Below are 138,626 nucleotides of genomic sequence, written 5' to 3' on the forward strand. Positions count from 1 at the left end.
TGTATCTGCTGTGCCCAGCACAGTCCTGGCACACAGTAGATGCTGGATGAAGATGTGCTGAGGGCCGAGCGCAGTGGCTCAGGCCTGTAATCCTAGCACTTTGGGAGGCTGAGTGGGCGGATTGCCTTAGCTCAGGGGTTCGAGACCAGCCTGGGCAACATGGTAAAACCCCCATCTCTGCTAAAATACAAAAAACATTAGTCAGGCATGGTGGTGCACACCTGTAATCTCAGCTACTCAGGAGGCTAAAGTGGGAAAATCGCTTGAACCCGGGAGGTGGAGGTTGCAGTGAGTTGAGATCATGCCACTGCACTTCAGCCTGGGTGACAGAGTGACTCTTTCTCAAAAAAAAAATGTTCTGAGACTCTGAGATGCATGAGGCTGTGGCTGGCAGGAAGAGGGGAGCCCGAAGGAACCTTGAGGGACATAGGACCAAATACTGTTTTTGTAGGAGGCCTGGGGAGGGGCAGGGCGTTGCTCAAGGTCACACCACCTGGTGGAGCCTCAGGATTGGAACTCACATCTCCTGCTCTCCAGCCTGGCGCCTCTTTTCCAAATGCAGCCTAGTGCTGGGAAAGGAGAGGGTGGCAGGCAGGCTCTGGGCAAAGACCCTCCCCTTCTCCTTTTTGCTTTCCTCTCCTTCCTCTGTCCCTCCCCACTCTTCCTCTCCAACCAGGAGGCTGCTGAGCCAATGGCTCAGTGAGGGCTGGGGAGCCCTGACCTCCACCCAGGCTCTGCCATCTGTCAGCACCACTCTGCCAAGACCTCCCAAACCTCCGCACCTCCGCATCCCCGCAGGCTGACAGGGCTGCAGGTGTCAGCGCTGACCTCCTGCTGCTCCTGTTCCTCCCCTTCCACAGGCACCCCTCCCCGCCCCACTGCCACCTCCAGCCGGGTTCTGGGGTCCTCCTGGGCCACCTGCTTACTGTGTGTCCCTGGACACGGCGTCTCCCCTCGCTGAGTTAGTTTCCTCATTTGTAAAACGGGGATATGGCCCATCTCCTAGAGTGACTGGGAAGATCGGTAGTATCAACGCAAACTACAGCCCGGCAGCTTCCAGGCGAACTCACTTTTCAGGACGCCTCTCCTGCTGTCCTCTCAAAGCGGGGGACGAAGCCAGCACCACCCGGTTTACAGATGAGGAAACTGAGGCTCAGGGAGATCTGGAAACCTTCCCGGGCAGCTGGGCTCCGAACCCAGGGCTGCGAGCACAAGGGCTGGCTCCCGCCCCTGGCCCTGGTCCCACCTTCCCCGGGGCAGGGTCCCGCCGTGCCAGGCGCTCGGTGACAGCCCCCGCGGGGGAGGCCGGGCTGGGAAAGGAGAGGGCAGCGGGCGGGGGCGCCTGGCCGCGCGGGGTCGGCCGCGGGTCGATACCGCGGCAGGATGAATGGGAGAGGGGAGCGCGGGCGGGAGGAGGAGGGAGGAGGAGGGGGAGGAGGGAGAGGCCGGAGCAGGGGGAGGGGGAGGGCCCGCCCCCGCAGCCCCCTAGGCCCCCGCCCCACCCAGCGGGCCCGGCCGGGTCTGCAGCCGTCAGCGCCAAGCGCGGCCCCGTGGCCCCACCGAGGGATCGATAACTAATTTCACCGCGGCAGCCGCCCCAGTTTTTTCCCGATAATTGCGCGCCGGCAGCTGCGAGCGAGGCCCCCAGCCCGGCGCGCAGCCCCGCCCGCGCTCGATCAATTGACACCGCCACCGGGCGGCAGGAAAACTCATTTTTCTCTCCCTCCCCGGCTCCGGGTGGGCGCGGGCTGAGCTCTGCCAAGGGCCGGGGGCTGCGCGGGGCCGGGGCCAGGCCAGGGAGGGAGGGCAGGGCCCGAGGAGGGGGCGCGGGCGCGGGTTTGGCAAGGAGGTTTGCAGGGAATCCGAGGAGGCGGGGTGCCTCAGTTTCTCCACTCTACCACAGGGGCGTGGCCGAAGGCGTCAGGGACCTGGGGTGCGGGCGGGGCTGTCCCAGCCCCTCTCAGCTGTTGGCAGACTGGCTGGTGGGAGGAAGGGCTAAGTCAAGGGCCGCGGCCTGAATGCGTGGGTTCGACTCTGGACTCCCACCAGGGACCACTGTGTGACGTTGCATCCGTTCCTTCCCTTCGTCTCTTCCTCTCTGAGTCTCAGTTTCCCCATCTTCTGAAAGGGGCCTGGCATATCCTGGGCAGGCAGATGGTGCATCAGAGGCAGTGAGGTGCCCACAAGGAGGTGCTCCCCACAGGTGGCTTGGAGGAAATCCTCCTTCCTCAGCACTCATGGAGGCCCCCTGTGGGCCAGGCACTGTTTTAGGCCTTCTGGGTGAGGACCAAGCAGTGACCACAGCTGACAAAACCCCTACCCTTGTGGAAGGAACATTCTACTGAGGCCCTGGACGTACAATACCCAAGTAAGCAGTGAGAAGATGCCACGTGCCATGGAGAAAAATGAAGCAAGGTCAGCAGGACAGGGTGTGGGGTGCGAAGGCAATGCAGCCCCCAGGACCCACGTGGGCCTCAGCCTAGGCCCTCCTTGCAAAGCTGGGAGCTGCTCACTCCCAAACTGCCGGTTGTTCAAGGTCATGGAAACTTGCAGACTTGGCATTCTCCAGTGAGGATGGCCGGGAGGAGGGAGACCAAGAGGAAGGAGAAACCAGGAGGTGGGGTGGGACAGTCTCCCTCTGGGAGAGTCCATAAGAGGGCCAGAGAGAGAGAGAGGGGTGGGGACTGGAGGGCACCAGGGGAAAGGGGGTACAGTCAGAGCTCCAATGGACACAGTGTCCTGGGGGGTCAGGTCAAGAGAGACTTGGGTTTGCTGGCCTGGTCCCAGCTGGGCCAGTGAGGCCCAGGGAAGGGCAGGGGCTCGCCCAGCCACAGTACCTGTGTGGGACAGAGATGGGCTCCTAGATCCTGCCACCAGGCACAGAGAAGGGCAAGAGGGGCCAGAGAGGAAAGGAGGAAAGAGACTCATGGAGCAGGGGTGCCATTCTCTGTTTAGAGGGGCCAGGAGCCCCAGTGTGCTTCCCAGAGGCCAGCTAAAGCTTCCTGGGAGCTGCATGGGTGGTGCTGGGACTTCTACAGGACTCAGCATGACTCAAAGGGCCCTGGGGAATGTGTTCTGTTCCCCAGTCCCCCACCTCCCAGCTACCAGAATGACAGAAGCTCCCCAATGGAGGCAGGTAAGCCGGGCAGGGGTGGCGGCCCAAGGCTGCTGGGGAAGTGGGGTGTTCCAGGGCTGAGCAAACCTCCTGACTCTCCCCCGCCTCAGTTTCTTCATCTTAAAAATGGAGCTGGTGTTGAGGTGCTGAGGTTCTGTCAATCTTTCTTCCCTCCAAATTCCCGGCATGCCCAGCCCCACGTCTGGGTTGAGAGTAGTGACTCAGCAGAAAACGAAGGCTACTGCTAGCAACCAAATGAGGTTAGAGCGGGGACTGGCAGGACGCCGTGGGCTGGGATTCGGAACAGCGCATAGCTGGGTCTCACCCACCTGAGGCCCCATCTATCCAACCACCTAACATTTACTCATCATTCAGCAAATATTTAATGAACACCAACTATGTGTGAGGCACTATGTCGGGGAGTGAGTGTAAGGTCCCCCCTCTTCCCCATCTCCTTCCTCTCCCCGCAACCCCCACGTCTCCACCTTCATTTTCTTTTGGGGTATGGTCAAGGGAGGCCTGGATTGGGAGTCAGGACTAGACTCAGGCCTGCTGGTGACCTAGGCAGGCCCCTTGCCCTCTCTGTGCCTTGGTGGACCATGGTCATTAGTGGACTCCGTGTCCTTCCTAAGAGAGGAGGGCCCTGGATTAACAGCAGCTGTGGGCTGGGGGCCTCACCCCTGGATCTCATTCAGTCCCCATGAAGTGAGATGAAGGAACAGAGACCAAGACTCACCCAGGGTCCCAAGCCAGGAGGGGGAAGAGGGCAGAGCTCAGGTCTGTCTGACCCCAGAGCCCTGCCCACTTGTCTGAGTTGGAGGGGAAGGAGTGCCCATCAGGAGAAACTTTTGGATCCTGGATAGAAGCTGGAATGTGGGGTAGGGACTAAGAGGCTCAGAGTCCCCTTGTCCTGCCCCTCAGTTAGTCGCTTTGGCCACCAGCCATCTCAGAAAGGCCTCTGTCGGTCAGAGAAGGAGCTGCCCCAGAAGGCCATGCGGGGTGACCTTGGCCTCCTCGACGTTCCCTGGGCCAGCGCAGGCACAGAGGGAGACTCCTTTTGTAAAGAGACGTGTACTGACTGGGTCAGCAGTGAGGCAGGGAGCACAGCCTTACAGCTACAAGCACAGGATTTTTAAGGCTGATCCCCAACCCAGCTCTGCTGCCCGCTAGCACTGGGCCCCTGGGCAAGCTGCCTCCTCCCCTGAGCCTCAGACTTCCCATCTGTAAAATGGGAAGTGGCAATTCGGTAGACCCACTGTGCCAGATCCTGTGCTGAGCCTTCTCTGTATCTGCACACTGAGCCCTGTGAGCAGCACACCCCTATTCCACAACCCTCGTTCTTCTCGTCTTCACCTCGGAATCCAGCCACAGCAGTAGTTCTGTGCCACCTGACAGATCTGCGTGCCGCCACTGCATCCAGAATGCAGCTCGGAATGCCCCATCTGGAGATGTGGGATCCTGCCCACCTATGCCCCGGACCAAGGGACACAGTTTATGGTGAGGAAGGATCCCAGTGGGCACATGAGCGTGATGCCCACCGGTCTCACCCTGGAGCCCAGGCCTGATGGAATGTAGGGGCGGCCAGCTTGTGCAACACCCCAAGCACAGAGCCAACAACCAGTCACAGGTGCCACGTCCCCAGAAGCTGGAACACATGGTCCAGGGACAAATTGTAGAAATAGGATTGCCTGCCCCCGCCCCATTCCCCCGGGGACCTCCTTGTGGATTTGTGCTTCTTGTCCCTGCAACTTTAGGTGTGTCAGATGAGAGGCCCCAGCTATCTGGGACAAGGGAGAGGGGAGAGAAGGCAGGAGAGACGGGAAGTAGGGGAGGGCTCCACTGGGCACAGCGTGGATCCCACTGAACTCAAACCTGTGACTGCATCTGTCACACTGGGGCCTTTGTGCCAGGGACCAGGACCAACATGCAAAGAAAGGGGTTCCCACTCAGGTGGGTTCTGAGCTCTTCTCGGTAACCCTCTAGCATGAGCTGTTTGCAGGCACTGCAGATACCAGCACCTCGAAGGGGACTCTGACGGCGGACCCAGTGGGGTCGGGGCGGGGCTGAGTGCTACAAGGGGCGGACTGTGTTGAGCAGCTCACCTGAACAGCTTCAGACCTCTTGGCTTCACCTCCTAATCCAGGCCCAGCTGCAGTAAACAGATCTCACAGGCCTTGACAAGCTCCATGCAGCTGTAAGCTGACAATGGCCCGCCCTAGGCCCCTGTGCTTGCCTCTTGCTTCCAGCCCGGGGCTTTGCTGATGCCACAGTGTGGGATCCCCCCGCCTCCGCCCCTCCACAGTAACCCACTCAGCAGTTACACATGCTCAACTGCAAGTGCAAAGGTGTGAACACCCTACAGGCCAATGCTTCCTCAAAGGCAGCAGAGCCCTGGAACCAATGCTCCCTCCTTTCTTCCCCTGGGCAGATGGTTCTGAGATGCATTTTGCAAGGCAGCTCCGATGATCCTGGAGGATCTGGCACCCCAGCTTCCATAATGGTGAACTCAGCAATGCATGTTTTGCATTGGCTTGCTTTCTTTTTTTTTTTTTTTTTTTTTTTTTTTTTTGAGACAGAGTCTCGTTCTGTCACCCAGGCTGGAGTGTAGTGGTGCGATCTTGGCTCACTGAAACTTCCACTTCCAGGTTCAAGCAATTCTCCCACTTCAGCCTCCTGAGTAGCTGGGACTATGGGTGGGTGCGTGCCATCATGCCCAACCTTTCTTTTTTTCTTTTTTGAGACAGAGTCTCGCTCTGTCACCCTGGCTGGAGTGCAGTGGCACAATCTTGGCTCACTGCAACCTCCGCCTCCCTGGTTCAAGTGATTCTCCTGCCTCAGCCTCCCAAGTAGCTGGGATCACAGGCACCCGCCACCACACCTGGCTAATTTTTGTATTTTTAGTAGAGACGGGGTTTCACCATGTTCGCCAGGCTGGTAATTTTTGTATCTTTAGTAGAGACAGGGTTGTGCCATGTTGGCCAGGCTGGTCTCTAACTCCTGATCCCAAGTGATCCACCCACCTCAGCCTCCCAAAGTGCTGGGATGCCAAGCGTGAACCGCCGTGCCTGGCCTTTGCATTGGTTTTCTTGCTGTTCCTGTTTTGCTTTCCCCACTCCTCATGCCTCACTCTTGCCCCTAGGAGTATTCATCCCAAACAAACTACAAGTACAACAGCCTTTGAGGCCTACTTGCAGGGGAGCCCAAACCAAACCAAACCAAACCAAAGCAGATGTTACAGGCTGAATTGTGCTCTTCCAAATTCATATGTTGAAGTCCTAACCCCCAGGTCCTCAGAATGTGTCTGTATTTGGAGACAGGGTACTATGGTCTGAATGTTTGCATCCCACCAAAATTCAGGTTGAAACCTAATTTCCAGTGTGATGACATTATGAGGTGGTGGCTTTTGGGAGGTGAGAGCTCTGCCCATACGAATAAGATTAATGTCTTTGAATTTCTGTCAAGAAACACCTGAGACCAGCTAATTTATAAAGAAGTTTGATTGGCTCACGGGTCTGCAGGCTGTACAGGAAGCATGGTGCTGGCATCTGCTCAGCTTCTGGGGAGGCCTCAGGAAGCTTCCAATCATGACAGAAGGTGAAGGGGCAACAGGTGTCTCACGTGGCCAGAGCGGGAGGGAGAGTTGAGGGGGAGGTACCACACACTTTTAAACAACCAGATCCCACGAGAACCCACCACTATCAGGAAGACAGCACCAAGCCATGAGGTATCCACTGCCAAGCAAACACCTTCCACCAGGCCCCATCTCCAACTTTGGGGATTACATTTTATTTTTTCTTTTGAGATGGAGTTTCACTCTTGTTGCCCAGGCTGGAGTGCAGTGGCGTGATCTTGGCTCACTGCAACCTCCACCTCCTGGGTTCAAGCGATTCTCCTGCCTCAGCCACCCAAGTAGCTGGGATTACAGGCATCTGCCATTATGCCTGGCTAGTTTTTTGTATTTTTAGTAGAGATGTGGTTTTACTGTGTTGGCCAGGCTTATCTTGAACTCCTGACTTCACATGATCTAACCACCTCGGCCTCCCAAACTGCTGGGATTACAGGTGTGAGCCACCGTGCCTGGCCAGGGGTTACATTTCAACATGAGATTTTGGTGGGACAAATATCCCAACCATATCAATGCCCTTATTAAAGAGGCTCCAGGGGCCGGGTGCGGTGGCTCATGCCTGTAATCCCAGCATTTTGGGAGGCTGAGGCGGGCACATCATGAGGTCAGGAGATCGAGACCATCCTGGCCAACTTGGTGGAACTCCGTCTCTCCTAAAAATACAAAAATGAGCTGGGCATGGTGGCGCATGCCTGTAATCCCAGCTACTCGGGAGGCTGAGGCAGGAGAATTGCTTGAGCCAGGGCGTCAGAGGTTGCAGTGAGCCAAGATTGCACCACTGCACTCTAGCCTGGGGACAGAGTAAGACTCCGTCTCAAAAAAATAAATAAAAAGAGGCTCCAGGGAGCTTGCTTATCCAGTCCACCACATGAGGACACAGCAAGAAGGCACCAGCTATGAACCAGGAAGCAAAACAGTCCTCATCAGGCACCAATCTGCTGGCACCTTGATCTTGGACCTCCCAGCCTCCAGAACTGTGAGCAATAAATTTCTGTTGTTTTTAAGCCGCCCAGTCTGTGGTATTTTGTTTTAGCAGCCCAAACAGACTAAGTAAGGGTTTAAAAGAGGTGATTAAGTTAAAATGATGTCATCGGGGTGCACCCTAGTCCGACATAGCTGATGTCCTTATAAGAAGAGGAAATTAGGACACAGACATATGCCATGTGAAGACGCAGGGAGAATGTGACATCTGCAAGCCAAGGAGAGAGGCTTCAGGAGAAACCAGCTCTGCTGACACTTTGATCTCAAGCTCTGGCCACCAGAACTGTGAGCAAATAAGTATCTGTTGTTTAGGGCACCCTGTCCATGGCACCTTGCTCCGATAGCCCCAGGAAACGAATCTGCAGGTATGTTCTCTTATCATCTCCATTTTACAAGCCAAGAAACCCAGGCTCTGAGAGGCAAAGGATTCACCCAGGGTCCCACAGCTAGTAAGAGGCAGAGCCCGTATTCAAACCCGAGTCTTTGGGCAGCAGGGCGCAAGTCGTTGGCGATGGGGCTGCCAGAGGGCCAAGCGGGTCTTCAGATGCTCAGGTCCAGAATTCTCCCAGTCTCCTCCCCTGCGTTTGGTGGCTTCTCCCTCCAGCCACCCCCCTCCTTCCTTCGCCTCGTTGGAGGCAGCTCCACATCCCTGCCTCTGAGTCCCTGCCTCTGAGTCCCTGCCTCTGAGCTGCTGGCTTCAGCATTGCGGGAGGGCTGCCTTTCTCCAGCTCCTTTCCTCCTGGCCCTCCACTGAAGGCTCTTCTGCCAGCTGCACACGTGTACACACACACACACACACACACACACACACACACACACACTTGCAAACTCACACAGTCACTCACACTGACACACACTCCTCACACACTCCTTACACACGCACTGCTCGCACACACACCTCACATGCACTCACACACACACACACACTCCTCACACGCACTCTCCCACACAGTCACACACTCCTCACACACACACACTCCTCACACACACTTCTCACACACATGCCCTCCTCACACACACTCCTCACGCACACACACTCCTCACACACACACACTCCTCACACACGCGCCCTCCTCACACACACTCCTCACGCACACACACTCTTCACACACACACTCCTCACACACACACACCTCACACACACACACACCTCACACACACACTCCTCACACACTTCTCACACACACTCCTCATACACACACTTCTCACACACTCACACTCCGTGCTCACCCCTTTCCAGCAGCCACCCGAGGCTCTCCCTCCCGCCGTCCTGAATGTCTGCTGCCGCACAGCGGCTTTGGGGGCTCCCCTGGGGACCTCCGTGCCCCCACCTGACCCTGCCCAGGTGGGCGACCTCCTCCTGTGCCGCACCAAGGCCTGGAGCGGGGACAGGTGCTGCTCAAGGAGGCGCCACAGCCCTCGGTGGGGCTGGGATTTGGCCGGGGTCTCGGGGCCAGCCCGTCTCCAGGAGTGGCCTAACTCAGAGAATGAGACTGATCCCAAAATGTCGCAGCTAACGCAGGTCCTCCCCTGAGAGCAGACGGCAGTGTGGGGTGGAGGCTGGCATGTGCAGTCGGGGGTCACCCTGCCCTTCCTGCCGCCCTGGGGGCTCCTGTGCGGCTGCCTGGCTCCTCAGGCATCCGGGCCCCCCGCAGAGACCCTCAGAGACTCCCACCGCGTGGGGAGGGGACGGGAGCAACTGCACGTGTCGTGGGCCAGGCTCCTTGCCAGCTGGAGCCTCGGCGCCGAGAGCCAAGCCAGGCCGGAGTGCATGGTCTAGCCGAGGAAATACGTGCAATTCTTCACAAGCGAATGTAACTTCCTGCCCGTGACAGACGCTGGGAGAGGCTTAGGCAGTCAATAAAGGGGTGATTGGAGCCAGTCTAGAGGAAGGCTGGGGAAGGCTTCCTAGAGGGATTGGCGCCAGGGCCTAGATCTGGAGAATGAGTGGGAGTTGCCTGGGTGAAGAAAAAGGGAACAGCATTGCAGCTTGAGGGGAACAGCATGTGCAAAGGGCCTGTGCAGGGAGGGACCCGGGAAGTAAAGGAGCAGAGAAGGCCTGCGAGGTGGAGCCCAGTGACCTGGGGGGAGGTGAGTCTTCCAGATGAGGCTGGAAAGGCTCCCAAGGGCTGGGCCGTTCAAGGCCCTAAGGCCATGATGAAGACGTTTGTCTTTATCCAGCACAGGTTTGTGCTCAGAAGCCCCTACACCAGCTGCTGCGTGATGGAGAATAGGAGTCAAAGCACAGAGGATGGCAGAAAATCAAGAGGCCGGTCCCGTGCACGAGCAAGAGGCCTCAGGGACATATTAGCTGGTAAGAATATTAAAGAAAAAAGACCAAAGACTCCAGCACAGCAGTGACTATAACATTCAGTCCTTATTTCAAAACTGGAGGAACCTTGGAAATTCTTGGTTTATGGACTCGTTTTAAGATGAGGAAACCAGAGACCAGAGAGAGGAAGTGCGTTGCCCCTCAGTGGGCAAAAAATATTCATTCCACAAATATTTATTATTTATTTATTATTATTATCATTTTGAGACAGAATTTTGCTCCTGTTGCCTAGGCTAGAATTCAATGGCGCGATCTCGGCTCACCACAACCTCCGCCTCCCAGGTTCAAGCGATTCTCTTGCCTCAGCCTCCTGAGTAGCTGGGATTACAAGCATGAGCCACCACACCCAGCTAATTTTGTATTTTTAGTAGAGATGGGGTTTCTCCATGTTGGTCAGGCTGTTCTCAAACTCCCAACTTCAGGTGATCCACCCGCCTCGGCCTCCCAAAGTGCTGGGATTACAGGCTAAGCCACCATGCCTGGCCCCAATAAACATTTATTGAGCACCTACTAGGTGCCCAGGCACTGTGCCGGGGCGGGGGATATGAAGATGAGTGAGAGACCTGTCCTGCCCTACTAGGGGTGCTCTAGGAACAAACTGCATGGTCTGAATGCCAGAAGGAGGGGAGGAAGAAAGGCGGGAGGGAGGTGGGAGAGAGGAAAGAGATGATAATGATGATGACAAAATTCTACTTACTGAGCATTTTCCAGCGCCAGATATTGTGTCGAGCCTTCTGTAAGCAGGAGCTTGTTAATTGCTGCAAGCCTGCTCAGAAGGGCTGCTATGCCATTTTACAGATGACAGGATTAGGGTCAGGGAGGGGAAGCGACCCGCTCCAGGCCACACAGTCATGGGCTGCCTCACCCCAGGCATGAGTAAGGGGCAGGGCGGCCGTCTGGGTTCCGAGGCCAGGCCAGGCCCTCATCCCCTCCTCCCCCAGGACCTCTGTTCTGATCTCCTGGCCTGACCAGGGGCCCAAGGAACGAGCTAAGGGGATGGGGGCTAGGGACACCAGAAGGGCCACTGGGCTGGTGACCCCGGGAAGTTCTGTCCCTTCTCCATCCAGTGGAAGGGCCCAGGCTGGGCAGATGAAAGGCACAGAGAGGTAAGGAAGGGAAGATGAAGCAGAATGTATTGGCACTGCTGGCGTCCACCTCCCCTCTCACCCTCTACTCTCTCTATCCTCCCTCTCCCCCAACAACAAGGCAACCTCAGTAAGTCCACAGTCTCCACAGGGAAAAGGGGTCTGGATGGGGAGTAGGCACCCTGTCCATCCCCCTTTCTCCAGCCCCTCTCCAAGGCACAGTCTTGGCCAAATCTTATGTCTCCCCACATCACCTTTGCACACGTGCTGCAGACCCCTTCTGCACTGACAGCCTCCTTGCTCATGCATCCAGATGTGTGCATTCATCCATTCATTCGTTCATTCAACAAGTGTTCTCAGCCTCTACTCCAGGCTAGGCCCCATGTTGGGCACTGGGGACAGGGGGCACATGGCCTCAGAGTGAAGAGAGATGTCATGAGTGATTATTGTAGACATAGCTAGTGCTGAGACTGGGGAGCAAATAGGGGATGGTGATGCCATGGGGTCAAAGGGGAGGGGCAATCACTCAGGTGGGGTAGCAGCCAGGGGAGGCTACCTGGAAGAGGTGATAGACTCAAAGACTGAGTAGGAGCTAGTCAGGAAGGAGGACTGAGGACAAGTGTTCCAGAAGGAATGGCATGGGTGAAGGCCTGGACTGCCATGAAACATGGCCCGCTTAAGGAATGGATAGGAGGATGGCAGGCCTAGGTCACATGGTACAAACTGGGGAGTTGGGGAGATGAGGCCGAGAGGCTGGCAGGTGCCGGGCCAGGCAGGGTCGTATTGGCCATGGTGAAGATTTCAACTTCTCCCTGGAGCAATGGGGGGCTCTGAGCAGGGGAGTAACATGGCAAAGGTGAATTTCAGAATGCTCATCTGGGCTGCAGATATACCTGCACACGCATACCTCATGTGCCTTCTTGTACACACATGCCTGCAACCTGTACCTGTACACACATACCTGTATACAAGCACACCTGCATACATGCATACCTGCACACCCAGACACCCACAGGGGTGCACCTGAGCACCCAGCCCTGAGCTGAGCTCTTCACAAACATGGCATCCCATTGGGTCCTCCAGGTAAGCTCATCCTATTATCTCCATTTTACAGAGGAGGAAGCTGAGGTTGGGAGAGGTGGAGGGACTTGGCCAAGTCACACAAAGGACAACTCAGCAGAACTGAGAATTGGCACCCAGGACAACTGGAGTCCATCCTGAGCTTGTCACCGCTGGGCTCTGAGACCTCCTGGTGAAGAGGGACAGTGGCAGAGACAGCCTGACCCAGAGAAACCCAGCAACGCTACTTTCTAAGGACATTTTTCCCTTTCATTTGGAACCCTGAGCCTCCTGCTTGCCCTGTAGGCCACACCCAGCAAACAGGCGGGTTTCATTTCCTGGAGAAACCACAGATGGAAAGTCCCAGCCATGGGCTCCATGTGACCTGGTGGCCTTAAGAAGCTCCCCCCACCGCCCCTCAGCCCTTTAATCATTTACAAAGCAGGGCCACACAGAGCATCTATTTTCTTTCTGGAACATCAGAGCTGGCTGGGAACTGGGAGAAGAGCTGGAGCAACACCCTGCATCCATTTCCTCTTGCTGTAATAACAACTGATCACAAGGTCAGTGGCTTAAACAACACAGATTTACTCTCTTACAGTCTGGAGTAAGAGTCAAGATGTCAGTGGGGCCGTGTTGCTTCCAGAGGCCCTAGGGAAATCCATTTCCTTGCACTTCCAGCTTCTAGAGGCTACCTGCGTTCCTTGGCTTGTGGCCTCATCCTCCTTCAAAGCCAGGCATGTAGCATCTTCTGGCTCCTCTCTCTCGCTCTGACCTTCCTACCTCTCTGTTATAAGGATCCACTTTTGTGGCTAAAAAGGGGCCATCCTCCCCAGCCTGAATGTGAAGACTCCCTCCTCCATGGCCCTCCATTGCCCAGGACAAGGATGGGGCCTATCACTGCTGCCCAGAGAATAGGGAGACCCTGTCCAGGTTTCCTGGGAAGGCATCAAGATGTTCCTGAGGCTCAAAGAAAAAAAAAATGGCTGGGCATGGTGGCTCATGCCTGTGATCCGAGCCCTTTGGGAGACCAAGACAAGAGAACCGCTTGAGCCCAGGAGTTTGAAACCAGCTTGGACAGTGATGGGCAAACCCCATCTCTACAAAAAATAAAAAAATTAGCTGGATGTGGTGGCACACACCTGTAGTCCCCAACTATTTTGAAGCGAGAAGATCACTTGAGGCCTTGAGGCTGGGAGGTTAAAGCTGCAGTCAGCCATGACTGCTCCACTGCACTCCAGCCTGGGAAACAGTGTGAGACCTGATCTCAAAAATAAATAAATAAATAAATAAATAAATAAATAAATAAATAAATAAAGATGCTCCTAAGGGTGCTGGGCTCTGTTGTTCCAGGCCTGTGGTCCTGCTCCTTTGCCAGAAGTAAGAGCTGGCCTAAGGGAGAGCTGAAGCTTGCTCTGATGGGGACCCCTAAGTCCCTACAGATTCTGCAGATTCTCCTAGGGATCGGTACCTCCTGGTTTGGGGAATGGTCCTAGGAGCTGATTAGTTGGGCGGCACTAGGCTCTGGACCTCCCTTCTGGGGGGAAGGGGAGGGGACTCCAGGGCCTGGGACCAAGGGCATGTCCAGGGAGCTTGGAGCAGGGAAGCCCTGCCCTGCCCTGTACCTGCTCTGCTGGGCAGTGCAGAAGGACTCTTGCTCCCTCTCTGAGCCTCAGGGGTCTGTTAGGAAGATGGGGATACCCTCAAAGCCTCCCTCCTGGGTCCTGTGGGTCAGTGCAACATGTTGAGCATGTCCTGCATATTTAGAAGAGGCAGGGATGCCAGGGACAAACCTTGTGCTAAGCAGACATGGGCCTTCATGGGGCTTCCATGGTACCATAAAGACAGCCATGGCCCTGCCTGGGTCCTGGAGAGAAGGGGATGCGAAGGAGAGCTGCTGCTCACTTGCAGCTCAGCTGACACTCAACACAAGCAAAAAGATCTTTGTGGTTCCAAGGCACTGAGACATGGAGGTTGTTCATTACCATAGCACGATCCAGCAAGAGGTGACCAACACACTCTCCCCAGCTGCATCTAGTTGCAGCTGATGCACTCCCTATCTGCCCTCTTTCTCACCTCCCTCTGCTGTTAGGGACTCTACAGCCCAGGAACCCAGGCTGGGGAAATCAGCAAGCTAGTTAATTTCTCCCTCTCCCTCAATTTCCATAATTCTTCAGTTGCTGGGGTCACACGATTCTGCAGTCCAGAACTCCTCCCCCTTAGCGATCGGCTCTTCCCCAACCCCTCCCCAACCTCCCTTCTCTGCAACCCCAGAACTCCCTGCTTGCTGGGCATAGTGTCTGCACCCCAATTATGGGAGCAGAACAGAGGTCCCTCACCTGGGGTATGCCATGAGTAGAACTCAGGACATTCATGAACTTGGATGGAGAAAAAAAAAATCCCATCTCCATTTTCTCTAACATCCAACTACAGTGTAGTATTTCCTTCCATGATGATCATACCCAGCAAAGCCAGAAGTCAGCAGTACCTGTGGCACCATTACCAACAGAAATCACAGCTGTCTTCCGATCACATCAAAGCTGGTGCAGATTTCTCAAAATCTCGCTCATCACTCCGTTACAGACCCGCCGCCACATCTTGTTAATACTTAGTAAAGAGGCACATTTATTATCACATCATAAATGTGATTTATTTTTTCTTTTCTTTTCTTTTTTAGATGGAGTCTCACTCTGTCACCCAGGCTGGAGTGCAGTGGTGCGATCTCGGCTCACTGCAGTCACCTCCTCTCAGGTTCAAGCGATTCTCCTGCCTCTGCCTCCAGAATAGCTGGGATTACAGGTTCATGCCACCACGCTCCGCTAATTTTTGTATTTTTAGTAGAGACGGGGTTTCACCATGTTGGCCAGGCTGGTCTAGAACTCCTGACCTCAGGTGATCCGGCCGCCTCAGCCTCCCAAAGTGCTGGGATTACAGGCGTGAGCCACCACACCTTGCCACAAATGTGGTTTTTAAATGTGGTTTTTAAAAATATCTTGATAGCCATATTTCCAGTGACTTGGTTTCCTGTGTAATCCTACGTATTTGTTATGCATGTGCAAAGAAGACAGGGCATGAAGGTGTCACCAGATGCCACAGCGGCCCACAGCACAGAAAAGGTCACAACCACCCACTGCAGAGAAAGGCACTGGGGACCTTGGCTATGTGGACAACAACCAGGAGCCTTGGGCTTCCCAGGCACAGCGGGGAAGCCTGCAGGGGCCTGACAGGTGGATAACCTGGTGCCCAAGGCAGGGCTGGGTGGAGGAGAGAGTGGTACCCTCTGATTGTCTGAGGTCTCTATCCCTAGAGGACAGTACCACAGATTGGAAGCCAGGTCTTTCCAGAGTCCCTGTGACCTCCTCTTTCTGCACGAAACCCAGATTGAGTAGGAAAATGTCCCCAGGAGGAAGCAGCCACTGCCCAAGGGAGAGAGCTAGAGACACGCTGGGCAGGCTACATCCCTGGGCTTCTCTGGGACCCCACAATAGCCTGTCCATCCCTTCACCTCCACTAAGATCAGGGCACCCCAGGAGTTCCATCCCTTCACCTCCACTATGATCAGGGAACCCCAGGAGTTCCATCCCTTCACCTCCACTAAGATCAGGGCACCCCAGGAGTTCCATCCCTTCACCTCCACTAAGATCAGGGCACCCCAGGAGTCTTGGCAGGGCCACCCCAGGCTCTGCTCTGCCCTGGAAAGGTCCTCGTTTCACACTGACTCAGTTTCAGTTTTGGAAGGAGGTCAGAGGTTGCCTCCATGTCCCTTCTCCCCACTGGTTCTCTGGAACCCTCCATCATAGATGTCCCTGCCCTTCCTTCCCCTCTCAGGAGCAAAACCCCCGCCCCCAAGGAGCTGGCCTCTCTAAGTCCTCTTGGATCAGGCCAGGCTCAGCCCTGGAGGCCACAGCTCAGGCCCTGAGCCAGCCCAAGGGGCAGGGCGAGGAACCTACATTGTTGTGTGCCCAGCCCCTTTAAGGGGCCCATACAGACAAGAGCAAATTCAGTAGGTTGAGTCATCCACTCTATAGTGATTAAACAGGGACAGTGGAGAAGTTAAGAAGTGTCAGCTCTGGAACCAGGTGGCCCTAGATTGAAATCCTAGCTCTGCTATTTACCAGCTGGGTGGCCTTGGGTAGGTGATTTAACCAATACCGTTCCTCCATTTCCCCACCTTGAGTGTTATTGCAAGGATTAAATGAGTTACTACAAAGTAAAGTACTAAATATATATCAGCTATTATTATTATTACTACTACTATTATTATTATGAGCCAGGAGATGGGGACTGTGACATAGGCTGCTGGGTCTCTTCTCTCCTCTTCCATAAGAATAGCCCACCCCATCCTTAGCTGGGTGTATGGCCACCTGGCCTAAAACTACATTTCCCAGCATCCCTTGCTGCTAGATGTGACCATGTGATCAAGTTCTGGCCAATGAGATGCCAGGAGAAGTGGTTTGGACCACTTCCTGGGAGTTTTCTTTAAAGGACAGGGGCAATGCCTTCTCCTTTTTCTCCTTTCTTTCTCCTTTCTGCTGACCAGAATGTGAGCATGGAGTCTGGAGCAGGAGCAGCTGTTGTGCACTGTGAGGTCGAAGCCGTGTGTTGAGAATAGCAGAGCAACAAAGCAATAGGAGCTGGAGCCCCCAGGGGCCATGAAGCCCCTACCAGCCCTGGACTGCTTAGATTTACTTGAGCAAGAAATAAACCCTTGATTGTTTAAACCGGTGTTATTTGAAGTCTGCCCTATTGGAAGCACAACCAAATCCTCTTTAACACAGGCACAGCAGTGGGTAACATGCACAGCCCCTGCCCTCTGGGAATCACAGTCTAGTTGGGGGGAGAGATGATAATCATGTAAACAAAGAAGGAAGTCGTGGTGGTTATGAAAAGAGCCATGAACGATGGGCTAGATGAAAAGAGCTAGAACGTGGTGGGGAGTGGAGGAGGCATGGACCGACCCTGGGAGGACTCTTGGAGAAGAAGGCAGCTAGCTACCATCTAACTGGGAAGAGCAGGGAAGAGTGTCCCTGCAAAGGGAATGAAAGAGCACAGAAGGAGGCCGCTCAGCTCTGTGATTCAGAGCACAGGCCTCAAGAGTCGGGGGTCCTGGGCCCCTGGCCTGGCCCTGCCTCTCCACCAGTGTGGGACCTGGGCAAGCCACTCCCCTTCCCCTCTCTGAGGCAAAGTGCTCAGCAAGTTCCTGACACATAGTAGATGTTCAACGAGAGATCACGGTTTTGGGTGGGGTGTGGTGGCTCACACCTGTAATCCCAGCACTTTGGGAGGCCTAGGCAGGCAGATAGCTTGGGCCTAGGAGTTCAAGACCAGCCTGGGCAACATGACAAAACCCTGTCTCTACAAAATATACAAAAATTAGCCAGGTGTGGTGGCACAGGCCTGTAATCCAGCTGCTCAGGAGGCGGAGGTGGGAGGATCTCTTGAGCCTGGGAGGCAGAGGTTGCAGTGAGCTATGATTGTGCCACTATACTCCAGCCTGGTGACATAGCAAGGAAGGAGAGAAAGAAAGAGAAGAAAGAGTGAGAAGAGGGAAAGAAGGGAAGGAGGGAGGGGAGGGGAGGGAAGAAGGGGAAAAGAAGGAATAAAGAAAGATTACTGTTTTAGAAGACACAGGTGAAATGTGAATGAAATCAGAGATGGGGTAAAGCCTGGGAGGGTCTGTTAGGTCTTTACAGCAGAGGGAGCATTTAGATTGGGTCCTGAAGGTTGCATAGGAGTTCTACTAAGATAGTGGGAAGAAAGGATATTCTAGGGAAGTGGATCACAGGCCCTTTCTACTCCCCATCCACCTTGGGGCCAGCCCCATCCACCAGGCCTTTTCAGAGCCTAGCTTCCAGTTTTTGTTCCTGTCTCTGGCCAGTCCATTCAAGGTGGGGTCTGAAATCCAGGTTGAGATTTTCTTCTAACCCCAACTAAGCCCTCCTGCTTTTTTTTTTTTTTTTTTTTTTTTTTTTTTTTTTTTTTTGGTGGTGGAGGGGAGGGGACAGAGTCTCACTTTACCTCCCAGGCTGGAGTGCAGTGGCACAATCTCGGCTCACTGCAACCTCCGCCTCCTGGGTTCAAGTGATTCTTCTGTCTCAGCCTCCTGAGTAGCTGGGACTATAGGTGTACACCACCATGCCCAGCTAATTTTTGTATTTTTAGTAGAGACAGGTTTTTGCCATGTTGGCCAGGCTGGTCTAGAACTCCTGACCTCAGGTGATCCGTCCACCTTGGCCTCGCAAAGTACTGGGATTACAGGCGTGAGCCACCGAGTTCGGGCCCTCCTGCTTCTTTGGGTCCCATCCTATGAGTTTCCTCAACTGGGGGATGGGGACACTGTGGTCTGGATTCTACTGGCGCCCAGGTCCTGCAAGACCTTAACCAGGGCCCTAGCAGACCCTCTGCCACCACTTTGCCTCTGCCACATTGACCTGCCCTTCCCTCAACAGCAAGCCCTTCTTCTGTCTCCCCTCATACAAGCCAGCTCACAGTTCCCACTGCCACCTACTCTTCCCCTCCCTCTACTCACTCTCCTTAGCCCTAACCTTTGCTTTCAACTCAACCATGTCACTTTCTCCCAGAAGCCTTCCCTGATGTCTGTGGCTGGTTTAGGGCCTTTACACTGAGCTGCCTGTAGTCTCGCCATCACAGCACACATTTGTGTGTCTCTTTGATTCATGTCTGTTTCACTGTACAGTGAGCCTATCCTGTCCACAGAGGTATCCACAGCATTAGCACAGGGCCAGTACATAGTAGGTGCTCAGGAAGGAAGGAGGAGAGTTAGTCCAGCCCTCCAGGAAAGATGAGAAAACCGGCTGAGAAGCCGGGCCCAGGTGGGTCAGGTCTCCCGTCTGCTGCCCCCAGGGGGAGTCCCCCATCCGGCCTCCCCTCTCCTCTCTGCCTGCTGAACCTGGCAGTGGAGTTGGGTAGGAGTGGGGGAGTGGGAGTTGGTGGTAGGAGCTGCAGATAGAATCCCCCAGGGAGGCAGAGGTGAGAACGCTGAGCTCCCAGATCTCCAGAAGAGCTAGAGCTGGCAGGAGAGGAGGCGGATGAAGCTCACATCTGGTTCCACCCACCCAGGGGCGGCCCTCCCTGCCCCAGGACTAACTCCTGCCCCCCTCTTCCCTCCTCCCCACACTGTCTGCCTTCCTAGGGAGGCACAAGGCCCCTTCCAGGGCTGCAGGTTTAGCCCCAGATTTGTATGTGTGCGTACAGCCCAGTTATATGTGCTGTGTGCGCATCAGAACACCAGCTCCTGAGAGCTGACATTGAACCCCACCTTGAGACCTGAGGCCAATTTGCTGTTATGTTAAACGTACTGAGCCCTCGTTCACGCTGGACAAACGGACGGCACCTGGGCCTCTCACCTCCCAGGTGGAATGGAGTTCCAGGTTTGATCTTGTTGGGATAGAAAGATTAAGGAAAGTGGCCGGGCGCAGTGGCTCACGCCTGTAATCCCAGCACACGGGGAGGCCAAGGCGGGTGGATCACTTGTCAAGAGTTCGAGACCAGCTTGGCCAACATGGTGAAACCCCATCTCTACTAAATACAAAAAATTAGCTGGGTGTGGTGGCAGACACCTATAATCCCAGCTACTAGGGAGGCTGAAGCAGGAGAATCTCTTGAACCTGGGAGGCAGAGGTTGCAGTGAGTCCAGCCTGGGCAACAAGAGTGAAACTCCGTCTTAAAAGAAAAAAAAAAAAGATGAAGGAAAGAAGAGGGGAGAAGACAGCTCTACAGTGGAGATGGATTTATTGAGAGTAAACCTGAGAAGGGCTCTGGTCAGGAGCAAGCTACTCTTACAGCCCGAGGCTTTTTAAAGGGCCCGGTGGGGGAAGCGTGCTTTGAGAGAAGATCCTATTGGGAAGGAGTTGGGGAAGGGCTGGGTAGTTATGACGAATGGGGACTTTGTCAGGCTCTGTTGCAGTTAGGGCCTATGCTCTGTTGAAGCTATGGGCGGGGCTGACATTTGCAGACAGTTCTGAGACATGGAAATTTGATACTTTAAGATGGTGGAGGCTGGGCGCAGTGGCTCACGCCTGTAATCCCAGCACTGTGGGAGACCAAGGCAGGCGGATCACCTGAGGTCGGGAGTTCAAGACCAGCCTGACCAACATGGAGAAATCCCGTCTCTACTAAAAATACAAAATTAGCCGGGCATGGTGGCACTTGCCTGTAATCCCAGCTACTCGGGAGGCTGAGACAGGAGAATCACTTGAACCCAGGAGGCGGAGGTTGAGGTGAGCAGAGATTGCACCATTGCACTCTAGCCTGGGCAACAAGAGTGAAACTCAGTCTCAAAAAAAAAAAAAAAAAAAGATGGTGGAGTCTCTTTAAGATGGCAGCACTCTTGTCCTATCAATCCAGACTCTATGGTTAGATAGGGAGATGGGCTGGCGTGCTTTTTCTGGCTACTTCCTGCTGAAAGGGGGCCGTGAGATTGCTGGTTTTGGATTGACTGGAGGAGTAGCACCGTCTTCAGGTGTTATTGGGGGGCAGCTTGTGAGATGGCAGTGATCCTGTTGGTAAGGAACATTTAACCAGGAACTGATTTGGTTTTCTTGTCGCTCCCTCATTCTTTGAGCTCTTTCCTTAAGTTTTGGACAGCATCCCTTACCAAGCCTGGCTGGTTGAGATAGAAGCAGCATTCTTCCCCTAGAGAGAGGCAGAGACCTCCCTTCTCTGTTGTAAGAAGGTCGAGTCCTCTCCGGTTTTGGAGGACTACTCCGGCTAGGGAGTCTAGGTGGTCTTGAATTCTTACAAGGCCCTTGGCTATATCTTCTGAGGATTCTTGTAGGTCTGTGGAGAGAGCCTTAAAATTTGAGACTGAAGTGGCTAATCCCCCAGCTCTTAAACCGATGCCTGAGCTGATGCCCAGAACAGCCAATAAGGCAATGATTTGGATTGCCCTTGTCTGTTTGACATGCTGAATGGAAGGCACTGGCAGGGATGGGTTAGGGGCAATTATTCCAAAGCCTGGAGAAAGGGGGGCCAGAGTACAGGTGCCTGTCCAATTGGTTGGGAGGCAGAGGTAAGTGTTGGTGCCACACAGGAAAACAAGCCTGCTTCGGAAATGCAGGTAGAGATATGAAGGGAAAAAAGGTGGATTAACGGCCTTTGGTTGTTTGTGGTGGGTTCCTGGCTCCAAACAGACAGTGTAGATGCAAGGAGGCTCTGATGATGGTGAAGATGTGTTGGGAGTCAACCTTTGAACATTTGACGCGATCTGAAGCAGCACCAATTATGGATAGCCACGGATAGAGATGTGTGTTGGGGACAGAGCAATTAAAGGAGGTAGCCGTGACTGTGGGGGGTGGCTGTAAAGCGAACCTGTTGGAGGAGCAACCCACTGGCTTCTGGTGACACTTGATATTCAACCTGGTTAGTTTGATGGTCTGTAGGGTGCTGGATAGAAATGGTTTTGTTACATTCTCCTGGAGTGAGGGATCCTACGGGGGACATGCCCTGTGTGGCTGAAAAACAGAGTGGAGCCCATTGAAGGAGAGGGATATGAAGAGTAAGTGGTCCTTCAATAGAGGGGGCGGGGGGGCATAGTTTGTGTTTTGTTTTGTTTTTGAGACAGGGTCTCGCTCTGTTGCCCAGGCTGGAGTGCAGTGTTGCCATCTCGGCTCACTGCAACCTCTGCCTCCCAGGTTCAAGCAATTCTCCTGCCTCAGCTCCCCGAGTAGCTGGGATTACAGGTGTGTGCCACCACGCCCGGCTAAATTTTGTTTAGCCGGGTTTCACCATGTTGGTCAGGCTGCTCCTGAACTCCCGACCTCAAACCATCTGCCCGCCTCGGCCTCCCAAAGTGTTGGGATTACAGGCATGAGCCACAGAGCCTGGCCGTGGGCATATTTTGTTAGAGAGTTATAATATGTTTGGAACAGTTTACTGGCTTGGTTAGCAAATTGGGTAGGGTAATTGCCAAGTAGAGTGTCTGCCCTTTCAAAGAAGGAAGACTGCTTTTGGAGTTTATAAGTCAGGAACGTTTTTTGAGTTAACGTTGTAGGGAGAAGCGCCGATCGGGCTGTATATCCCGACAACAAGGAGAGTGATAGGCACATCCAACAATTACGGGCATAGGAAGGATTAGCTTGCCACAGCAGGGACTGAGTGAGATTCAAAGAAAGTTCCAGATGCTTAGCGATGAGGAGTGACTTGATGCGGGCTGTGGATCCCATTGTAGTGAGGAAAGGTAAACTTAGGGGAGAGGGAACATCATGCAGAAGGAAAAGAAAGTTATTTGGGTGGGGGAGAAATCCTAGGAGGTACCTTGAAGCCATAAGTCCCACAGAAGGTTAAAGGTTTGATTAGGGGAAACTAGAGGCTCCTCGTGAGGGGACCAGGTAACATCTGAGCTAAGGAGTGTGAGGAAGAGGCGAAAATTATGGGGAGAGAGCAACATAGAAGATTGATAGGCTTTTATTTATTTTTATTTTTATTTTTGAGACACAGTCTCTCTCTGTCACCAGGCTGGAGTGCAGTGGCACGATCTTGGCTCACTGCAACCTCCATCTCCCGGATTCAAGCAATTCTCCTACCGCAGTCTCCTGAGTAGCTGGGATTAGAGCCGCGGACCACCACGACCGGCTAAGTTTTGTATTTTTAGTAGAGATGGGGTTTTACCATGTTGGTCAGGCTGGTCTCAAACTCCTGATCTCGTGATCCACCTGTCTTGGCCTCCCAAAGTGTTGGGATCACAGGCATGAGCCACCGCGCCCAGGTGATGGGCTTTTAATAGAGAGGTTTAGGTGGAAGTTTCTTCTTTGGGAATCCTGGTTAGGCAGACAGATGTAGGCCCCGTGGAAACACAGGAAAAGGTTGAGAGGGTTTTACTCTTGAGTTGGTGGGGGGCTGGATGGTTTTTTTGAGGGATGAGGGGTGGAACCAATTAGGAATTCCTTTGAGTTTAGTGGCTGTGGGGTAGCCAGAATAATCTAATAAGGGCCATCCCGCTTGGGCTTAAGAGGGTTGCCGAGGGTTTCTCTTGGGGTTTGGAGAACCTAGTCTCCCTGATGGAGAGAGGGGTCATCTGTGCTTGGGAGTGGTTGGGGTAAGGTGCAGTTCACACATTTCCAAAGGAAACTGCGGACTGCCTGTAGGAGCGGAGTAACAAGGGAATCGGGGAGTGAAGGGGTTTTTTGAGATGGCGTAAAAGGGGCAAGAGGTCTCCTGTGCATGAACTAAATGCACTAATCATTAGGGGTTTGCGAGGGAGAGCCCTAATTTTGAGAAGGGCGAGGGGCAATAAGGTGGTCCAGTCTTTGTGGGTTTGTAAGGAGAACTTTGTGAGAGTATTTTTTAGAATGCCATTCATCCTTTCTACCTTCCCAGAAGATGGAGGTCAGTAAGGAATATGGAATTTCCAGGTAATATGAAGGGCTTTTATAAGATTTGGGGAGGCCAGGCCTGGTGGCTCATGCCTGTAATCCCAGCACTTTGGGAGGCCAAGGTGGGTGGATCACCTGAGGTCAGGAGTTTGAGACCAGCATGGCCAATGTGGTGAAACCCCGTCTCTACTAAAAATATAAAAAATTATTTGGGTGTGGTGGTGGACACCTGTAATCCCAGCTACTCAGGAGGCTGAGGCAGGAGAATCGCTTGAACCCGGGAGGCAGAGGTTGCAGTGAGCTGAGATTGCGCCATTGCACTCCAACCTGGGCAACAAGAGTGAAACTTGGTCTCAAATATATATGTGTGTGTGTGTGTGTGTGTGTGTGTATATGTGTGTGTGTGTGTGTATATACACACACACACACACATACACACAGAAAGTAGTTTGGCGGCCACAGTAGAGCCTCTTTTATTGGTGGCAGGGAAAGCCTCAACACGTCCTGAAAAGGTATTTACTAAAACAAGGAGAAATTGGAGCCTCCTTACAGGGGGCATATAGGTGAAGTTAACCTGCCAATCTTGTCCTGGCAGATGTCCTTGGGTTTGATGGGTTGGAAAAGAGGGGGTTTTAAATTTGATTGGGAGGAGACCCTCTGACATACGGGGCATTGTTGAGAAATGGTTTAAGCCATGCTTTTATTTCTGGGGTCATGTAGATGTGGGTGTCCAGGAATTGTTGGATAGAGAACTGGCTGGCATGAAATTGTCATGAATGTCCTGGAGGGTGGCGTTCCTGTCTGCTTCTGGGAGGACCAGCTTATTATTGATGAACCACTAGGGAGCTTAAAAACGTGTCCCAGCCGCAGTGGCTCACGCCTATAATCCCAGCACTTTGGGAGGCTGAGGTGGGTGGATCACCTGAGGTCAGGAGTTCGAGACCAACCTGCCCAATATGGCAAAACCCCATCTCTACTAAAAGTACAAAACAGCCGGGCGTGGTGGTGGGCACCTGCAATCCCAGCTACTCAGGAGGCTGAGGCAGGAGAATTGCTTGAACGCGGAGGCGGAGGCTGCAGTGAGCTGAGATCATGCCACTGCACTCCAACCTGGGCGACAAGAGCGAGACTCCATCTCAAAAAAAAAAAAAAAGAAAAGAAATGTGCCCCAGCAGCAGCCAATTATTGCATTTGTTGAAGGGGGTAAAAGAGAGGGTTGTCCCGGGTTAAAGGAAAAAGATATTGGCCAGGTGCAGTGGCTCGCACCTGTAATCCCAGCACTTTGGGAAGCTGAGGCAGGCAAATCACCTGAGGTCAGGAGATTGAGACCATCCTAGCTAACATGGTGAAACCATGTCTCTAGCTAAAAATACAAAAAATTAGCTGGCGTGGTGGTGGGCGCCTGTAGTCCCAGCTACTTGGGAGGCTGAGGCAGGAGAATCGCTTGAACCCGGAAGGCAGAGGTTGCAGTGAGCCAAGATTGCCCCACTGCACTCCAGCCTGGGCGACAGAGGACAGAGCAAGACTCCATCTCAAAAAAAAAAAAAAAAAAAAAAGATATTGGGGAATTTCTTGATTTGCTGAGGTCATTCCGGCTCATTTGTCAGCCTTGCGATTTCCTAAGGAAATATGACCCTCATTTGATTGGTGTTCCCTGCAGTGAATTATTGCCACTTTTTGGGAGCAAGGCAGCCTGTAACAAATGGTGAATGAGCTTTCCATTAACAATGGGGGTTCACTTTGTGGTGAGGAAACCGCGTTCACTCCAAATTTGGGCATTGGAATGAATGATGTTCTATGCATATTTGGAGTCAGCGTAAATATTGACCTGTTTTCCTGCTACTAGGGTTAGGGCCCTGGTTATGGCTATTAGCTCTACCTGCTGGGAGGATGTGCCTGCTGGTAAGGGAGAGGCTTCTATGACTCTTCAGGGAGGGAGGACAGGGTGTCATCACGGTATCCTTCCATGATAGCACACCCTGCTGAGAAAGGAGGAACTCTGGACACACTGCTGTCTAGAAACCAGCCTGGAGCTCCCTTTATAGGTGCGTTGGTTAAATGATGGAACGTGATAAGGGAGTAATCAATGATATCGGTGCAGGAGTGCAGGGGTGACTCTAAGAGGGGTGTTGAGGATAAAAGGGTGGTGGTGTTAGGAGGGGAGCATTTACGGAGGGAGAGAAAGGACTGGAGAATGGCTGAGTGCAGGGTCTGGCTGCGGGAAGGGGATGCTGTTTGAAGTGCCCTGGGGCTGAGCATATATCTTGCAAGTCACGTGATGAATAAACTTGCCGGGGTTTATAGAAGATGAACTTTTGTGCATCTGGGATAATTAAAGAGGCTGTGGCTAAAATGTTTAGGCAAAGAGGCCAACTTTTTTTTCTTTTTTGAGACGGAGTTTCACTCTTGTTGCCCAGGCTGGAGTGCAATGGCGCGATCTCGGGTCACCGCAACCTCCGCCTCCCAGGTTCAAGCAATTCTCCTGCCTCAGCCTCCCTAGTAGCTGGGATTACAGGCATGTACCACCATGCCCGGATAATTTTGTATTTTTAGTAGAGACGGAGTTTCTCCATGTTTGTCAGGCTGGTCTCGAACTCCCAACCTCAGGTGATCCACCCGCCTCGGCCTCCCAAAGTGCTGGGATTACAGACATGAGCCACTGCGCCGGCCGTGAGGCCAACTTTTATAGATAAGATCTAGCTGCTTGAAGAAGTATGCAACAGGTTGAAGAGAGTCCCCTGTGGGCTGGGCCAAAAGGCCTAAAGCTCCGTTTTGGGAGCTGTGTAAGTATAAATGGAAAGGTCGGCTGGGGTTAAGGAGACCCAAAGCAGGGGCCCAGGTTAGAGCTTGTTTTAAGCAGAACAAAGCATGATGAAGTTCAGGGGTATGGGGCAATAAGCTCAGCAAGGTTTCCCTTTGAGGCCTCATATAATGGCTTGGCAATAACTACAAAATTGGCAATGCATAGCTGGAAGTACCCCATGAGTCCCAAGAAAGAGAGACAGTCTCTTTTGGTATGAGGGAATGGGACGCTCTGGACCATCTGCTTGTGTGTTGAGGGAATTTCCCAGGTGGTAGGGGTAATCATGAGGCCCAGGTATGAAACCCTGGAGGAGGCTAATTGGGCCTTTTTTTTTTTTTGGACACCTGTAGCTGTACTGGGTGAGGGAGTTTAAAAGGGTAACAGTATGCTGAATAGAGAGTTCCTCTGAAGGGGAACAGAGCAGCAGATCATCTACATAGTGAGGGAGGATGTGAGGTGTTAGGCAAAGTTCAGAGAGGTCTGCTTGAAGGGCTTGTCCAAAAAAGTTGGGGGGCTGTGTCTGAAACCCTGGGGGAGGACAGTCCATGTGAGCTGTTGGGAAATGTTGGTATCTGGATCCATCCGGGTAAAAGCAAACAGGTTTTGGGAAGAAGGGTATAGAGGTATAGTGAAAAAGGCATCTTTTTTTTTTTTTTTTTTTGAGACAGAGTCTCACTCTGTCGCCCAGGCTGGAGTGCAGTGGCGCAATCTCAGCTCACTGCAAGCTCCACCTCCCGGGTTCACACCCTTCTCCTGCCTCAGCCTCCTGAGTAGCTGGGACTACAGGCACCCACCACCATGCCCGGCTAATTTTTTGCATTTTTAGTAGAGACAGGGTTTCACCGTGTTAGCCAGGGTGGTCTCGATCTCCCAACCCTGTGATCCGCCCGCCTCGGCCTCCAAAAGTGCCGGGATTACAGGCGTGAGCCACCATGCCCGGCCTGAGAATGGCATCTTTGAGGTCTAGTACTGAAAAATGGCTGGTGTGAGGGGGGATTCTGGAGAGGAGTGTATAGGGATCAGGAACGACTGGGTGTGTAGGGATGACAGCAGAATTGATTTGATGAGGTCCTGGACAAGCCAGTAGGACCCATCCAGCTTCCGGACAGAGAGAATAGGGGTGTTATGAGGGGAATGGGTTGGAATGAGGATGTTGGCAGCTAACAGTTGGGAGATGATGGGCTTGAGTCCCCGAAGCCTCTCAGGGCTGAGAGAATACTGTTGGACTGTGATCTAATGAGAAGGATCCTTTAATGAAATTTTAATGGGGAGTGGTGGGCCGCCACAACTGGAGAATTTGTGTTCCAAACAGTAAGATTTGTTTGAGTTATAATGCTAAGGTCAGGTGTTGGCTCCTTAACTTCAGGTAGCGAGAATTTGGGTTCCTGGCATAAAAGTAAGTAGGGATGGCTTTGGCCAAGAGCCCAAAGGTGGAGGAAACCACGCAATTTGTGCAACAGGTCTCTACTTAGAACAGGCATGGGGCAATGTGGGATTAACAGGAAGGAATGTATGAGGGTGACGTCCCGAAAGGAACAATATAAGGGGAGTGTTTGGAGGGGAGTTTTCTGAATGCCCTTTATGCCAACAACAGAGATTAAGGAGCAAATTAGAGGTGTGAGGAACAATCTTGGCAGAGGGAAGGACGTGAGCAAAGGTAAATGAAGGAACTTCTTGCCATTTGCCGTTTCGATAAATGAAGTTATCTAAATCGCTTAAAATTTGGTGGCCGAATGTGCCATTTTCAGGCCAACGGTTGCCCTTGGCCTGAGGCCAGGCAGTATTGCAAAAGAATATAAGGCACTTTACTTTAATGTCCCCCTTTATACTGAGTTTAGAAAGGTTACAAATCAGGAAACCTAGAGGGGAGGAAGGAGGAATTTGAGATTGATTGGAACCCACTGAGATTTGGCAAGGAAAGGCCAGGGGTGTCTGCCGTTAGACTAGGCATCCCCAGAAAAAGGGCAGAGATGAGAGATCCTCTCAAGAGGAGGTAGACTGAGGGGAAAGGTCAGGCATCCCTGAACATCACCCTCCCAAGGTCCCTGATGGTCCTGATGGTCCCCAGGAGACCAGGACTGCAGACCTGAGTCTCCTGGGTAGCACAGAAGAGACAGGTGTGGGCAAACCTTACCAATTAGTGTCTGGTGTTGGATGTTTTAGAAGGAAACAGCAAAGGACCTCTCAAACTGGAGCCGCGGGGGAGAAACCGAAAGTAAATTGCCCAGATCGAGTGGTTGGAGGCAAAATTCTGGGTCCGGGAGTTTTGAGAACCCATCCAGGGGTAGCCCTGGCCACAGCCTCGAAGTCCTCTCCTGTCAGTCAATTACCTCATGCAAATCACTTTAAAAAAAGAGGAAGAGTTGAGGGACTAAGTGGGAAGCCAGAGAACCCTCAGGATCCAGGAATTAGCCAGGGATGAGCTGTCGGGGCCCACTGCTTCCTGGGTTGCAAGAGAGTTCTCTGCCCCAACACTTATCCCGGGTTTTGGCAGCAAGTATTGGAATAGAAAGATGAAGGAAAGAAGAGGCAAGAAGGCAGCTCTACAGTGGAGATGGATTTATTAAGAGTAAACCTGAGAAGGGCTTCTGGCCAGCAGGCTCAGGAGCAAGCTTCTCATATAGCCTGAGGCTTTTTAAAGAGCCTGGTGGGGGAAGTGTGCTTTTCTTTGTTTTTTGTTTTGTTTGTTTGTTTGTTTTGAGACAGAGTTTCACTCCTGTTGCCCAGGCTGGAGCGCAATGGGGGGATCTCAGCTCACTGCAACCTCTGCCTCCCAGGTTCAAGCAATTCTCCTGCCTCAGCCTCCTGAGTAGCTGGGATTACAGGTGCGTGCCACCACACCCAGCTAATTTTTTGTATTTTTAGTAGAGACCTGGTTTCACCATGTTGTCCAGGCTGGCCTTGAACTTCTGACCTCAGGTTATCTGCCCACCACAGCCTCCCAAAGTGCTGAGAGTACAGGCGTGAGCCACCGCACCCGGCCCAGAAGTGTGCTTTGAGGAAAGATTCTATGTGGAGGAGTTGGGGAAGTGCTGGCTGGTTGTGACTGTTGGGGACTTTGTGAGGCTCTGTTGCAGTTACAGCCTTATGCTCTGTTGAAGCTAGGGGCGGGGTTGACATTTGCGGACAGTTTTGAGACATGGAACTTGATACTTTTAAGACGGTGGAGACTTGTGAAGATGGCGGCACTCTTGTACTATTAGACATAGTCTGTTGGGGGCCCCTCTCTCTCGGCTCCTCAGGGGCCAGCATGGCCACCTCAATCCCACCAGCTTCGAGACCTCGACTTCTCTGTGGGCCTCAGTGTCCTCATCTGCAACTTGGAACAAAAACTCTGTCCTCAGCCAGCAGCCCTGGGGAGCTGGGAGAAACCAGGCAATCAGCCCACCAGGTGGGCAGAGGAGAGGGTTCCAGGAGACAGCTGCAAAGCCTCCTGGGAGTCTGAGGACAGAGAACCCTGGGGGTGGGGCTGGAGCTTTCTAGGGGCTGCCAGTGGTTGAGCCCAAGGGCCGAGGCAGCAGCTGGGGGCCCTCTGCAGTGAGGAGGAGGTCCCGGCTGGAGGTGGGGAAGGGGTCACCCAGCTTTGCAATCTGATGGGCAGGGAGGAGAAAGAGGCTATAGTGCGCCTGCATGGGTGCATTGGAAGCTATAAGGCTCCAGTGCGCGGGGCCGATGGGCTCTAGGACCCTGGAATTCTCTCAGCAGCCGCCCACACACTGACCAGTCCCCAAGGCTTATTAGTATTGTGATCGCTATTATCGAAGGACCCCCTCTCCCTGTCTCCTGCGCCCACCCACAGCAGTCCAGACTGGGGGATGCGAGGATGCCCTCCAGGTGTCCACAGCTGGGGTTCTGGGCCAGGGATTACCAGAGTCTGAGCAGCCTTGGGGGACGCTGAGGCGGGGGGCCGGGGAGGAGGGCACCTGGGAAGAGGGTAGGGCAGGCGGTTTATGGGAGGCCCCACAGGAAGAGAGGACGCCCTTCCCTCCCATCCCCCGCAGGGAGGAGCTGAGGCTGGCGCCTGGGAGGGGAAGATGGGAAAGGTTCTCCTGGCAGAAGGAACAGCGTGTGCTAAGGCCGGAGTGAGGCAGTAGCTGAGAACCAGTTCTGTCTGGCCAAGGGGCCGGGAGGGAGGAAGGAACGGATGGCGCGCAGGGCACCCATGGCAGGGCCTTGAATGCTGGGATAACTCATTCCTCGCTCCTAGCGCGGGGCTGGGCCGCCCTTGGGCCCCTGGGGAGGGCGTCAGGCGGGACCCTTTGTCCCTCCCTCCGCCCCCTCCCCTTCACTCTCCCCCTTCTCCCCCTCCCGCCCCTCCCCTCCTCCTCCCCGCTCTCCCCGGCCCTGTCCCGGGAAGGCTGGACCGGCCCGCGGCTTGCCCTTTCAAGTCGGCCTCCCGGAGTCTCCGGAGCCGTCGGAGCGCGGGGGCCGCTGGCGCGGACTTCAAAGCCCGCCGCCCCCAGCCAGATCCGGTTGCGGGTGGGGCGGGCGAGCTGGGGAGGCGGGCGGGTTTCGGTGGATTCCCCTTTCATCCCGCGTCTGCAGCCGGGCGCAGACCTCGGGGAGGCCCGGCGCGTCCCCGCTGGGCAAGTCCCTGCAGGGCAGCGACCGGGAACGGAGGGCTGGGGACGCCACGAGGCCGCGCCGCAGGGCGGGGGAGGCCTGAGCCCAGACTGGGGGCTTCGGACCCGCCTGCGCTGTGGGACCTCAGGCCAGCGCCTACCTGTCGCTGGGCCTCAACTTTCCTAAATGCCCTACTCCCTGCCCAGGACTCCCCGGCACGGGACCTTTCTGGGGAGGGGCATTCGGGAACATTTAGTGGCCCTTGGACACCTGAGATAGGGACAGGAAGCTAAGCTGGGAACCCGGGCTCCCATCCCACCGGAGAGGAACTGCTTTCTGCATCAGCCAAGCCCTGCCCGCAGTGTAACCCGTGGTCCAGCCTGGCCCTTTCTGGGCCTCAGCTTCCTAGAATGCGGAGGGGGTGGCGGCCGAATGCCCTCCCTCCGGGTTGAGGTGTAGCGCATCCCTTCTTGCCGTCCTGTTTCCCGGTCCCTAAAGTAAGGGTGGAGGGAAATGGCTCTCCCTTTCTGGTGTAACCATAAGGAAGTGGCTGCCTGACATTCTGTAGCCGTCCGCGTGCCCCATCCAAGCCCCGTCCGCGTGCCCCATCCAAGCCCCGTCCGCGTGCCCCATACAAGCCCCATCCGCGTGCCCCATACAAGCCCCACAGAGCCCTGTGCGTAGATTAAGGACATCCTTTTTTTAGGTGAACAGCCTGAGGCAGAGGGGGTGTCGCTTGCCCCTCCTGACAGGGAAACTGGGACTTGACACAAAGTTCCTTGGGCTTTCCTCCACCTTCCTCCCTGCCGATGGTCCCCACTGATTGCGCAACAGTCATAGGGGAGGTGAGTCCAGGCTGGGAATTTGGAAAGCAGACACTGACATAACGTGGGGTGCAGGCGCAGGAGTAGTATCACCCCCGCTTTACAGACCCAGAAACAGACACGGAGAGGTTGCGAAACCAGCCAAGACGCAGAGCTGGGTATTGACCCAGATTTTTGGGGCCCCAGATACTTGAGGTTTAGCCACTGCCTCTGGGGTGAGAGGGGCAGGGCACTTACTGTGTGTCAGGCCCAGGCTGGGAAGCATCTTGATCAACACAAGAACCCCAGCTGGGAGGTGGTGTAGTAGGAAAGAGGTCCAGATCCAGACCCCAAGAGAGGGTTCTTGGATCTCTCGCAAGAAAGAATTCAGGGTGAGTCCATAAAGTAAAAGCAAGTTTATTAAGAAAGTAAAGGAATAGGCCAGGCATGGTGGCTCACGCCTATAATCCCAGCACTTTAGGAGGCCGAGCTGTGCGGATCACAGGGTCAAGAGATCGAGATCTTTCTGGCCAACATGGTGAAACCCCATCTCTACTAAAAAATACAAAAATTAGCTGGGTGTAGTGGTGCACGCCTGTAGTCCCAGCTACTCGGGAGGCTGAGGCTGAGAATAGCTTGAACATGGGAGGCGGAGGTTGTGGTGAGCCAAGATCATACCACTGCACTCCAGCCTAGCAACAGAGTGAGACTCTGTCTCAAAGAAGAAAAAAAAAAGAAAGTAAAGGAACAGGCCAGGCACGGTGGCTCACCCCTGTAATCCGAGCACTTTGGGAGGCTGAGGTGGGCAGATCACCTGAGATCGAGAGTTTGAGATCAGCCTGGCCAACATGGAGAAAGCCCATCTCTACTAAAAATACAAAAATTAGCCAGGCATGGTTGCATGTGCCTGTAATCCCAGCTACTCAGGAGGCTGAGGCAGGAGAATCGCTTGAACCCAGGAGGCGGAGGTTGCGGTGAGCTGAGATCGCACCACTGCACTCCAGCCTGGGCAACAAGAGCGAAACTCCGTCTCAAAAGAATGACTACATGATAGAGCAGCACTGAGGGCTGCTGGTTGCCCATTTTTATGGTTATTTCTTGATGATATGCTAAACAAGGGGTGGATTATTCATGTCTCCCCTTTTTAGACCATATAGGGTAACTTCCTGTCATTACCGTGGCATTTGTAAACTGTCATGGCGCTGGTGGGAGTCTAGCAATGAGGACAACCAGAGGTCACTCTGGTTGTCATCTTGGTTTTGGTGAGTTTTGGCCAGCTTCTTAACTGCAACCTGTTTTATCAGCAAGGTCTTTATGGCCTGTATTTTGTGCCGACCTCCTATGTCATCCTGTGACTTAGAATGCCTTCACCGTCTGAGAATGCAGCAGCCCAGTATGTCTCGGCCTCATTTTACCCAGCCCCATTCAAGACGGAATTGCCCTGGTTCAGACACCTCTGGCAGTGACATGACCATTGCGCAGGCCTGGGATTGAGACACAGAGAAGTGAATGGTGAGGCCAGGCACAGTGGCTCATGCCTGTAATCCCAGCACTTTGGGAGGCCGAGGCGGGTGGATCACCTGAAGTCAGCGGTTCGAGACCAGCCTGGGCAACATGGTGAAACCCCATCTCTACTAAGAATACAAAAATTAGGCCAGGTGCGGTGGCTCATGCCTGTAATCCCAGCACTTTGGGAGGCCAAAGCAGGTGAATCACCTGAGGTCAGGAGTTCAAGACCAGCCTGGCCAACATGGTGAAAGCCTGTCACTAATGAAAATACAAAAATCAGCCAGTCGTGGTGGCAGGCACCTGTAATCCCAGCTACTCTGGAGGCTGAGGCAAGAGAATCACTTGAACCGGGGAGGTGGAGGTTGCTGTGAGCCGAGATCGCATCACTGCACTCCAGCCTGGGCGATAGAGCAAGACTCCGTCTCAAAACAAACAAACAAAAAAATTAGCTGGGCATGGTGGCACGCCCCTGTAATCCCAGCTACTCTGGAGGCTGAGGCAGGAGAATCACTTGAACCAGGGAGGTGGCGGTTGCAGTGAGCTGAGATCACACCACTGCACCCCAGCCTGGCGACAGAGCAAGACTCCATCTCAAATAAAAAGTAAATGGTGGGCCCCAGTCTCACCAGAAGTAACTGAGTCAGAATTGGAACCCAGTCTGTCTGGTTCCTATGCCCCTGCACTTGATTTAGAGCTTTGCCCAAAGAGAGCTGTACTGCCTACCCACTCGCACCAAACATTGCATGGTTCCAGAGCCCTGGAAGGGTGTCTCTGCATGGGGCCTAATCTGCCAAGAGGGGGCAGTTTTAACGGGCCTCCAGCATGATGCTGAATGTACCCAGGCTGGTGGGCTGGGACAAGTGCCCAGGTATCTAGCAGATGCCACCCCAGCCCAGAGATTTAAAATTCCTCCCTGGAAAATCAGATAATCAAAGAAGTCAAATACCGTGAAATGAATGTGATCCTTGCCAGAAGCCCAGAGGGAACATCTGAGAAACATTGCATTGCAAGTGCAGGCACGGGACCCTCCCCCTTGCCGTATAGGCAGGGAAACTGAGGCACGATATGTGGCAGGGAGATGTTCACAGATAGGATCCCTATCCCTTTGCGCAGTGTTCATTCAGGGCCTTCTCTGTGGCAGGCTCTGTGTTAGGGACCTGTCTAGTCTCTGCATTCTTGGAGCTCAGGGGCTACTGAGTATGGTCCATGTGTGCCAGCAATGCCACCACTGTTCCGTCCTGATTGTGGTAAGTGCCACACAAGGAGAACTGTGGGGAGCTGGCTTCATTTGGGAGAGCTTCCCTGAGGAGGTGACATCTGAGACCTGATGTTAAATGGGAACCCGTGAAGCTGGCAGAAGAGCATTCTGGGTAGAGAGGAGGGCATGTGCAAAGGCCCTGGGGTGTGAAGGAGTTTGGCTCAGGAGCTAAAGGAGAAGCCAGAGACTTACTGCAGAGTGTGAGGGGAAGCATGGAGCGGGAAGAAGGAGAGAGGAGGGAGGAGGCAGAGGGGCCAGGGCCTTGGGGCTCAGAGGAGTCCCCAGGACTTCAGTGCTGGGGTGCCGGGGGGAGGGACAAGCAGGGGGAGTCAAGGCTGGCAACCAGGAATCCTGCCGGACGGACGTGCTCAGGGACACCCCAGGACTGCAAACCCCAGGAGAGTCCTGACTGGGAACAGGAGAGCAGAGGGAGCAGTCTCCAGTCTTGCTCTAAAGCCTGCTCTGTTCTCTCCTGAAAGAAAAAGGAGATCAAAAGGAAAATTTGCAAGTTAGATTTACCCTCAATTCTATTAAACCACCAAAAACTGTCGGAAAATAATATTAAGGTCTTTTTTTCTTTTTGAGACGGAGTCTTGCTCTGTCGCCCAGGCTGGAGTGCAGTGGCATGATCTCGGGTCACTGCAACCTTCGCCTCCCGGGTTCAAGCAATTCTCCTGCCTCAGCCTCCCAAGTAGCTGGGATTACAGGCATGTGCCGCCACGCCCGCCCGGCTACTTTTTGTATTTTTAGTAGAGATGGGGTTTCACCATGTTGACCACACTGGTCTCAAACTCCTGACCTCAGGTGATCCGCCTGCCTTGGCCTCCCAAAGTGCTGGGATTACAGGCATGAGCAACCCTGCCCGACCCATAATATTAGGGTCTTAACTCCACGAACGCTAGAAATTTCAGCCTGGAAGGCCCATGGAGGCCATTCCCTGTCCTCCCAGCATTGAGGATGGGGGAGGAGAGCCAAGAGGCTCTGGGTGGGAAGGTCTGGCCGGGTCTGTTCAGCCAGTGGGCCCCTCCCCATCCTTCTTGGGCAAGCCCCCAGGTAGATCCAGGGGTGTCCCCAGGTGTGGTCTGGGCCTTCTCAGAAGTGCACTGTTTACAGGGATGGGCTGTTCCTCTGGTAGGATGGACAGCTGCTTGGAGGAGGTGGGTGAACACCATTTTTTTTTTTTTTTTTTTTGAGAGGGAGTCTTGCTCAGTTGCCCAGACTGGAGCGCAACGGTGCAATCTCAGTTCATTGCAACCTCTGCCTCCCGGGTTCAAGCAATCCTGTCACCTCAGCCTCCCGAGTAGCTAGGATTACAGGCACGCGCCACCACCCTTGGCTAATTAAAAAAATATATTTTTAGTAGAGATGGAGTTTCACCATGTTGGCCAGGCTGGTCTCGAACTCCTGAGCTCAAGTGATCTGCCCGCCTTGGTCTCCCAAAGTGCTGGGATTACAGACGTGAGCCACTGAGCTGGCCAGGGGTGAGCAACTCTTATTCCTTGTCTGGGGAAAGAGGGAAAGACAGTGGAGGGAGAGGAAGGACAGGGAGGAGGAGGGAGTCAGAAGAGAAGAAAGCAAGAAGGAGGAGGAAAGAGAGAGGGAAAAACAGAGAGAAGAGGGGGAGAGAGGAGGCAAGCAGAAGGGAGGGAGAGAAGGGAGAAGAGAGGAAGGGGGAAGGGAAAACAGACAGGAGGGAGGGAGGAAGGAGGGAGGGAGACATGAGGGAGTTAAGGGGGAGGGAGGGAACAAGTGGAGAAAGCAAAGGAGAGAGAAGGGAGGAAGGAAGGAGGGGTAAGAAGGGAGGAAGAAGAAAATTAGGGTGTAGAAGGAAGGGGGCAAGAATGTGGAGGGAGGGGAGAAATGAGGGAGGAAGAGGGAGGAGAGAGGAAAGGAGAGAGGAGGAGGGGGAGAATGAGGGAGGGGAGGAGAGGAGAGGGGAGAGGAAGAAGGAAGGGGGAGGAGGCTGTGCCAAGTGGCAGTCACTGGGGAGGGGTGTCCCCACTGTCTGTCACTTCCCTCATAATGGTATCAGCTCCTTCCTGCTGCTGGCCTTGGGCCAGGGATCTCCAGGTGGTGCCCACCTAATCCTCACAAAAGGACTCGACCTCAGTCACCCAGCTCACCAGACCCCAAATCTGGGCAGTTCGCCTGAGGTCTTCCACCCCAGGCCCTCCCTGGGCCTAACCCACAGGTTGACTCAGGAGCCAGGTGCCATGCGTGTCCATGTGTTCATGCGCGTGCTCTGTGTGTGTGTGTGTGCATTTGCGTGTGTGGTTAGGAGTGCAGACCTGGGCAGGACTGGCTGGGCTTGGATCATGGCTTTGCCACCTCCTGGCTGTGTGACCTTGGGTGAGTGACCCAACCTCTCTGTGCCTGAAGTGTGAGGAGTAAATGAGTTAATCAGAGAAATCCCACAGCACAGTGCCTGAAATAGAGTTAGTGTTCAACTTTACCTACTATGATTATTATTCCAAAAAGGCTGACCATGAGATTTCTTTAGGAACGGGCTCTAAACTGGAGGAAAGGGTTTGTGGATGGGTCTCAGAAGGTCCTAGAAGGGCCTAGAACTGGTTGTAAAGTTTTTGTGGTTGGGGGGGGGTGTTTTTCTGGACAAAGCAGGTCCTCAGCTTACAGCATTCTCATGACCCCTCAGGTTGTGTCCCTTGCACCAGGGTGGTGGCACCTCCAGTACTTTGGAGCTTTTATCCCACACTTTTTATTGATTGATTTATTTTTAATTAATTAGTTTATTTTTTAAAGAGATGGTGGTGGGGGGGGTCTCACTTTGTTGATCAGTCTGGTCTCAAATTCCTGGCTTCAAGTGATCTTCCTGCCTTAGCCTCCCGAAGTGCTGGGGTTATGGGTGTGAGCCACACACAGCTTTTGAGGGGCCGTTGTCACCTGCCCCCGGCTAGTCAGGACAGGACCCAAGTTGTCCTGCAGACCTGCCATAGTCACCCACACATGGGGCCACACGTGCTCAGGGAACGTGAGTCCCTTCACTCGGGAATTCTTTAAAGGCTGAGACAGCAACGCACTTTGTAACTAAACGAGCGCCCTTCTCCAGGATGGGGAGGCACAAAACCAGATTTCAAAGGCGAGCTTTGGATAAACAAATACAATAAAAATAATGCTTTGACCTCAAATGCTGAACTGAGCAGCAAACGCAGGCACGTTCAGCCAGCTGATGCCAGTCCTCCCTGGTGACCAGACAGGCCCAGGGGGCATTCCAGGAGCCTCAGTGGTACAGCTGGAGCCTAGGAGACCAGGCACCCACATCAGCCCGGTCCCCCCAGCGAGCCACCTGGCCCCACCCCACCCTCCAGGCCTAGCTGGGACTCCCGCCAGCTCCATCCTGTGGCTCTGTCAGGCTGAGAGGGTCCATTGCCCAAACCTCACCTGCTGAAGCTGGGGGCTTCCCCATCTGGTATCAGGGAGATTGTAAGTCTGTGGTGAGGGGCAGTGCCTGCCTGGGGAACATGAGCCTGCTCCTGCGGGGGCCACTGCAGCTTGGTGAGTTCCAATCCTGATTCTGCTGTGTGGCCTCAGGACAGTGGCTGCACCTCTCTGAGCCTCATGTGGAAATAGGGATCATCACAGTACCTCCTTGGCTCCCTCCTTGGCAGCCCTTGCAATTAGGGCAGGAGAGAAGCTGTGGGGAGGCCGAGGGGGTTTGGTGAGCACGCAGAAGGACATGGATTCCACTGTGCCAAGGCCAGGCTCTGTGCCTGGACCACCAGAAAACCCACGCTTGCTGTGTGACACTCTGGGCTCCGGTTTCTCCATCTATACAATTCAGTGGCCTTGAGAGAGCCTTTTATGAGTTCCTGCTTGGACTGTGAAGTGAGAAGCTAAGTGCAGAAGAGTGTGTACAATACAGAATGCATGTGAAATCCACACGAAAATTTGAAAACCACGCAGGCGCACCCCTCCTTGTATGTGCACAGAATACCTCTGGGAGGTACACAGGAAACTGGGTTACCCAGTGGGAGGGACCAGGGCTAGGTGAGAGGCCAGTGGGGAGGGGCTTTCTTCCCACTGGTTTCTTGTTTGTGCCTTCCAAATGCTGTGCACAAGCACGCTATCTAGTCAATACACAGGTGTTTTTTTTGTTTGTTTGTTTGTTTTTTGAGGTGGAGTCTCGCTTTGCCGCCCAGGCTGGACTGCAGTGGCACAATCTCGGCTCACTGCAACCTCTGCCTCCCGGGTTCACCCCATTCTCCTGCCTCAGCCTCCCGAGTAGCTGGGACTACAGGTGCCCGCCACCACGCCCGGCTAATTTTTTGTATTTTTAGTAGAGACAGGGGTTTCACTGTGTTGGCCAGGATGGTCTCGATCTCCTGACCTCGTGATCCGCCCACCTCGGCCTCCCAAAGTGCTGGGATCACAGGCGTGAGCCACCGTGCCCGGCAGTGTAGGGGTATTTTTAAAGGACTCTCTGGTTGGGCGCAGTGGCTCACGCCTGTAATCCCAGCACTTTGGGAGGCTGAGGCGGGTGGATCACTTGAAGTCAGGAGTTCAAGACCAGCCTGGCCAACATGGTGAAACCCTATCTCTACTAAAAATACAAAAATTTCCAGACATGGTGGCACATGCCTGTAACCCCAGCTACTTGGGAGGCTGAGACAGGAGAATCGCTTGAACCCGAAAGGCGGAGGATGCAGTGAGCTGAGATCGCACCACTGCACTCTAGCCTGGGCAACAGTGTGAGACTCTGTCTCAAAAATAAAAATAAAAGTCCTCTCAAAGCTTTGCTGCTCCTGACCTGCGTGACGCTGGCCCAGCTCCCAGGAAGCTGCCCTGAGGGGTCCTGGGGAGCCATGGCAGGGTTTTGGGGTCAGGCAGGACAAAGCTCACTCCTGACTGTCATCTCCAGGGAGCTGCCCATCTGACCGGCCTCTCTGCAGCCCCTCAGCCTCTCTGCCTGGCCAATTCTTCCAGGAGACCCTCTGTGACCCTCTCACCAGCCCTCCGCCCGGCTGCAGCTCAGCATTGCCATAATTTAGTGTCTGTGTATGGGGTAGCCACAGTCTGTGGGGCCCAGGGTAAAATGAAAAGCAGGACCCCTCATGCCTGATGTATTGCAAATTTCAAGATGGCAACCGCACAGCATGAAGCCTGTGCAGGGCCCTTCTAAGCCTGGGGCCCTGTGCGCCTGCAGGGGTCACACACCTGTGCAGCCGGCCCCATCTATATCTCCCCATTCCAGACACAGGCTATCCGGGACAGAGTTTGCCAGGATAGCCAGCCTGGACACACTGGCTATGGCCCTGCCGTCCACAGCCTTGCTGGGCTAGTGGAAATCTACGCCAGCTTCCTGGAGGAAGAAACCTCAGCCTCAGAGGAGGCAGCTGCTTTGTGCTCCCCTGCACAGCTGCCTGGACCTCCCTTTCTTATATGATTTTTTATCTGGAGCTCAGCTGTGTGACCCTGGTCAAGTTACTTAACCTCTCTGTGGGCTGGTTTCTTGATCTGCAGGGATTGGGCCTACTCCCCAGAGACATGCCCTCCTTCAAGGGCAGGTAAGCTTTAAGCACGGAAGTGTTTAGAGCAGCATCTGCAAATAGCACTTGCTCGATAGCGTTCGTCCTGATTCCTCTGCGATTTCCTGCTGGACCCTGAGCTCCATGAGGTCAGGGCCCGGGTTCATCTTGCTCTCACGGATTCCTAGTTGCCCTGATTAACATGGCCAGATAATCAACATGACCAGAACAGCTGTGGGCTGTGTTAGAAGTTACTAGAAGTTACTTGTGGCCGGCCTGGGGAGGTGACGTCCCCTAGAGAACATGCTTTGAGATGGCTGGAAAGTGTATGGGCCAGGACGTTCCTATTGGAAGATTCTTTTGGGGTTTGCTGCGCTCTTCAGCCATCAGAGAAGTCTTCCCAGAGCCAGGCAGGGGGGGTCCCTGGGAGTTTGGGGGCATCACTGAAGCCCCCTCAGCTGCCAGGTACGGTAAATAAGCCAGAGAAACATTGGTGGATGAGTCTTTAAGGGTGCCCAGGCTCCATGATGGCAGAGGCAGAGGAGCTGCTCCGGGCTGCCATGCTTGGGGTCCGAGTCTGACTGGGAGAATTCCAGAGCCCTAGAGACACCTGGCCCAGCCTAGTGAGTCCAATCCCCGCTTCTGGCCCAGACACCGTCCAGCATCCAAAGCTGGCTCCGATGGGTGGAAACAGCAGTGAGCATCCCCCTTCTTGGTGCTGTTCATAGGGGAATGTTGAGGCTTGTGGGGCTGCCCGGAGGTGGTGTCACATGTCCCCATGGAAGGGTTTCAATGCCTCCAACAGGAAGGGGCAGACCATCTGTCACTTAGGGTATATTTGGGAGGGAAGACAGAAGGACCCAGAGAGGCAGAAATGATGGGAGAGGGTGGGCAGGTGGTGGGGGTGGGGTCGAACAAATGGCCCCGATAAAGACAGAGCAGCTGGAATGAGCGCTGGGCAGCCCCACACGGCTGGGAGGCAGGGTGTGTGGTGTGTGGTGTGTGTGTGTGTGTATGTGTGTGTGTGTGTGTCTGTCTTGGCTAGGGGAACACCAGCCCTTCCCTCTGCCTGCTCAACAGCCCTCCCGTGTCTGTTTCCTCCCCTGGTCCACGCTGAGCGTTGCATCACCAGCCTTCCTGTGGGACCGGAAAGGCAGTAGCAGTCACTTGCCTTTCCCTGTGTTCCTCTGTGTTCTGACCACGCCCCCACCTGGCTGCTGTCAGAAAGTCCAGGTGTCCACTCCATGCCCTGCACACAGGATTGAGGCCCTGCTCTCAGCTCCCAAGGCCTCCCATCCCAGCACTTGTCACTGCATCCTGGAACTGCCCAATTTGAGCGACATTCCCCATGACTCTAGGCTCCCGCGGGCAGGGCTGCCCAGGCAGGTACCCACTCAGGGCCCAGCACGGGTGTGGTACTTGGCTGAGCCTAGGCGGCTCCAAAGCAATACAGTGTATTCCTCCCAGGCTGCAGGCTGGCAGTCCGAGATCAGGGCGCTGGCATGGTCAGGTTCCGGTGAGGGCCCTCCTCCGATTGCACACTGCTGGCCTCTTGCATTATCTGCACAAGGAGGAAGGGGCAAGGCCTTTCTGGGGCCTCTTTTTCTTTTCTTTCTTTTTTTTTTTTTTTAAGACAAAATCTTACTCTGTTGCCCAGGCTGGAGTGCAGTGGCATGATCTCGGCTCACTGCAACCTCTGCATCTTGGGTTCAAGTGATTCTCCTGCTTCAGTCTCCCCAGTAGCTGGGATTACAGGTGCCCACCACCATGCCCGGCTAATTTTTGTATTTTTAGTAGAGATGGGTTTTCGCCATGTTGGCCAGGCTGGTCTCGAACTCCTGACCTCAGGTGATCCACCCACCTCGGCCCCCCAAAGTGCTGGGATTACAGGCGTGAGTCACAGCGCCCGGCCTCGGGCCTCTTTTATAAGGGCAGGAATCCCACTTGTGAGGGCTCCACCCTCATGACCTGATCACCCCTCAACGGCCCCACCTCCTCAAACCATCACATCAGACCTGGGGTTCCAGCATATGAATTTTGGGGGGACACGTTCAGTCCATAACAGAGCTGAATGAGCCGCCTGCAGAATGGCAATCCGCCCGTGGGGCAGCTCCCATCCCTGGAGCCCCACTTGGGGCTGGCTTCCCTTGGGCCTGCATCTACAGGGCTCCCCGGCTCCTGGCTCCCTCCTCTCCCTCCCACCAGGCTTCTGCCTGGAGCCAGCGCCCTCTTCCCCACTCCAGTCGTGGGTCGTGCCCACCAGCCTTGAGGCTTCCAGCTCCTTCCAGACCCTGTGCACCTGCCCAGTTCCACCCTCTCCAAATAAACGCCTCTCCTTCCTTGACCTTGCCTCGATCCTCCCTGCTCCGAGGTGCCCCATGTGCGGCAGGAAGAAGCAGCTTCCACAGGACTGCGGTCAGCAGGAGACGGGGCTTCCCCGTGAAGAGGTGCTGAGTGCGAATGCCCACTCCAACACCTGCTCACTGTGTGATCATGAGAAAGAGTTGAGCCTCTGTGGGCCCTGGCTTCCCCAACAATCAAAGGCTCTCTACCGAGAGCGGCTTAGGAGACAGCTCCTGTGTGTGCTGCCGAGGGCTCTGCTGGCGCAGGACATTTGTAGGACCAGTTCCAGCTCCAGTCGCCACCGCCAGCACGCCCAGGTGAGACCGCCTGAGCCCTCAGGGTTTCAGTGTCCTTATCAGCAAACGGGCTAAGGAGCCAGCTTGCAGGGGTGCAGAGGCGTGGGGAGGTGGGGACACCTAGAAAGGGGCAGTGACCTCCTGCCTCTCCCAGCTCCGCCTTCTGCCTTGGGTCAGAGTCATTCCTCCCCCTCCACCCAACTAGACCGGGCTCCCACTCTCCCCTGCCCTGGCTGGGCACAGGACTGCCCATGGCCAATGGCAGGGGTGGGGGTAGGGGGTGCGCCTGCCTTGATCCCAGCTGCTCAGATGGGTCTGAGTTGGGGGGAGCCGAGCTTTCCTGGCCTCCCCGACATGCTGCTTCCTGAAGCCCAGGAGGGGCAGCCCCCCACCCCACACCCCACCCCACCCCACCCCCGCCAGCCCTGAGTGGAAATGCCCCACTGAAAAGGGCCCTGTTGGGGCCCCGGGAAGGCCCCCAGTCTGGGGTCTCTGCCAAAGAGGGTGAGAGATGGGCCCCCGGAGGGCCCCCGGGGAACAGCTGGGAATGGGTCCATCCCCTGAAGCCTCGCTCCCCCCCTCCTCATCCCCTCCTTGGTCACCCCAAGTTCATGGTGGGACATGCTGGTGGACAGACAAGTGGCTACAGAGGGCCAAGGGGAGGTGTCTGGGCCTCCAGGGCAGCAGGTGACCCCGAATGTGGGGGCTGCGGCCCTGGGAGACCCCCGTGAGAGGCCGGGTATGTGTGAAGTCGGCCTGTGTGCACTGGCTGTTTGTAGGGCAGGAGTCCGTGTATGTGTGTGGTGTGTGTGTCTGAAGGGGGTGTCTGTGGGGCGTTGTTTTGTCTGTGTACCGTGTGGGTGTGGCCCTGTGGTGTGCCTGTGTGTGTCTCGGGGTGCGTATCTCGGTGGTGGGTGTGAGTGCCAAAAGCGGCAGGACTGAGGCTTCCGTCCTCCGTTTGTGGTCTGCGGGGAGGGAGCGGGCAGCGCAGGGAGCCGACAGGAGCGCTGCAGGATGCCGGGGCCTTGCGGGCCGAACCACCGGGGAGAGGTGGAGGGGAAAGGGGGGAGGAGGGAGGGGGAGGGGAAAGGGGGAAGGGGAGGGGGAAGCGGGAGGCGGGGGCCAGGTCTCCCTGCAGGCCCCGCCCAGCGCCCCCCTCCCCCCACCGGCGTGGTGACCCCGGCGCGGGCAAGGGCGTGGAGTCTGGGGCCGCGGGGGCACCGAGACCCGCCCCGGGCGCTCCACGCAGACTCCGGCTTCAGTGCTCGGCGCTGCCGCACGGCTGCAAGCCTAGCAATTTTGGGCTGAACAACAAAAGCGAGAGAGAGGGAAGTTGGGGGGCGGTGGCGGCGCGTTTCCCCCCACCCGCCAGGGCCGGCCGCGGGCTCGGAGCAGGTGCCAGGAGGTCGCGCGGCCGGAGCGGGGCTGTGCGGGGCCAGCAGCTCGGAGGCGAGGCGGGCTGGCGCGAGCGCCGCGCGAGGGGAAAAGTTTCGACCCTGAAGCGAGAGGCAGAGAAGTTTCGGCCGCGCCAGGCGGCGCCAAAGCCAGGCCAACACTGCCCCCGCGTGGGCTCGGCGCGGCGCTGCAGCCGGCGCAGGGGCCGGGGCCCGCCGCGACCCTTGGTGGAAACTGAGGCTCAGAGAGGGCGAGGTGGGCTGCGCAAGGCCATCTGGAAGAGGGGCCGCAGAATATGGCCTGCTGAGACCCGCAGGCTCTCCAGGAAATAGCCTGGGTCAGGGGACGGGGCGTGAAAGTCCAGAAAGACAGACAGAAGGAAGGGGACGTCCCAGGGACTGAATCCCACTCCTCGTCCTGGATGTGTCTCCACCCTCTTCCTTCCAGTTACCCCCAGAGTCCAGCAATCAGGTACCCGGTGGAGGGGTGGTGGCAGTGCTGTCTTCTTCCCATCCTCACAGTTTGTCTAAACTAAGCCTAGCTCTATTGCCCTTCTTCTGGAGTCAGAGCGCCTTTCCCAAAAGGCCTCCCCCATCCACAACCCATCCGGGCCCTAAGGACCCCCACCAGCCACCGCCCAGCCCAATCCCACCGTTTGGAGCCTATTCCTTTGCCATTAAACAAGGCGCCAGGGTGTGGATTCCCTGCTGTTTCCTCAGCGGCCAGGAGGTGGCGAGAAAGACCCGGATCCCGGGCAATGGCGCGGGGCTGGGGGCCACTGACAGCTTCAGGGAGAGAGGCGGCGGCTCAAACTATGTCCAGGGGGCTGGAACGCAGATGTGGCAGGGGCAAACCTGGTAGGCAGGGGCTTGGCGGTGGCCTGGGGGTGCTGGGTCAGTGCCTGCCACCTTGTCTTTTGCCACCTCCTGATGCAGATTTGAACATCCACCCCCTCATCCCCAGACTAGGAGAGAAACGGTGGGCCCCAGCCCGTCCCACCCAGGTGCTTTGCCTTCTGGGACCAGAGGGTGCCAACCCTGCCGGGGAAACGCATGAGACTAACACAGGGCTCTCTTCCTTCGGCTGGAGTCTGGACGCCCTCACTCCATAGTGGATGTCAGATGGAGGCTTGGAGGGGGAGGACAGAGGCTTGGGGTGGGGGTTCTCCACCCCTAGGCTGAGTTTCCAGCAGGTTCCTGCTTCAGGTGTGGGTTGATCTAGGTCAACAGAGGCTTGGTCCCAAGTTTTTTGGGTTTCGTTGTTGTTGTTGTTGTTGTTTGAGACAAGTTCTCACTCTCTTACCCAGGCTGGAGTGCAGTGGCGGGATCACAGCTCACTGCAGCCTCAACCTCCTGGGCTCAAGCGATCTGCCCGCCTCAGCCTCCCAAGTACCTGGGGCTAGAGGCGTGGACCACCACGCCCAGCTATTTTTTTTTTTTTTTTTAAGAGACAGGGTCTGTGTTGCTCAGGCTGGTCTCAAACTCCTGGGCTCAAGCCATCCTCCCACCTCGGCCTTCCAAAGTGCTGGGATTACAGGTGCGGACCATTGTGCCCAGCATGTTCCCAGGTTTGAGGTATGTGGCAGGGTCTCCCACCTTCCAGAAGAGGGGTTCACTTGGTACAAGTCCTGAACCCCAGGGATGCCCTGTCCCCACCCCTCAGCCTCATCCTGTCTGTGCCTCCATCCCCTTCCTTCCAGGAATCCCCAGAGACCAGCAATCAGGTACCCAGAAAGGCTTGTGGTGTGAGACCTACTGGCAGGTCCCAGCCACCTAGGATGTGCCTTTATTTGTGGGGCAAGGAAGGACGCTCCTCATTGCCTGGCCCACGTGTGCCCCTGGCCTTGGGCTCACAAGTGTTCACCTCTGATCTGGCTACAGTGTTGCGGAGGCCAGGAGGAGATGGTACCCCTTAGGGCGGCCTTGCTTCAGGACCGACTGCAGCACCAGGTTGGGCAGGAGGGACTCCTAGAGTGAGACAGAGGACCAGCTGGCTGCTACCAGGACCTCGGGGCAGGGTACTGGGCTCCCAGCGGGATTCTATGCTGAAGCCCTGTTGGGCAGGTAGTGCTGTCAGCCCCATTTTAAAAGATGAGGAAACAAATGCAAGGTCGAGCATGGTGGCTCACACCTGTAATCCCAGCAGTTTGGGAGGCTGAGGCGGGCAGATCACCTGAGGTCAGGAGTTCAAGACCAGCCTGGCCAGCATAGTGAAACCCCGTCTCTACTAAAAATACAAAAATTAGCTGGGTGTGGTGGCAGGTGTCCCCACTGCAGAGGTTGCAGTGAGCCCAGATTGCACCACTACACTCCAGCCTGGGCGACAGAGCAACACTCTGTCTCAAAAAAGCAAAGAGAGGGGAGGGGAGGGGAGATGCAGAAAGGAACTGTGATCGGAACCCAGGCATCTGGCTTAGAGCCATCCCTTGACTTCTGCCCTTTGAGGGAGATGCAGGAACACAGGGCGTGGCCACTGCAAGCCCCCACGGTGACTTGGCTCGCAGGGAGGGTCCACACCCAGCCCCAGCCACCCCACCAAACAGGGCTGCTCCCGGGGCCGGCTGCCAGCAGAGGCTCACCAGCTTCTGGGTCGGGGAGCAAGACCATTTGCCCACCTGCTCCAGGTTGCCGTGGGGATCCAAGAAGGCTCGGAGGCCGCTTCGCGGCCTCTGAGCAGCGGCCTTCTTCCATGAACAGAAGGGCAGGCTGCTGTTCATGGAGGTGTCCTCAGAAAGGTAGCCCTGTGTCTTCTGGGTGGACCTGGGGGAAACAGGACCCCATGAGCTTCCTGGACTCTGAGTCCCCAGCCCACCCATGGCTGGCAGGGCCCTTGAGGACCCACACTGGCAACCCGCCTGCTGCTGGGTGGGGAGGTCTGTAGGCAAGGGGGGTGGGGAGCCCTGGCAATGTCCGCGAGTCTCATCGCCTTCCCCGGAGCCTCACAGGCCAGCGCCGTCCCAGCACAAGGAGCTGGCCAGGGTCTCCTCCTTGGCCCCAGGGTACAGGGCTTTGGGCAAACTCTCCAGCCGTTTTCTGACACTCCCAAACACCGGCTCGGACGCCACTGGCAGGGCGGCCTTCGGGTTCACAATGACGCTCTGTTGGACTGCAGGAGAGACGGCGGGGTGAGATCTCTGCCCGGGAGGAGGGCACTGGTGCCCCCACCCTCTTTTCTTCCCTCTGGCAGGCAGGGCTGGTCAGAGCCCTGTCTCCATGGCAACCCTAGGCTCCCCAGCGCCTTCTGGCTGCCTCCAGAGAAGCCTTGGGTTTTAAAACCACCTTGCGTGACCGTTTCTGTTATACCCAAGCTGTGCCCCTGCACACCCCACTCACGCTGCAGCCGGAAGCGTGCCCCCTTTCTCGCAGTGGGGAGACCGCTTACCCCGTCATAGAAATCCCAGAAACTATGCTGAGAGCGTTGAGGGCTTCAGGGAGGGCTGTCTCAGGTCTGGGGGTTCTTCCTGTCCAACAGCAGCCATGCGAGGTGGTCCAAGGACCCTGAGTTTCCCAATGGCTGCCCCAGGATGGAAAGGGCTGGGAAGCAGCAGGTTGGCCCCCACGTCTCCTGGGCACCCTGCTGCCCTGGACACCATGATAGCTCCTTATGGCCAGTGGCTGACACAGAATCATCTCCTGTATGCACCAACTGCCATTCACACGAAATTGTTTCTCCTGGGCTTGTCCTGGCTTTGGATTCCCAGGAGGGGCTCGGGGGCACTCTGGCTTCTATATGTGGCTCTTTGTCACCCACACAAGCCCATCCTGCTTCTGGGGCCTTGGTTTCCCCACCAAACACACAGAAGTTGGGCAAAAATCACAGCTTCTAACTCCAGCTTCCTGTGATGCTAAGGGGGCTGCGTCAGATCCCTCCCAAATCAGCGAAGGTCCTAGGTTTGCAGGGCATCGCCCACAGCTAGACCTTGAGGCAGACATTTCCTGAAACTGCACTTAGTAGGTGCTCAATAAACAGCTAGAGGACATTGACTGTTGGGGGCCCTGGGGGCTGCTGGATCCTGAGAAGAGTCTGGGCACACAGAAAAAGGTGGAGCTTAGTCAAGGTTATACCAGAGTAAGAACAGGGACTTCTTGCCTGCTTCTCAAAACATACTTCAGAAAACTCACTGGGAACGGCCGGGCGTGGTGGCTCATGCCTGTAATCCCAGCACTTTGGGAGGCCGAGGCGGGTGGATCACCTGAGGTCAGGAGTTCGAGACCAGCCTGGCCAACATGGAGAAACCCCGTCTCTACTAAAAATACAAAATTAGCCGGGGATGGTGGCACATGTGTGTAATCCCAGGTACTCAGGAGGCTGAGGCAGGAGAATGGCGTGAACCCGGGAGGTGGAGCTTGCAGTGAGCCGAGATCGCGCCACTGCACTCCAGCCTGGGCGACAGAGTGAGACTCTGTATCAAAAAAAAAAAAAAAGAAAGAAAGAAAACTCACTGGGAACTGCAAAACAGACACCATTACATCTAGGGTCTGGTGGCTCTTAGTTTCCTTGCTGGACCAGGCAGTGCCAACTGTCTCCAGGAGAGAGAAAGTTTCATCTTCCCGGCTTTTCTGGGCACCTCCTCAGGCAGGCTTCGAGGTCTGCCTTCATGGATGTCAAAGGAAGATGCTTCCAATGGCATCTGGACCTCCTCCAGCCCCTGTAGGCTGTGGGGACTGGGGAGGGGAGCAAGTGTGGGCTCTGGAGGCTCTGGCTATGGGTTTCAAGGTGGGCAGATACAGCATATGGGAACCCCTTGGCAGCGAGCAGTCCAAGGTGCTGCCTGCGTTGGAACACCTCCACTGGACTCTGGACCCTCTACTTGGTCTTCGAAGGTCAACCTGACATCCTCCAGGGAGGCCAGTTCAGGCACATCCTCTGCAGGATCGCTGATCTCTTGGCCTTTGCAAAGCCAGTCCCTCACTCCGGTGGCCCAGAACTACAGCCTCTCTGCCCTCCTGGCTAGAACTTTCTGGAGTCTCGAGTCCCCCCATCCTGTCTGCTTACCTGAGCGTCTGCGCTCCCAGTAGCGGAGCGTTGTGTCCTGCAGGGTCTCGTCAGCGAATCGCACCCGGAAAGGGCAACGCCGCCTGCAGGGCCTAGAGCCTTCCCCCGGGGGGTTGTGGGTCAGCGCAGCCTTGAGCTTGGAGACCTGTGCACCGTGGGGCCTGCTGAGAGAGGGGAGAGGGGCCTGTGCGCAAAGCCCCCCACCGTACCCCAGCACACACCCACCAGCCCCAGACTGGCTGTGAGATCCTGGACAAGTACCCTACACTGGTCTGTAAGAATGGATAACGCCAATCACAGCAGCCAGCCTTAACAGAGCACTTCCTACCTGCCAGGCAGGCTCAAGCACGCACATACACCATCCCACCAAATGCACACAGCCCCGACGAAACACTGTTATCATTCTCATTTTATGGTTGAGGAAACAGAGGCACAGAGAGTACTCCAAGGTCATACAGCTGTAAGGCATGGAGCCAAGACCTGCATCCTGGTTCCAGAGCTGGCACCCTTGCACGTAAAGCAATTTAGCAGAGAGAATAAGAATGCCAGCCCAGGAGTCATGCAGTCCTGGGTTTCAGTCCTGACCCTTTTGAGCCTCAGTTTTCTTATCTGTAAAATGGGAATCATAGTGCCCACTCTACAGGGTTGTGAAGAAAGGAAACGAGCCGTAGAGGCATCCAGCCCAGGTTCTGCAGGACCCAGAGGAAACATCACTAACAGGGAGCTGTTTTTTGTTTTTGTTTTTGTTTTGTTTTTGAGACAGATTCTCGCTCTGTGGCCCAGGCTGGAGCGCAGTGACGTGATCTCGGCTCACTGCAAGCTCCACCTCCCGGGTTCACGCCATTCTCCTGCCTCAGCCTCCCGAGTAGCTGGGACAACAGGCGTGCGCCACCATGCCCAGCTAATTTTTGTATTTTTAGTAGAAACGGGGTTTCACCTTATTGGCCAGGGTGGTCTCGAACGCCTGACCTCAAGTGATCCACCCCCCCCCCCTTCGCCTTCCTAAGTGCTGGGATTACAGGTGTGAGCCACCACCCTCCCACCTGAGCTGTTCTTATTGTAACTGTCTATCTCAATCATGCCCCCTCCCAGCCACATGACCTTTGGCAGACTGTCTCCAAGTCTCCATTTTGCAGGGTTTTTTTTCCCTTTAAATTATAGGCACAATAATACCATCCTCCTGGGTTTGGTGAGTATCAAATGATTTACATGAGGCACGTAGGACATGGCCTGGAACAGGGTTTGGCCTTAATCAAGGGTATCTGTTATATGTATATTTCATAGATAACATTGTTCCATTTATTGTTATTAATTTCAGCCTCAACCGGGTGCGGTGGCTCACGCCTGTAATCCCAGCACTTTGGGAGGCCAAGGCAGGCAGATCACAAGGTCAAGAGATCAAGACCATCCTGGCCAACATGGTGAAACCCCCGTCTCTACCAAAAATACAAAAAAATTAGCTGGGCACAGTGGCGTGCGCCTGTAGTTCCAGCTACTCGAGAGGCTAAGAATCACTTGAACCCAGGAGGTAGAGGTTGCAGTGAGCCGAGATCGCGCCACTGCACTCCAGCCTAGCGACAGAGTGAGACTCCGTCTCAAAAAAAAAAAAAAAAAAAAAAAAAATCAGCCTCAAGGGCAAGGCTGCGGGAAGGCCTGCTTGACCCACCTATGGCTCTGTTATTGAGGAAGGTCATGGCTGACCGTTAGTATGCACATATTTATATGTCTGCATCCATTCATCTGACCACATCTGTATGTCTGTGTAGATGCGGAGGGAATGCTTTTCATCAGCCCCCAAAGAGCCAAGCAGTTGGGAGGTGTCAGGACAGTGCCTGGCTACATGCCTTGGGACCTAGTCATCCAACAGTTGTCTGCTCAGGAACCCCTGCTCTCTGCTGGCTGCTGGGCCAGGCAAAGGCATAACCCAGCGGTGCCCGCCTGCCTGAAATCTCAGCATCTCCACTCGAGGGCCACTGGAGCCTGTTCTGAGGCACCCCAGTGTCCCCTGCAGGGCCTACCAGGGAATCTCACACACAGTAAGGTGCTCAAATATTTGCCCTTGAATGTGAAAGTCTGTAACTGTGTTTGTCTCTGCTTTTGCTCACATTTGAGAGAATGAATTCCATACTTTTATTTATTATATCTTGTGAGAAGTCATGTGTATATTTGGCCTGATTGGTTGAAAGTTCTGAGGTTGGTAAATGTGTTTCACTTTTTTTTTTTTTTTTTTTTTGAGACAGGGTCTTACTCTGTCACCCAGGCTGGAGTGCAGTGGCACGATCTTGGCTCACTGCAGCCTCAACCTCCCAGGCTCAAGCAATCCTTCCACCTCAGCCTCCCAAGTAGCTGGAACCACAGGCATGCACCACCATGCCCAGCTAATTTTTGTAATTTTTGTAGAGACAGGGTTTCACCATGTTACCAAGGCTGGTCTCAAACTCCTGGGCTCAAGCGATCCTCCTGCCTCTGCCTCCCAAAGCACTGGGATTATAGGCATGAGCCACCATGCTTGGCCATGTGTTCCATTTCTAGTTCCTACTCTGATCCATCAGGGGTATCTACCTGGAGTACTGTGTGAGGAAGGGTTCTAAGGCTCAGTGGGGAAATATGATCCATTAGTTTTGTCTGCTGTGGGTATGAGATGAGGAAGAATGATATGTTTGTGATGTATTTACTCTCCTGGGTTTTTAAACTCATGGGCAGTGCCGTTCACCCTTCACCCCTGCTTAAGCCTGGAGGAATTTTAACCTGGAGGAACTGTTTCTGTCTTCTTTTTCTCCTCTGTTAAAACTATGGTGTCTAGGCCCAGGTAGGTTCCAATTCCTAGGCTCTTCTCTTACCTCCATCCCTTATTTTTCTCCCAATATTCAACATATAGTAAAACCTAGTAAAAGTTAGAGTAAGAAATGGACAAATGATGGTGGGATGGGTAAAAAGATGGAAGACTGGGTGGGTGGGTTGATGGGTGGATGGACTGATGGGTGAGTTAATGAAAGGGTCTGAATAGAACTGAACTATGAATGTATGGGTAGATGGACAGATGCGTGGCTGGATGATTATGTAGATGGGTATGTAGGTTTGTGGATGGCTTTACGACTAGATTAGCAATGGACAGTGTCATGGGTTTACAAGTGGATGGAAGGATTTGTAGATGGTTGATCATTGGATCAATGGATGGATGGATAGAAGTGTGGGAGTTTTATTTTTTATTTTTTATTTTATTTTATTTTTATTTGAGACGGAGTCTCACTCTGTCGCCCAGGCTGGAGTACAATGGCACAATCTCGGCTCACTGCAAGCTCCGCCTCCTGGGTTCACACCATTCTCTCGCCTCAGCCTCCCGAGTAGCTGGGACTACAGGCGCCCGCCACCACGCCCGGCTAATTTTTTGGTTTTTTGTATATTTTTAGTAGAGACGGGGTTTCACCGTGTTAGCCAGGATGGTCTCGATCTCTTAACCTCGTGATCTGCCTGCCTCGGCCTCCCAAAGTGCTGGGATTACAGGTGTGAGCCACCATGCCCTGCTGAAGTGTGGGAGTTTTAGATGGATGACTGGCTAGCTGGTTGGCCAGGTAGATGAATGGATCCACAGGACACCTGATTCATGGGTGGGTGGGTGAGTGAATGTATGGATGGATGGAGTCATGGGTTCATGATAGATTAATGGGTGGATAGAAGGATGGATGGATAGATGGAGAGATTCATGAACAGGTTGTAGAAGACGTGGTTCATTGATAAGATGGATGCAAGGATGGATGGGTGAATGGGAAAATGAATATATGAATGGATTCATGGATGAATTATGTGTTGGTAGAAGACCTCATTAATGGATGGGTTGATTCATTGATGAACCCGCGAATGAATCTTTAATGGGTTGGTAGAAGATCTGATTCATGGACAGACGTATGTAAGGATGGATGAATGGGTAGATAGGTGGATAAATGAATACATTCATGGGCGAAAGAGGAAAGAAAGGAGGAAAGAAATGCCCCTTTCTTCCACTACCCTACCCTTATCCCACCCATCACTCACTGGTTGGCCTTTCTGACAGTGGTGAATTGTGAGTGATCACCCTTCAGGGGCCCCAGAGTTGGTGTCTGCTGGAGCGAAATCTTCGTAAGACTATCCTGGAGGTGCGATGACTGGCCCCTTAAAGACAAACAGGCCACATCTGGCATGAGTGGCCAGGCTGTCCCGCCCTGGAAACATCGATGGCAACTCCGTCCCCACCAAGAAGCGGACTGACACTTACCACAGGTCTGGGAGGAATGAACAGTTGGGACACCGCAGAGACCCTGGGCAGTGCTCTAATACACCCCTTTGATGTTGCGGTGCTGGGGATGCTGGAGCCGGGAGGAAACAGTTATGAGCCTTGGCTGCGGGACGGTCCTTTCTAGTCATATGGCCTCGGGGTGACGGCAGACCAGCCCTCAAGGACGGGTTGAGAGGGCTCTGAGCTACTCAGCTAACATTAGCATCCTTCTAGCCCGGGTGGTGGGGGTGATGGGTGCGGGGACACAAGGGACCACCCGCCACCGGAAATGCCTCGGGCCCGCCCCCCGGGCCCCGCGGGGCCTCACTCAGTGGCTCCGGCTCCTCGGCGCACTTCTCCTGGAGCTGGTGCAGGAACTCACGGAACCTGCTGGGGAGGAGCTCTCCTAGGAAGGCGCCCAAGAAGTCGGGGTCCTCCCTGGCCACGCCCCTCCGGGGGCGCTCGCGCTCTCCAGGCCCGGGCTGCCTGGGCGCCGATTCCCGGGACGCGCCGGCCGACAGCAGGGACCGCAGCAGCCCCCGCTTCCGCACGGCCCGCCGGGTCGCGGTGAGCAGGGCGGGCAGGCGCGGCGGGAAGGGTCCGACGCCCACCCCGGGCTCGGCGTCCCCTTCCGGCCACCACGCGGCGCCGCCCCACGGGATCCTCGAGCCCCCGGAGCCCCGCGCGCCCAAGGCCGCTCGGAGCGCGGGCGGGGTCAGCTTGGGCAGCCGCGGGTCGCTGCTGCGTCGGAAGTCGCCGTCGCCAGGGAGCCCCTTGGGCGCCACCTCCTGGACCCCTGGGCGAGGTCGACGCCGGAACATGCTTGGCCCCGCACTCAGCTCACCGCACCCTCAGCGCGCGTGGGCGGGTGGCGCCGGCTGAGGTGGGGAGGACATAGTCCAGCCCCAGGCCGTAGTGCCCCGGGCGGGGCAGCGCGGTGCGGGGTGAACGCCACCGGCCCGGCGGACAGCGAGTGGCTTCAGGCGAGAGCTCCCAGAGCCTCTGTTTCCTCACCTGAAAAATGGTGACAGCAAGAGTAGCCAACTTTGGGGGTTGCTGTGACGTTTAAATGAGCAAGTACATGCCAGTCTTAGAACAGCAAGCTCGGAACAGTGCCAGGCACGCTGGCCAAGCTTACACATAGACTAGCTGCCATTCTTAGTATTTAAAAGTTATTATTATTTAGGATTTAGTCCCAGCTCCACCACTTACTAGCTTTGTAACCTCGGCCAAGCCAATTAACTTCCCTCTGCCTTCCCTGGGGTCTCTGGTCTGCAGAATGGGGATAATAGCAGCACCTGCCTCTTTGCAGCCGTGAAATGGCATCACCGCTGGTAGAGAGAGCACTTAGCCTGCCTTGCAGTGTTCAAATCGTGGAAGCTGTTACCGTCATTAGCGCTCTACTGGGAATTACGAAACCTGGAACCAGCTTGAGGGAAGAGAGACCTGACCAGCAGCCTCCCAGCCCTGGTGCTCCCTCAGAGACCCCTGGGTGGGGAGCCTGTTGAAAATACAGATGACTTACCCCAGCCCCCATTGTGATTCAGTACGTCTCTGCTGGAGCCAAGACAGTTTTTGTTGTTGTTGTTGTTGTTGTTGTTGTTAAAGAGATGGGGTCTTGCTAAGGCGAGGTCCTGCTGTTGCCCAGGCTGGAGTGCAGTGGCACCATCATAGCTCACTGCAGCCTCAAATTCTTGGGCTCAAGTGATACTCCTGCCTCAGCCTCCTGAGTAGCTGGGACTACAGGCACACAGCACCACAGCTGGCTAATTTTTGTATATTTTGTAGAAATGGGGTAGAATTTTTTTGTATTTATGTTGTGCGGGCTGGTCTTGAACTCCTGGGCTCAAGTGATCCACCTGCCTTGGCCTCCCAAAGTGCTGGGATCACAGGCGTGAGTCCCCACTTCTGGCCAAGACACAGACTTTTAACAAACTCCCCTTTTGGGAGGCAGAGCCCCAGTCTTACTCCCAGCTCTGACACTGAGGGGTTTCTAAGCCTGCTTCCTCCCAACCACACCCCACTCCCAGATTGTTGTCAGCTCTGAGCTGGCTCCTGGGCAGTGTCACACTCACCCTGGTGGGCTTCTGGGCGGGGCCCGAGAAGGTCCTGTGAGTTTAGAGCTCTCTACAGGCAGGCTGTAGAGCCCATCATCCCTGCCTGGTGCCTCTTCCAGCCCCTCCCGGCTGCCTCCGGGCCACTTCAGGGTCATTGTGATCCGCCCCTCACCCCTGGGCATCTGAGTAGCAGTGGGCACTGAGGCCTGGGGACTAAGGGTGGGGCTATTGTGCCATGGATGCCCTGGCCGCAGCCACCTGGGGCACTGGGACTCTGACCAGGGCAGCCAGGCCCACCCCTTCCAGATCTGGGAGGCTCAGGCTGGGTGGCTCTGGAAGTAGAACTTCCACCCCAAGACCAGGCAGTCAGAATACAATGGACCTAGAAATGAACAGACCCTGAAGGGCGCGATGTCTCACGCCTGTAATCCCAGCACTTTAGGAGGCCGAGGCAGGTGGATCACCTGAGGTCAGGAGTTCAACACCAGCCTGGCCAACATGGTGAAACCTCATCTCACTAAAAATACCAAAATTTGCCAGGCATGGTGTTGTGCACCTATAATCCCAGCTACTTGGGAGGCTGAGACAGGAGAATCGCTTGACCCTGGGAGGCAGAGGTTGCAGCGAGCTGAGATCATGCCACTGCACTCCAGCCTGGGTGACAGAGCGAGACTCCATCTCAAAAAAAAAAAATAATAATAATAATCCAAGGTCTGGGTGCTAGGTGTGCTTCTTGCTATTGAGATGTCATTTCTTTCAGGCAGTCTCAGCTGACAAAGAAATGTGTGTGTATACTATTAAACACACATATCTATAAATATTTCTATAGGTAACCACCTGTACTTATATTAAGCTAAACATGAGCTCATGCTGACATCTCCAACTCTAATCTGTTACACAGATCATTTGAGACTCTGTCTCAAAAGAAAGAGGCCAGGTTGCAGTGGCTCATACCTATAATCCTAGCACTTTGCGAGACCGAGGTAGGTGGATTGCCTGAGCTCAGGAGTTCGCAACCAGCCTGGGCCACATGGTGAAACCCCGTCTCTACTAAAATACAAAAAAATGAGCCGGGCGTGACAGCGTGTGCCTGTAGTCCCAGCTACTTGGGGAACTGAGGTAGGAGAATTGCTTGAACCTGGGAGGCGGAGGTTGCAGTGAGCCGAGATCGCCCCACTGCACTCCAGCCTGGGCAACAGAGTGAGACTCCATCTCCATAAAAAAAAAAAAAAGAAAGAAAGAGCCGGGCGTGGTGGCTTACGCCTGTAATCCCAGCACTTTGGGAGGCTGAGGCGGGTGGATCACGAGGTCAGGAGATTGAGACCATCCTGGCTAACACAGTGAAACCCCGTCTCTACTAAAAATACAAAAAATTAGCTGGTCGTGGTGGCAGGCACCTGTAGTCCCAGCTACTCGGGAGGCTGAGGCAGGAGAATGGCGTGAACCCAGGAGGCAGAGCTTGCAGTGAGCCAAGATTGTGCCGCTGCACTCCAGCCTGGGCGACAGAGTGAGATTCTGTCTCAAGAAAGAAAGAGAGAGAGAGAGAAAGGAAGAGAAAAGAAAGAAAGAGAAAGAAAGAAAGGAAGAAAGGAGGGAGGGAGGGAAGGAAGGAAGAAAGGGAAAGAAAGAAGGAAAGGAAGAAAGGAAGGAAGGAAAGAAGGAAAGAAAGAAAGAAATTAACAGACCCACTTTCAAGTCCATGGTCTGCTGTTTTGCTGTGTGATCCTGGGGAAGTGTCTTCTTTCTCAGGACTCCCTGGGCCTCATCTCTGAGTCTTGGCTGGCAGAGGGCCGAGAGGAAGCTCATAGTATTGTGAAGCTGGGGTGGGAGACAAAGGTCATTTACATGAGTATTTCACTGGCATGGCATAGTTTCATAATTTGAAAATGAAGAAACGACTTTGTAATTCAAATAACAGAGTGACTCACTAGAGGACGTGTCGCCAAAGATATATTCTATTTTCTGTCAATGCTTCTCACCAGGGATGGAGAGACATACTTTCCTGGAGAGCTACAATATTGAGTGGGGGAGGGAGATATTTTTGTATTTATTTAAAGGGTATGTGACTTTTTTTAATGGCTGAGAAACACCAGATTAACTAGACGGTTTCTTTTTCTCTTTTCTTTTCTTTTCTTTTTTTTTTTTTTTGGAGACAGAGTCGCGATCTTGGCTCACTGCAAGCTCCGCATCCCGGGTTCACCCCATTCTCCTGCCTCAGCCTCCCGAGTAGCTGGGATTACAGGTGCCCGCCACCATGCCCGGCTAATTTTTTTGTATTTTTAGTAGAGACGGGGTTTCACCGTGTTAGCCAGGATGGTCCCGATCTCCTGCCCTTGTGATCCACCCGCCTCGGCCTCCCAAAGTGCTGAGATTACAGGCGTGAGCCACTGCGCCTGGCCTAACTAGATGGTTTCTAAGGAGCCCTCCAGCCCTTGCACTCTGCAAATATTTATCAAGGAACTACTATGTGCTAGGCTTGGGAATTCAGAGATGCCAGAGGCTTTGAGGTCAGGGAGCCGGCCAGTCCTGGGAAGGCCTTGGAGCGTGGGTGTGGGGAAGGGGCTTGCTCTTCTGTTGACAAGAAATAAGACAGGGCTGGATTTTCAGGCATGCAGAGCTTGGATCAGAGCTGCCCCCTGGCGGAGGATTCCGGACACCCCCCACCGATTGAAATTGCCCAGGATCAATCCCTTTGCTTAGAGACACAGAAAATGAAGCTTGGGAGAGGGGCTCCGACCAGGGGTAGCAGTTGTGACCTAGAATAGTCTAGAGGGGATGCCAAATAATACGTACATACACACATCCTGCGGACTCAATGCAGAAGGGGCTTTTTAGCATCCCTTTTCTCCCGTAGCTTTCAGCACATTTAGAGCAAACACACTTTAAGCACCTTCTGTGTGCGTCGCCCAGAGGAAAGAACATCAGGATAGTATTATTATTATTTTATTTATTTATTTTTGAGACGGAGTTTCGCTCTTGTCACCCAGGCTGGAAAGCAATGGCGCGATCTAGGCTTACTGCAACCTCTGCCTCCTGGGTTCAGGCTATTCTCCTGCCTCAGCCTCCGAGTAGCTGGGACTACAGGCATGCACCACCACGCCTGGCTAATTTTGTATTTTTAGTAGAGACGGGGTTTTGCCACGTTGGCCAGGCTGGTCTCAAATTCCTGACCTCAGGTGATCCGCCTGCCTTGGCCTCCCAAAATGCTGGGATTACAGTCGTGCACCACCACGCCCTGCCAACACAAGGATATTATTAATAGTATAGGAAAAATGAACTTAAGATGAATATTGTCATTATAACAACTTCCATTTCCTGAGAACCCACTGCAGGTGCTGAGCTGAAGGTCCGACGTGCAATGTCCCACAAGTTTAACCCTCTCAGAGCATCAGAAGTTGAGTAATTATTACGTTGCTTAACTTCTTCTTCTGACAGGAGACTGAAGCTCGGAGATGTTAACAGGCTCTACCCACCTGCAAGCTCGCGTTTCCATCACTGCTGCTTCGGAGATAGCTCCAGAATTTCTTTGCACGGGAGGAGCCTAGGGAAGGGCCACGCTTTTGGAATGGAAACGTCATGGGCTTGTTTTGCTCATTTCAGTGGGAATCTCATGGCACTGCCAAGAGTATTTCTTTTTATTTTATTTATTTTGGGGGGTCGGTATTATTTTAAGATGCTAATGGAGATGGGTGGATTTGAGGACCAATGGCTTTTTTTTCCCCTTTTTACTCAAAGCCCGCACAACACTTGTTTTTAGAAGTCCAGCCTGCAGCCTCCAAACGAACTGTTGTACGTGCTGGGGACGGGGAGAGGGCGACGCTGCGGCTCTTTTCAGTTCGGGAGGTCCTTCTAGATTCCCAAAAGTCAACTGAGTCAAGTTTTGAGCTGTAACCTGTGTTGGGCGCGGTGGCTCACGCATGTAATCCCAGCAGTCTTGAAGGCCGAGGTGGAAGCCTCGCTTGAGGCCAGGAGTTCAAGATCAGCCTGAGCAACAGGGTGAGACCCCGTCTCTAATTTTTTTTTTTAAAGAAGTCAAATTAGGCCGGGCGCGGTGGCTCACGCCTATAATCCCAACACTTCGGAAGGCAGAGGCGGGTGGATCACTTGAAGTCAGGAGTTCGAGACCAGCCTGGCCAACAAGGTGAAAACCCGTCTCTCCTAAAGATACAAAAATTAGCTGGGTGTGGTAGCTCACGCCTGTAGTCCCAGGTACTCTGGAGGCTGACGCAGGAGAATCGCTGGAACCTGGGAGACAGAGGTTGCGGTGAGCCGAGATCGCGCCACTGCACTCCAGCCTGCTTGACAGAGCAAGATTCTGTCTCAAAAAAAAAGAAAAAAAAGGTTAAATTGTTTTTCAAAAGAAGTCAAGTTAAATCCGGAGCCCGCGCGGGGGAGGGGCGAACTGAACGAGGGGGTGGAGCCAGCCGTGGCCCCGCCCCCAAACGCCCGGAAGTGACGTTAGCGGATAAAGGCAGCGCGCGCCGCGAGCTGTCGCGTCTGGTCGTGGTCTGGCGGAGCTGCGGTTGGCTTGTGGAGTCTCCGCCGCCGCCCTCCCTTCCTCTTCCCCATCTTCTTCTTTCGGTCCCGGGAGCCCCCGCCCGGAGTGAGTAGCGCGAGGCGGTGCGAAGGGTAGGCAGCCGCCGGGAGAGGGGAGGCCGCGACCCCAAACTGCTTCGGCGCCCTGAGGTCCCCGGCTCGTCACGTGACCCGGCGCGTGCGCGCGGGCCGGCACAGGCCCCACGTGCGCGTCCCCAAGAGGTCCACGGGCCGGACCTGGGCAGGGACTACGGAGCAGTCCATGGGTCGGGGTACAGGAGGAAAGTCAAGGCACCCAAAGCCCAGGCAGGGCACTCCCGCACCCCGGTCCCCAGACCGCAGCAAATCCCTTTCTCTGAGCCTGTTTCCCCTCTGAGAAACAGGGATATGGAGAGCGCCCACTCGGAGGATGGATGGGAGGAATCGGTAAAATGCCCAGTTCAGAGCCTGGCACAGTTAAGTGCCCGTTGCACAGAAGTTGCTGTCGTATTTAACCCTGGGTCCCGCCCGAGCGCCAGCCCGACACAGGTGCAGCTCAAAAAAGACAGCCCGAGAGCCCTTGCGGCCAAGGTCAGCCTGTCTGCAGGGAGGCTGCCATATCGAAAAGCCCAGGCTTTGCTGCCCACCAACTGTGTGATCTCTCCTTCTGGACTTTGGTTTCTCCTCTGTACTATAAGTGATTGCCACAGCTGGTGTCAGAGGCCCTGACAGCGGGGAGGGACAGTGTAACCGGTGGTTGTGGTGTGTAGAATGATTGTCCGGTGAGATGGGATGAGCCTCTTGGAGGAACCAGGGCTGGTGTAAGGAGCCTGGATTCCCTCAATTCTGTTCTCGGCTTCCTGTTTGTATGTTTAAAGACACATCACTTCCTTTAGTGTGCTGGTTTTTCTCTGTGTAAACTGAGGACTGTGCGGGGGTTGGAAGTACGCATGGAGTGTTTTGGTGGAGGCCGGAAGCCCTAGGATCACAAGGATAGCATCTAAAAAATCTCGGTGGGGGTTCTGTGCTTATAGGCAGAGGAAGCTCACTCCCCACTCTGTCTGATTTGCAGAGCTGTTTGAGTCGCTGGATTGGCCGCCCAGCATACCAGTAACAGTCCCCTAGGTGTGTCCAACAGTACAGCTTCTATGGCATTCTAAGGCAGTTTTCCCATTTGATCCTCAGTGGGCAGAGTTGACAAGAATCTCATTTGACAGAGATTTCTAAGCTCAAGAGAGAATATGTGCCTGGCACTGTGCAAAGCACTTTAAGCTTTTCATATGCACTTTTAATCACAGCCTTTCTGTAAAGTCGGTATTACTGTTCCATTTTATAGATGAACTGAGGAATAGTGAGGTTAAATGTCTTGTTTGTGTTTACACAGCAGGTGTGCAGAGCCAAGATTCAGATCTGGTTCCTCTGACTCCATCAGAGCCTTTGTTAGTTTTTAAGTGTATCCCGTTTTGTCTTCTTCCCTCACTTTCTCACTTGCTTCTTTTTCTTAGAGCACTTTGCCGTTTGCATGTGGCCTGCTGCTGTCCACAAAGATCCAGGGAGGATGGACTCTGTCCACTAGGCTGCTAGAGGGTGGAGGTAACTTTTAGGCAGGCTTTTCCATAGAGACTTACATGAGGAGATTGAGGTGACTGCAAAAGTCTGCCGGTGACAGTTTCAGCACTGTTTTCTTACATGGGTCGTGGGAGAAGAGACGCAGTAGCCTGGGTCTGAACACCTTGGCGGGGAGGAGGAGGCAGCAGCCAGGTGACCGTGAAGGATGTAGGATTACATTTACTGGCTGAGCAGGCATTTACCAGGCATGAGGGGTTTCTCTTCCTCTCTGAGCTAGCCTAGAGTGCACACAAAGCCAGTGTGCTCCTGGCCCCCTCCCAGGCCCTGCAGCCACATATGGCATCTGTGCTCTGGAGCAGAGTGTAGCAGGATCTCCTGCTGTTGGCCGACCGAGCTTGCTGTTCCCTTGGACTCTTAGGGACCTCCTCCTGCCCCACTCCAATCTGGACACCAGGAGGCAGAATGTAGCCAGGACCCCAGGAATCCCGTTTATTAATGAATCAGCTGTTAGGGCAAATGTCAAAGTCAGGCTTGCTATTTCCCGGCCAGGATGTGCCTCCCCTGGCTTGTTCCCAGAATTTGCGTGTAAGTGGAATTCTTGTAAATTAGATTATTCAGGGGACCCTGACATTTAAAGGAATCATGTTACAAGGCTTTTGGTAAAGCACAGAATTATATTGTCGGTAGCAGCCTTCAGGCCTTCAGTATTTACCAGTTCTGAATGGTTGGACTTTTGTCTGTAGGATTTTCTTAGAGTGGAAAATGGCTGTAGCTGCACAAAGCCCATTCTTGCATTATTTGGCAACCAATTAGTCAATGCCCACCTGGTATCAGGCACTGGGCTAATGGTGTACAAGGTAATGTCTCTACCCCCAGGAGGCTGCATGCTGGGAAAGGAGACGGATGGAGTCCAGCCTGGTACGTGTTTGCCCCCAGATTTATTCTGTTCATTTGATCAGAAGTGAACTTTCTGTTGAATATTTGTGTTTCATGGGATGCAAGAGAAGCATGGTGATAAATCTCAAGTGTTGCCACTGCTCTCAGGAGCTCCCTGGCCAGGAGAGAGAGAGAACTGAATACAAAACCTTCAGTTTGCCAAGTTGGGCGGTGAGAGGGAGACAGGCTTGCTCTCACCGTGCTCCAGTCTGAATGGGAGTTGTGCCAGCATGGTGTGGAAGAGTAGTAGTTCATTTTTTAACCTTTGTCTTTAATTTTTCCCAGCCATCAAGTGTTTTTTGTTTTTTGTTTTTTGAGACAGGGTCTCGCTCTGTTGTCCAGGCTGGACTCAAACTCCTGGGCTCAAGCAGTCTTCCCACCTCAGCCTCCCAAAGTGCTCAGGTTATAGGTTATAGGTTATAGAGTAGTTTTGAATGCCGTCCTCTCTGAGTGACCGATGGAGGGCCGTGACATGGTTGCTCCGGTGCCTGCTGGCAGAGGGGCAGGCAGCCCACCTGACCTGGTCCTTACCCCATCAGACCATAGCAGCCACCAAACCCAGCTACATGGTAACATTCAGATTGGTGGCCCTTTTTCCTGTCAGCCACCCTGGCACATCTAGCAGTCTTGAGGATTAGCAGGTCTGGTGGGAAGAAGAATTCATTCTTCTTCTTCTTCTTCTTTTTTTGACACAATGTCTCACTCTGTTGCCCAGGCTGGAATGCAGAGGCAGGATCATGGCTCACTGCAGCCTTGACCTCCCAGGCTCAAGTGATCCTCCCACCTCAGTCTCCCTAGTAGCTACTAGAATGTGTGTATTTTTGATAGAGATAGGGTTTCTGAGCTGTGGGCTTCTTTCTCCTTCCGGCAGTGTTGTTCCCAGTGCTGGGACACCAGTGTGGGAGCTTTGTGGTCAGCTTGTGGGGAGGGTGTTATGTGCAATATTTAGAACTAAGGTCCTCCCCAGCCTGTTACCCCAAAGGGCTCCCTGATTGGTGAAGTGATTGCTGCCTTTCTTCATTGTGGCCCAAACCCTTGTGCGTGAACAGTAAAGTGAGGGGTCAGTCTGCGAGCGGATTCAAGAATCTGAAGAGGGAAGCCAGGTACAGTGGCGTGCGCCTGTAATTTCAGCTACTTGGGAGGCTGAGCAGGGAGGATGGCTTGAGTCCAGGAGTTTGGGGCCAGCCTGGGCCACATAGTAAGACCCCATCTCAAAAAAACAAGAATCTGAAGAGAGGTTTAAGCAGGCTTCTTTCTAGGCACAGCCAAAGGATTCTGCTAAGGGTGAAAAGACCCAATCAGGGATCTAAGAAGAACCCCGTTGCATCCGTTAGAAGTATTCTTGAGCTGGCTGGCCAGGGTGGGCCTGCTGCTTCTGGAAAGTTCCTTCTCTTTCAGGAGAAGTTCAGAATATAGTCGTGCAGAATATAGTTCTGGGGCCAGTAACAAATTTGGCCAATGAAAAATCTTGGCTGGGTGCAGTGGTTTCTGCCTGTAATCCCAACACCTTGGGAGGTCGAGGCAGGTGGATCGCTTGCAGCCAGGTGTTTGAGACCAGCCTGGGCAATGTGGCAAAACTCCATCTCTACAGAAAATACAAAAGTTAGCCAGGTGTGGCGGTATGTGCCTGCAGTCCCAGCTACCCTGGAGGCTGAGATGGGAGGATCACCTGAGCTGTACTCTAGTCTGGCGACAGTGAGACCCTTTCTCAAAAAAAAAAGAAGAAAAGAAAATTATCCAGCTTGTCTTGTGTTTAGTTTCCCTTCTCTTTCCTCATAGTTGCTTCCCGAAGGCCTCGTGCTCCTTCTCAGGGCGTTTTCCCGTTTCCCTCTGACCACTTCTCTTGAAGCCCCTAGAGTGTTCCTGGGTCTTAGGGTTTTAAGCTTTGAGTTGTGTTTGAGGACTGTACCTGAGTTCCACATGTGGACTCTTCCGTGTTGACCCTGTAGCTCCAGGAGTCAGGCAGACGGTCTTGGATCTACCATTTGTCAACTTTGGCGACAGGCATTTGCTAGAAGCCCCCGCTCTCCTCGTGTGGAGGCAGCACGTGCGAGGCGGTGAGCTGCAGCTCCCAGTCAGCTGCGCGTTTTTCACCGAGGGTATTTTCCCTTTACCATGGGTTTATCAGGATGTAGCAGCTGCTGCTGGGATTCCTTCCTCCCACTGTTGCTGTTTGTCCTGTGACAGCCAGCACGGCCACTGCCGTTCTCACTCTGCCTCCCTTAGGTTAGGCCTTGGCAGTGAGGGAAACACATCAGCCGAGAGTTGGTGCCCAGCGTGCACTCAAGGCCGCCCTCATCCAGCACCTTCCACACTGTCTTCCCCCGCTCCACTCTCCGCCCTCTGATGGCCCACGCTGTCCCACGGCTGCTCCCTCTGTCTGTGCCCCACCCCCTCCAGCACTCCCTGTGCTTGGCTGCCCAGCTCGGGCTGCCTCCTCCAGGCTGCTGCCCCTGTCTGCTGTTGGGAGGGGATTCCTCTGCCCTTTGAGTGTCCTTGGCACTTTGAGGGTCCGTGAGAATCCTTATTTTTCTGCTGTGTATTTTCTTTCCCTTTGTTCTTTGTCCTCCTGGACTAGAGCTCTCTGAGGTCTTGGCAAGCCTCACAGCAACTAGAACAGCCCCTAAGCGTGGTGTGCCTTGGTGACAGCACTGTGCCTATGGGAAGTTTATGGCAGGCTGGCCGCCTGTGGAGCGTGGAGCTGCCGAACTGTCATCCCTGTCCTGAAGGGCGAGGTGGGCCTGGGCTCTGCTGCCAGGACCCAGCTGAGGCTTTCTAGTTCCTTCTCCTTTTACCATGGCAACCGTCTCCTCATCCCCCTGCTGTCTCCACCGCCACCAGCAGTCTTCAGAAGCACCGGTCTTCCCAGGCCACTCTCTGTTGGGCCTCAGGGTGGTTCCCTCGTTGCTCTGTAGGATGTAGTCGAAACTGCTAGAGTTGACTGTGAGACCAGGAACTGGCCGCTGCGAGGGCTGTCTGTCCTTCCCTCCAGGAGCAGTGCCGTCGCCCTCCACCTACTGCGCTTATTCTTGCCCATCCATCCGTTTCAGCTTACGCGTCCCCTCTTCAGGGATGTCTTCCCTGGTCCCCGCACCCGAGTCCACTTCCTCCCTCCGTGCTCTGCCGGCACTGGCGCTTCTCCTCGGTAGCCCTCCCTGCAGGTGGGTTGTGTCTGTAGAATTGTTTTCTGCCTGGCTGTCTGCCTGGTTCACAGCCCGGTGCCCGGCACAGAGTCCCCACTCCTCGTTAATGGAGGACTGGACCCCACCGTGAGTTGTTGCTGTGCTCTGAGCCAGAGGAAGGGAGGCGTGGAAACTTCCCTGGCCTTCCAGGGTCTGCTGGTGCTGTCGGCTTTGCGGTCGTTTCTCTTTACTGATCAGGGTTTTCTGTACCCAGAAGCCACTGAGTCAGGTGTCATATAGAGCATGTCAAGAACTTGAAGCCAGGCCAGGCACATGGGCTCATGCCCGTAATCCCAGCACTTTGGGAGGCCAAGGTGGGAGAAGCTTTTGGGGTCAGGAGTTCAAGACCAACCTTTGTAACGTAGTGAGACCGCATCTCTACAAAAAATAATTAGCCAGGCATGGTGGCACACAGCTGTAGTCCTAGCTGCTCCGGAGGGTGAGGTGGGAGGGTCTCTTGAGCTCTGGAGTTGGAGGCTGCATTGAGCTATGATCACACCACTGCACTCCAGAAAAAATGAAAATGTAAAAGAACTTGAAGCCAGGACTTGGGGTGGGTGCTCTGAGTGCAAAAGACAGAAGATGCTGTTATCCAAGGGGTAGAAGCAGATTTGGGGACCCTGGACTTCTCTCTACACTCAGCAGGATGTGTGACTTGTGAAGCCTGGTGTGAGACTGGCCCTCTGCCCTGGGGTCCTTTCTGCCGGGTCCCCGGCCTGCTGACTCACACCCCCTTCCTTACCCAGGAGAGTCGCGGTTGCTGATCGTGGTGCTTGAGCAGAGCCGTGGTTGGTGACAGCATGACGAGCGAGGTGATAGGAGACGAGAAGCAATTCTATTCCAAGGCCAAGACCTACTGGAAGCAAATCCCACCCACGGTGGACGGCATGCTTGGGGGGTATGGCCACATCTCCAGCATCGACATCAACAGCTCCCGGAAGTTTCTGCAGAGGTTTTTGAGGGTAGGCAGGTCTGGCGTGCTCTCCAGGAGAGGCTGTGGCTCTGGTGGCACTGCTGAGTCCATGTGGGGTGCCACCTTTTACACATGTAACACTGCAGGGTCGTTGGCTATCACTTGGTACCTACCCCAAAGCCTTGAGGAGCTGGGCTGGGTGGGCACAGTGGGGTAACTTCTAGACTGTGGACTTAGCCTCAAGGTTACCAGACAGGAGCTGGCAGAATTGAGGTGCTCGAATTGGGCAAACTTCTCTTCAGCTGTTGGGTTTTGCCAGGGACGAAACCCTTGCTCTCCTGCCATGTCCGTGGGTGTTTGGGCTGAGGGTGTTGGCTATTCTGGACGAAGACTCCTAGTTACGTGCCATGGTTTCCACCCTCTGCTCCACCCCCAGCCTTTTCTGTACCAGGCTGGGACCCCCAGCCCTGGAGCCCACCACCTTTTTGTCTCATGGCTGGCACTGGAGGCTGCTGTTGGCCACCTGCACCATCCAGCGCCTCCCCTCCCTCCATGTTCCCCCTCCGCACCCTTGTTCACCCATTGCCCCGCTTCCATTCTCCCCGTTCCTCTCTGCCATTGTTTACCTGGAGACTCAGGAGAGATTAGTGCACCTGTTCAAGTTATCACCTTTAAGTGGAAATTAGCTTTCATTTAGAAACGTGTGACCCAGGGCAGGGGCAGTGGCTCACTCCTGTAATCCCAGCCCCTTGGGATGCTAAGGTGGGAGGACTGCTTGAGCCCAGGAGTTTGAGACCAGCCTGGGCAACAGACCGAGGCCCCGTCTTTAAAAAAAATACAAAAAAAAAAAAAATGAGTTGGTCATGGTGGCGCATGCCTGTAGTCCCAGCTACTTGGGAGGCTCAGGTGGGAAGATGGAGGATGGCTTGAGCCCAGGAGTTCGAGGCTACAGTGAGCCATGATCCCACCACTGCATTCCAACCTGAACAGAATGCAGAATGCAGCCTGAACTTTCACAGATAAAGGAATGTGTGGCCCAGCAGTGTGTCCTCCCGTGCTCATCCCCTCGACTCCGTACAAGCTGGCAGCCAGCACAGACCTCCCCACCAGTGCTCAGCTTGTGCAGAGTCCTGGAATCCTGACTTGAGTCTAAGTCCCAGGGCTCGTGAGGAAGGGCCCCACGTGCGGCGACAGGGTCCCTCTGATAGGTTATATGCCTGTGCTTTTTAGGAAGGCCCGAACAAGACAGGAACGTCCTGTGCCCTGGACTGTGGAGCTGGCATTGGGAGGATCACCAAGCGGCTGCTCCTGCCGCTGTTCAGAGAGGTGGATATGGTCGACATAACGGAGGACTTTCTGGTTCAAGCCAAGACCTACCTGGGGGAGGAGGGCAAGAGGGTGAGGAACTACTTCTGTTGTGGGCTCCAGGACTTCACCCCGGAGCCGGACTCTTACGACGTGATCTGGATCCAGTGGGTGATAGGTGAGGGTCCCGCCGCCCTTCCCTGCCACCTGTATGTCTCCTGCCACTCGGGTTCCCCATAAGGTGTCGGGACCAGGGCTTTGCACTCCTGCAGCAAGCGGGCCAGTGAGGATTCCCTAATCCCCCCAGGCCCACCCCCACCCCGCACTTCCCAGGACCGAGGGACAGGCTCAGCCTAAAAGGTAGATTTCTTCCTTCTAGGTTTTGTTTCAGTTGAATACCTGCTACCATCCATTTGGGTGCAGTTGTTGAAAAAATTTTAATGGCCAATAACTTACTGCGTCAAAGTGAGAGTTTTATAAGGTTTTACTTTTAATAAGATGAATAGTTGAAGCTTTGTGTCTAGCCCTGCACCCTGTTAGCCTAACAGCACACCTCGAGCGCTGTGCCCTGGGCTGCTGACCTGGCGGCAGGCCACTAGCAGCAGTCGGCCACCTCCTGAGGCGGGCAGCACAGGCCTGCTGTGGACACTCTAGGTCTGGCCTTGTATTTTGTGGTCTCAGAAGCCTCTGTGGGGACTTCTAGTGTAGGGAAGGCAGTCTGTCCGGGAGCTCCTGCAATGCCAAACTCTTAGCCCAGGTTCACTCCTCTGATCCAAGCCTGGCAGGGGTGGGGCATCATGGTGTGTGGGTTTCAGGCAGGACTTGGAAGTCACCCTGTCAAGTTAAACTCTGGCTTAATGTGTGTCTTTAGGTAGATGACCTCTAAGCCACAGTTTCTTATTCTATGAATTGGGGTTTAGTGAATCTCTCGGGACTGCTGAGAGCCAGTGAGGCCATGTGTGCACACAAAATGCTGGGCACAAATGAGGGGCTCAGCGGGGCTGAGAAATACATCCCATCCAGTGCCAACTTCCGCTTGCATCGTGCCCTGGTAACCTTGCCTCTGCCCTCCCCAGGCCACCTCACCGATCAGCACCTGGCCGAGTTCCTGCGGCGCTGCAAGGGCAGCCTCCGCCCCAATGGTATCATCGTCATCAAAGACAACATGGCCCAGGAGGGCGTGATTCTGGACGACGTGGACAGCAGCGTGTGCCGGGACCTTGACGTGGTCCGCAGGATCATCTGCAGCGCAGGCCTCAGCCTCCTGGCCGAGGAGAGGCAGGAGAACCTCCCCGATGAGATCTACCACGTCTATAGCTTTGCCCTGAGATGAGCTGGGGCTGGCAGGAAAAACTGAGGAACCACAGTACTGGTGGGGGGAGCTGGCAGCTGGGCAAGATCCAGGTGCCACGCTGGCGGTTCGTGTCGAGGCACCACTAAATATAGCTGTCTGCCGTCCACTCATTCTGCGGGCTTTTCTTCAAAAGGCAAGGTGGGACCCGGTGGGAAGGGTGCTGCTGAACCAGCGGTGAGGCAGGAGCCTAGGCCCTGCTCTCCTGCGAGATGGGATCGGGTGGAAGGGGCTCCACATGTGGGAATAGGGTGGTCACATCCACATCAGTGGCCGATTCCCTGGACCTGCAGCCCATCCTTCCAGCCATGGGCCTGGCTGCCTGAAGAGGAAGGAAACCACCCCCAACTTGGTTGCTGGGGACTTGAAGACTTCAGTGTGGTCTTTACCTAGGGGAGGGACAGAGCTGGGCTGGTGCCGCCTGATGGTGCTGTGTGGGGGGTGCTCACGTGCCAAGTCCTGCTTGGCAGTGGAGACCTGGGGCCCTTAAAGTGTTACAACAGCCTGCAGCAAGGGAAGTTCCCCATAGCCTCACTCTTCTCTGGGCTTGAGGCTGCTCCTTGGCAGGCATTTAAAGTAAAAAATAAAACGGGGCCGGGCGTGGTGGCTCACGCCTGTAATCCCAACACTTTGGGAGGCCGAGGCGGGCAGATCACGAGGTCAGGAGATCGAGACCATCCTGGCTAACAGGTGAAACCCCGTCTCTACTTAAAATACAAAAAAAAAAAATTAGCCGGGCGTGGTGGCGGGCGCCTGTAGTCCCAGCTACTTGGGAGGCTGAGGCAGGAGAATGGGGTGAGCCCAGGAGGCAGAGCTTGCAGTGAGCTGAGACTGCACCACTGCACTCCAGCCTAGGTGACAGAGCGAGACTCTGTCTCAAAATAAAAATAAAAATAAAATAAAATGGGGGCCGGGCACAGTGGCTCATGCCTGTAATCCCAGCACTTTGAAAGGCCGAGGCAGGCAAATCACCTGAGGTCAGGAGTTTGAGATCAGCCTGACCAACATGGCAAAACCCCGTCTCTACTAAAAATACAAAAATCAGCCAGGCATGGTGGTGGGCACCTATAATGTCAGCTACTCAGGAGGCTGAGGCAGGAGAACTGCTTGAACCTGGGAGGCAGAGGTCACAGTGAGCTGAGATTGCACCATTGCACTCCAGCCTGGGTGACAGAGTGTCTCGAAAAAAAAATAATAAAATGGGACCTCCACACTGTGGAGGCCCTTGCCAGTCTAAAGTGGTGCTTCTTTGCAGGGACTTGGAAACAACCCCCCAAACACAGCATCCCCTCACACCTGCCACCCCCTTCCTTACCGGCTGCTGTGGGAGCCTCCATCCTGAACCGTGGAGGGGCGGGGCGGAAATTTTATACAAGGACCTTGTTAAGGCCAAGAAAGTCAGTTTAATCTTATAATATAAATATATCATTTAGTCACCTCAGCTTATCCCCAGAGGTGTTTACACAATTCCCAATGACCGATGCAGCTTGGAAGGGACTGAGGCCTGCAGGTGGGTGGCAGTCAGCTCTTCGGTGGCTCCAAAGTGAGCCCCTCACAATAGGAGACACTTCAGAGAGGTCTGTCCCCAGCCACGCACTCATGATTGCTTTTTAGCAGAAGTCATGGTCACTGAGGCCCTGGGTTTGGCAAAAGCACAGCTGCCAGCAGAGCACAGTTCTGGTAGGTGGGGCCACGGCTGACCTGGCCCCAGAGCTACAGGAACAGGCAGGGGCCAGCTTGGCTTGCAACACCATGAAACAAGCCTGTGGGGCCCTTAGTGTCTTCTCCCGCAGAGCTCACCAGAAACACTTCTGTGAGTAACAGAACCTGGAAGGAAAAGGGGCAGGGGTGGGGCCTTGGTGGCACCACACAGGATGTGCCCCAGGCTTCCTCTCCAGCCGCACTGCCACATGCGGCCAACAAGAGCCCCGCAGCCCTGGGGATGCTGAGGCTTGGTCCTTCCCAGCTTCTGCAAATGCCCTGGCACTGCCCTCCAATTCAGAGGGTATAAACATCAATCCAAGCCCTGTTCCTCTTTCCAGCATGGGGGTACTTGGAGTGCCGCTGGAGGGAAGGGGGCAGTCTCTCTGGAAGAACCAGAGCTGCACCCTTCACCACTGGAGTGATCACAGCTTCAGGCTCTACCTGGCTGGCTTTTCTCATGAAGGATCCCATCTCATCTCCCAGATCAAAAAGACCCTCCTCTAAGGCTGTCCCAGGCTCTACCAACAGGCTGACCTGAGCTGCTCATGTCCCCCGTTCCTATAGCCTGAAACCTGTCAGATGTCATCTTCCATGGAGCCACTGTGCTCGCTAAGGAGGTACCACTTCAGCCTGTCGGGCAGAGGCAGGGCTTTGACCTTCACATCCACAGGCCACGGCTGAAGGTAGAGCCGGATGGCCACACGGCACAGGTGCTTGAGGGGCGGGGGATAGCTCTCCAGCTGCCTCAAGGAGAAGTGGAGGGCCTGGATCTTTTCCGCCAGGCTGCCCACAGGGTGGATATCGAAGTTTTCGGGTAGCTGGAGTTTCTGAGAGTTGGTTACCATGAGATCCAGGACAGTCTCGGCTTTGCGCAGGAGGTCCGTATGGCTCTCGTCTTCCGTGCAGCCTGGGTGGGAACAGAGCCTCTCAAAGATGATGTGAAAGCCAGACCAGCAGGACGCGCCGTGCAGGGAGCAGTTGTAGGCGGCTCCGGACTCCAGCAGGAAGCGCAGGAGAGGGAAGTGCAGTTTAAAGCTCTTGAGGCAGATGTGGGTGAGGGACTCGTGGGCTGGGCACTCGCTGGGGTCGGCCCCGTGTGCCAGCAGCAGCCGTGTGACTTGGAAGCAGAAGCGGTTGATCATCTGGGCCTCCTCTTTGTCCCCTCCCACGGTCTCACCAAGCAGGAAGATGATGCAGGTGAACACTGTGTCCCCATCTTTGGTGGTGGCCTTGACGTCTGCCCCTAGAAGAGCCATAGAACAAGAGATGCTGGGAGAAGGCCTTCAACCCTGGCAAAGCAACAGCACACATTGAAGGGGCGGGTGACAGGACGAGGCCTAGGAGCGCGCCAGCCTCACCTCCTTCCAGTAAGAGCCGGATGTTCTCAGTATTGTGGATCTGCACCCCGTCGCTGCTGGCCAGAGCATGGAGCAGAGCAGTTTTTCCTAGGGAGGGAGGGAGAGCAGGGAGGAGCAGGAGGCCAGGAAGCCCAGGTCAGGGCAACCCAGAGGAGGTGGCAGAAATCCAGACACTCAGAGGATCAGAAGATGAACTTTCAGAGACAACTCTCAGCTCAGGTGAGGGCTGAGGGTAACAGGCTTCTGGCCATTCCCTTTCCACCCAGAGAACTGGGAGCGGAAAGGCCAGGAAAAGTAGGATTTTTCTGGACCCCAAGATGCTACCTGAGATGTCGGCTGGGCCTCTCCCAATGGGAAGCCATTGTTTCTTGGAAGCTAAGTGCACACATGCCCTATTTCTTCCTATAGAAGGTCCTTGAGGGCCAGCACAGGGACAATGACTGCACTGCCTCTCTAAAGCCTCTGAGCTCAGCAAGTCAGCAGAATCCCTGTGTGCCCAGCCATGCTGTGCCACCAGCCAGGGCCAGCATCCAGCCTGCCCACCTAGCTGTTGTCCTGGGGCACCCTGGGTGTCCCCCACAAGGTGCCTGGGGGCCCAGCTGTCCTGCTTTCCTGCAGGAGGCACCCACCATGCTTGTCAGCGGCATTGACGTCAGCTCCAAGGTCCAGGAGGCGCTGCAGGCAGGGCAGGCGCTCAGGCTCCTCGCTGGCCAGGTCCAAGGGGCTACTCTCGTGGATCTGAGCCAAGCAAGCACAGCCAGGTTGGCTTGGGAAGCTGCTCAGGCCCCTGCCCGACCCCGCTTCAAAGCAAGCTGGACCTGGCACTTACCCGGTCCCTCCGATTAATGTCAGCCCCGTGATGCACCAGCAGCTCCACCATGTCCGGCTGGTTCCGCAGGACGGCAATGTGCAAGGCCGTGTAGTAGGTGACTGGGTCTGAAGGCGCAGATGCAGCTCGTGTGGGTCCTACCTATCCGCATTCTTACGGGGCCCCCGGACCCAGAGCCCAGCCCCAAACTCCCACCTAAAGTGTCCAGAAGCACAAGCCCAGCCTCCTGTCACCATCAAGGGTTAGGACAGAGCTGTCCTCACCAGATACTAGAGGGCCCTCGGGGTGTTCTAGTGGGCATGCTACTGAAGCTGTTGGGGCTTTAGTTTCCTCTTCTGTAAGAAGGGACCATAAAACGGGCGCACTCTCTCAGAAGGGCTGGGAGGCCGTGCTACACAGCAGCTCTGGCTGCTCCGCTTTGTAGGCCTGGTGGTAACAGCCAAGTTCTCCAAGCTGGTCTCCAAGTCACTGGCTTCAGAACCGGCCCTCCCGTCTCAGCTCCTTGACCCTCCAGGAGCCCAGCAGCCTCCAAGCCCGTCTTCGGATGGGGAAAGGAGACGTGCCTGGCTGTCTCAGGCCCCTATTAGGTGCACAAGGCAGCCCTGCCTGTCTCCCGACTAACCCCGCCCTCCCCGGGCTGAAAAACACAGAGAAAGGAGCACGGCTCCATCTCCATCCCTGGCACTCAGGAGCCAGGGTGTCCTGTGGTGATTTATGCCTAATGCAGCCTGTTTTCCCCTCTCCCTACGGCATGAGAAAAAAACACAAATTGGCTCAGAGTAAGTGGCAGAAAATTACCTTCCCTTAGCTCTGGGCACAGTGCCAGCAGCCGCATTTTTGCATTAATGGAAGTGGGGATTAATCTGGGAGCTGGGGAAAGTTTGCTAATCAATCACATGGTAGAAGCAGCAACACTCGCTCTTGGAACAGAGGTGGGAAGAGCCATGTGAAAACCCGCAGGAGGTGGGAGGCCACCCAATGGGAGTTTCCTTAGTTGCAGCCACCCAGGAAATAAAGCGGGGGAAGTCACTCCTCAGAGGATGGTAGAAGCCAAGGCTGGGGACATGGGGGCCCACCCAGCGCCGGGCCGCGTTTAAGCCACCTGCCCACCCCCGGGGCTCTCGCTGACCTTCAAAGTTGAGATTGGCCCCATGCCGCAAGAGAACGTCGGCCGCCCGCGTCAGCCCCAGCTCAGCCATCTTGAGCAGGGCGTTGCTCACGCCTTCCTGGTAAAAGGGAGAGTGGGCTTTCCTCTCCAGCAGCTCAGTGAGAACAAGGATTCGGCTCTCCTCGCTGGCGACATAATTGGGCCTGGGGCAGGAGAGAGGCTGAGGGTAGGCACAGCTGTGGGAACGGCTGACCGGGCAGCCTGTGGGTTGGTGGGCTTTAGTGTGCTGCTATAATCATCAGCAAGCAGGGTCCTGGCTCTGTGAGTCACAGGGGCTTGGGAGAAGCTCTGAAGTAGACAGAGGGCTATGCTGCATCTCTTAAGACGGGAGCAGACTGGGATTTGCGGAGAATGGGCTGGGTCTGTCTGCGCTCTCCTCCCGCATTGCCCAGAGTCTGGTCGCAGACTTGGGTACAACGCCTCACACACCTGGGCTGCTGGGACTGAAGGGACCACCAGCCTGGAGGCCAAGAGCCCAAGCCCGACTTTGATGCTTCTTCCTCAGAAAGCCCTTCCATCCTCAAACCTGCAGGACCCCAGCCCCGGCAACCCCTGCAGCCAAGACAGCAACACAGCCTCCCCACTCCCCTCACATTGAGACCTCTAGCTGATATTGATGAAGAAAGCCTACGTTTCCACCAGAGTCCCTGGATGGAGAGACTCATCATTACGACGTGTTGGAAATTCCAACTGACAACCCCCTCAACACCTGAGCCCCTTCCCTCTGCTCTCCCCTCCCTTCCACCTCGCGTGCCGCCGTACAATTACTTGTCAGTCTCTCCTCTGGAGCACACGCGCCAAGAAGGCGGGGATTTTGCTGAGCCACTGATGGACCCCAGGTGCCTAGTACCATGGGCAGTGAATCCGGATTCGCTCCCGACACCTTTCCTGCAGGTCCACGACAGACCAGCTCTTGTCTATAAAAACGCAAACTCTGCTACAAAAGCCCACCTTCACAGTGCTCTGGGGTAACATCTGAGGCCCCACGGATTCCACCCTGCTCCCCTGCCACGCCGGGGGGTGGCACAGCACAGGCAGGCGACAGGGTGGGGCTGAGGCGCAGGCCCTGCGACACCCCGCGGGCCTCCGCCCTCGGGCCCTCCCTGCCCTTCGTCTCCGCCATGCAAGGGGCAGGAGTGGGATCGGCGCGGGGCAGCGCGCACTCCGAGCCACGCAACCCCGGCTTCCGCCCGTCCCTTCCTCTATCAAGGGGGACGCATCCACCCCGCCCGGCTTGTGGTGATAAAGTGGGACGCTACGGGGTCGGAGCGGCCTCGGCCAGCTCACGGGAGGGGGTGAGTTACCGGTCCAGAGACTCCTGCCGTTCGGGGTCCTGGATCCCCAGGGAGCCCAGAATCGCATCCACCAGCGGCTGGTACTCGAAGATGATCCTCCGGAAGCCGTGCAGGAACGGCATCGCCGCGGGCCCCGCACAGCAGGGCGGTCGCGCTTTCTGCCGAGGCCGAGATGTCCAGACGCCGACCGGAACGCTCCGGCGGCCGCGGACCCCACCTGCTCCGCCAGTCCAGCCCCTGCGCCCGGCCGGGTCCGCTTCTCAGCCCAAGCCGCGCCCCCGCCGGAAGTGACCCTCGTACTTCCTGCCCGCGCCGACTCAGGGTGGTCCACATGGCCACAGCGCCCCCTGCGGGCTCGGAGGACCTCGGCGCGTCCCGGGGCATGACCACCAGGCGGACTCGGGCGATGTCTAGTGGGCGGCCCCAGTGGAGTCGGGGATTGGGGGATCGAGCCAAGCCAGATCCGAGACTCAGGCGGGCCCGCCCCTTCCTGCCAGGACCCGGCCCGGCTCGGCTTCGCCCTGCGATCCCGCCCGCGACCGCTGGGCGCCATCCGAGTTCCGACGGTCGTGCTCCCGGGCCCTGCCGCTACCCCACTGGCGCTGGGCGCCCCTGAGAGCTGAGCTCATCAGACACTGCCCCTTCCGGCTCGCCTTCCCTGAAGAGGGGCTGGGCCACCTCTGTCACCACCCGGCCCGCTGACTGGAATGATGAGGACCAGGGTACTCGCACGTCCCCTCCTCAGTTTCTTATTCTCTATTCTCTGTCCCAGGGAGCACCTGGCCAGGACGGCAGCCAGCCCTCTCCACCTCTGCCTTGATGGACTCAATGAATCTTGTTGTTTGTTTTTGTTTGTTTTTGTTGGTTTTTTTTTTTTGAGACAGAGTCTCGCTCTGTCGCCCAGGCTGGAGTGCAGTGGCACGATCTCGGCTCACTGCAACCTCCGCCTCCCGGGTTCAAGCAATTCTCCTGCCTCAGCCTCCCGAGTAGCTGGGACTACAGGCGCTGGCCACCACGCCCAGCTAATTTTTGTATTTTTAGTAGAGACGGGGTTTCACCATATTGGCCAGGCTGGTCTCGAACTCCTGACCTCGTTATCCTCCCACCTCAGCCTCCCAAAGTGCTGGGATTACAGGCATGAGCCACCGTGCCCGGCCCAAATCTTGTATATTTTTTAGAGACGGGGTCTCACTCTGTCTCCCAGGCTGGAGTGTAGTGATCAGGACTCACTGCAGCTTTGAACCCCTGGGCTCAGGCGATCCTCCCGCCTCAGCCTCCCGAGAAGCTGGGAACACAGGAGTGTGCTACTGCCTGTCTCTGAACTTGGACTTCCTCATCTGTAAAATGGGTAGAATCCCCAGTACTTTGGGAGGCCGAGGCAGGTGGATCACCTGAGGTCAGGAGTTCGAAGCTGCAGACCGGCCTGGCCAATATGATGAAACCCTGTCTCTACTAAAAATACAAAAATTAGCCGGGCGTGGTGGCGGGCGCCTGTAATCCCAGCTACTTGGGAGGCTGAGGCAGGAGAATCGCTTGAACCCGGGAGGCAGAGATTGCAGTGAGTGGAGATTGCGCCGCTGCACTCCAGCCTGGACAATAAGGACGAAACTCTGTCTCAAAAAAAAAAAAAAAAAAAAAAAGTATAATCACACTCACCTGAGATGCTGGAGCCAGCGCACTGTAATTGTTGGTGGAAGTGGAACTCAGTGGGAAGGAACCAAAACCGTCTGGTTCAGGAAGGAGGGGTGGAGTGGGCAGCCGGGTTTAAGCCCCTTTAGGGCAACACCAGCTTGGGCTTCCTAGAAGCAGCTCCAGGCCGCGGAGTCCACAGCTGCCAGCACATTTCTGCCTTGGTTCTCCCTGTAGGAAAGAAATTTCTCCCTGGGTGAAATCGGGAAATTCTGCTCACACGGAAATGGACACTTCCAGCTTGCCTTGGAAAAACCACTTTTCTGGAGTCGAGGCACCTCCCCTTGGGCCACGCATTTGAGCCTCCTCTCCCATCTGGAGTCTGTCGGGGAGCCTTGATGCCTTCTTGGTTCTGGGAAGCTGACGATGAAGAGGGGTTTCCCGCCCCAGCAGTCCACATCACAGCGTTGGCCTCCCAGGCCTTGCTCTGCCAAGTTGGGCCCCTCTCCCTGGAACCTGCCAGACAGCGAGAGTTGCCCAGCCCAGGAAAAACCATTTAAAGGCGCATTTCAAGACAATCCGATGGGTCTTAGGAGTAAACATTCTTATATTTATTTATTTATTTATTTATTATTATTATTTTTTTTTTTTTTCAGATGGAGTCTCACTCTGTTGCCCAAGCTGGAGTGCAGTGGCAGGATCTCAGCTCACTGCAACCTCCAACCCCTGGGTTCAAGCCTACCAGGTAGCTGGAATTACAGGCATGTGCCACCACGCCAGGCTAATTTTTGTATTTTTAGTAGAGACGGGGTTTCACCATGTTGGCCAGGCTGTTCTCGAACTCCGGACCTCAGGTGATCCACCTGCCTCAGCCTCCCAAAGTACTGGGCTTACAGACATGAGCCCACCACGCCCAGCCAGATGAAACATTTTTAAATGGGCAGAGTAAGGCCCTCTACCATGAGCAAAACAAACTGTACAAGAAAACCCAAAGCATGTCCAGGTCCAGCAACGAGCCTCGACCGGCAAGGTTAAGGGTGCGGCAGCAGCGGCTGGTAACTGCTGGCTCTGGTTTTTAAAGCTGTTGTCAGATCCAATGACAGGCTCTCGGAAAACCGCCCCCGACGCCAGGCATTCAGAGTGCCTCAGTTTGCTTCCTCTTCCATTACCTAAAGGAGCAGGAAGGACGGGTGGGGGTGGGCAGCTGGGTTCAAGACCCTTTACGGCAACACTAGCTTGGGCCTCCCAGAAGCAACTGCAGACCACGAGGGTCCACGGCTCCCTGCACATGTCTGCCTTGATTCTTGCTGAGGGAAAGAAGTATCTTCCTGAGGGAAATCGGGACATTTTGCTCACAGGGAAATGGAGATTTTCCAACTTGCCTTGTAAAAATCAGAAGGGCCCAGATTCTTACCAGACAGTGATTTGCATCCGGATGGGGCGCTTGCCCTGGGTGCACCTGCCTGGGCATGACTCTGAGGGTTTGGATGTGTCTGCCCCTGCTTGAAGGGTCCCCCACCCTCTCAATGGATCGCAAGGCCCTGGACGGTACAGCCGCTCTCAGGTGACCCAGGTCTTCACAGCCCCTCTCTCATTTGATCACACAACACATTTGATCACACGACACCATGTCCGTGTTGAGTCAGGCCTTGGTCTCCTCACCTATGTGATGCCTTCGGCCCTCAGCCCTCAGGAGACGGAGGCCTGACTTACCCAAGGGCGCATGCTGAGTAACTGGGGGAGGTACAGTCCCGTGGGGTCCCAGCGGAGCTGGGTGGGCTGACTTCATCTGAACCCTACTTCTGCCCTAGGGCCGCTATAACAAGGTGCTGCAAACCTGATGGCTTAAAACAACAGAAATTCACTCCTTTACAGTTCTGGAGGCTGAAAGGTCAAATTCAAGGTGTGGGCAGGGCCACACTCCCTCCAAAGACTCCAGAGAAGGTCCCTTTCTTGCCTCTCCCACTCCTGGTGACCACAGGGGTACCTCGGCTTGGGACAGCAGCACCCCAGTCTCCACCTTCCTCTGTCTCCACACAGCCTTCTTCCTGGTGTCTATGCCACTGTCCAAATCCCCCGCTCCCTTCTTTTTTTCTTTTGTTTTGTTTTGTTTTGTTTTTTGAGACAGAGTCTCGCTCTGTCGCCAGGCTAGAGTGCAGTGGTGCGATCTTGGCTCACTGCAATCTCTGCCTCATGGGTTCAAGTGATTCTCCTGCCTCAGCCTCCCGAGTAGCTGGGACTACAGGCGCCCGCCACCACACCCAGCTAATTTTTTTTTGTATTTTTAGTAGAGACAGGGTTTCACCATGTTGGCCAGGATGGTCTCCATCTCTTGACCTTGTAATCCGCCCGCCTCCATCTCCCAAAGTGCTGGGATTATAGGCGTGAGCCACCGTGCCCAGCCTTCCCCCTCCTTTCTAAATGGGCACCGGTCACTGGATTTATAGGGCGCACCCAAATCCATTATGGCCACATCTTAATTTGATTACATCTACAAAACCCCTTTTTCTGAACAAGGTCACGTTCCAGGCGCCAGGACTAGGACTGGAACATATCTTTTTGGGGAGCACACATAAACCCACTGTCATGAGTGACCCTAGACATGGCCTTTCTGGTCTCTGGGCCTTAGTTTCCTCGCCTATAACCTGAGGGCCCTCCCAGCTCTGACAGTCTTGGAGCCAATGACGAACTCCTTGATGTGGCTGGTGGGCTCCGCCGACAGAGGAGTGAGGGGGGCCATTATAATAACAATAACACGAGTCCACTTGTATTTACGGAGACCCTTGTACATGCCAGGCACTAGGTATGCTGAATGTTTGGTGCACTGATCTCCCTAAATCCTGTTAAGTAGGTAATATTATTACCCCATTTTACAAAGAAACCGGCTCAGAGAGGTTTGGGCACTTGTCCCAGGCTGCACTGTGAGGTTGGGCCTCCAGCCCCAGTCGGTGCAACCTTTCCACGCATCCCGCCTCCGAGACTTGAGTGTCCTCAGCTCCTCCAGCTCTGGGCTCATGAGTCTGGACGTGCAGGAGGGGGAGCTGACCCCCGCCCTCTCACAGCCCTGGGGCACCACCCCGTGGGGCCGGCCCTACTGCCTGCCCGCCGCCCAGGCTCCTAACTTTAGAGGGCTTTGTGCCCCCGACCTCCCTCCTGTCAGCAAGGGCAGACTTGTTTCCTCCATCTGCCTCCCATTAGGGCTGTGTCACTCAGAGCCCCTGGTTCCAGCTCTCTGCTTCTCTCTCTTTTCCTTGTCACTGCCACTCACTGCCTGGCCAGCCCAGCCCCTTCCTGCCACCCACCTCCAGAGATCTTCAGCAGGATGGGGGTCCTGGGGACAAGGACCCAGAGCTCAGCCCTGTCCCTGCCTCCTAGTCCTCGGGGAGTTTGGGAGTCACTCTGACTCGCCAATGTACAGAGGTGGATGACCTTAATATATAAAGAGCTGCTAAAAATCAACAACAAGAAGGCAAAAACACCAATAGAAACATGGGCAAAGGACATGCACAGGCAAGTCACAAAGGGTGAAAAATGGTCAAAAAACAGGGATAGACGCTCAGCCTCTCCTGCGGTCCAACAAAGGTAGCTGGTAACACGTGGGGTCCTTCTCTATAACAATCCAACAGAGCCCATTACAGAATAGCAGGTACCATATGGTCCCATTTAGGAAAGTGTGTGTGTGTGTGTGTGTGTGTGTGTGTGTGTGTGTGTGTGTGTGTGTGTGTGTGTGTGTGTGTGTGTGTGTGTGTGTGTGTGTGTGTGCAGGAATCATTCCTGAAGGCCCCATGCTGAGATGTTAATGGTGGTTGTTTTGGGTGTTGGGATCTGGGAATTTTTACTGTTCTTTGTATGTGGATATATTTGCTCTTTTTTTCTCCAATGAGTGTGTCTTACCTGAGACTTATTAATAAAACATTATGTAAGCCCAGGGCAGAGAATCAGGCCCTGACACCCCTCCTGGGGTTGAAGGCAGGCCCTGAACACCAGTGGGGGGTCCAGGCCTGTCCATAAAGCCTTCTCCCTCTCCCAGCCCATGGAGTGACAGCCTCCTCCTCAGGACGCAGGCCACTCACCCCGGAGGTCCCCTCAGCCTGGACTACTGCTTCGCTCACTTTCCTCCCGAGTGGCCGTGAGTCCACTGGCCCGCCCGCCCAGGCTGGCTGTAGGAATGGCCAATCGGCAGCAACTGCGGTCTCTGTTCGAGTGTGTCCCAGCCCCATGCATTCAGTAAGAAGCTCAACAAGTCTCATCAGCGCGTCGCGACACCCCAGGAAGTGACCCCAGGACTCTGGTGCCATAGTCTAGGACAGACGGCTGACCAAGCCAAGATCAGCGAGTGAGGGGCCCAGGGAGGGGGCTTCACACCCAGGGCCTGGCTTCCAACCCCTACTGGAGCCCCACGAAGGGCATACTCACACTTGCACACACACCACTCAAATACACACACCACTCACACGCACCAAATACACTCACACACGCTCACACGCACCACACACACCATGCACCACACACACATCACTCACACACACCACTCAAATACACTCACACACGCTCACACGCACCACACACACCACTCACACACACATCACTCACACCACTCAAATACACTCACACACGCTCATATGTACCACACACACCACACACACACCACTCATGCACACACACCACTCAAATACACTCACACATGCTCACACTCACCACACACACACACCACTCTCACACACACCACTCACACACACACATCACTCACGCACACTAGCACACACACCACTCACTCATACACACCACTCACACTCACACACCAACATACGCCACTCGTACACCACTGTAACACACACTACTCACACACATGCCACTCACACCACACCTACACACCACTCTCTCACACACACACACACACACACACGTGCCAGGCTGGGCAGCTCCGGGGAGGAGTGGTCTGGCCCCATCCCAGCACCTTCGCCCTCCACAGTGCCTGCTGTCTCCCCAGGAGGGGCTGTCGGCCGCCAGCCCTGTCCCTTAGAAGGCCCTGGAGGCGGAGAATTAGGGAACCCCTGCCTTTTATTTCTTCTCTTTTTTTTCGATTGGCGGCGTTTCCATAAAGTGAGATATTTAGAAACATGGACATCACCACAAGGACCATTTCAGAGCCTCCAGCTTCAGCCCCCGGGCAAGTCCCCAGGGCACCGGGACAGACGAGGGCCCGGCATATTTCTGAAGTGTGGTCATGGAAGTGCCGCCCTCCACTTCCCTCCCTTCTGCCCTTCTTCTCCTGCCTGGCTCCCCCCTCCTTTCCTTTCTTCCTCCCCCCACACCCTGACCCCACCCTGACCCCCGACCCTCATGACCCAAGAGTGTCCCCGCAGGAGGCCCAGCCTGCCTGTTCCTGCCACAGTCCTCAGGCTGGAGGGGCAGGGCCTGGATTCCTGGGCTCCCAGAGGCGTAAGTGTCTGTCGGCTCAGGGGAGAAACTGAGGTAGCAGGGGCTGGAGCAGGGGCCGTGTGGCGGGGCCGTGTGGCAGGACAGTGGCCGGGCCAGCGAAGGGCTTTTCTGTCCCCTCCCTTATTCTGTTTACTGTCCTAAGAAGCACCAAGGAGCATTTCGGGGGCCCCAACCCCCAGGGCGACAAGCCCCAGAGACCTCTGTGCTTCTGATGGCCGGGCTTGCTTTCCCCTCCCTACCCACCCCCACCAGGAAGCCCGCCCTGCCGGCCAGAGCCCCCTACTCCTAGCACAGACACTGCCAGGTGGTTCCTGGTGCTTGGTCCAAGGGTGGGGCCTGTGACAGCCAGGTAAGGGTGGGGCCAGGCCCCAGTGAAGCCCCCAGGTGGGCAGCCCAGAGCCTGGGACGGGATGCCACAGGACCCCTCTTTCTCTGCTGTTCCCCCGTGCCCACATGGAAGGCCCTGCCTGGCCCCCGCCTCTCCCAGGTGAGGTAAATCAGCAGGCCAGAGCAGCGTGGGAAGGTGCTGAGCGCCCCGGGGGTCTCGCCCTTCGTCTGGAGGGAGTCTGGGGCCTGGACTTTGGCCTGGGCCTCTCTCAGCCTCACCGCCCATCTGCACATGAAGGGGTGGGCTCAGGGTTCCCCTAAATTTCTTTCCACCCCAGAAGTCAAGGGTCCTACTGAGAGCCTAGCAGGCAAGGATTTTCTGCCCATGGCGATTCTTCCCATGGAGGAAGCCTTCCAAGAAAGGCTTCTTCACCTCGGCCTGTCCCGGGGGCAGATCCTCGCCTTCTAAACGCGGGTCAGCCTGCGCTCGCTTCTCCCAGCCTGGCGAGTAGATCCTGGCTCGGGCTCGCCTTCTCTAAACCTTGCTCATTCTGCCCAGTGGAGGCCAGGGAGGGTGCCCAGTAGGTCTGAGCCTGCCCCAGCTCTGGCTGGTAAGTGGGCCCAGAGTCCTGATCCCAAAGATTCCCCCACCTCACCCCTGCTGGCACCCACTTGGCATCAGTCGCTGGCAGGCCAGCCCCAAGGTCAGAGCTCTGGGGCGGGGGCTGCTGAGGCCTCTCCAGCCACTGCAGCCTGACCCAGGGTGGGTTCAGGAGCACTCAGACCCCTTTGGAAGTGGCAAGGGCAGAGGTAGGGGGCCAGAGTCCTTTGTGCTCCCTGGGAAGCCCCCCCACTCCACCCCCACTGGCCCTGCTTGGCAGAGCCGACGGCAGGAAGAATCCGGTCGGCCATCCGTCAGGGAGACGGAGTGGGCCCGAACGAGGGCTGTTCGAGGAGCAGAGCTGGGGAAATTTGATCATTAAGAAACCCTCCTGGCTGTCTGGGGGAATTTAATTAAATTGCTGGAGAGGGCTGAGAGAGAGGGCCACATCTGGAACCAATATGTGGGCTTTGATTTTTTTCCCCCTTCTCTTTCTCTCTCTCTGCCTCTTCCCATCTCACTGCTGTAAAAGGGAATGTAGTAGAGCCTTGGAGTATTGGTTCCTCTGGGACAGAATTCCAGGCAGATTGAGAGGGAGAGAGACGAGGCAGACAGAAACCAAAAAATGAAGACAGTGAAATCGTGATGGACACAGAGAGAGGCAGAAAAACCGATCAAGAAGGACCGAGAGAGGCAGAGGCAGGAAGGAGGGGGAGGTGGGCCAGGCTGGGTTTGGGAAGTGGTTATGAAGGTGTAAGCGATGACAAGGGTTAAAGACCCATTTTACAGACAGACAAAGGAAGTCAAGTCCCAGAGAACTGCAGAAACCAACATACCAGGCCAAGAATCCCTTGGGTGGCCAGCATTGATCAAGCCCCTACGTTGCTTGGTACATGCCTCATGGGGTGAACCCTCCTGACACACCTAGGTCATAGATACTGTCATTATCCCTGTTTGCAGATGACAGGGGATGTGACTAGCCCAAGACGACAAGGTACAGGAGTGGCAGTGCCGGGATCTGGTCCTCAGTCTGTCTGGGTACTGTCTAGACATGCCGCATGGGCCACTTGGGTTGTGATGATGTCATTTGGCAGCTGTGGAGTTCGTGCTTGCTGGTGCCAAGCACTGGGCTAGGCTCTAGGGAGGCAGCAGTGTGGCTGTTGGGCCCGAAGCTCCCCGCAAGCGTGGGGCGTGCTAGGTGCCAAGTGCTAGCGGGAGCCAGGACAAGGTGGCCTCGCCTGGGCAGTCAGCGGTGGTTGAAGTGGGCCCTCCACCTGGGCAGGAGTGAACTGAGAGAGGAGGTGGGGGCAGAGGCAATGGGGCCTCTCTCTCTGCCCCTCTGGAGGAGGAACCCTCCCGGCCCCAAGCCCCAGCACCGGGCTGGGCCAGGGTGGGTGTTCATGGTCTGGGAATGGCGGATGGTTTTCTCACCTTGACCCCCAACGCTGAGCTATCTCACACTGGCCTGGTCCCCTCTTTCAGCCAGTTTCCAGCATATGACATGAGCCATCTGTCCCTGGTCTCCAAGCTTACCGTTTCCTCCCAGGTTCCAGAGCGCCCAGGCCCACACGAGGCTCCCAAAGGCCTTTCAGCCAGGCCTGCAGGTGGAGAACATGGCCTCTGGCCTGGGCAAGCAACCTCTGGGGTAACCCTCTCCCCTCTAAGACCCAACACCGGCTCCTAAAACCCAACTGCAGCCCCTTGCTACCTGCTTCAAAGCTGGCTTCAGCCCCTGCACAGACTTCTCCACAGAGGAGCCCTCGTCCCCAGACAGCCAGGGGCCCCTTCCCTGTTCCCATCCTGCCAGGATGACTGATGTCCAATCCTGCTTCTGCCGTGGCACCTGCATTCTCCTCCATTGCGTGAGTGGAACGGCCGACTTCAGTCTTCCTCTCTTGGCTGTGGTCCCAAGGGCAGAGGTCACTCCACCTGGTCCCGTGTCCAGCCCAGGGTGAGCAGAGGAAGGAGCTTGGTACATTTTTAGTAGAGATGAGGTCTTTCTGTGTTGCTCAGGCTGGTCTCCAACTCCTAAGCTCAAGCAATCCTCCCAACTCGGCCTTCCAAAGTACCGGGATTACAGCCGTGAGCCATCGTGCCCTGCTGAGCCCACTTTTGCAGGTGGAGCGGCATTCAGTAGGTGTAGGGGGTCCAGGTCTAGAGATGGCCAGGCACCTATGGATGTCCCATAACCTTGGTGTGTGCAGAGTTTAAAAATATAACTTGAGGCCGGGCGTGGTGGCTCATGCCTGTAATCCCAGCACTTTGGGAGGCCGAGGCAGGCAGATCACCTGAGGTCAGGAGTTCAAGACCAGCCTGGCCAACATGATGAAACCCTGTCTCTACTAAAACAACAAAAATTAGCAGGTCATGGTGGCGCACACCTGTAGTCCCAGCTACTCGGGAGGCTGAGGCAGGAGAATCACTTGAACCTGGAAGGCGGAGGTTGCAGTGAGCCAAGATCATGCCACTGCACTCCAGCCTGGGCGACAGAGTGAGATTCTGTCTCAAAAAATATATATATAGGCCGGGCATGGTGGCTCACGCCTGTAATCCCAGCACTTTGAGAGGCCGAGGCGGGTGGATCACGAGGTCAGGAGATCGAGACTATCCTGGCTAACACGGTGAAACCCCGTCTCTACTAAAAATACAAAAAATTAGCTGGGCGTGGTGGCGGGCGCCTGTAGTCCCAGCTACTCGGGAGGCTGAGGCAGGAGAATGGCGTGAACCCAGGAGGCGGAACTTGCAGTGAGCCGAGATCGCGCCACTGCACTCCAGCCTGGGGGACAGAGCGAGACTCTGTCTCAAAAAAAAAAAAAATATATATATATATATGTACATATATATACTTATATATTTTATATAAAATTTATATATATGATTTTTATATAAAATAGACATTTATATATTTTCTATATATATATAAAACTTGAGTTCTCGGGCATACAGGGGAAAGTGAGGCACAGTGATACCAAAAATGCTACCGTGAGTTGCAGCCCCTGGGAACAGGTAAGGCCAGGTGCTCTGAGGATCCTTTGCACATGCTGGGTCTCCTGCCTGGCCACATCTAGACCTGGCCCTCCTACACCTGCTGAATGCGGCTCCACCTGCAAGAGTGGGCTCAGCTGGGCACGGTGGCTCACGCCTATAATCCCAGCACTTTGGGAGGCTGAGATGGGAGAATTGCTTGAGCCTAGGAGTTGGAGACCAGCCTGAGCAACACAGCAAGACCTCATCTCTACTAAAAATAAAAAATAAAACAATTAGCCAGGTGTGGTGGTGTGTGTCTGAGGTCCCAGCCACTAGGGAGGCTGAGGTGGGACGATCGCTTGAGTCCGGGAGATTGAGGTTGCCGTGAGCTGTGATTGCACCACTGCACTCCAGTCTGGGTAACTGAGTGACACCCTGTCTCAAAAAAAAAGAAAAGAGGCCGGGCGCGGTGGCTCAAGCCTGTAATCCCAGCACTTTAGGAGGCCGAGGTGGGTGGATCACAAGGTCAGGAGATCGAGACCATCCTGGCTAACACGGTGAAACCCCCTGTCTACTAAAAATACAAAAAATTAGCCGGGCATGGTGGCGGGCGCCTGTAGTCCCAGCTACTTGGGAGGCTGAGGCAGGAGAATGGCATGAACCCAGGAGGTAGAGCTTGCAGTGAGCCGAGATTGCACCACTGCACTCCAGCCTGGGCAACAGAGTGAGACTCTGTCTCAAAAAAAAAAAAAAAAAAGAAAGAAAAGAAAAGAAAAAACAGGCCAAATGCAGTGGCTCACGCCTGTAATTCCAGCACTTTGGGAGGCCAAGATGGATGGATCACCTGATGTCGGGAGTTCGAGACCAATCTGGCCAACATGGTGAAACCCCTTCTCTGCTAAAAATACAAAAATGAGTTGGGCATGGTGGCGCATGTCTGTAATCCCAGCTACTCGGGAGACTGAAGCACAAGAATCACTTGAACCTGGGAGGTGGAGGTTGCAGTGAGCCAAGATAGCGCCACTGTATTTTAGTCTGGGTGACAGAGTGAGACTCTGTCTCAAAAAACAAACAAACAGACAAAAACAGTGGGCTGAATGCCTCTTCCTCAGGGAAGCCCTCCCTGATACCCCTCTCTCACCCTCCCTTATGGTCCCTGATCTTCTTGCTCCTACATTCACTATCAATATTGGCTCAGTGACTTCCCTGCATTTCTGGGCCATCTGATCACAGCTTTACTCCCAGTGCCCCAACCCAGTCCCGGATGGTGGCCACTGCTGTTTAGTGGACCCCACTCTTGTTGTCAAGACACGAAGGTTTGAGGAAACTGGGGGCTGGCTCAGTGAGTGGGCTGCTGAGAGGCAGAGCTGGGACTCCAACTCAGATCTGTGTGGGGTGGAGTCACTGGCATCACCACTGAGCGCTATTTCCTCCTGGGGCAAAGGAGGGAGGCCTCCAGGAATCTGAGGATTCAGGGCTGAGCAGCGGGAGACAGGTGGGGTGTGGGTGGGAGGGTGGAGGACCCGAGGCCAGGATCCGAGGCCAAACTTGCTGTACTGAGATCTGGGTGATTTGATGGGGCAGAGTATGGTGGGGCATAAAATACAGCTACCTCCTGCACTGAACTCTCTGGGAGGGAGAGGGAGAGGGAAGACCAGTGGCCGGGAGAGCAAGCCAGACTGCAGGGCCATTCACACGTCCCGCTAATCTGAAACAAACCAACAGGGAGGCTCAGGGTCCCGCTTGGAGGCCCTGACAGGGTGATGATATACAGATTTTTAAATAAATGTATCTCATTAGGGACGTGTTGTCTGGTGAGAGAAAAATGATGTCCTTCCCCACCCTGCCTCCTATTTCCAAAAAAAAAAAAAAATCCAATGCTACAGCTAAAAAGGAAATTGCATTAATACAGATTGTTTTATTTAAAAAACCTTGACCTCGACTTCAAAAAAAGTCATTAGACATTCTCTTTCTCAAAGGCTGCCGGAGTGATTACGGGGAGGCCTGTTCCTTTCTCAATGACTTACTGTTCCTGCGCTGCTTAGGGAAATGTGTGAGGGATCGGGGAGTAATTTAAGGCTCCCCGCAGAAAGGTGTGTAAATCTTTGCATGTCTAAAGAAACTTTACCAGACCACTAAGTCAGAGGAAAAGAAAACTGGAAGAGTCCGCACCCCCTCCTCCTTTTTTCCGTTTCTTTCCTTTGGAACTCTGATCTCTTTGATCGTAAACATGGTCATATTTCACCCCCAAAATATCAGCAATCAGCAGACTAAGGAAGTGGGAGCCCACGGGGAGTTTTGCCGCCGATTAGGCCCTTGGTTTAATTATTTAACGCCTGCCTGGATCGCGCAGGCTGTGAACACACCCTCCTGGCGCGGGTTCAAGAGTAAGTTATAAATAATAATAACTATTATATCCCCAATTAAGCCCGTGAGCTGAGAGCCTGGTCCCAATCCTCAGCCCTGCCTGGTCCTCAGCCGCTGCGCTCCCCATCATCACACGCACCCCCATGCTGTGTGCAGCGGACAGCCTCGCACAGCTCCACTGCACCGCAGGGGGAATTGCAGCAAGATGTTGCAGAGCCTGGGGAGGGAGGAAGGTAGGGCCTGAGGGCTCCGGACGGCTTTGGGAAGGCTCAGGGCTCCCCCAGGCCTCAGCCTGTACCCCTCGCCTCAGGCATCCTTCCCACGACTCCCAGGGAAGGAACGACAGGGGAGAGTGGGGAAAGTTTGCCAGGAGATAATTTGGAGAGCAGTAGTGGGGGTTGGGTCCCAGATTTGCGGTTTGTCCTTTCTTCTCTGAGCCTCAGTTTCCCCATCTGTAACTGGAGGGAGTTCTCCAGCAAGGGTCATCCTGGGAGCTGTGTCTGTCCCAGAAACCCAAAGCCCACAGTTTAGAAGACGTATTTGTTGGAAGAGTGGTCAAGCCCGTCCGAGTTCAGTCTGCAGTAACCAGGCTGCTGCAGCTGGACCATAGCATCTCCTCGAGAGGCCCACTGGGGTTCACGGCCCGGTGCACACCCGGGATGCCTCAGTGTATAGTAGGTGCTCAATAAATCATGGTGGTGTGAATCATTCAGGTTTCCCAAATGGCTCCCTGTGAAGCCTGCAGACCCTGAGGGGTGGCAAGGAGGTTGCCTGGCCTACAGCCCTGCTCTCCTGGAGCCCTGAGCCAAGTAGGCACCCAAAAGTAGCTTGTCATTTGTTTCCACACCCAGATCTGGGCCTGTCCTTGCTCTGCTGGGTCCTCAGGATTCCAACTTACGTAACAGTCCCCACAGCATTGGCCAAAGCACAGTCCACCACCCTGGTGCTGGGCACTTCCTGCCAGGTGGGCAGTGGAGATCCTGACCACCAGCATTCAACCAGATGCTCGCTCTTGGGCTCGCCGTGTAGGGAGCCCTGCTATGTGCCAGCTGCCCCTGCCTCCTGTAGCGGCTTCCCCTGTGTAAGGCTTTGGGGACTTCATGGTGAAAAGGACACACAAAGTCTTTGGACTCTCAGCTACAGCGTCAAGAGGGCACGGCAAGCAGCTTACAGTGAGGAAGCTGAGGCTCAGAGAGGGAAGCGAGTTGCCTAAAGTCACACAGCAAGCCCACAGTGGGACCGGCCTTGAACCCAGCAGGATCTTCCCACTTAGGACAGGTTCTCTCTCTATGTTGGCTTTCTCGAAGCCTTTCTTCCCATCCATAGGTGATGTTCACTGAATATTTTCAACATATGGGCTCCTGCTAGGCTTTTTATTTACATGGATCATTTCCTTTGATTCTCAGAACCCTAGCAGGTAGGTGCTATTATTACCTATGGCTTCACAGGGGTGGGAACTGAAACCCAGAGAGGTGAAGTGACCCAATCAATGTCCGGCAGCTGGAGAGTGTCGAATGCGGGGCCAGCACCTATAAAAGATTTAAAACAAAGACAGGAAAACAAAGAACCATGAGGGAGGAGAAGAAAAGGGGGGCTCATACACTGACTTGCCACCTGGACAGATAGAGCTACTGTGATTACGTCGTAACACTAGCTCTGGGTTTCCTGGTAGCCAAGGCAAAAAGGGGAATACAGCAGGTTGCCCAGGTTTCATTATTTGTTTTGTTTGTTTGTTTGTTTGTTTTTTAAAGGAGAGACTATAATTCTTCAAGAAAAAAAGATAACTTCCTGGCCCTTAATTCTCATGGAACAAACTTGGCGTGATGGTTGAGAGGCTGACAAACTTACTGGGACACAGAGCTTAAGCTCTCTGAGCCTCAGTTTCCCTTCCTTGCATGAGAGTCATAAGGAGGCTTTGAGACAATATGGTTTAGTATTAATACATTGCCTGGCTTACAGTGAGGCTCCTTAAGTGGGACCCTGCTATTGTGGAGCTCATCTTTATCTTTGAATTTGAAAGTAGGTCAGAACCTTTTTCAAAGGGGTGTACTATTTCGACCCTCACCAAGAGCTGAGCGCCAGTCACCTACTTCAGCAGGGTATCCCAGTCAGGAGATCCTCAGGAAGGAAACCAAGGCTAGGAAAGGCTGGGCAGTGAGCCAAGCGAGATAGCCAGATATTCTACCCGCCTGAGCTCAGCCTCCACTTCCCAGGGGGTAGACCGGAGTCTGGGATGAGCAGGGAGCCCCGCTGTAATCTCAGCCTGACACAATATTTACAGAACGCTGTGATCTGTCACGGTCACGCCTAGTCACGTCTGAGTCACATCAGCCTGTGGTGTTTACGATTCCCCAGACACACAGCAGTGAGCACGACTTCGCCTGTGTGCCTTTGTGTCCCCTCCTTGTTCAATTGCCTTCTTCAGAACAGGCTCTTGGGTCTGTGGCCGCAGGGGCTGATCAACTGAACCAGAAGGGCTGCAGGATTCCATCTTGTCCTTGGTCTCTGTTTCCCCATCTGTGAAATGGGTCTAGTCCTTGAGTCATTGACGATCAAGTGTCTTACAGAGGTTGTGATGGTTAAAGAATGACACTAATATAACTCAGTAAGAAATAGAGAACTGTTCCAGTGGAAAACCAGTAGTAAGGCCGAGTGCAGTGTCTCACGCTTGTAGTCCCAGCACTTTGGGAGGCCAAGGCAGGTGGATCACTTGAGGTCAGGAGTTCAAGACCAGCCTGGCCAACATGGCGAAACCCTGTCTCTACTAAAAATAAAAAATAAAAAAAAAATAGCCAGGCGTGGCGTTGGTGTGTGTCTGTAATCCCAGCTACTCAGGAGGCTGAGGCACAATAGTCGCTTGAACCTAGGAGCTGGAGGTTTCAGTGAGCTGAGATTTCCCTTCTGCCCTCCAGCCTAGGTAACAGAGTGAGACTCCATCTCAATAAAATAAAATAAAATGGGTAGTGAATATAAACAGACATTTCACAAGTAAGAAACGCAAGTGGCCATTAAATATCAGACATTTACCTTTAGCAATAACTCCAGATATGCAGATTAAAACAGAGAAATATATTTTGAAATTTAAAGTAAATTATAGTAGTTTGTGCTAGCAAGGATACAGAGAAGCTGCCAGGAGTAGAAGTTGATACAACCTTTCTGAAGACAAAATGGTAATATTATCAAAAGTCTTCAATCTGTGCAGAATCTTTGACCCAGTGTGTTAGTTTTTGTTGTTGTTGTTGTTGTTTTGAGACAGTCTTGCTCTGTCGCCAGGCTGGAGTGCAGTGGCATAATCTTGGCTGACTGCAACCTCCGCCTCCCAGGTTCAAGCAATTCTCCTGCCTCAGCCTCCTGAGTAGCTGGGACTACAGATGCACACTGCCACGCCCGGCTAATTTTTTGTATTTTTAGTAGATACAGGGTTTCACCATGTTGCCCAGGCTGGTCTCGAACTCCTAAGTTCAGGGAATCCGCCCGCCTCAGCCTCACAAAGTGCTGGGATTACAGACGTGAGCCACCGCCTCAGCCCAGTATGTTAGTTTTCTATTTGTTGTTACAACTTATCACAGGCTGGTGAGGTGGCTCACACCTGTAATCTCAGCACTTTGGGAGGCCGAGGTGGGTGCATTACTTGAGACCAGGAGCTTGAGATCAGCCTGGGCAACGTGGTGAAATCCCATCCCTACAAAAAATTAGTCGGGTGTGGTGGCCTGCACCTTAGTCCCAGCTACTCCGGAGGCTGAGGTGGGAGGATGGCCTGAGCCCGGGAAGTCAAGGCTGCAGTGAGCTATGATCGCACTCCAGCCTGAGCAATGGAATGAGACTTTGTCTCAAAACAAAACAAAACAAAACAACAACTTATCACAAACCTATGATTTTAAAAACACAAATTGGGCCAGGCGTGGTGGCTCAAGCCTGTAGTCCCAGCACTTTGGGAGGCCGAGGTGGGTGGATCACTTGAGGTCAGGAGTTCAAGACCAGCCTGGTCAACATGGTGAAACCCCATTTCTACTAAAAATACAAAAATTAGCCAGGCATGGTGGCGCACACCTATAATCCCAGCTACTGAGGAGGCTGAGGCACAAGAATTGCTAGAACCCAGGAGGTGGAGGTTACAGTGAGCTGAGATGGTGCCACTGCACTCCAGCCTGGGCAACAGAGTGCTCGCTGTGTCTCAAAAATAAATAAATAAATAAATAAATAAACAAACAAATAAAACACAAAGTGATTATCTTAGCTTTCTTGGAGTCAGAAGTCCCGGGCTACAATCCAGGGGCTGGCGGGGCTGCATTTCCTTCTGGATTCTGTTTCCTGCTTTTTCCAGCTCCTGGAGGCTGCCTGCATTCCTTGGCTTGTGGCTGCCTTCCTCCATCTTCAAAGCCAGCAACAGCCAATAGAGTCTTTCTCACATCACATCACTCTGACACCAACTCTGCTGCCTCCCTTTTCCACTTGTGATTACTACATGGGGCCCAGCCAGATAATCCAGAACAATCCTCCAGTGTTAAAGTCAGCCGATACGCAGGCTTATAATCCAGAACAATCCTCCAGTGTTAAAGTCAGCCGATACGCAGGCTTAATTCCATCTGTTACCTTAATTCCCCTTTAACACATTCACAGGTCCCAGGGATTATGATATAAACACCTTTGGAAGGTCATCATTTGCCCACCACAGCCTATTCTAGGTATTTATTCTTTTTTTTTTTTTTGTGATGGAGTCTCGCTCTGTCAGCTGGAGTGCAGTGGCGCGATCTCGATTCACTGCAAACTCCACCTCCTGGGTTCACGCCATTCTCCTGGCTCAGCCTCCCAAGTAGCTGGGACTACAGGCGCCCGCCACCACGCCCGGCTAATTTTTTTGTATTTTTAGTAGATACGGGGTTTCACCGTGTTAGCCAGGATAGTCTCGATCTCCTGACCTCGTGATCTGCCCGCCTCGGCCTCCCAAAGTGCTGGGATTACAGGCGTAAGCCACCGTGCCCAGCCATTCTAGGTGTTTATTCTTAAGAAAATAACTGTGCGGCCGGGTGCGGTGGCTCACGCTTATAATCCCAGCACTCTGGGAGGCCGAGGTGGGCGGATCACCTGAGGTCAGGAGTTCCAGACCAGCCTGACCAACATGGAGAAATGCCATCTCTACTAAAAAGTACAAAAATTAACTGGGTGTGGTGGTGTATGCCCGTAATCTCAGCTACTCGGGAGGCTGGGGCAGGAGAATCGCTTGAACCCGGGAGGCAGATGTTGCAGTGAGCCCTACCCTACCCTCCTCAGAAAGTGGTTCAGCCACACACACTGTGGGCAGCACTGGGTATGCCCTGGTGCCCAGACTGGGCTCCTGCCAGCCGCCTAGGATGAGGGAGACTGGCGCCTCTTTGCCGGCCTTTCTTGCTGGACACTCCTTGGAGCAGAGGTCCAAGGAAGGAGAACCCCGTCATCTCCAAACCCTCCCTACCCATGTGTGCACCTGCACAGATTGCTGTGGCTAAAGACACTTCAGGGACACTCGGCCTCATTTTTAAAATTATTTTTAAATTATTTTAATTATTTTTTTAATTTTTTTAATTATTATTTTTTATTTTATTTAATTTATACATTTTTTTGAGATGGAGTTTCACTCTTGTTGCCCAGGCTGGAGTGCAATGGCGTGATCTCAGCTCACTGCAACCTCTGCCTCCCAGGTTCCAGCGATTCTCCTGCCTTAACCTCCCCAGTAGCTGGGATTACAGGCGCCCGCCACCATGCCCAGCTAATTTTTTTTATTATTATTATTTTTAGTAGAGACAGGGTTTCACCATGTTAGCCAGGCTGGTCTCGAACTCCTGACCTCAGGTGATCCACACACCTCAGCCTCCCACAGTGCTGGGATTACAGGCGTGAGCCACTGTGCCCGGCCTACTCGGCCTCATTTTGAAGTCGATTCCTTTCCAGCGCGGGAGGGGGTGGGGGCGGACACAAACAACTCACGCTGTGAGGATTAATGTATTATAATGTATTGCTAGGCTTTCCTTAAAAATAGTGTTCCCGGCTGGGTGAGGTGGCTCACGCCTGTAATCCCAGCACTGCGGGAGGCCGAGGCAGGTGGATCACCTGAGGTCAGACGCTGGAAACCAGCCTGGCCAACATGGCGAAACCCCTCCTCTACTAAAAATACAAAAATTACCCGGGCATGGTGATGCACACCTGTAATCCCAGCTACTCGGGAGGCTGAGGCAGGAGAAGTGCTTGAACTCAGGAGGCGGAGGTTGCAGTGAGCCGAGATCACGCCACTGCACTCCAGCCTGGGCGACAGAGCCAGACTCTTGTCTCAAAAAAAAAAAAAAAATAATAATAATAATAATAATAAATAAAAATAATAAATTAAAAAAAATGGTCCGCAGGCTTTCAGGGATGCGTGCGGGCCGGTTTTCCATGTGGGAGCCGGGAAAGGATGTCCTGAAGGCTTCCTCCGGTGGGCGACTTTGGCTGATGTGACTTTATGCCTTGTAGTGACGGCAGGGCGACAGAGGGACCGGCCGGTGAGCGGCTGTCCTGGAGAAAGAGCAGTGGCATCCGGGGGGCTTAGGGTCTCAGGTCTACTCACTCCGCACATCTTTTCTGTGCTTTCATTGAAAAACAAAACAGAAACAAGAGCGGACACCTAAGTCTGCCTCTCTCTTTCTTGTCACCCGTCTCAGGCTGGCTGTCCTCTGTGTGTGCGCCAGGAATTCTGCAGCGAAGCGCCTGCCTCCCCGCTTGGTTTTCCTTGGGGAAGGGCCTGGGGCCTCCTGGGGGTGGGCACCGGGTGTGTGGGTGTGTGGGGGGGACCTGGCAGGGAGCAGTGGGGGAGAGGCGGGGTGAGGGGTCGCGTACACCCCAGGAGCCTGAGGATGCGCTGCCTGCTGGGAGAGACAGCCTTGGGGCGGGTGGTGTGCACAGAGCTCTGTCGGCCAGCGCGGGCGGGCGGGGCCGTTGTTGGGGGCGCTGAGGGGAGTGAGCCTGGAGCTGGGAGTGGGGGGCGCTTCCCCGCCGTCTCTGGGCCGCCCCCTCCACCTGCGGAGGCGATTGTAAAGGGAGGGGGGGAATCCCTCTGCCATCACCTCCCAGACACTTGGGGGATGGAAAACGACAAAACACGGAACCTCCCACTCCCTAAAAAGTGGGTGGGGAGGGTGAAGGGAGGACACCCCTTCCCCGCCCCCAGCGCCAGCAGCCGGGGTGGGAGCGGGCGAGGCGCGCGGGGAGGAGAGGGCGGAGGAGAGGACGGGGGGCGAGGTTTGCTTCAAGAAGGGGCGTGTGGCCGGCGCAGCGCGTGCACCAGCGGCTCCGGAGCGAGCGGCCGTGGCTGAGAAGGGGAGGGCGGAAAGTTTGTTTCCCCGACGTCAGCGCCGGGCGGGCCGCGAGGCTAGGAGGCGGCGGGAGCTGGGCAGAGCGCGGGGCGGCCGGGGCTCTCGCTCCGACCCGCGCCCGCGACCCTTCCTCGGACCCGAGCCCGAGACCCCCGCCGGCCCCCCCGGCGCCGCTCGCGGGCATGGACAGCGCGGCCGCCGCCTTCGCCCTGGACAAGCCGGCGCTGGGCCCGGGGCCGCCGCCGCCTCCACCCGCGATGGGGCCCGGAGACTGCGCCCAGGCGCGCAAGAACTTCTCGGTGAGCCACCTCCTGGACCTGGAAGAGGTGGCGGCGGCCGGGCGGCTGGCGGCGCGCCCCGGGGCCAGGGCCGAGGCGCGGGAGGGCGCAGCACGGGAGCCGTCCGGGGGCAGCAGCGGCAGCGAGGCGGCGCCGCAGGACGGTGAGTACGGCCGGCCAGGGACGGTGGCGGCGGGGCCGGGGCCGCGGCCGGGGCCGGGGCCGGGGCGCGGGGCGGGCGAAGATGCAGGGCGCGTGGTCGGCGGCAGAACCTCTGGGTGCGCGTGTAAGTGACGGTGGGCGGCGGTTGACCAGCACTCTGGGCTGGGGGAGGGGGACCCTCTTCGGGTCTTGGGGTGCGTCCCCACGGGGAAGTGCGCTGCCTTCGCTCCCCAGTGTTCGGCTTCCGAACAGCCTGGGAAGTGGGTGTGGCTGCTGCCGCGTTACAACTGGGGAAACAGAGACCTGAGTCGGGCAAAGCCGCTGAGCCGCACGTTGGGGTTTTAAACCCGCCCCCTCCCGCACGAGCGAGCGCCGCCCCAGCTCCTCCTCGGTCTTAAGTTGGGCTCTTTGCGGGGCGAGGGTGCCTGCCCACCCCCACCCTCCAGTTTGCCCCGGGAGCAGCTGCCTCGGTGGAACGGCCCAGCCAAGCCTCTCTTCCCCTGCGGAGGTCAAAGGTCATCAGGAAGGGGCTTTAAAAACAAACAACCCACCCAAGTGGCCTTTTTCAAAAAGTGACACAGGATGGCAGGGTCCTGAGCCCTTGGTAAGAAGGGGAGGGACGGGGAGAAGATGGAGAAAAAGCAAAGGCCTCAGCCCTGGACGGTTCAGTGGGGGAGGGGAGGACCGGAGTCCTCGCGGCTCAGCACACACTAAGGATGGGGGCCGGGTGATCTGAAAGCAGGCCCCTGTCCCCTAGCTCTGAGGATGGGCCGGCCTGCTGGGGGCTCTGGGCCCCTGAAGTGTGCCCGCCTGACTCCAGCAGCCCTCCCACCCGCCCCTGGAGACCCTTTTCCCGGCACCAGCCTCCAGGTCTCAGGGTGCCCAGGCTGGTGGCTGCGTTCCTTGGCTTTTCAGAGACAGGAGGTGCAGGGAAAACAGAGGTGGCTGCAGCCTAGTCTGAAACCATGTGCGTCCACGAGGACGCCTGCGACACGCCTGCCTTTCACGGGGCACCTTCTGAGTGCACCCAGCTGCTGCCAGCCTGTGGCTGAGATGAAGCCACTGGCTCCCTCATGGCAGCGGCCACCACTCACTGGCCACAGTGGACTGGCCACTGGCTGCACCCTCCGGGGTGAGTGTGAAGCCAGCAGACCTCCCAGGAGTTGGGGGTTAGCTCCCCAGTAGAAAAGGGGAGGGAGATGTCCACTCTGGCCCGGAGGAAAGCAGGTGCCCTCTGGTTTGTGCTGGGAGAATGCCGTGCCGGCCCAAGGTCATTTGAGGACCTCAGCGGCTCTGAGTCGGTCCTCCAACCCCAGGATAGAGGAGAGGTCCCGGTTTTACCCTGATGAAGGGAGACTCTAGGGGTTGGGAAGAGAAGGAGGAACAACTTGAAGGGGAAGGGAAAGAAGAAAAGGAGAAGGCAAGGAAAGGAGAGAGAGAGGGAGGAGAGACAGAGGAAGAGGAAGGAAAGGAGAGGAGAGAGGGGTGAGGAGAGAAGGAAGGGGGCCAGGGTGTCTCGTACTGCAGTCCTGGCCAGGGGACGGCATGCCCATTTCTGCCCTACCCCTGCTGTGGGGACAGCCAGGGAAGGCCGTGCTTCTCCCGGACACAGTGCTGGAGGTCTCCGGTGGCGGCTTTTCCCGGAGATCCCAGAACAGCTAGTGTCAGCTGGGTATGTGGGCGCCTAGACAAGGCCCTTGGCAGCCTCTGGGCAGCTGGGTGTGCATTGGGTCTCCCCAGCAGCTCCCTGGGGCTAGCCACCCTCCTGGAGAGCCCGTGAGGCCTCCAGGCCTTCTCCTAAGAAGGGGCATTGGCACACTGGGAGTACCCAGGCATGCTTGGGACACACTGGGTGTGGGATCATGTGGGGTAGCGTCTGGGCCAGGCTCCAGGAGGCGCTCGTGGGCTGGCCCCTGTCTTGGAAGCTGCCTAGCTCTGCCCTGAGGACGATGGAGCCCTGGCAGGGAGAGTCCCTGGGCTCCGCCCGGGATGTGGCCTGGATCTGGGTCTACAGGCAGAAGGTGGAGAGAGGGGACTGCAGGGCAGGCGCCAGTTTCCAATTCATCCCTCTGGGTCAGGCGGCCCCACCACTGGCACTTGCTGTGGACTCCCAAGTCCTGAAGGCTCCAAAGGTGGGGGAAATGGGATCCCTCTTTCTCCATCCTCGACCCTTTGAAAGTGGGCAGCCAAACCTTGCTGGGCTTACTGGGACTGCAGACGCCAGGCCAGTGGGCTGGGTCTTGGGCTGCGGCATCATCCTCCAGTCCTGGACATATAGGAGCCCAGTCCCCTCACCAGGGATCCAGACATGCTTGGAGCCACCTCCTGTGGCTCTTGGAGTTGTTTTCAGGTCCAAAGAAAGATGGTCTGGCCGGGGGCGGTGGCTCACACCTGTAACCCCCGTGCTTTGCGAGGCTGAGGTGGTTGGATCACTAGAGGTCAGGAGTTTGAGACAAGTCTGGCTAACATGGTGAAACCCCATCTCTACTAAAAATACAAAATTAACCGGGCGTGGTGGTGCATGCCTGTAATCTCAGCTACTGGAGAAGCTGAGACAGGAGAATCCCTTGAACCTGGGAGGCGGAGGTTGCAGTGAGCCAAGATTGCACCACTGCACACTCCAGCCTGGGCAACAGAATGAGACTTCATCTCAAAAAAAAAAAAAAGAAAGAAAAGAAAGAAATGGCACCAAAGAGAGAGTGCCCCCATTAGAAAAATAAGGGTTAGCCATGTGCAGTGGCTCACGCCTGTAATCTCAGCACTTTGGGAAGCTGAGGCAGTTGGATCACAAGGTCAGGAGTTCAAGACCAGCCTGGCCAAGATAGTGAAACTCCGTCTCTACTAAAACTACAAAAATTAGAGGTGCGGTGGCAGGCACCTATAATCCCAGCTACTCGGGAGGCTGAGGCAGGAGAAAAAAAGAAAGAAAGAAAGAAAAGAAAAGAAAGAAGGAAGGAAGGAAGGAAAGAAAGGGAAGGAAGGAAGGAAGGAAAGAAAGAAAGAAAAGGGTTAATGGGGGACACCAATGAGTTAGGAATTAATATGTGTTCAATCTGCTGGGATAGCAGGCTCAAACTTTTTTTTTCTTTTAATTTAAAAATTTTTGTTTGCACAAAGCCACCAGTAGATAAAGCCCGCTACTGCCAATGACTTTCTAAGACCAGGCTCCCTCCAGAAATGGCCAGGAAGACTGTGGCTTCGCCAGTGACTCAGAACAAACCAGGGTCACGGGTTCCTTCCTCCCTAGTCAAATGCTGAGGGCTGCACCAGGCCCTGAGCTATGCCAAGCACGTTAGGAAAACAAACCCTGGTTTGCTGCCTTTGCAATGACTTACAACAAAAGAAACCACATTAATAACTGAGATTTTCTCTAAAGCATTCCCTCCTGTGGGCAGGGCGGAAACAGGGACGTGGACACACTGGGAAAATAAACAAAGCCCCTAGAGCCAGGCAGGGGTGAGGCCTCTGGCCAGGGAAGGCTGGGCGACCAGTGCTCAGGGCTGGTACCTGCTTTGGAAAACCCCAGGATTCACTGCAGGAGAAACCTTGGGATCCCACGTGGATTCACTTTCCAGAGATTTGGGAAGATGAAGTGCTTGCATCTAAGGCACAGGACAAGGCAGGGTGAGGTGGGAGCCCTTGGGGGGCTGTCGGTGCATCTGTTAATAGGGGTGAGTCTGGTTTGTGGTGGGGATCCCCAGGGCTCAGCGTGGGGCCTGAGTTAAGAGACTGAGTTAAGAGACTGGCAGACCTACCTTCAATTATTTTTTATTGCGGTAAAAGACGCCTAACATCAGATTGACCATTTTCACCATTTACAAGGATGCTGTCCGGTGGCATTAAATCCATTCACATTGTCGTGCAGCCGCCACCACCATCCATCTCCAGAACCTTCTCATCTTCCCAAACTGAAACTGCACCCCCTTGAACACGCATTCCCCCTCCCCCAGCCCCTGGCACCCAGCAGTCCGCTTCCTGTCTCTGTAGATTTGACTACCCTAGGGATCTCGTATATAAGTGGAATCCTACAGTATTTGCCCTTCTGTGACTGTCTTATTTCACTTAGTGTGACGTCTACAGGGCTCACCCATGTAGCATGCGTCAGAGTCTCCTTCCTTCTGAAGGCTGAATCACATTCCACTGTACGGATGGACCACATTGTATCCGTTCACCCATCTACAGACATGTGGGTTGTTCCCATCTACTGTGAACAGCACCGCTGTGGACATGGATGTACAACTATCTGTTCAAGTCCCTGCTTTTAATGATTTTGGATATCTAGTCAGCGTTGGAATGGCTGCATTCTATGGTAGTTCTACCTTTAATTTTTTTTATTTTTTATTTTTTGACGGAGTCTTGCTCCATCGACCAGGCTGGAGTACAGTGGTGCGATCTTGGCTCACTGCAACCTCCGCCTCCTGGGTTCAGGTGATTCTCCTGCCTCAGCCTCCCAAGTAGCTAGGATTACAGGTGTGTGCCACCATACCTGGCTAATTTTTGTATTTTTAGTAGAGACAGCGTCTCGCCTTGTTGGCCAGGCTGGTCTTGAACTCCTGACCTCAGGTGATCCGCCTGTCTCGGCCTCCCAAAGTGCTGGGATTACAGGTGTGAGCCACCGTGCCCAGCCCTACCTTTAAATGTGTTAAGGGACCATAATACTGTTTTGCACGGCTGACTTCGGTTTTTAACCGGCCTCCCTGTAACTGATGCTGAAACAGGGCATCATCACAAGACCAGAGCCAGGCTTTGGAGGAAGAGACAAAGGGGTCCCTTCAGAGCCCAGCCTTTGAAAGACAGCTTGCGTTCCTTCCCCTCCCCTCTCTCCTTGCTTCCCCTTTCTCTATTTCCTGGGAGCCCAGCCTTTGAAAGGCAGCTTGCGTTCCTTCCCCTCCCCTCTCCCCTTCCTTCTCCTTTCTCTATTTCCTGGGACAAGGGGAGTCATGCAGTCAGTGAGCATTTGTTCGGGGGCTGGGATATTCCAGTTGGGGTCCTTGCTTTTGCCATCCTCTCGGTGTGTGACCTTGGGGGTGTCATGTCCCCTCTCTGTGCCTTGTTCGCCACCTGAACAGTGGGAGATGGCATACAAGGGTTGGGAGGCCCTCCCGACTGAGATGATGATTTGACTCAGGCTTAGGAAACCGATGATGGGCGTGTCTCCCCAGGATGTGGGGTCTCTGAGCCTGGGTCTGAGCTGGACCTGGTGCCTGGACCCTCAGATGTCCATGTCTCAGCAGGAGCCGGGGAGCAGCGAGGGAGGAGGAGTGAGTGAGAGGCTGAGTGCCCAGGGGGCCTTCCGTTTGGGAACTGCTGGGCCTCCCAGCGTGGCTGGGGCGGGACAGTGGCCTGCATCTCGGCCTTCTTTTCGCCAGGAAGGGTTGGTTCATTATTCGTGGTTCCAGGACCTCTTGCTCCTCTGTCCAGTAGATCATCTGGGTGGAGCTTGGGGGCCTGGCACAGGGGGCTTAGACCGGCTCGCCCTTCTCTGTGAGCAGAAACTCAACAGGCTGGAGCCACCACTGTCCCCTCCCAGAAAACTCCAGAAAAGTAGCTTGGAGCAGTAGTGACAGCGCCGGCTTACACACCTCCCTTGAGGCCTGAAAAGAACCCTGCGAGTCAGTGTTGCCATCTGTGGGATAGGAACAAGGGCTGTGGTATCCCTCATAGGGTGTGGCGAGCCCTGAGTGGATGAGGGTTCTGGGTACCATGCCTAGTTCATAGTATCTGCTCAGCAAAGCATCTCCACCGCAGCTCCTGGAGATGCTCTCTGAGGGCCCATGAGTCAGGCGAGGCTGATGATGCCATCCCTATATTTCAGAGGCCCAGACAGGCAAAGCAACCTGCCCAAAGCCTCACAGCTGGGAAAGGAGGGGAGGGATTTGGTTTTGGATCACAAGTCCAGGCCTCCCTCTCCTGCACAGTCCTTGGGCTGGAGGAGTCAGGGAAGGGGAGCTCGCCTGGCTGTTGGGGAGATTCTGGCTGAGGCTTGTTGGGGACTAAAGCGGGTGGGAGGGACAGGCCCTGAGGGGTGGCACAGAATGGGCTCTTCTTCTTCTACAGGAATGGGAACGGTGTGACCTTGACCTAACCCCTTAGTTTCCCTCTTCATAAAATGGGCTTCACACATGGCTGGCAGGAGGACAACTCCAATGAGGCCTGTGATGCTCCAGCCAACAGGCAGAGCACACGGCTGCTGTGCCCACGAGGTTTCCCGGTCACTCGCACAGAACGGGCTCCGTGCATATGTTAGGCGTTTCTGAGTGAGTGGGGCCAGGAAGGAAGGTTTGGGGTGGCTTGTCCCGGGCAAGGATGTGGGGTCAGGCTGGACGCGGCAGAACTTGGGGCACTTCCGTGGTTTCCTAGACCCTAAAGGACAGTGGCGCACCCAGGGTGGAAGGGGACCTTGGGGGTGATTTAAGGGGACCCAGTGCTTGCCTGAACATACCCTACAGCAGTGTGCCACCCTGGGCCAGAGGCTGCACCAGTGGAGCAGAAGGGGGTGGCCATGGTGGGGCTGAAGGAAGGCGTGAGGGGACGTGGTGAGAGTGTCCAGGAAGCCTCGTGGGCACAGCAGCTGTGTGCTCTGCATGTCAGCTGGGGCATCACAGGCCTCATTGGAGTTGTCCTCCTGCCAGCCGTGTGAAGCCCATTTTATGAAGAGGGAAACTGAGGTGTGAGGTGAAGGTCACACCGTTCCCATTCCTGTAAGATTCCAGCCTGGCCTTCCTGTTCCAAAGCCCCTGACCTCCACCACTGCCCGAAGCTGCCCCTGGCTCCCGGGAATGCTGGGGTGGCCTGACCGGGGATGTCCACCCCCAGGCAGGCGCGGGCTGCATTCAGGGGGCTGTGAGGTGGCCCGGGGTTGGGGGGGTTCTCCTCAATATCTCCAGCAACCTGGCCTGGGTCACGTCCCAAGTGTGAGGGAGATGGGTCGGGCCTGGAGAGTGGGGACTGCCCAGGGCTGGGGTGTTTGATGTGGGAGTGTGGAGGGGATGCCCTTCCCCTCCTGCCCAGAAACAACTGGAACGGCCTCCCTCACCTGTCTCCAGCTGCCCGGATGCACGAGAGCTGTGGAGGGTCCCTGTCTCTGTGTAACAGCGATAGGACAGGTTCCCTTTCCCCCTCCATCCCCAGCTCCCACACTTGTTCATTCATTCATTCATTCATTCATTCACTCATTCTACAGTCATTTTCCGAACACCTATAATGTGTCAATCCTTGAGTTCCACTGCCGGTCTGTGGTTCCCAAACTTCCAGTTTTCAAGTCCAGTAAAATTTCCAGTAACTGAGAGGAACTGGCATACAGTGGACAGTGTTAAAGATTTGCCAAGAAAAGCCATTTACTCACAGCCCTTATGTCCCCACCCTTTCATCCAAGAAAGAACCTTTTAGTATCTTCATCTCTGAGTAAAGAAAGGTTCTTGGCTGGGCAAGGTGGCTCAAGCCTGTAATCCTAGCACTTTGGGAGGCTGAGGCCAGAGGATTGCTTAAGACCAAAAGTTCAAGACCAGCTTGAGCAATGTAGCAAGACCTTGCCTCTACAAAAAATAAAAATTAAAAACAATCAGCCGGACATGGTAGCATGCACCTGTAGCCCCAGCTACTCGGAATGCTGAGACAGTAGGATCCCTTGAGCCCAGGAGTTCGAGGCTGCAGTGAGCTGTGATCACACCACTGCACTCCAGCCTGGGCAACAGAACAAGACCCTGTCTCAAAAAATAAAAAAACGAAACAAACAAACAAACAAAGGTTCCCAAAATTGACTTCATTTAGCTTCATAAAAAGCTCACTCATTGCCCCTATTTTTCTCATTTTGTCAGTGAAAACTTTGTCCTAGGCTGGCATTTGGGAACCACATGGTCTGGCTTTCCCAGACTCCCAGACACAAAGACACACACAGACCCACACCTTCCATGCCACACACACACACACACACACACACCAGGCACAAACATACCCCTCATCATGAGGGTTCCAGCCCGGCGCCCTGATGGAGCCCTGGCTGTTAGTAGTCAGGGCGGCTGCAGCGGCTGGAGAGTAGATGGGCAGACACATCTGCACCTGTGTGGGCCAAGGGTTAAGTGCCTTTTGCGAGGTGGTGAGTAGGAGAGAGTCGTGGGAGCTTCCTGTTTAGACAGAGGGAGGTTGGGGAAGTTATCTCACGGGCTCCCACACTGAGCAGATGAAGAAATGGGGTGCCCGGCGGTCAGCATCCAGCAGGTAGGGAGGTGACACGGGGCAGGGGGGCAGGTGGCAGAGCATCCCCAGCCTGGGAGAGGCAGAGCTGGCCATGGCTGCCCCTCCCAAGGAGCATGGACTTGCTGGGACACCCCACTCTGGCCAGAACCCAGGAGCCACGGAATCGCACCAAGTCCTGGAAGCAGAGGTTGTTATGAGACCCAGAAAGCGCGGGGTCGCCGGTTGCTCTCGCTGCCCTGAGCCCGGGTCCAGCCGCCCTGCTCTGTGTCCCTTCCACATCACGGAAGCTGTTTGTGCCCAGCCAGGCTCTGGGGGGCCCCCAAGATGACAGAATGGGTCCACATGGGGCCCTTGATGGCTAATGATATCTTTTCTTGTGTCCTAAAAATGAAGCAGGCTCTGGAAGATATTATTTTGGTTTATCTCTGTGATTGATTCTGCTTTTCTGTGCGTGGGATGGGCAGCCTGGACCTTCCAGTTTGGGGGCGGTAGGAGGGGCTAGGAGTGAGTGGGGGCAACGGGTCATGGAGCAGCCAAGGAGCTGAGGCCTGTAGGATTGGGGACCGGGCAACAGGCTGTGGGCTGCAAAACTCATAGTCTTTGGAGAAGGCTTGGGAGTGAGATAATGACAGAGAAGGAGGCCCAGGCTGTGAGGACTGGAAACTTCCACAGAGGGACCCCCACCCCCCACCGCCAGAGCTGAGTGAACACCTCAGTTGCTTGAGATTTGACAAGGTGAGGGCAGGTGACCTCCTGTAACACTGCTGCCCAAGACGCAGTGAGAGGGGCCCCAGACTAGGAGTCAGGACATGGGGTTCCTGCCTCGCCTTGCCCAGCTCTACAGCTTGAGACACACCCTGTGGCTGGTCTGAGCCTCCGTGTCCCCATCTGCAAGACAAGAAGGTTGGACATTTGTTTATGGACATATTTAGTGTGGTCTCAGGAGTCACTGCATTAGAATCACCCAGGGAGCTGGTGCGTGTTCCCAGGTCCCACCCTGACCCACCGGATCAGACTCGGAGCCTGGGCCTGTGCATCTGCATTCAATAGCCCCCTGCCTAGCGATTATTGTACCCTGCTGCGGGCTTCTTCCCAGAGCTGACTCTGCCTCCATCACCCTCCTCAGTTTACCCGAGTGGAAAGCGGTCCTCTCGGGATGGAGAGGCCGGGCAGAGCTGCTGCAGGATGCACAAGGCTGGCTCTGGACCTGGAAGAGCCCGGAAGTGTCCAGTATACAGGAGAGGGAGGGGGCTGCGCTGAGGCTAAGCCCCAGCATCCCCAGGGACTGGATTTTGTGCCGAAGCTGCACTGCCGGGTGTAGGAGGAAGTATTTGCTCTCGACCATCCACCAGCATCCATTGAGCACCTACTGAGTACCAGCCCAAGGCAGCCGAGGGGGTTGGAATGCAGGGGTGATGTGACAGGGACGATTCCTATCTCTCCCTCACCAGCATCCTGACCCCCTCTAGCTTCGGTGGCCAGGGTTGGGGTGTAGGGGGGCAGTCAAAAGCACCCCTGCTGAGCTGGAGCCACTGGACAAGCCCCCTCCTGGCATCCTGCCGGTACCTCCTGCCCTCCTGCTACCCTCCCTCCACCATGGGGTCCCCTCAAAGGGCTCCCTTGGGGATGGGGATCCACTGCCCCCAGGGGGCGGCTGCCTTGCCCCAGACTTTGTCCTCCTGCCCCCACCCCCGCCTCCCTGTCTGTCCTCCCCCACTGCTGGTCTCCCCGTCGCTGGCCTCCCTTCTTGCCGTGGGCGCAGACGTTTACACGCCAGAGATGGCGTTATTAAAAATGACATTTAACCAGAGCTGGAATTACCACGCGGATGGCTGCAAACCTCGGAATCAAAGCGGGAGCCGCCGGGCGGGCGCGCCTGGCAGGGGCCTCGCGGCCTCTCTCGCCGCCAGAGCTCTGCGCGGGCCTCCCATATAAAACCCCGCAGAACGCCGAGGTCTTGAAAGCCAGTGCACCTCCTTTCATTAGACTAACAAATAACACGTAACAGAAAACAGCTGTTAACAGCAGCCCCTAATGCTCTCAAGATGGTGCCTCAGGCAGCCGGTCCAGTCAGTGGGCAGCCGACGGGCAACTCAGCCTCAGGTGGAGGCTGCCCCCACCCCAGGTGGTGTAGAATGTCTGGCACCCTCCCGTTTCTCCAGGCCTCCGTCTGCACCCTCTGGGACCTGGGAGTCTCCTTCTCCTTCTGTCCTTCCTCCTGCTCAGTCATTCACCTGCCTCCTTGCTGAGAGCCTATGTCTGAGGGTCTGTTGGCAAGGGGTTGGGCCCTGGGACGGTGGGAATCAGGGGTGGCATGGCCAAGAACATGGGAAGCAACGGCCAGATCTTGAGCTCCAGCCCCGCCTCTGGCCCGCTGAGGGACAGTGGCTAGTTTCTCTCCAAGCTCCTTATTTGTCATCTGGGGAGGACAAGAGTCACACCTTCTTGCAGGGAGGTTTTAAGGATTTGGGAGATGATGGAAGTGGAGTTCTCAGCAGGCAGCCAGACAGTGTTCGGAATAAAGAGTATCTGTGATCGTGGTTACAGCTGAGGAACCCGGTGCTGAGAGATGCTAAGTGACTTGCCCAAGGTTACACGGGGTGGAGAGGCCACAGCCCATGTGCTTTCAGGACACTGTGAAGCAGGGACTGAGGCATTCAGAAGTGGGTCTGAACCAGCCCCTGCCCTCAGACGGCATCCAGTCCACAGCTGATGCAGAGGGTGAGCTCCCTAGCCCTCACTGAGGCCAGGCAACCCCTTGAGGCCCCCACCACTAACCCTGCGGGCTTGGAAGCCAGAGGGGCCTCCAGATGCAGACATCATTCCAAGTGTGGGTGCTGGGAGACCCGGAGCCTCCCCAGAAGCCGAAGCGTGATCCCTGCAGCTCAGAGGGGCTCTGTCCTCAAACCTGGAGAAGGAAGGGCTGCATCCTAGGCTAGGGAGAAAAATCCAGAGAAAACCTCCCTAAGTTGGGAAGAAAGACAAATGGGCATTTTGTTTCATTTCCCCTCATGATGAAGCCACAGAAAAGAGACCCCTTTGCCTTCCCCCTAAGAAACTGTATGTTAAACTCCGTGCCTCCCCACTTGCCACCAAGATCCTGCTCTGCATTTTGCTTGCAAGAAAACTGCATAGGATTCTCCTCATTTGCTCATTTGTTCAGCGCATGTGCGTGTTGTTTTGAGGCATGGTGCTGAGAAAATCCCAGTGAACAAGCCGGCCCTGGTCCCAAAGGGCATAATCTCAGCACAAAGTGCCCCCAGCGATCCCGTTCTTACCATCTGCCAGTCTCCGAGCTCTAGGATTTATGCAGAGCCTCTCACTGAATCACTCAGCAGCCTCATGAGAGAGGTGAAGCTTTATCCTCATCTTACAGGCGAGGAAACCGAGGCTCAGAAGGATAAAGTGACTTGACCTAGGAAATACGCAGTGATCCCCAGAGCCCAGGTATCACACTGGCCACCTCACGCCGGTGCCTCAGATGGCCAAGGAGCCTCGCGGGGTTCTCCTGCTAGAAGCAGCCTAGGCTCTGCCTCTGGCGGGGGCCCAGGAGGGATGGGGGGTTCCTCCCCACCTCCCGGTTCCCGCCTGGAGACCTCTGCAGTGTCCTGAGGAAGGCCCCCCTCCAAGCCCCCCGTTTGCAGGGACACACCCATGCAGACACTGGGCGGTGGCATGGTCAGGCGGGGAGGCTCCAGGCCTTGCTGTGATGGGGAGGGGGGTGACCAGGGAGGGGCCCTTGCCTTAGGGAAGCTCATGTTTCCTAGAGACATCATGTTTTAATTGGAAGGCCAGCCTTTCCCGCAGAGCGGGCCGCCCCACCACCACATCCCTGGGGGAGGAGAGTGTCAGGGCTTAAAGCGGGAAATTGCTAGAGACAAGAAGTAAAAACGGACTACTCTGGTTTCACTGGGAAGGAAGAAAGAAAAGGCAAAGATCTAATACCAGCCGAAAGCAGGGTTGCTGTTTAAAGAAAACTGTTGCTGTTGCAGCAAATTTAAGGCTGCGGCTGCTTTTTCTTTCTTTCTTTTTTTTTTTTTTTTTTTTTTTGAGACGGAGTCTCACTCTGTCGCCCAGGCTGGAGTGCAGAGGCAGGATCTCGGCTCACTACAACCTCCGCCTCCAGGGTTCAGGTGATTGTCCTGCCTCAGCCTCTCGAGTAGCTGGAATTACAGGCACATACCACCATGCCTGGCACATTTTTGTATTTTTAGTAGAGATGGGGTTTTGTCATGTTGGCCAGGCTGGTCTTGAACTCCTGGCCTCAGATGATCCGCCTGCCTCAGCCTCCCAAAGTGCTGGGGTTACAGGCGTGAGCCACTGTGCCCAGCCTAGGGGGCGGCTTTTTCAAGGGGCTGGTTTCTCTGTCAAGGGAGGAAAAGTCGGGGAGGCATTCTGTTAACGCTTCTCTCCTTCCACAAATATCGTTGAGCACCTACTGCACGCCAGGCCCTGGCCAGGCACAGGGGCCCCTGCAGGAAACAAGGGAGCTGTGGTCCTTGGTGTGAAGGAGACATGCTGGATGCTATGACAACACACAATGGGGCCCCTACATTGTCTGGAGGTTCAGGGAAGGCTTCCTGGAGGAAACAGAATTTCAGAAGGGACCTCAAGAATGAGTGGAGTTGTCCAGTAGAGGAGGTCAGGGAGGGCACGCTAGGTGGAGGAAACAGCAGACGGAAAGGCTCCGAGTTGGAAAGAGCATGGCTGTTCTGGAGCAGAAAGGGTGGGAGAGAGCACGATGGGGGCCTGTGATCTGGCAGACCTTGTTTGGGATGTGTGACTTTTGTATTAAGAGCAGTGGGGATGCGTTCTGTGTGTCTGTGAGTGTCCAGAGTGGCCACTGACTCCGGCCCTCTCTGGGGGCTCTCTCAGTGAGCATCTCTTCCGGTCACATGGGAAGCCAGTGTCTGATATGGGGATGACAGTTGTGTCTCAGTTGCCCAGAGCTCGCTGGGCTGTCCCAGTCTCCAAAGGAGCTGACCACAAGCCCCTGACTGGCTGCCCCCAGCCCTGGCTGCCTCTGGCCCAGCTGCTGTGAGACCTGCACTGCCTGAGAAGCCCAGATCCTAAGCCAGGGGGGGAAAGCTCCGGGAGCTGTTTAGAGCCAAGTCCACCACGTGCAGGACGGCAGCACCAATCGGGGAGGCGGGGAAGGGGGTGCAGATGGCCAGGCACTGGGCAGCTATGGCTGGTGATGAATTCATGGTGTCAGGGACCCAGGACCAGGTCTGTGTGTCCCAAGTGCGTGACGGCCCTGGGATGGAAGCTTTGTTCACAAGATGAGGAAGGAAGGCCATCCCAGGCTATCTGACCTTGAATCCTGTATTCCACAAGGAATGGAGGGAGTCCAGGGTGCTGCTGCAGAGTCGGGACAGTTGAGCTGGGTGACAGTGGCAGGGGGGAGGTGGCTGTGAGGTCCCATCTCCATCATCGTCGGCCCCACGATCCAACAGGACCATTTATTGTGCACCTGCTAAGTGCTACACCCTCTGCATGGATCATCTCATTAAACCTTTCAAACATTCTAGAAGGCAGGCGGTTTTATGACCCCATTTTCCAGGTGAGGAAACTGAGGCCCAGGAAGCCAAGTTACACAGTAAGTACGTGGGGGCACCAGGCCTTGGGCTCTTGACTGTGGTCTGTTACCCACCCCTGCCGACCTGGAGTCCCTGGATTGGGCTGACTGTGACCTTACCCAGCCTCTCCAGGCCTGTTTATGAAGGGAAAGGTAAGAAGGTTCCATAACGCTGGAGCAGGGGCTGTTGAACGAAACCAGAGGTGATCCCTGACCCAGGCAGGCAGGCTAGGGCAGGGGCAGCCCCTATTGTCCCCATGCAGCTCAGTGGTGACGCAGACAGAGAAACGTAGAGCCAGCTCCAGAGAGCTCCCAAGGGTACCCCTCCAGGGCCTCCTTTTCCCAGGGACAGGACACACTGGGAAGTGGCCCGGCTCTGCTGTGGAGATTCTGGCCCAACCTCAGCTCCACTTGCTGGGTGATCTTGGCAAAGCACTCATGTCTCTGAGCCTCAAATTCCTCACCTGCAAAATGATCATCATAATACTACCTGGGGTTTGGGCTGCTCAGAGGAGGCGGTAAGACCAGGCAGGTAGGGGCTTAGCTTTACGCCTGCCTCGCCCCTGAAGAGTGCTCAGTAAACACCAGTTTAGCCAGGCACGGTGGCTCATGCCTGTAATCTCAGCACTTTGGGAGGCTGAGAAGGGTGGATCACCTGAGGTCAAGAGTTCGAGACCAGCCTGGCCAACATGGTGAAACCCTGTCTCTACTAAAAATACGAAAATTAGCTGGGCATGGTGTTGTGCACCTGGAATCCCAGCTACTCCGGAGGCTGACGCAGGAGAATCGCTTGAACCTGGAAGGCGGAAGTTGCAGTGAGCTGAGATCATGCCGCTGCACTCCAGCCTGGGTGACAGAGCAAGACTCCATCTCAAAAAAAAAAAAAAAAAGAAAAGAAAAGGAAAAAAACCAATTTGGTTTCTCTCTCTCTCTCCCACCACCCCCACACCCGCCCTTCACACCTGGGAGGAGGGGCAGATGTCCCATTTAGGACCATCACGTTCCCTTCACAGATGGAAAAACTGAGGGAGAGGTTTCCCCAAGCCCCACAGGAAGGGGAGCTGAGATTAGGAACAGAGTTCTGGGTGTCAGGAGTTTGCCTCATGGCTTTGCTGGTACCTAACCATGCTTTCCAAAAGGGAGATAAGTTACCTAGCACAGCACCCCGCCCCCAGCCCGCACACAGGACCCAGATCCCTCTCCCCTGCCCAGCCCTGCCTGGCGACCTGGGATCCCCTCTCTGGAAGGACAGTGCTGATCCGCTGCCCCGAACCTAGCTTCTGGCTGGATGTGACTGCCACTCCTGTGCAGGAGGCATCTTGCTTTATTTTCCACAGCACAAATGGTAACCATACATAATGGCAGATACCGTCTATAAAACACAACTATTTTTATAATGTGATGTTTGAGGTTAAAAATTCAAATTAGAGATTAATTACAACGTCTAGAAGGTCTAAGGCTAAGACGACTTTGGGGAGGAAGGCTGACACGTTCAGATTTGCAGCCTGGAGCATTGCAGGTGGGTACTCCCTGCCTGCTTAGAGCGTGCACACGCACTCGCACCCACACTCTGAGCCAGTCCCCGGGCTCCGGCAAAGCTGGATTCGATGTGTCATTGGCATCCCTGGGAGAGCTGGCTTCAGTGCTGGCTTCTTTTCTGCCTAGGACACTGGGGTCCAAGCAGCCATCAGAGAGCAGTTTCCCTGGTTGGGTGTGATGGCTCTCACCTGTAATCTCAGCACTTTGGGAGGCCGAGGCGGGTGGATCACCTGAGGTCAGGAGTTCGAGATCAGCCTGGCCAGTATGGCAAAACCCCATCTCTATTAAAAATACAAAAATTAGCCAAGCATGGTGGTGTGCACCTGTAATCCCAGCTACTTGGGAGGCTGAGGCAGGAGAATTGCTTGAACCCGGGAGGTGGAGGTTGCAGTGAGCCAGGATCATGCCACTGCACTCCAGCCTGGGTGACAGAGCAAGACTCTGTTTCCAAAAAAAAAAAAAAAGAAAGCAGGTTCCCTGATGATAAAGCAGCCCTGGGGGTTGTGGATGCGGCAGCAGGTGGGGAGATGCCAGTGTCTAGGGCACCCAGAAAAGTTGTGAATGTCTTGGATTTGCCTCCATCCGGTGCCGCCTCTCTCCTCCTCCCCAAACCCTCCCTCCCTCCACCCCCCAAAACCAGAACCAGATGGAAACCCAAAGTGAATAGTGGATCTGAGGGTGGGGCAGATGGTGTGGGATGGGAGCCCTGGTGTGGGGAGTGAGCCCCATTCCAGAAACTCTAAAGGCCAATGTGTCTCCTTCAGCACAGGGACAGCTTGGAGCCCGCTGTAGAAGAACCTCCAGGTCCTGGCGGCTTCTGGGCTCCCTGGGGATCATGGGCCCATGTTTGCTGCTTTATTCAAAATGGGGAACCACAGCAGTGACTGGAAGCGTAGGGCTGCCTGTGGCGCCGAGAATTTTCCTCCCTCCACCTTCCCACGGTACAGGCTGGTCCCTGAGGAGGAGGCGTGGGTCTTAGGAAGAAAGCAGCTCTGGGGAGCTGCTGGCCAAACGCCCGTGGCCTCCTCCTGTGCCCGAGGCACCCCAGGGAGAGGAGGTCCAGAGTGGGGCCAGCATGTCACATGGATCCCACCTGGCTCCTGGGGCAAGGGGCTTCTTTTCTCTCAACCTCAGTTTCTTCGTCTCTGAGGTGGGGACGGTGACAGCACCTACTCAGGCATGGGTGGTGAGGATGCAGAGAGATAGGAAGCACTTCACAAAGTCCTGGCACAGATGGCCCTGCCACCACTGCTGTGCCCCCTATGTTACTATTACTGCCATCGCTATTATTCGCAACTCCTGTGAGGGCCCCTGAGAGAGGAGGGGCTGAGGACCCAGCCATACCCCTGGCAACCGCAGGCCCCCAAGGACGCTCATCTGCCTAGCATGGGGTTGGAGAACTGTCCCAACCCAAACTAGCTCCATATTAAGGCAAAAACTCCATCCCTCCGCCCCTAGCCCCACCCTGGGGTGGGCTGGTGAGAGTAGGGACTTGATTATTCCTTTGTCTCTTGACTGGTCCAGGGTGAAGCTGGAGGGAGGAGGGCAGGGAGCGTCTCCATCCCTCTCTCAGCAATGGCTTCGCCCCATCCCGGAAACAGCTCAGGTATCTTTGGCCCTACCCAGTCTTTGGCACAGCAGACAAAAGCCTGGGCCTGTGGCGGGGTCAGGGACAGCCCCAGAGAGGGGCTCCGTCCTCAGGTCTTCCAGTACCACCACGGAGACCCCAGACCCGTCCCTCAATCTTCCCCTCCTTGGCCAGGCGCGGTGGCTCATGCCTGCAATCCCAGCACTTTGGGAGGCCAAAGTGGGCGGATCACCTGAGGTCAGGAGTTCGAGACCAGCCTGACCAACATGGTGAAATCCCCGTCTCTACTAAAAATACAAAAATTAATCCGGTATGGTGGCATGCACCTGTAGTCCCAGTACTCAGGAGGCTGAGGCAGGAGAATTGCTAGAACCCGGGAGGCGAAGGTTGCAGTGAGCTAAGATGGTGCCACTACACTCCAGCCTGGGTGATAGAGTGAGACTCTGTCTAAAAAGTATATATATATATATTTCCCTCTGACTATGCCAGTTCCTGCCAGGCCACCACTAAGTCTTATTTGGGTGAAGTCACTGCCCACCAGGAACCCCTCCTGGGACCCCCTTCATAGCAATAATTAATCATCTCCCTTTTAGGAGGCCCCCACTACGGACTAAGCATAGGACACACACGGTCTCCCCTCATCTTTATAGACAGATATTGACATTTCCATTTTACAGATGAGAAACAGAGGCTCCTTCCTGCAGCACATATTTCTTGAGAGCCCCTGCTCTGTGCAGGCCCTGGGCACACATCCACCTGCCAGCCCTTAGGGAGCTTACAGGTAACTGATAAAGACACAGGCAGGAGGCCAGGCGCAGTGGCTCACGCCTGTAATCCCAGCACTTTGGGAGGCCGAGGCGGGCGGATCATGAGGTCAGGAGATCGAGACCATCCTGGCTAAAACGGTGAAACCCTGTCTCTACTAAAAATACAAAAAATTAGCCAGGCATAGTGGTGGGCGCCTGTAGTCCCAGCTACTTGGGAGGCTGAGGCAGGAGAATGGCGCGAAACCGGGAGGCGGAGCTTCCAGTGAGCCAAGATCGCGCCACTGCACTCCAGCCTGGGCGACAGAGCGAGACTCCGTCTCAAAAAAAAAAAAAAAAAAAAAAGACACAGGCAGGTAATTTACTACAGTGCTGGTAAGTTCCACTGAAGAGAAGCACGGGCCTCTGGGGCTCAGAGACGGGAGCGCCACCCCCAGGCTGCACAGCCAGCACCTGCGGACGTAAGGCTAAAGCCCAGGATCAGACTTCAGAGCCCTCCCATCCTTACCCTCTTCCTGTACAAGGCTGTGGCTAACAGGAGCCCCTCCCAACAGGCTGCAGAGACTCACATCCCAAATTCGCCCAGAGAGGGACCCATGACCCTGGACCGCATGTGGTGGAGGCAGCGATGGGAGCAGAGGAGAGAAGATTCCTGAGGCAGGTCCACAAGTCCCTCTGGCACTGTGCTCTCCGCAGACCTGGGAGTGAAGGGTTCCCGGAGTGGGAGCCACACTACTCTAGTTCTGCCAGGGTGAGGACAAGGGTACGGGTATAGTTGGGCTTTGGCATTGTATCAGTCAAGGCTGTCACCTATGATGGGTAGAAGACTGGTCCCAGCTAGCTTAAGCAAAACTAGGATATATTCATTAGCCTAATTTAGAAATCCAGGGTGGGACTTCAGGCACTGCTGGATCCAGGCTTAAGCAATGATACTGGGGCCTGGGTTCTCGCTCTCTGGCTTTACCCTTTCCTGTAGAGGAGACACACACACAGAGACACACACAGACACAGTCACAGTCACAACACACACACACACACACACACACACAGCCAACAGAGAAGAAACCAGAAATCTCCGAAAAAGTCTCACTGTGCCATGATTGGGTCCCTGCCCACTTCTGAACCAATCATAGTGGCCAAGAGAAGCGGAGTGCTGATTGGCCGCAGCCTGGGCTGTGTGGGGTGGGGTCTCACTGGCACCTCTTGGACGGGGAATGGAGGGAGGTTGCTCTCCACGTGGTGCTCCTGGGTGTAACAGAGCTCACATTTATAAAGGAAGAGTTCTCTAAACAGCACAGGCAGTGCTTCAAGTACATCTCATGTATTGTCTCACCTGATCACGGAGGGACCATTATTGTGCCTGCTTTATAGACGAGGCAGCCAAGGCTCAGTGATGAGGTCAAGAAGCTTTCGCAAGGTCACCCAGCTTGTGAGTGGAGTTGAGGGAACTCTTTCCAGGGTTCCTGTGCCAATCATGACTCTCAAAGCAACCAGGAGGCCTGGGCAGTTGGCACTGGGCCACCCTTCCGCCATCTCGTCCCCTCTACCAGGGCAGGCAGTGTGCCACTGACGCCCCTCCTGCCCTCTCCCTGTGCTGAGGGCATCACCTCTGGCCAGGGTGGGCCCCGTGGGCTGAGTGGTGCTCAGGAAGCTGTGGAGGGGTCATCACCACCCTACCTGGTCCCAAGCACAGGCCTGGGAGGCCAGGGAGCAGGGCAAGTTGGGGTCTGGCTGGGCCCAGGGCTCCCTACCAGTAGCAGCATCCCCCTCATGTTACATTAAGCACCGTGGCAAGTACGCGGAGCCAAAAGCAGGGTGGACTGTGGTCCGCCTGCCGTGCCATCACAGGTAGTCCACATTTCACTCACTGTTTGTTCATTTCCTTTTTTTATTTTTATTTTTTTTGAGGCAAGGTCTCACTCTGTTGCTCAGGCTGGAGTGCAGTGGCACAATCACAGCTCACTACAGCCTCGACCTCCTGTGCTGTTGATCCTCCCACCTCAGCCTCCTGAGTAGCTGGGTGACATGTGCCACCACCCCCACCTGGCTAATTCTTTAAATTTCTTGTAGAGACGAGGGTCTCGAACTGCTGGACTTAAGCAATCCTCCCACCTCAGCCTCCCAAAGTGCTGGGACTACAGGCATGAGCCACTGCGCCCGGCCAGTTTCCCTTCTTCACTGTACTTTGGAACTAAGCTAAAAACAATTTCAAGTCTTCCATTTTCCTGGGCCTTTAAAAAGCTCCAAGGCCTTAGGTATTGTGCACCCGAAGACTTAAGGGTGTGGTTTGTGAGTCATTCATTCATTCATCCATGCAGTGTTTACTGAGCACCTACAATGTGCCAGGCGCCACTGCTGACACAGCCCTGAGGGCGCAGAGGGAACCCTGTTCTTGGTGCAGCGTAAGCAAGTTGAGTTAGTGATGGTGGAGTGGCTGGGAGACGCGGCCAGACCCCCACGCCTTTCTGGACCAGTGAGGGAAGGGTTCCTACAGGAAGTGTTGTCTAAGAAGAGAGGTGAGGGCTGAGTTGGGCTTTGTGAAGAGGTGGGAAAAGTCTTCCAGCCAGCGGGATCTGCATGTGCAAAGACTGGAAGTAGCAGAGTACCAGCGTCCAAGGAGCACAAGGAAGGCCAGGATGACTTGTAGTGGGTGGGGTTCGTAGGGGGCAGGGGTACCCAGTGAAGCTGGAGGGGGCAGGTCCTGGGAACTAGACCCTGGGTTGGCATGTAGGTTCCCTCCTGGTGTTGCTGAGAACCAGAGTCAAGACAAGAGTGAGGGGAGTGAGATCCCTCAGGAGCAGACGCAAGGAGGCATCGCTGTTAGGGCTGGGCCCATGAGGGGCAGGTATCCGGACTCAGGCCTCCTTACTTTTGTTTTGTTTTTAAGACGGGGTCTCGCTGCGTCGCCCAGGCTGGAGTGCAGTGGTGCGATCACAGCTCACTGCAGTCTCCATGTCCTGGACTCAAGTGACCCTTCCACCTCAGCCTCCCAAGTAGCTAGCCACAGGTGCACGCTGCCATACTGGCTAATTTTTTTTTAAAAGGAGTTTTACTGTGTTGCCCAGGCTGTTCTTGAGCTCCTGGGCTCAGGTGATTCTCCCACCTCAGCCTCCTAAAGCTCTGGGATCACAGGCATGAGCCTCCCACCTCAGCCTCCTAAAGCACTGGGATTACAGGCTACAGCCACCACACCCAGCTGACCCTCTTACTTTTGCAGCCTGGGTGCCTCCCTCACCTTGCCCCACACCAGGACCTGCTCAGAAGGGGGATCCCTGATCATCTGCAGCCTCCGGATTCGCCCTCACCACCGGCCACCCCTCCTCTACCCAGTCCCCTCCCCTCCCTTCCGGAAAATACTCCAATGTCCTTATTTTTTCGGGGGAGGGCCTTGATGGGTCCAGCAGGGGAGTGGAGTCTGGGCAGAATGCTAATGAAATCAGAGGAGCCCGGGTCGGGGGCAGGCCCCGGGCAGGGGAGAATTAAGCAATTGCAGGCAGGCTCTTTTCCATATTTGATTGGCGCTGGCTGAGGGACAGCCACCCGCAGGGTAGCCCCCTGCAGAGGGGGTGGGGGAGTAGTGAAGGAGACAGATCTGCTTCTTCAGGTGCCCTCCTCGTCCTTGGCTGAGGCAGGCTGCAGGCCGGGCACGGTGTAATCCCAGCACATTGGGAGGTGTAGGTGGGAGGATCACTTGGGGCCAGGAGTTCAAGACCAGCTTAGGCCGCAGAATGAGACCACCGACTCTATAAAACATTAAAAAAGAAAAGAAGTGGGCTGCATTCAACATGCACAGATGCTTTGTGGAAGGAAAGGGGCAAAAGTGGCCTCGAGGCCTGGCAGGGGTGTTGTTCAGCGGGCCCCTCGGGGTTGGTGAGGGGTGTGGAGGGCCCCAGGGACCCCTGTGAGTCCCGCCACCTGACCACCTTCCAGGCATCATCTCAGAATCCTTACAATGATCCATGAGTGGCCGGGAAACTGAGGCATAGAGAGGAGGAGCCGCGTGCCAGAGGAAGGGCCCGCAGCCACTCCACCGTCACTAACTCAACTTGCTTGCGCTGCTCCAGCCGGCTTCCCTCTGCACGCTCGGCTGTGTCAACAGCGGCGCCTGGCACGAGGGCGGTGCTCAGTAAATGCTGCCTGGGTGAATGAATGAGTGACTCACAAACTACACCCTTTTGGTCACTGCGCCAACTCCATGGCATTCTAGCAGCCTGGTTGGTGTGGGAACTCATCACACCCAAGATTTGAGGAGCAGAAAGGTATCATGGCCCAGGAGACAAGGGCAGGCAGGCAGGCAGACTGGCTCAGACCCTCGCCGGGCAGGCCTAGACAGGCAGCATCAGCTCTCTGAGCCTCAGTTTCTCCTTTTCTAAAGCAACCTGATGACAGTAGCCCCCTCGCACAGTGATTGAGGTGGATGAGAAAGGGCTTTTCTGGAGGTAGGGGGGACACGGTCTCTCTCTGTCACTCAGGCTGGAGTGCAGTGGTGCAGTCACTGCTCACCGCAGCCTTGACCTCCTGGGCTCAAGCGGTCCTTCTGCCTAAGCCTCCTGAGTAGGTAGGATTACAAGTGTGCACCACCATGCCTGGCTAATGTTTGTATTTTTTGTAGAGATGGGGGTCTCACTCTGTCACCCAGGCTGGAGTGCAGTGGTGCTATCTTGGCTCACTGCAACCTCCGCCTCTGGGCTCAAGCCATCCTCCCACCCACCTCAGCCTCCCAAGTAACTGGGACTACAGGCGTGCCACTACCATGCCTGGCTAATTTTTGTCTTTTTTGTAGAGATGGAGTCTCACTCCGTTGCCCAAGCTGGTCTTGAACTCCTGGGCTCAAGTGATCCTCCCACCTCAGCCTCCTGAAAGTGCTGGGATTATAGGTGTGAGTCACCGTGCCCGGTCAAGAAATGGCTTTGAGGACTAGGAAGAGCTCCATGATATAATGGGGGTCATTTGAAGAGCTACCCTGGACCCGTGTGTACAGTGTGGTCTCTGATCATGAACTCCCTCCCACAGTCTCTGCCCCGGGTGCCTTCCTTTCCCTACCCTCCAAACACACGCAGTAGCACATCGACCTCACGCTTCTCCCAAGAAGCATCATCCGTGTCAGGACAAGGTCTCTTGACTCTGAAGGAGAACGGCCAGGAGGGCTCACTGGGTCCACATTTCTGTCACTCTGTCTCCTCACATTCAATGGCATGGGCCCCAAAGAGACACCTGAAACCTGGGAGCCTAGCAGAGCTAGGACAGGAGACCAAGCCTGGAACCCAGTGTGAGGAGGCTGAAGCAGACGTGCATAGGGGTTCTGGGCATCAGGAGAGGGCTTTTCCAGTTGGGTCTTGGAGGATGAGTAGGAGCCCATTGTTTACTCTCTTCACCAGTTCACACAGCACCACCCTCTGGTTGGGTGGCTCTAGGCCTAGCATCCTCCCCTCTGCAGCCTCAGGCTTCTCATTCATAGAATGGAAAGGAAAGGAAAGTGCTTGCCCTGTTGCTGGAATAATACAGAATAGAATCTTTTCAGGTTGGGTCTCACAGAAAAGAGGTGAAGTGTGCACGAGGCCAGGAATGTTCTGTGTCGTTGGCTGCAGGTAGGCTCATGGCTTAGGGGTGCTGGTTTGGCTTCATGGCGCAGAGAGACACTCCTGTGCTCCTGAACACACTCCTGTCTTCTCTACACTTCTCTCCTCCTTCAAGCTTCCCTGCCTTCTACACCCCCAAGCTCTTCTCTGAGCTCCCAGAGCACAGGGGTCTTCAGTAAGAAACCTGTCTGCTTCGGCTGGAATCCTGCGTCTGCCTCTTGTGCAAGTCACCATGCTCCCTGAGCCAGGGCTTCCTCGTCTGGAAAAGGGGAGTAAGTGATGATGCTTGTCTCCCAGGACTGCCAGATTTCGGTGTGACCAGGCATTTGGCTTAGTGCTCCACTTGAAGGAATTGCTCCACGCGAGTTAGCGGCATCCATCATCATTTCCCATTCTCCCACCTCCCACTGTGCGTGGTTGCTTGAGTTATCACCAGTATCAACCCTGTAAGTAGATATCACTTTTGCAGATGAAGAAACCGAGGCTTATTTGAGGCAAGTGGTCCCTGGCCATAGGGCTGGGCCTCAACTCTAGGCTGGTCTGATGTTCAAAGACGTTGCACTTGGTGTCGCCAGTGAGTGGTCCTCAACCCTGGCAGCACGGTAGTGTGAGCTGGGGAGCTTTCAATGAATGCTGATGGCCAGGCCTCACTCCGAACCTGTGGAGTCGGACTCTCTGGGGTGGGGGCGGGGGCTTGGCATCTTATTTTGCTTATTTATTTATTTATTGAGATGGAGTCTTACTCTTTCGCCCAGGCTGGAGTGCAGTGGCACAATCTTGGCTCACTGTAACCTCTGTCTCCCGGGTTCAAGTGATTCTCCTGCCTCAGTCTCCAGAGTAGCTGGAATTACAGGCATGCGCCACCACACACAGCTAATTTTTGTATTTGTAGTAGAGACGGGGTTTTGCCATGTTAGTCAGGCTGGTCTCAAACTGCTGACCTCAGGTGATTCACCCGTCTCAGCCTCCCAAAGTGTTGGGATTACAGGCATGAGCCACCTCGCTCAGCCAATGGCATCTTTTTTTTTTTTTTTGAGATGACATTTTGCTCTGTCGCCAGGCTGGAGTTTAGTGCCACAATCTCGGCTCACTGCAACCTCCGTCTCCCGGGTTCAAGCGATTCTCCTGCCTCAGCCTCCCAAGTAGCTGGGATTACAGGCACGCACCACCACGCCTGGCTATTTTTTTGTATTTTTAGTAGAGATGGGGTTTCACCATGTTTGCCAGGATGGTCTCAGTCTCTTGACCTTGTGATCCGCCTGCCTCGGCCTCCCAAAGTGCTGGGATCACAGGCATGAGCCACCGCGCCCAGCCAATGGCATCTTATTTTTAAAGGCTCCACCCTCTACCGCTCCCCAGTAATTCCCCATGCAGCTAGGGCTGAGGCCCCATCCCACCCTGCTGCCTCCGTCCCTCCCACCTTACCCAGCCTATGCTCCTCTCTGCTGCGGTCCTCTGTTTTCAGGGCTGCGTCATTCTCTCCCTGAGAGTTGGCCTAAGAGCTGAGGCCCAAGTTTTCTCCAACGTGACTTTTCCAGCCCTCTGGGCACACTTTTGAGGGTAACAACTCACTTTAGAAAGGCCCCTGCTGCCCGGCGCAGGTGATGGAGTTGGCACACAGGTTGTATCACGCCGATGGGTAGGATCCGAACCCTGATCAAGGTACCCAGGATCTGGAGACCTGAGAGGGCCCTCCCAAAGGCAGCAGCTCTGGGGGCTGCTAGTCCTTGGACAGACATGACTAGCACCATAAGTACGGTGCCAGCTCTTTTTTTTTTTTTTTTGAGACGGAGTCTCGCTCTGTTGCCCAGGCTGGAGTGCAGTGGTGCGATCTCAGCTCACTGCAGTCTCCGCCTCCCAGGTTCAAGCGATTCTCCTGCCTCAGCCTCCTGAGTAGCTGGGATTACAGTTGCCTGCCACCACGCCTGGCTAATTTTTTGTATTTTTAGCAGAGATGAGGTTTCACTGTGTTGACCAGGCTGGTCTTGAACTCCTGACCTCATGATCTGCCCGCCTCGGCCTCCCAAAGTGCTGGGATTACAGGCATGAGCCACCGCCCCCAGCTGGTGCCAGCTCTTAACTCTCAAATGGGCTCTACACCATGAGGCCAGCTCCAACAAAACACAGCTGCATATGGGTAAGGATGAGAGGAAAGAGGCAAAAATAAGACCACCTCCTTTAGGTGGGCTGTAAACTAGAGTGGTATGCTTGTGCCCGCTTGTCCTACTGCATGAGAGCCCATTGTTAAATTTTCAGAATTTTGGAAGCTGGTTGTCAAACACAGATATTAAAAATTAAGGCCCGGACACAGTGGCTTATGCCTGTAATCCCAGCACTTTGGGAGGCTGAGGCGGGTGGATCACTTGAGGTCAGGGGTTCGGGACCAGCCTGGAAAACATGGTGAAACCCTGTCTCTACTAAATATACAAAAAAAAAAAAAAAATTAGCCGGGCATCATGGCAGGCACCTATAATCCCAGCTACTTGGGAGGCTGAGGCAGGAGAATGGCTTGAACCTGGGAGGCAGGGGTTGCAGTGACCCAAGATTGCACCATTGCATCCAGCCTGCATGACAAAGTGACTCTGTCTAAAAAAAAAAAAAAAAAAAAAAAAAATTATATAAACTTACAATCACAGAAATTATATTTAAAACACAGGCAGTAGATACTCAGATCTCATCTCTTTCTCATAATTTTACATTTTGCTGTTATTTATGCTTGAGGTTATTTGCACTGTGGTATCTGGATGGTAGGAATACCACACACTGGTGGGCTTTAGGGCACCTCTTCTCAATTTCGTCTTCATTGATGTTATGTTGTGGCTTGAAATTGGCCGTGGTAGAAGTATTTATACCCCAGAAATTGACAAACACTATAAATTAAGGATCTCCTCCCCCACAGAGAGCCAGTTGTGAAATTTATTTTTTAATATTCTTTTCCCTTTTTAAATATACTTTTTTTTTTTTTTTTTTTTTTGAGACAGGGTCTAGCTCTGTCATCCAGGCTGAAGTGCAGTGGCATGATCACAGCTCATGGCAGCCTCCATCTCCCGGGCTCAAGCCATCCTCCCACCTCAGCCTCCCTAACAGCTGGGACTACAGGCACACACCACCATGCTCAGCTAATTTTTAAAATATTTTTTGTAGCGACGAGGTGTCACTGTGTTTGCCCAGGCTACAGGTATGACCTATCGTGCCTGGCCTAGACTTTATTTTTTTAGTTATTTACTTATTTTATTTTTGAGGCAGGGTCTCACTCTGTCACCCAGGCTGGAGTGCAATGGTGTGATCTCGGCTCACTGCAATCTCCACCTCCTGGGTTCAAGCGATTATCCCACCTCAGCCTCCCAAGTAGCTGGAACTATACAGGTACACACCACCACACCTGGCTAGTTTTTGTATTTTTTTTAGAAGTGACAAGGTTTTGCTATGTTGACCAGGCTGGTCTCGAACTCCTGACCTAAAGTGATCTACTCTCCTTTGCCTCCCAAAGTGCTGGGATTACAGGCATGAGCCACCGTGCCTGGCCTAGACTTTATTTTTTTTGAGCAGTTTTAGATACAGCAAAATTGAGTGGAAAGTACAGAGATTCCCCATCTACCTCCTGTCCCCACCTCCACCACCACCATCCGCCACCAGAGTGGTACATTCGTTACAGTCAATGAGCCTACAGTGACACACCATCATCACTCAAAGTCCATAGTTTACATTGGGGTTCCCTGTTGGTGGTGTTCATTCTGTGGGTTTAGAGAAATGCATAATGACATGGATCCGCCACTGCAGTATCACCCAGAGTAGCTTCACTGCCCAAACAATCCCCTGGGTTCTGCCTCTTCATCCATCCCTCCCGCAGCCCTGGCAACACAGATCCTTTTACTATCTCCAAAGGTTTGCCTTTTTCAGAATGTCATATAGTTGGAATCATATAGTATGTAGCCTCTTAAGGTTGGCTTCTTTCACTTAGTAAATATGCATGTAAGTTTCCTCCATATTTTTTCATGACTTAGTAGCTCCTTTTTTTTTTTTTTTTTGGTGCTGAGTAATATTCCTTTGTCTGGATGTACCACAGTTTATCCATTCACCTACTTAAGGACGTGTTAGTTGCTTCTAAGTTTTGGCAATTATGAACACCGCTGCTATAAACATCCCTGGGCAGGCCTTTTTGTGGACAGAAGTTTCCACCTCATTTGGGTAGGAACCGAGGAGTGTGATTGCCAAATCGTACGGTAAAAGTATGTTTAGTTTTGTAACAAGCTGCCAAACTGTCTTCCAAAGTGGCTGTACCATTTCGCATTCTCGCCAGCAGTGGATGAGAGTTCCTGTTGCCCCACATCCTCGCCAGCATTTGGTTGTCGGTGTTCTGGATTCTGGGCATTCTAATAGCCGTGTAGTGGTATCTCACTAGTTTTAATTTGCATTCCCCTAATGATACACAATACGGTGTATCTTTCATATGGTTACTGGCCATCTGTCTGTCTTTTTGGTGAGGTGTCTGCTCAGGGCTTCCGTCCATTTTAAAATCAGGTTGTTTATAATTTAATTTGCTAAAAAAATTTTCTCATGGTAGATAGTCTTTAAAAAAAAAACAGATTGTTCTCAGCTGGGCGCGGTGGCTCACACCTGTAATCTTAGCACTTTGGGAGGCCAAGGCGGGCGGATCACCTGAGGTCAGGAGTTCAAGACAAGCCTGGCCAACATGGCGAAACCCCGTCTCTACTAAAAATACAAAAATTAGCTGGGCATGGTGGCGGGTGCCTGTAATCTCAGCTACTCGGGAGGCTGAGGCTGGAGAATCACTTGAACCCAGGAGGCAGAGGTTGCAGTGAGCTGAGATCGCGCCACTGCACTCCAGCCTGGGTGACAAGAGCGAAACTCTCTCAAAAAAAAAAAAAAAAAAAAAAAGATCGTTCTTTTGGGGCAAAACTCGCCTTGCCATCATTACTGGTTAATACAGTATTTATGTGCAGGAGGCAGAATACTGTCCCTATTGGAAATATGTCCAGAGAGGTTGGATAATTTTTCCTGCCACCACCAAGGCCTTGGAAGAGGGACGAGGGTTTGCCTCCTGACAATGCCAGATGGCTGCTTGTTTATTTTAAAAGGCAGAATTGAACATCATTCTCTTCAAATGTCTTTCTGTGGTCTACGTGGAACTTCCCAAAATGAGCGTGTCAAGGGACAAGGGATGGTGAGACGATGCCACACATGACATAGTTTGCTGTGTCCTTGGAGGTGGAAAGGGCCCCCAGCAGGGAGTGAAGGCAGAGTCCCTACTTGGGGTTTTTCTGGAGCTCTTCCTGAGCCCATGGCAGACAAAGCTCATCAACCAGAGACCCTCCCAATCTTCTACAACACAGGGTTCTAAGCAGCTACTAGCAGGCGATCAGGAGTGGCAGGGAGATGACACCATGAGCCAGCCCTGGCCTGAGTGTGCTCAAAAACACCCCACCTCTCCCCTTTGATTTTTTAAGATAGTCTCCCTCTGTGGCCCAGGCTGGAGTGCAGTGGCCTGATCCTGGCTCACTGCAACCTCTGCCTCCTGGATTCAAGCCATTCTCCTGCCCTCAGCCTCCCGAGTAGCCGGGACTACAGGTGTGTGCCACCATGCCCGGCTAACTTGTGTATTTTTAGTAGAGATGGGTTTTTGCCATGTTGGCCAGGCCGATCTCCAACTCCTGACCTCAAGTGATCCCTCTGCCTTGGCCTCCCACAGTGCTGGGGTTATGGGCATACGCCACCGTGTCCAGCCCTTCAGAAGTCCCTTCTGACTCTGACACTCTGTGCTGGCTGCCTCCTGGGGAGAAGGAGAAGGCAGACTCATGCGTGCTCAGCAGGGAGGCAGCATGGTTCAGGGCTTAGGAGCTTGGGTGCTGGAATCTGGTGCATCAAGATGTGGATGAGTCCCAGTTCTTCCACCAACTGGCTGTGTGGCCTTAGAGAAGTCACTTGACCCCACAGATCCTGTTTCTTCCTCTTGTTAATACTTGCTTCCTGGGTTTGCAGGTGTGAGGATTCCTCCAAGCTCTGTGTGTGTGTGTGTGTGTGTGTGTGTGTGTGTGTGTGTGTGTGTGTGTGTGTGTGTGTGTGTGTGTGTGTGTGTGTGTGTGTGTGTGTGTGTGTGTGTGTGTGTGTGTGTGTGTGTGTGTGTGTCTTTAAAGTACCTGGCACATAGGGGAGTCCATGGGGGATGGCAGAGGGAGCCCCATTCAGAATACTGATAAACACTATGGTGTCTGCCATGACCGTGGTGGTCCAATGAAGGCTTCATGGCTGGGCCAGCCCTCTGGCCTGGGAGATTCAGCCACCATCCCTTCTCATCAGCCCCCTAAGACCCACTTGCCTGCAGCTTCCAGATGAAAGGGCTCACCATGGAGGAGGAATGGGGTGAGCTGCAGGCCGGCTCAGAGGGGTCTGGGGGCAGGGTCCCAGTACCCACTGGTTAATCTTTTGGGGTCATCTAGCAGTCCAGGGAGAACCCCAACACCCCACAGGCAAGTGGCCGGACCTGGCCAAGGCCAGGGCCTCATGAAGATCCAGGGTCATTCTAGAAGTTCTAGGAGGATTATTCCCTTCTCCACCCCACAGTCCGTGAGTGTGGATAGGTGGCCTGTAATCAACACCCCCTCCAGAGGTTTCTGGCTAAGGGGGACAGAGGAGAGGCCATGGAGGAGAAGAAAAGGCAAGAGGACAGAGTTCTGTGACCCGAAATTGCCACCAGCTCTCTTTAGCCCCAGAGGAAACTGTCTTTTCAAAGAGAGAGGCTGCGGAAATGGCAGATGCTTGGAGAATCAGCTTCCCTCCAAATTCCCGATCTCTTGCTCCGGGCTTTACTTGATTAATGTGCTTGTTTGGTGCGGTTTTTATACACCCCACAGCCTTGTTGTGTTTACCCCCTTTTCAGGCCTGCTGGGGAAGGGCTCAGTCTTAGCCTGGCACAGAGCTGGGAGCCGGGCCGGGAGCCCCCAGTTGGCAGGCACCTCCCTTTCCTGGCCCACGCTGCTCTTCCTCCAGGCCCCCGCCACCCCAAACCTTTAACAGGAGACTTGGCTGGAAAGTCAAAAGGACTTTCCCGCTGCTTTCAGATGCCTGGGCACATTCACCAGGCCATTATGGGCCTTATTACCTTTAGGCTGGGAACTTCTTAAAAGTGAGTTTTTTTTCTAAAATCCAGAATTTCTGACAGCCCAAGTTAACAAGCCCCCACAAGTGAATTCAGAGAGCATTAATGGGAAAGTTCTAAACAGAACCTCTGCTGTCACGTAAGCAGCTCAGAAAAAAAACTCTTCTCCCATTTTAAGGGTGAACATGGCACTTTGATGTGGCCCCATTTCCTTATAAAGCCCCCTCTGAGAAGGCGGAAAGCTGAAGTTTAATCTGGAGCCAACAAATTACTTGCAATTTGCAAGCACACATGCTTAGCTCATAGGGGCTGAAGTCCACAGTAAAAGAAAGAAAACGAAAAAAAAAAAAAAAAAAAAAAAGGTGGGGTAGGAGGGCACAGAAGGAGAGAAAGGGAGGAAGACAAAACCCACCTCCACTCACCAACTGGCTAAGACTCAGATGTATTATCATGGAATCTAGTGTGGGAGGTCCTAATGCTCACAGCCCCCTTTTCAAAACCAAAACAAGCCACATACCCCTGAACAGTAGAATGGTACTTCTAAAGCAGGGCACCTTGGCTGGGCACGGTGGCTCACGCCTGGAATCCCAGCACTTTGGGAGGCTGAGGCGGATGGATCGCTTAAGCCCAGGGGTTAGGGACCAGCCTGGGCAACATGGTGAAACCCCGTCTCTACAAAAAATACAAAGATTGGCCAGGCGTGGTAGTGGGCGCCTGTAATTTCACCTACGCTAGAGGCTCAGGTGGGAGGATCGCTTGAGCCTGAGAGTTCAAGGCTGCAGTGGAGTCCAGATCGCGCCGCTGCACTCCAGCCTGCGCCACAGAGTTAGACCCTGTCTCGAAAAAAATAATAGTAATAATAATTTTTTAAAAATACATTTAAAAAAGCAAAGCTACCCTCGGTTCCCGGTTTGATAAGGGGTGGATTCCAAATAAGCAGCTGTCTTGCCGCCTTGCCAGGGGAAAGGAGCTGGGCAAATTCCTGCAGAGTCCCCACAAAGCCTCACTTCCCCCAGATGCTTGGGTGGGAGGACCCTCGCTAAGGGATCAAGGTTGCAGGTGCAGAGGGGGTCCCTGACAGAGGGCGGGCAAGGGAGGGGCGCCCCGGGTGAAGGTGACTTTGAGTTCCAGGTGTGTGGGCTAGCAGTTGAAGAGGGGGTGCAGCGCGGACCCCCCTGGGGCGGGAGTCCGGTAGACCAGCTGAATGTCCGCTCTGCAGCTTTCTCGCTGTGTGACCTTGGGCGACTGACCTCCCTCCTTAGTCTCGGTTTTCCCGACTGTTAAACGCGGACGGTAGCAGCAGTACCTGCCTCATAGGGTTACCGTGTGTGGAGACACGGGCGCCCGGCCCGGCCTGGCCCTTGGCCTTGGCCTTGGCCGGCGCTGGGCACGTGGGAACTGCCTTTGTCACTAATCGGGGGTTGGATTCCCTTGCACTCGGTGCCAGGATGGGAAAGAGCAGTCAGTCCTGGCTCCCACCCGGGACCTGCCTGAAGAGCGGGGGTGGAGAGGGAGGTGTCTGAGCTGGAAGGAAGGCGAGGAGGGAGCGGGCTGGGCTGGAGGGGAGCGCTGCGCCCTGCTCCCCCTCCCCTAGGCCGTGCCCCCTCCGGCCCGGCCGGGGCGCGCACCCTCGGAGCGCGGGGCTGGGCGCGGGATCTATTAACGTCTGTGTGTCTGGGCCGCGGGACTGCGGCGAGGCAGGCGCCAGGGGCTCGCCTGGAACCAGATGTGCCGCGGCGCCGCTCTGGCCGCCACCGGCGCGGCGCGCTCGCACGCACTGGCTGGCGCGCACATGGCCGGGCTGGGCGGCGGCGGCTGGCGCGCCGGCCCCGGCATCCCCTGGATTTCGGACCGACCCCAGACCCGCGCGTGCGGAGTGGAGACCCCCGCCCAGCAAGCCAGCTCCCCGTCCAGATGGGAAAGCCACCCACGAGACGGGTGGGGTCTGTCTCGCCCCTCGGCCCTGTCCCGGGGGAGGGAAAGATGGCTTCTCAGAAACCTGCCCCCCCCCGCTAGCGTCCCCGCTGTCTCCACCCCACAAAGGGCTGGGGACGCTTCCCCGCCCCCCGAAGTTTGTTTTCCTAAGTTTGTGCGTAAGATTTTTCAAAATTCTGAGTCAGAGCTTCCCCTAAGATGAGGCCTTTGGGGCATGCGAGAAATGCCAAAATGTGGGTGGGGGAGGGGAGCGTGGGGGTTGGAGGGTTTTAAGCGCCGGGATTCGGAAGGGGGCTTTTCACCCACTGGGTGAGTACAAGGACTTCATTGAGGCCGGTCCCAGCTCCGCACCAAGTCTGTCTTAACCATAAGGTGGTCCCTGGTCCTGGCTGCTGTCAGCACCGAGCCTTCCCGTCCCCAGGCAGCTTCGGGGTGCTCTGCCTCTCCGGACCAGCCCCTTCAGCTCTCTGGGCCCCCTCCCAGGGCCTATAAAGTGAGCAGTGGAGCTGGGAGCTCCCAGCAGGGGAGCTTAGGAGAAAGGGATGGTTGGATGGGGAGGGGGCACTTAGGCTCTGTCTCCATGGTTCTCCACCAAAAGGAAGCGTAAGACCAGGCGGTGGTGCTGCCAGGCTGGGCTGGGCCAGGCCAACCCAGTCTAGCTGCAGAGAAGAGGGCCTGCCCAGGGCTTGGGACTCAGCAGTTCCCCGAGTTCCCCCTGGTGTGCAGCCCTTCCCCATGCTCGGGAGGAGGGTGTTTGGTGAAACACACGTGGCAAGAGCGGGTTTCTCCCGCCACGCCTGCCTTCCTTGTTCCAGAAAAGGGGAGCTGGGATGCTGGGTAGGGTGGGAGTGTCAGCCATGCACATCAACGCAGAGACTAATCCCTGCTAGGCGCGTGTGGGCAGAGGTTGAGACAACCCAGACTGGGCAGCCAAGGCTTTGGCCATTTGTCAGTACTGGGTGGACGCCCCCTCACGTCACTACCATCCCATCTGAGGCCCCATGGGCCCACTTCACAGGGAAACAGGCCCAGAGAGGAGCGGTCACAGGCTCAAAGTCACAGAGCTGGGATGTGGAGAAGGTAGGATTCCCACCCTGCCTGCTGGACTCTAGAGATGAAACCTTGGGTGCTTGGGATCAAATCTTCCTGGCGTCTGGAGGCTCAGGAAGCAAGGTGGTTCGTTCCTAAACTCTAGGAAGTAGAGGGAGGACGCTGGCCCAGCTGGAGGGCCATCAGGATAGCCTGACTGTCCCTTCCCTCCCAGGGCATGCTGGAGGCCCCTCCCCACAGGAAGGCCGCTGTGCCTGTTCCTCTGACTATGAGCACCAGCAAAGCCAGGCTGAAGCCTTTCCCTGTGGGAGGTGATTTCCCTAGCCCATGCTCTGGCCTGTCAATTAAAAAAATCCATCAATAGGCTGGGTGCAGTGGCTCACACCCATAATCCCAGAACTTTGGGAGGCCGAGGTGGGCAGATTACTTGAGGTCAGGAGTTCCAGACCAGCCTGGCCAACATGGTGAAACCTTGTCTAAAATATACACACACAAAATTAGCGGGGCGTGGTGGTGCGCACCTGTAATCCCAGTTGCTTGGGAGGCTGAGGTGGGAGAAACACTTGAACCCAGGAGGCGGAAGTTGCAGTGAGCCGAGATCACACCGTTGCACTCCAGCCTGGGCAACAGGGCAAGACTCTGTCTCAAAAAAAAAAAAAAAAAATATATATATATATATATATATATATATGTGTGTGTGTGTGTGTATATACATATATCCATCAATATATTAGTTTCTGCAGATAGGAGGGTCCAGAAGTGAGAAGGCTTGTAATGCTGTATAGTGCATACAAATTTTCAGATGTTTGGGCAAGCAGAGAATTGAGATTATGTTCCCATCAGGAGCCAAAATCCATTCATTCATTCACTTACATATTCATTCAGTATTTATTGAGGACCTGCTATGCGTCCGCCCAGAATAAAGAATATCCAATGTGTGAATGTGCCATGGCTTTCTGCCTGGTCCAGCCCAGCTTTCTGGGAAGCATCCATGAAGGATGAATTCTTTCCTTGGGCACCTTCAGGGCAGCCTCTGCTCGTGTGTGTCAGTGCAAGCTTTGGGAAGGAAGTGTCCCAGGGAGCAGAGAACTTGGTCTCTGAGGCACCAACAGCAGCTGTTCAGGAGAGACACCTCAGCGTGCCAGGCATATGGTTGCTTCTGCCTCTCAGCATCCCAAGTCTCCACCAGATGGTTACAAACTGAGGTCTGGAGAGGTTAAGTAAATTGCCTCAAAGCTGCACAGCCAATATACAGCAAGTGTGGGATGAGAACGCACACACACCTAACTCCAGATAAATATACTAATGGCTAACGTGATTTAGCACTTACTCTGTGCCAGGCACTGCTTGAAGAACCTTATATATATATTCTTTCATTTAATTTTCACAACAACTCTGGGAGGAAGATCTTGTTATCCCCATTTTCTGGATGGGATAACTGAAGCACAGAGAGGTTGTAACTTCCTCAGGGTCACAGAGCAGTGAAGTTGGGATTTGAACTTGGGCAGCCTGCCGCCAGAGTCCAGCTCTTCCTCAGTGGGGTGCTGTATCTTTTTTTTGGTTTGATGTTGTTGTTGGCTTTTTTTTTTTTTTTTTTTTAGATGGAGCCTCGCTCTGTTGCCCAGGCTGGAGTGCAGTGGCACAATCTCGGCTCTCCGCCTCCCAGGTTCAAGCAGTTCTATAGCCTCAGCCTCCCGAGTAGCTGGGAGTACAGGCACACGCCACCAAGCCTGGCTAATTTTTGTATTTTTAGTAGTGATGGGGTTTCACCATGTTGGCCAGGCTGGTCTTGAACTCCTGTCCTCAAGTGATCTGCCCGCCTCAGCCTCCCAAAGTGCTGGGATTGCAGAGCCACCGTACCTGGCCATTATTGTTGTTTTGAGACAGAGTCTCAACCTGTCACCCAGGCTGGAGTGCAGTGGCACAATTGTGGCTCACTGTGACCTCCACCTCCTGGGTTCAAGTGATCCTCCCACTTCAGCCTCCTGAGTTGCTGGGACTACAGGTGCGTGCCACCGCGCCCGGCTAATTTTTTAATTTTTTGTAAAGATGGGGGTTTTGCCGTGTTGTCCAGGCTGGTCCCAAACTCCTGGCCTGAAGCGATCCACCCGCCTCAGCCTCCCAAAGTGCTGGGATTACAGGCGTGAGCCACGGTGCTCAGCCAGTACGCCACCTTTTATTCTTTTGTGGGCTGGACTGTTCTGACCAACTTGGTAGCAAGAAGATTCCTTCTGGAGAGGAGAGCGCTGTTAGAAGAACTTCTGTGAAGCATTTGGGGTCTTGAAATCCAGCAGAAGGACAAAGAAGTGAGACGTTTTTCACAGTGTTTACAATAGAGGAAAATCGCAAGAGACCTAAATATCCCACAAGAGGGGAAGGGCTGGTGAGGCCGTTTTGGCATCCCCACTAGGGGAAGTGATGCAGCCACTCACGCTGACGTGAGGAAGAAGATAGGAAATAGAGCAGAGGGTTTAGAATGGAGCTTGAGGGACCCTCATTCACTGTGTGTCGCTCACAGTGGGAAGCAGTCTACCTGCACTGTCACATTGACTTTGCTCCATAAAATGGTGAAGTCATGGCAGTCACCAACGCGATAGCTGATGTTACTTGACCTCTAACTGGGTGCCAGGTGTTGTCGAAGCACTTTAGGTGTTGCTGTTCCCACTTATAATGGGGACACTGAGCCTCACAGAGCTCACAGAGCTGGTATGGAAAGCCAGAACCAGAATGCAGCTATTTCCAGGAAAGCGGGATGTGGTTGGGCAGATTGTCCACTGCATAACTGCAGGGGACACCAGTCACACTGGAGTCTGTGGGAATGGCACCCCTGAAGTTGTACAGTGCACAGCCTGTGCAACCATATGCAGCATCCCTGGGTGTGTCTGATCACAATCCTAGGCTCTTAATCCATGCCCCATCCAAAACAGAAAATGATATTCATGCACACTGTAAATGGAGTCATGTGACAGCTAGATACATGTGGACATGCAACAAAAAGTATGCAAAGAATTAAACAGATATGCTGGTGTCGTGGGATTTGTAGGAGATTTTTTCCTTTCAAATGTCCTTAGGCCAGGCGCAGTGGCTCATGCCTGTAATCCCATACTTTAGGAGGCCAAGGCAGGTGGATCACTTGAGGTCAGGAGTTGGAGACCAACCTGGCCAACATGGTGAAACCCCATCCGTACTAAAAATACAAAAAAATTAGTCAGGCCTGATGCCGGGTGCCTGTAATGCCAGCTACTCAGGAGGCTGAGGCAGGAGAATCGCTTGAACCCGGGAGGCAGAGGCTGCCGTGAGCCAGGATCGCACCACTGCACTCCAGCCTGAGCGACAGAGTGAAACTCTGTCTCAAAACTTTCTAGAACTGCCGGGCACGGTGGCTCACACCTGTAATCCCAGCACTTTGGGAGGCCGAGGCGGGTGGATCATGAGGTCAGGAGATCGACACCATCCTGGCTAACACGATGAAACCCTGTCTCTACTAAAAATACAAAAACATTAGCTGGGCATGGTGGCGGGCGCCTGTAGTCCCAGCTACTTGGGAGGCTGAGGCAGGAGAATGGCGTGAACCCGGGAGGTGGGGCTTGCAGTGAGCAGAGATCGCGCCACTGCACTCCAGCCTGGGCAACAGAGCGAGACTCCGTCTCAAAAAAAAAAAAACTTTCTAGAACTCTCTGTAATGATGGAAATGTTTCCTATCTGTGCTGTCCAATGTGGCGGCCACTGGCCATGTGTGGATATTGAGCCCTTGAAATGTGGCCTGTTCAACTGAGGAATGGAATTTGTATTTTTATTTCATTTTAATCCATGAGAATTTCATTGAGATGGCCACGTGCAGCTCGTTGCTCCCATGTTGGACGGTACAGAGCTAGAGTGTGGATTGGTGTCTTTCATTCTGAGCCATGTCATTCCCAGATGTCTGCTCTGAAGCTTGTGGTTCCTAAACTTGCGGGTAAGGGAGTGTCTACTGCAGATTCCCAGCTGGACCCTTGGGATGGGAATGTCTGTCTTTAACAAGTTTCCCGGGGAATTCCCAGGCAAATTGTCAGTGGACTCCCCTTTAAGAAATGCAGAAGATCTGGTGCCAGCCTCTTCACGTGGCAAAGTGTGGCAAGGGGGGCGGGGCAGCTCCCAGACCTGTGGCTGAAGGCGCCAGAACAGCTGCCCTCAGGGTTAGCAAGGTGGTCGTTGAGGAATAGAGTTCCTGTGTGCTGCCCCTCAGAGTGTAAACACAGCATATCGTGGGGACCACAGGGAAGTGGACTAGGACCCACTGTAATGGAGAATTTTCTAGAGCCAGGGTTGGCTGTTGTGCGAGGATGTGATTAGAAACATGTTGGAGATGTTGAAGATGGCCCCGTGCCCAGACTCTGAGCATGCACCCCACTGGTGAGGCTGTCCTGGGTGGGGCACAGCAGCTGGTGGGTACCTGGTGGAGGCTGAGACATAGCAGGGGAGCCAGGTGGGTGGGTGTGGGCCGAGCATCCCGACTTGTTCGGGTAGAGAGGGGTGGCCAGTTAAGCCACAGAAGTCTGAACGGTCTCTGCGCCTGGCCACCAGCACTTGCCCTGGCTTCCCTGCAGGTCCTGGCTGCAGACTTTGAGCAGCCCAGGAGCTCTTGAATGGGGAAGAGCTCGTTTCCCACACGGGACCCTTAGCAGCAACTTCGCCTGGTCTGGAAATGGTTAACTTTTCCAAGGGCAGCTTTCATCCAGATACCAGCCACTTTGGGGACAGACAGTCTGGACATAAATCACCCCTGATCACTGGCAGTGGGACCTGGGTTTGGTACTTTACCTCTCTGAATCTCATTGCCCCTGACTGTGAACAGGGCTTAATAACAGTGCCCTCCACATTGTACGAGGCAGGGCTCCATAACCCAGTGCCAGGCGCATAATAAAGTGGGTTAAATGGAAACCAAAAAAGAAAAAAAATTAAGGGTGTGGAATAAGTCCTTCTCGCCTCACCACAGTCCCACGCTGCGGCGAGGGGCGCGGCAGAAACACTCAGGACGCCCTTGGAGCTTTGCCGAGTGAGGCTCAGACTCACATTTTCCAGCACTGCCCGGAACTCACAAATGGGTCATAGAAACCTCCAGCGATGTTTAAAGTTGAGCTTCTCTGGGAATGCAGCACTGCCCAGAGCCAGGGTCACGGCAGGTCCCGTCAGCCTCGCAGGCACTGCCCTTGTCTGGGCTGCTCGCCATGAAGGGCTGGCCGGGGGACCCCAAGATGGGGCAGAGGGGCAGGTTCTTCCAGGGCAGAGAGAACTGACTTTCCATGGAGCTGGTGCTTTAGGGTGGGGTCTGTGGACAGGATTCAAAGTGTGTGAACCACCTCTCCGCACAACATCGCATGCAAACTTTTCTGCACGCCTGCATTTTTCTAGGGAAGGGTTCGTAGAGTTCCTCAGAGTTCTCAAGGGGAGTTCATGATTAAAATGGGGAAGAACCACCAGGCCAGGCCTAGCCTTCATTTGGGACGAATAATAGTGGGGTTAGCAGTCATTTCTGGGGCACCACGTTAAGCACGTCATTGGGAGAGCCCTGGGCCACGCCATCCTCACTGAGCAACCTGAGAGAGGGAGGGAGAGATACTGTTTTGTCCCAATACAGATGGTGAAACCAAGAACCCAAGAGGAGAGACCGCTTGTCTGAGGACACACAGGGGGCAATTTTTCTCATTCTCAGATGCTCAGGGGAGGCAGGCGTTTGCTGTCTGGGTGGGCTGCTGGTAGCCCCCCTAACCCAATTGCTGGGTCGGGAATATTCTCTCAGGCATCCTCTCAGGAAACCCCAGGAACAGAGATGGGAGCGGGAAGGAAGCACATGTGTGTTTGCAGGCAGCACATCTCAGCAGACAGAACTTGGGGTTCCACTGCCTTGCTGTGAGTGCATGGCCGAGTCACTGCCCCTCCAGGCCTCAGTTTTCCTATCAGCAAAATGAGGGGCCTTGACAGATGACCTCTAAGGTCCCTTCAGACCCTGAGTCCTCGAGACGACAAGAATGACAGGTTTGAGACCGCAGAGCTGTTTGCAGGTTTGTTGCAAAACCAAGCCACACGAAGTCAGAACATCTTTGTGCCTGGGCCCCAGCCCTCACCCCAAGTTCCCAACTGGCTCTGGGCTTTGGGAGGCCCAGGAGCTCTTAAATGGGAGAGAAAAACCCACCTTGGGCCCTGAGCAGAAAACTTCATCGTGGTCTGGAAACACTTAACGAGGGCAGCTTTCCTCCCGATACCAGCTCCTTATTAAAATGTAGGCTTTACAATAAAGCTGGCATTTGGCCATCAACCTTAGATTAAAACCAGACGGGACAGGCACGAACCCCTCTCTTAGACCAAATTTCGAGCAGAGGGCTGCTCCCCTTCCTCCTGGGTGACTCCCTGCCTCCCACCCACCCCGCACCCCATTCCAGCAGGTGCCCCCACTCTCTAGAGCTTAGTTTTGGGGTCTCAGGAATAGGGGAGAGACTGAGCTGGACTTAGGACCCCCGGCTCCTAGTGCAGAGGGAGGCAGTCAGGCACCAAAACCCAGGGGCTGAGGGATATGAGGGGAGGCTCCTGCAAGGGCCACGCTGGGGAGCCAGGGCCTCGGAGCCACTCGGCTGCATCTGGCCTTGGCCCCTCTGGCTCTTTGATTGCCTGGGAACGGGAGGCAAATGGAGTTCAGTGGCTCCATCCCGGCCCACGGCACCCTCCGCCTCCCGGGTTCAAGCGATTCTCCTGCCTCAGCCTCCCGGGTAGCTGGGATTACAGGCAGGTGCCACCATGCCTGGCTAATTTTTGTATTTTTAGTAGAGACAGGGTTTCACCATGTTGGCCAGGCTGGTCTTGAACTCCTGACCTCAGGTGATCTGCCCACCTCAGCCTCCCAAAGTGCTGGCATTACAAGCGCAAGCCACTGTGCCTGGCCCTGAAGACCCCTTTTCTCAAGGCTCCTGGGCTCAGAAGAACTTGTGGCCTCACCTGTCCCCAATTCTGGCTCCCCCCTACTGTAAGCCTGCTGCTGCGACAGCGCCGCATGGGGACATTCTGTGCGAGAGCCACTCCTGGCTGGGCACGGTGGCTCATGCCTGTAATCCCAGCACTTTGGGAGGCCGAGGCAGGTGGATTGCCTGAGGTCAGGAGTTCAAGAGCCACTCCTGCTGGCTCTCTCACTGAGGGTTCCCCAAAGACCCTAACCCAGAGGCCCCTGACCTCTTGGGGCCTCCCCGGCACCCCAGCCCACCTCACTTCTCACCCCCTGTCACCTCACTACCTGTGGCACCCCCAGAGACTCAGGAGATATCCTTTGCTTGCCATTCTCTACAATCTCAATGCTTCTCTCGACACCACCTCCTTTTTCTGTGTGTTTTTAGGAATAATTTTATTTCGTATATTTCACATACTGTACAATCACCCATTTAAAGTGCACAGTCCAGGGCCGGATGTGGTGGCTCACACCTATAATCCCAGTGCTTTGGGAGGCCAAGGTAGGAGGATCACTTGAGGCCATGAGTTTGAGACCAGGCTGGACAACGTAGTGAGACTCCCATCTCTACACAAAAATTTTTTTAAAAATTAACTGATCGGCCGGGCGTGGTGGCTCACACCTGTAATCCCAGCACTTTGGGAGACCGAGGCAGGCAGATCATTTGAGGTCAGGAGCAACCTGGTAAAACCCTGTCTCTGCTAAAAATACAAAAGTTAACAGACGTGGTGGCATGCGCCTGTAATCCCAGCTACTCGGGAGGCTGAGGCAAGAGAATTGCTTGAACCTGGGAGGCGGAGGTTGCAGTGGGCCGAGTTCGCACCACTGCACTCCAGCCTGGGCGACAGAGTGAAACTCCATCTCAAAAAAAAAAAAATTAATTATTTGAGCATGGTGGCGCATGCCTGTAGTTCCAGCTACTGGGGAGGCTGAGGTGGGAGGATCACTTGAGCCTAGGAGTTCCAGGCTGCAGTAAGCCATGATCGCAACACTGCACTCTAGCCTGAGTGCAGAGGAAGACCATCTCAAAAAATAAAATTAAATTAGAAAGATAAAATGTGCAGTCCAGTGATTTTTTAGTATATTCAGTTGTACAACCATCATCATAATCAATATTAAAACATTTTCACACCCCCAAAAGAAGCCCTGCACTCTTTAGCTGTCACTCTCTAGCATCCTCACTGCTGTCCCCCCAGCCCCAGCAGCTACCAGTCTACCTCCCATCTCTATGGATTTGCCTATTCTGGACATTTCATATAAAAGAAATGATGCACTAGGGCCTGGCGCAGTGGCTCACACCTGTAATCCCAGCACTTTGGGAGGCACAGGCGGACAGATCACTTGAGGTCAAGAGTTCGAGATTAGCCTGGCCAACATGGTGAAACCCCATCTCTACTAAAAATACAAAAATTAACCAGGCATGGTGGCGGGCACCTGTAATCTCAGCTACTTGGGAGGCTGAGGCAGGAGAATCGCTTGAACCCAGGAGGCAGAGGTTGCATTGAGCTGAGATGGCGCCACTGCACTCCAGCCTGGGCAACATAATGAGTGAGATTCTGTCTCAAAAAATAATAATAATAATAAATAAAAGAAATCATGCACTATATATTCCCTTCTGGCTGGCTGCTTTGATTTAGCATCATGTCTTCAAGGTTAATCCACAGTTACCATCTCTAAGTGTTTCATTTATTTTTATTGCTGAATACTATTCCATTGCATGAATGGACCACATTTTATTTATTTATTCACCAGTTGAGGGACATGTGGGTTGCTTTCACTTTTTGGCTATTATAAATA

The 138,626-nt window shown here is 54.7% G+C and overlaps 4 protein-coding genes and 1 long non-coding RNA gene across 23 annotated transcripts in view; 3 read left to right on the forward strand and 2 right to left on the reverse strand.

Moving 5' to 3' along the window:
• The first annotated feature begins 12,252 nt into the window (after positions 1-12,252).
• On the forward strand, positions 12,253-16,918 carry LOC129048102 (uncharacterized). Of its 2 annotated transcripts, none has more exons than XR_008510155.2 (3): positions 12,253-12,760; positions 14,875-14,996; positions 16,738-16,918. It is a non-coding gene; the product is annotated as an uncharacterized LOC129048102 (long non-coding RNA). The 2 variants fall into 2 exon arrangements; XR_008510156.2 differs by having other exon boundaries at positions 12,397-12,760; positions 14,875-14,948.
• A 26,584-nt stretch (positions 16,919-43,502) lies between these two features.
• On the forward strand, positions 43,503-69,171 carry NTMT1 (N-terminal Xaa-Pro-Lys N-methyltransferase 1). Of its 10 annotated transcripts, none has more exons than XM_024252288.3 (4): positions 43,503-43,638; positions 66,236-66,451; positions 67,633-67,885; positions 68,784-69,171. In XM_024252288.3, the coding sequence occupies exons 2-4, from the start codon at positions 66,290-66,292 to the stop codon at positions 69,038-69,040; spliced, it is 672 nt and encodes a 223-aa protein (XP_024108056.1). In that variant the 5' UTR covers positions 43,503-43,638; positions 66,236-66,289; the 3' UTR covers positions 69,041-69,171. The 10 variants fall into 10 exon arrangements, with proteins under 10 accessions (XP_024108056.1, XP_063570544.1, XP_024108057.1 ...); XM_063714474.1 differs by lacking the exon at positions 43,503-43,638 and adding an exon at positions 44,436-44,454; XM_024252289.3 differs by lacking the exon at positions 43,503-43,638 and adding an exon at positions 53,705-53,797.
• C13H9orf50 (chromosome 13 C9orf50 homolog) lies at positions 44,442-55,440 on the reverse strand. 3 transcript variants are annotated; one of them, XM_054521189.2, is made up of 8 exons: positions 55,306-55,439; positions 53,559-54,244; positions 53,231-53,321; positions 53,011-53,127; positions 48,979-49,139; positions 46,926-47,088; positions 46,598-46,742; positions 44,442-45,950 (listed from the first exon to the last, which is right to left on the reverse strand). In XM_054521189.2, exons 2-8 carry the CDS (start codon positions 54,049-54,051, stop codon positions 45,858-45,860), a joined length of 1,263 nt encoding a protein of 420 aa, XP_054377164.1. In that variant the 5' UTR covers positions 54,052-54,244; positions 55,306-55,439; the 3' UTR covers positions 44,442-45,857. The 3 variants fall into 3 exon arrangements, with proteins under 3 accessions (XP_054377164.1, XP_024108053.1, XP_054377165.1); XM_024252285.3 differs by having other exon boundaries at positions 48,979-49,142; positions 55,306-55,438; XM_054521190.2 differs by lacking the exon at positions 53,011-53,127 and having other exon boundaries at positions 48,979-49,142; positions 55,306-55,440.
• Positions 69,172-70,444: 1,273 nt separating the features above from the next.
• ASB6 (ankyrin repeat and SOCS box containing 6) lies at positions 70,445-75,668 on the reverse strand. Of its 2 annotated transcripts, NM_001133463.1 has the most exon segments (6): positions 70,445-72,005; positions 72,121-72,207; positions 72,750-72,858; positions 72,950-73,056; positions 74,079-74,260; positions 75,422-75,644. In NM_001133463.1, coding segments are annotated over 6 exon segments (1,266 nt in total). In that variant the 5' UTR covers positions 75,535-75,644; the 3' UTR covers positions 70,445-71,337.
• Positions 75,669-95,858: 20,190 nt separating this feature from the next.
• PRRX2 (paired related homeobox 2) overlaps positions 95,859-138,626 on the forward strand; it is a 57,878-nt gene continuing 15,110 nt past the window's right edge. Inside the window, exons 1-2 of one of the 6 annotated variants that reach the window (XM_063714476.1) lie at positions 95,859-96,511; positions 114,730-114,926. In XM_063714476.1, coding sequence (XP_063570546.1) covers positions 96,253-96,511; positions 114,730-114,926 — 456 coding nt within the window. In that variant the 5' untranslated portion in view covers positions 95,859-96,252. Of the gene's footprint in view, positions 96,512-99,579; positions 100,135-114,729; positions 114,927-129,774; positions 129,887-138,626 lie in introns of those variants that run through there. The other 5 variants (XM_054521197.2, XM_054521194.2, XM_024252486.3 and 2 more) reach the window with 5 other exon arrangements.

This window comes from Pongo abelii, chromosome 13 (assembly GCF_028885655.2).
Source record: "Pongo abelii isolate AG06213 chromosome 13, NHGRI_mPonAbe1-v2.0_pri, whole genome shotgun sequence".
NCBI classification, from domain to species: Eukaryota; Metazoa; Chordata; class Mammalia; order Primates; family Hominidae; genus Pongo; species Pongo abelii.

Excerpts from the sequence above, each read along its gene's own strand:
- NTMT1 (XM_024252288.3), top strand. The coding sequence starts at position 66,290 with ATGACGAGCGAGGTGATAGGAGACGAGAAGCAATTCTATTCCAAGGCC. Across the intron at positions 66,452-67,632 it reads TTCTGCAGAGGTTTTTGAGG|GAAGGCCCGAACAAGACAGG; the intron begins GTAGGCAGGTCT and ends TGTGCTTTTTAG. Across the intron at positions 67,886-68,783 it reads CTGGATCCAGTGGGTGATAG|GCCACCTCACCGATCAGCAC; the intron begins GTGAGGGTCCCG and ends TGCCCTCCCCAG.
- ASB6 (XM_009244944.4), bottom strand. The coding sequence starts at position 75,534 with ATGCCGTTCCTGCACGGCTTCCGGAGGATCATCTTCGAGTACCAGCCG. Across the intron at positions 74,261-75,421 it reads CGGCAGGAGTCTCTGGACCG|GCCCAATTATGTCGCCAGCG; the intron begins GTAACTCACCCC and ends CTCCTGCCCCAG. Across the intron at positions 72,006-72,120 it reads CCGGCTCTTACTGGAAGGAG|GGGCAGACGTCAAGGCCACC; the intron begins GTGAGGCTGGCG and ends TGGCTCTTCTAG.
- C13H9orf50 (XM_024252285.3), bottom strand. The coding sequence starts at position 54,051 with ATGTTCCGGCGTCGACCTCGCCCAGGGGTCCAGGAGGTGGCGCCCAAG. Across the intron at positions 47,089-48,978 it reads CTGGGAGCGCAGACGCTCAG|TCCAACAGAGCGTCATTGTG; the intron begins GTAAGCAGACAG and ends TCTCTCCTGCAG. Across the intron at positions 46,743-46,925 it reads TGCTGGGACGGCGCTGGCCT|GTCCACCCAGAAGACACAGG; the intron begins GTGAGGCTCCGG and ends TGTTTCCCCCAG.